This window comes from Epinephelus fuscoguttatus, linkage group LG7 (assembly GCF_011397635.1).
Source record: "Epinephelus fuscoguttatus linkage group LG7, E.fuscoguttatus.final_Chr_v1".
NCBI lineage: Eukaryota > Metazoa > Chordata > Actinopteri > Perciformes > Serranidae > Epinephelus > Epinephelus fuscoguttatus.
In genome coordinates, this window is record NC_064758.1 from 7,915 (window position 1) to 138,226 (window position 130,312).

General features: G+C 41.7%; 1 protein-coding gene across 3 annotated transcripts; it reads left to right on the forward strand.

Moving 5' to 3' along the window:
• The first annotated feature begins 10,455 nt into the window (after positions 1–10,455).
• On the forward strand, positions 10,456–99,252 carry ccdc22 (coiled-coil domain containing 22). Of its 3 annotated transcripts, none has more exons than XM_049581673.1 (16): positions 10,456–11,250; positions 11,537–11,714; positions 54,678–54,810; positions 59,784–59,890; positions 61,306–61,390; positions 65,541–65,710; positions 68,399–68,614; positions 68,755–68,925; positions 70,377–70,496; positions 70,603–70,719; positions 71,260–71,361; positions 71,565–71,672; positions 76,076–76,171; positions 76,727–76,786; positions 76,890–76,964; positions 94,637–99,252. In XM_049581673.1, exons 1-16 carry the CDS (start codon positions 11,201–11,203, stop codon positions 94,748–94,750), a joined length of 1,902 nt encoding a protein of 633 aa, XP_049437630.1. In that variant the 5' UTR covers positions 10,456–11,200; the 3' UTR covers positions 94,751–99,252. The 3 variants fall into 3 exon arrangements, with proteins under 3 accessions (XP_049437630.1, XP_049437631.1, XP_049437632.1); XM_049581674.1 differs by having other exon boundaries at positions 68,758–68,925; XM_049581675.1 differs by having other exon boundaries at positions 61,306–61,366.
• The last annotated feature ends 31,060 nt before the right edge of the window (positions 99,253–130,312 follow it).

A 130,312-nucleotide genomic window follows, 5' to 3' on the forward strand; every position in this document is an offset into this window, starting at 1 on the left:
CCTTGTTTCAATGTAAACACCAAATCTGATCGTCCTCACTGTCAAGGATGACAACTTAGTATCCTTAGACTGTAGCCAACACTGCATCTCACTCCAGAAGGACTGCACTGGTTCACAAAAGAAAAACATATGTTCCAACCATTCAATTTCCTTCTCACAAAATGTACAGTACTTTGCATCAAAATTAAATCTCAATCATAAGAACAGATTGTTATATAAATCTCATTTAAGATTTTGACGTTTACCTCTTTTACCTTAGGAGGAAGTAGACATGAAATATATCTTTTCTTTATTTTCTTAACCTCTTCAACATCAAATTCCTTTAGAAATATTATTCCTTCTTAGAGTGTAAGGAAAACACACCTTTAATAAAAAGGTTGTTAATGATTTTGTTATTACATATATTGTCACAGAGGTCAAGGCCTTTGATGCAAAGCCCAGGAGAGACTTCAGAGTCCAGAATTTCTTCTTTACCTACTGAACTCAGACAGAGTGATATGGCTTTCTCAGATTTCTCATGCTGTATCACATTTCCATTCTCATGGAAATGAGCAACAGCCCAAATCCCTTTGGAACTCCATTCCTCTAAAAACACAGATTTTCTACTGAGCAATATGTATCTGTTGTTCCAAACTGGAGTGTTATATGGTGTGAAATTATGTTTATATATTAACTGCCAGTTGAGAAGGAGCTGTTGATAGAAAGCAGAAAGTTTAACTGGTAGCAACTTTCATTCATAATCAAAATTGTCAGTGTTTGTTTTATCCTTAGAAATCACAATGCCCAGATATTTCTCCTACCTTTTAATCTCTATGTTATATAGCCTAATGGCTGTGAGTGATAGTCACATAACTTTAATATTTCACATTTATCTAAATTCAGTTGCAGGCCTAAGGCTTTTGAGAAATGGTTAACTGACTGTAAAGCTAGGGGAAGTTGATTTTCGTTTTCTAAAAATACAGTTGCCATCAGCCAACTGACTTATTATTATTTACCTCCCATCACATCTAACCCTAAAATATTACTGCTTTCGATAAAAATAGATAACATCTCTGCAACCATTAGAAACAAAAACGGTGAACTACCACATCCTTGATGAATCCCGCTCTTAATCTCAAATCTCAAGTCCTAGATCTATAGAGCTATTTACTCCATTATAAAGCATTCAAATTAAGTCTATAAATCTCTCTACAGATCCAGCGATGCAAAGTTTGAAGTATGAACGTATGTTCAACAGAATCAAATGCCTTATAAACAACAAACAAAAAAAATCTTTCTTGAATCATATGGCTGTAATCAAATAAATCAAATGCAAGTCTAATATTGTTATTGATCTCCCTTCCAAAAAGCTTGATTGTGTCTCAGTAAGTAAGTTTTAAATTTCCTGTTTTGAGCCTGCCAGCAGTAGTGGTTCATCAGTCTTTGACCTGCACCCATAGACATATATACATAGACGCCGCATTGACTGCCGCTGCCTATCAGAGCTGACGTCCTCGCTTCGCCTCCACAGTGCATTCACTTCTATTGAGGAAGGATCTGTATCCACAAGTAAAATAGAATAACTCACTGAATTTTGAACTGATTTTCACGCGGTTTGGTTTGTTACAAACGGCACACATGTAGTTATGATACAGGATGCTTTCGTACATTAAAAATGCGGGATTTCATGCTTTAATACTTTCTGCAGATAGCAACAGCATGTTATTTAGGTCACAACACAGTTCTTTTATTCACCTCTACCCCAGAGTGGGATATATATATACAGTGCCCTCCAAAAGTATTGGAACAGTGAGGCCAATTCCTTTATTTTTGTTGTAGACTGAAAATATTTGGGTTTGACATCAAAAGATGAATATGGGACAAGAGATCAACATTTCAGCTTTTATTTCCAGGTATTTACATCTGGATCGGATACACAACTTAGAAGATAGCACCTTTTGTTTAAACCCACCCATTTTTCATGAGAGCAAAAGTATTGGAACATGTCACTGACAGGTGTGTTTTGTTGCCCAGGTGTCTCCCAATTGCATTGATTATTCAAACAATAAATAGCACTGAATGTCTGAGCTCAGTTTCAGATTGGGTAAGATAGATTTTGCCTGTGCAGACTGCATTTAGAGGTGGAACCAACATGAAAACCAGAGAGCTGTCTATGGGTGAAAAAGAAGCAATTGAGAATCTGAGAGAAGATGGACAATCAATCAGAGCCATTGCACAAACATTGGCCATAGCCAGTACAACCATTTGGAATGTCCTGAAGAAGAAAGAAACCACTGGTGTACTAAGCAACAGACGTCGAACAGGTAGACCAAGGAAAACATCAGCAGTTGATGACAGAAACATTGTGAGAGCTGTAAAGAAAGACAACTGTTAGTGACATCAGCAACAACCTCCAGAGGGCAGGAGTGAAGGTATCACAATCTACTGTTCGCAGAAGACTTCATGAACAAAAGTACAGAGGCTACACCAGAAGATGCAAACCACTCATTAGCAAGAAGAATAGGAAGGCCAGGCTGGAATTTGCCAAAAGGTACAGAGATGAGCCTCAAAAATTCTGGGAAAAAGTTTTATGGAATGATGAGACAAAGATTAACTTTTTCCAAAGTGACGGAAAGGCAAAAGTTTGGAGAAAGAAAGGATCTGCTCATGATCCCAAACATACAAGCTCATCTGTGAAACACGGTGGAGGTAATGTCATGGCTTGGGCTTGCATGGCTTCTTCTGGGACGGGCTCTTTCATCTTCATTGATGATGTAACACATGATGGCAGCAGCAAAATGAACTCAGAAGTCTACAGAAACATTTTGTCTGCTAATTTAAAGAAAGATGCAACCAAACTGATTGGGAGATCCTTCATCATGCAGCAAGATAACGACCCAAAACACACTGCCAAAACAACAAAGGAGTTCATCAGGGGCAAGAAGTGGAAGGTTTTAGACTGGCCAAGTCAGTCTCCAGACTAAAACCCAATAGAGCATGCATTTTACCTGCTGAAGAGGAGACCGAAGGGAGTAACCCCCCAAAACAAACAACACCTGAAAGAGGCTGCGGTGAAAGCCTGGAAAAGCATCACAAAAGAAGAATGCAAAAGTTTGGTGATGTCAATGGGTCACAGGCTTGATGCAGTTATTGAAAGCAAAGGATTTGCAACTAAATATTAAGTCTCATTCACTTTAATCTATTTTAAGTTTATATGTTCCAATACTTTTGCTCACCTAAAAATTTTGTGTTCCATTACAAATAATGCTATCTTCTAAGTTGTGTATCAGATCCAGATGTAAATACCTGGAAATAAAAGCTGAAATGTTGATCTCTTGTCTCATATTCATCTTTTGATGTCAAACCCAAATGTTTTCAGTCTACAACAAAAGTAAACGAATTGGACTCACTGTTCCAATACTTTTGGAGGGCACTGTATATATATATATATATATATATATATATATACACACTGTATGTGTGTGTGTATATATATATATATATATATACATATAAATATATATATATATATACACACATACACAGTATTTATATACTGTATAAACACAATACAAAACAGATATACAGTACAGGCCAAAAGTTTGGACACACCTTCTCATTCAATGCGTTTTCTTTATTTTCATGACTATTTACATTGTAGATTCTCACTGAAGGCATCAAAACTATGAATGAACACATTTGGAGTTATGTACTTAACAAAAAAAGGTGAAATAACTGAAAACATGTTTTATATTCTAGTTTCTTCAAAATAGCCACCCTTTGCTCTGATTACTGCTTTGCACACTCTTGGCATTCTCTCCATGAGCTTCAAGAGGTAGTCACCTGAAATGGTTTCCACTTCACAGGTGTGCCTTATCAGGGTTAATTAGTGGAATTTCTTGCTTTATCAATGGGGTTGGGACCATCAGTTGTGTTGTGCAGAAGGCAGGTTAATACACAGCCGACAGCCCTATTGGACAACTGTTAAAATTCATATTATGGCAAGAACCAATCAGCTAACTAAAGAAAAACGAGTGGCCATCATTACTTTAAGAAATAAAGGTCTGTCAGTCGGGAAAATTGAAAAAACTTTAAATGTGTCCCCAAGTGGAGTCGCAAAAACCATCAAGCGCTACAACGAAACTGGCACACACGAGGACCGACCCAGGAAAGGAAGACCAAGAGTCACCTCTGCTTCTGAGGATAAGTTCATCCGAGTCACCAGCCTCAGAAATCGCAAGTTAACAGCAGCTCAGATCAGAGACCAGATGAATGCCACACAGAGTTCTAGCAGCAGACCCATCTCTAGAACAACTGTTAAGAGGAGACTGCGTGAATCAGGCCTTCATGGTCAAATAGCTGCTAGGAAACCACTGCTAAGGAGAGGCAACAAGCAGAAGAGATTTGTTTGGGCCAAGAAACACAAGGAATGGACATTAGACCAGTGGAAATCTGTGCTTTGGTCTGATGAGTCCAAATTTGAGATCTTTGGTTCCAACCGCCATGTCTTTGTGAGACGCAGAAAAGGTGAACGGATGGATTCCACATGCCTGGTTCCCACTGTGAAGCATGGAGGAGGAGGTGTGATGGTGTGGGGATGTTTTGCTGGTGACACTGTTGGGGATTTATTCAAAATTGAAGGCACACTGAACCAGCATGGCTACCACAGCATCCTGCAGCGACATGCCATCCCATCCGGTTTGTGTTTAGTTGGACGATCATTTATTTTTCAACAGGACAATGACCCCAAACACACCTCCAGGCTGTGTAAGGGCTATTTGACCAAGAAGGAGAATGATGGAGTGCTGCGGCAGATGACCTGGCCTCCACAGTCACCGGACCTGAACCCAATCGAGATGGTTTGGGGTGAGCTGGACCGCAGAGTGAAGGCAAAGGGGCCAACAAGTGCTAAACACCTCTGGGAACTCCTTCAAGACTGTTGGAAAACCATTTCAGGTGACTACCTCTTGAAGCTCATGGAGAGAATGCCAAGAGTGTGCAAAGCAGTAATCAGAGCAAAGGGTGGCTATTTTGAAGAAACTAGAATATAAAACATGTTTTCAGTTATTTCACCTTTTTTTGTTAAGTACATAACTCCACATGTGTTCATTCATAGTTTTGATGCCTTCAGTGAGAATCTACAATGTAAATAGTCATGAAAATAAAGAAAACGCCCTTACACAGCCTGGAGGTGTGTTTGGGGTCATTGTCCTGTTGAAAAATAAATGATCGTCCAACTAAACACAAACCGGATGGGATGGCATGTCGCTGCAGGATGCTGTGGTAGCCATGCTGGTTCAGTGTGCCTTCAATTTTGAATAAATCCCCAACAGTGTCACCAGCAAAACATCCCCACACCATCACACCTCCTCCTCCATGCTTCACAGTGGGAACCAGGCATGTGGAATCCATCCGTTCACCTTTTCTGCGTCTCACAAAGACATGGCGGTTGGAACCAAAGATCTCAAATCTGGACTCATCAGGCCAAAGCACAGATTTCCACTGGTCTAATGTCCATTCCTTGTGTTTCTTGGCCCAAACAAATCTCTTCTGCTTGTTGCCTCTCCTTAGCAGTGGTTTCCTAGCAGCTATTTGACCATGAAGGCCTGATTCACGCAGTCTCCTCTTAACAGTTGTTCTAGAGATGGGTCTGCTGCTAGAACTCTGTGTGGCATTCATCTGGTCTCTGATCTGAGCTGCTGTTAACTTGCGATTTCTGAGGCTGGTGACTCGGATGAACTTATCCTCAGAAGCAGAGGTGACTCTTGGTCTTCCTTTCCTGGGTTGGTCCTCATGTGTGCCAGTTTCGTTGTAGCGCTTGATGGTTTTTGCGACTCCACTTGAGGACACATTTAAAGTTTTTGCAATTTTCCGGACTGACTGACCTTCATTTCTTAAAGTAATGATGGCCACTCGTTTTTCTTTAGTTAGCTGATTGGTTCTTGCCATAATATGAATTTTAACAGTTGTCCAATAGGGCTGTCGGCTGTGTATTAACCTGACTTCTGCACAACACAACTGATGGTCCCAACCCCATTGATAAAGCAAGAAATTCCACTAATTAACCCTGATAAGGCACACCTGTGAAGTGGAAACCATTTCAGGTGACTACCTCTTGAAGCTCATGGAGAGAATGCCAAGAGTGTGCAAAGCAGTAATCAGAGCAAAGGGTGGCTATTTTGAAGAAACTAGAATATAAAACATGTTTTCAGTTATTTCACCTTTTTTGTTAAGTACATAACTCCACATGTGTTCATTCATAGTTTTGATGCCTTCAGTGAGAATCTACAATGTAAATAGTCATGAAAATAAAGAAAACGCATTGAATGAGAAGGTGTGTCCAAACTTTTGGCCTGTACTGTACATATATATATATATACATATAAATATATCCATTGCGGTGAATAAAATAACTGTGTTGTGACCTAAATAACATGCTGTTGCTATCTGCAGAAAGTATTAAAGCATGAAATCCCGCATTTTTAATGTACGAAAGCATCCTGTATCATAACTACATGTGTGCCGTTTGTAACAAACCAAACCGCGTGTAAATCAGTTAAAAATTCAGTGAGTTATTCTATTTTACTTGTGCATACAGATCCTTCCTCAATAGAAGTGAATGCACTGTGGAGGCGAAGCGAGACCCATCCAAGATGGCAGCCGGCGAGGACGCACTCTGGCACTCGATGCGGCGTCTATGGGTCCATCCCAAGTCTCTTAAATCACTGCTAGTGCTACTGCTAGCCGACTTTGCTAGCTGTTTAGCCCCTCCCACCTAGGAAAAAATGTGAGGAGCTAGCGCTAGGAGCGATGAGATAGCATCATTTTTGACTGCTGGAGCTGTGGAGAGTGGTGGGGATGAATTCTGGGACCTGGCAGAGGGTGGTGATGTTAACTGAGAGTAGACAGGGAGATTTTTAACTTCACCTAAAAACATTACAGAGAACACTTCTATGACACATGATATAAATCCCTGTGTATATAATTCCATACCTGCAATATGGCAGCCCGTGGTAGAATGTAAACTCTGCTTTTGCCAACTGCTTGTTTGAGCTCCCTCACAGAACTGACTTGTAGTTTCTGGATCTTGCGTCCTTTGCCCGTCCTTGCCAATTCAAAGCCTACCAAATTTAAACTGACAAGAGGGTAGCTTTGGCAAACAAAGTTATTCAGTTCAGATAAACTCACAGGTTGTCCTAAAAGTGGAAATGCAAACATCAGTGTCATGTTTCTAGTGGCAAAGTCGTACATTCATAGCTGGTACTATATATGCAAGATCTCTCCAAACTGCTCAGATGCCTTGAATGTTTGAGAAGCCTATTTCAAAGAAAATAAGTTTGACAATAAAAAGGATCCAAACTGTCTGTCATATTTTCAGCTATAATCATAAATATAATCATCAACCTAAGCCTGTTCACAGCATATGACTACCATTAACCTAAGAGAATTTGTTTGGAGTAATTCTACAGCTTTAAAATTAAGCTCACCTTACACTCCTAGGTCCTACTCCTAGGTGTGACATGGAAAATTATACTAAAATACAGAGAGAGAGAGCGAGAGTAAAACAGCTCTTCAATATTTTAAAAGCTAATGCTAAATGTCAACAAAGTCAAACATTTTCCTATATAGAGCCACTAAGCAGCCAAAGGGACCACTTTCAGGCTCAGATTAATGTAATAGTCAGAGCAGTTCATTACATGGTTTTCTTTACAAGAAACAGATAAACCTCGCCCAATGTCTTTGTGTCATATTTTAGAGGGATTGAAAGCAAATAACACTCAATTTGTATGCACTTAAATCTCAGACTTACCTAATCCAAGTTTGGAGAGTTCAGCAAGTTCTGAACTGGGGGGTAGAACCTCAATATCTGACCCTGACAGGAGGAAAAGGTTTGTCTGCCAAAAAGGGTTTGCCCTGCGTCCACTAGATCCCCCTGAAATCAGATACACAACTGTGTCAACAGTCAGACCTAGCTAAAACATTTCCACCAGTAACTAACCAGAAGGGGACAGAACACAGAATAATTGCACATTACTTGAGTAACTTTACAGTTGCTCATCCAAAAATTAGTTTGAGTAAAAGCTGGCAACTCTGTTAATGAGAATCACGAGAATTTCGGAGCTATGCCGAGCATCCCCGTAAACATAGTAACTCTATACTACTGCCAGAAGAGTCGCTGATTGAGCTCAATCCAAGGGGAATAGTAACGGGAGAAGGAACGCCACGCATTCACAATAAAAAATGAAACAACATATTTTCAGAAAAGCACCCCAACAACTGCAATAGGGCAAGGATGAAACTAAATGAATTCAGATGAATTTTTCTTAAACGAAAATGAACTAGTCAATTCTGTCTGTTACATACTAACGTTACTTGTCACACATCCATGTGACACATCCCCCCCCCGTGATGTCGTACAGAACAGATCAACATGATAAATTAACAGTAATCCGCATGACACAATGAGAAAGAGAGACAGAGAGAGACGCAGGACAGACGGTAATGACAGTAGCTTACAACACCATGAAAGTAATAATATTAATATTTATTAATATTAATATTAATATTACCAACAAGCTATTAAACATTATTCCACTCACATGACATGCAGGACAAGTAATGATGGGCAAATGTGTTTTTGTGTGTGTGTGTGTGTGCAGTATTATATCAGCACGTGTGGTTCTGGACACGAGCAGCTCCACATTTAACAGCCACACATCAGCAAGAGTCCGCTGAACAACGCAACGGACTGTGAATGAAATAGACTTAATTACAACATGACAGTCTTGCAGGAAATATCATCAACGTTACTCTTTGTAGTCACGTAGGCATGTGAATTACAGCGTTTCATTGCAGAGAATGCATGTAACGGGTACACTTGCGCTGTTTCTCCACCATCTCATTCAAATGAGCCAGATAAAGGGGGCGGGTATTTATACGTCATGGCCTCAAGCTGAAAACGACTTCCTGTTAGGAACCTCTCGACCATCCTAGCTCGTATACTGCTTAAAGCTTGCTGCTAGCTCCTAGCGCTAGCTCCTCGCTGCACAAATAAGAGACTTGGGACGGCCTAGAAGATGGCGGACCTCGAACAACTTCCGGTTCAAGCGAGGAGCTAGCAGTAGCACTGTGGGTGCGTCCCAAGTCTCTTAAATTACTGCTAGTGCTACTGCTAGCTGACTTTGCTAGCTGTTTAGCCCCTCCCACCTAGGAAAAAATGCGAGGAACTAGCGCTAGGAGCGATGAGCGAGCATTGTCGGTTTAAGAGACATGAGACGGCCTTACTCTGAAGCGTCACGTGAAGCGACGTCCATTCCTGATGACAGCGGCACAGCTGGATCTGCTGCATAACGGAGCCAGCGTTTGGCGTACATCCCAAGTCACATTATATTCGCTGATCAAAGCCGTAACCCCCCCGCCCCCTCACCGTCATGACTCTGGTCACACAGTTTTGCATGTGTTACCATTGTTATTGAGTCAATTGTCGAAGTTTGTGGCAATTAAAGAACGGTCTGTAGCCCTGCCACTGTCACTGTGATGAGCATCATTATCATTATTATTATCATCATCATTATTATCACTATTATTAAATCCACTCGCCATCATTCAACAAGTCAGCTGCTGAGTGAGTAAGACATCAGACCTGTCAGTCTACCTCAATCAATTTTATCAATTTTATTTATAAAGCCCAATATCACAAATCACAATTTGCCTCACAGGGCTTTACAGCATACGACATCCCTCTGTCCTTAGGACCCTCACAGCGGATAAGGAAAAACTCCGCAAAAAAAAACCCTTTAACAGGGGAAAAACGGTAGAAACCTCAGGAAGAGCAACTGAGGAGGGATCCCTCTTTCAGGACGGACAGACGTGCAATAGATGTCGTACAAAACAGTTCAGCATAACAAATTAACAGTAATCCGTATGACACAATGAGAGAGAGAGAGAGACAGAGACAGAGAGAGAGACAGTGACAGAGAGAGACGCAGGACAGACGGTAATGACAGTAGCTTACAACAACATTAAAGTAATAATATTAATTAATATTAATAGGCTAATTAATATTACCTACAAGCTATTAAACATTATTCCACTCACATGACATGCAGAACAATTAATGATGGGCAAATGTGTGTGTGTTTGTGTGTGGTGTTATATCAACACGTGTGGTTCTGGACATGAGCAGCTGTACATTTAACAGCCACACATCACCGACAGTCCGCTGAACAACGCAACAGATTGTGAATGAAATAAACTTAATGACAACATGACAGTCTTGCACGAAATATCATTAACGTTACTCTTTGTAGTCACGTAGGCATGTGAATTACAGCGTTTCATAGCAAAGAATGCATGTAACGGGTACACTTGCGCTATTTCTCCGCCATCTCGTTTAAATGAGCCAGATAAAGGGGGCGGGTATTTATACGTCATGGCCTCAAGCTGAAAAAGACTTCCTGTTAGGAACCTCTCAACCATCCTAGCTCGTAGCTGCTTAAAGCTTGCTGCTAGCTCCTCGCTGCACAAATAAGAGACTTGGGACGGCCTAGAAGATGGCGGACCTCGAACGACTTCCGGTTCAAGCGAGGAGCTAGCAGTAGCACTATAAAAATAAGAGACTTGGGACGCACTCTATAAAAATAAGAGACTTGGGACGCACCCCAAGTATATATGTCTATGCCTGAACCCAGCAGCTTTCCGGTCATGGGATAGCCTCTTTCGGAGCATGCTGGGAAGTGTGTTTCTGGATTGCTCGATTCCCATTTGTTCTCGGAGACAGTAAGTCGAGCTGAAACTCCACCTCCCAGAATGCCGCTCCACTATCCCCTTATTACTTCAGTTCGACACTGAACAAGACACTCAGATGCCAGATTTGTTGCGTTTGTAGCACGTCAGGTTCAGTTCGGAAGGAATGCTAAATAATATTTCATTGTATTGACAACTCAACTGTAGCAAGCCGCTTCATATACAGTGGAGAATTACAATGGATTCTATCAGGAGAATGAGGAGTGGCAGCCGTGCTAATTAAACAGTAGCTAGTTCCTAAATTAGCTGGCAGGAGATGGAAGCTAAGTGAGTTCTGTAGCCTCCATTCCTCCGCGGGAAACCCATTCCAATGTTAGCTAACTTAATGTTAATAAATAACCCTGTTAGCATCGGATGATCTGCCGCATCCTTGTCTGTTAGCTGGTATATCTAACGTTACAGAGGAACTTCAGCGATGGAGGAAGTTGACAAAATTTTGATTCACGCCCTCAGACAAGTCGGCACGTAAGTTTCATCAGCGTTTTCTTCATTTTCCTTTTGCAATTGTGTGTAGTGGCAGCTTAACCACGCTGAAATTACATGTTAGCTGACTAATGTTCATTTTGGTGGTTAGCAGCCTGCTGTCACATAGAAAGCATTCAATCATTAGTCAACTAAGCAAAGTCAGCGCATCACATGACCAAACACGTATGTAGGTTATTTGAGGCTAAAGGTTGTGAGCTTGGATTGAGAACAGATTCAACTCGGTATGTCACCAGCAGTACCGTTATGTTGAATGTATGACCCACAGAGACGTGAGCGAGGAGACTGACAGTGTCAGACAGTTCAGCAGTGAGCTCATAGTGGAGGCGGTGGTCAGATGTATCCGGGTGATCGATCCAGGCCTGGGCAGCGCGCTGCCCACCTCCCTGCCTCCAGGCATGTCTGCCCGCTTCAGGGTGGGTATGAGCCTGGCACAGGCCTGCCAGGTAAGACACCTCTTGTAATAAACTTGTTGGTTTATTTTAAAATAAAGAGTGTTCTTGTAGTTTCAGCACGTGGACACTTTATTGACACGATGCTCTCTTAACACCCATGAACTGCCATTCAAACATGCACCTATCAAAAACTGCCATAACTGTCGCAACGCATGTCGTAAAACATAGTCTCTGACATCTCCCCCTTTTAAACAGCATCCATGCTGATGCTTAGAAACATAGATCATTAATTGTAAATAATAACAGCTTCTCATTGTGGTCTACAGTTATTCACCAACCATTGAGTGTCTTATCATCAAATAACTTTGTATAGTATTTCCCTTCAAAACAACCATATATTATTTTGTATTCTTACAAAACTCCTCTTTTTTCCAAAAAAACCCCCCACAAAGTTATTTGTTATTCATTTAACAAACAGATAATATTTAACTTAATTTACTGAACAGTTAAACCTCTTTTGTATATTGTTTGTTTATTTAAACAGCTTGAACATAATATCCTTCACAGATCAAGTCTCTGAACAGGTTTAACAGCTCTACCAGACCTAGTTTCACACAGTCCATCAGGGGTCTCCTTCGGGCCAGGAGAGCTATAGTCTGGGCTTGCCTGAGTATCTGGTGTATTTGTGTTTGTGGCGGTGTTGACAGGGGACCCTACAACAGGCAGTGCTTGGAGATGGTGACGGTTTCGCCTGTACAGGGCTCCTTGCTCTGTCTCGATGAGGTATGATCTCTCAGTTGTGCTCTCACCAGCCACTGCTGTGGGTGTAGACCAAGTCTTTTGATTGTCCAGCCTAGTGAGAACAGGGTCTCCAGGCTGTAGTGGTATGAGCTGTTTCACACCATGTCACTTGTTGTAGTGGTAGGCCTGTTTACTTTTCTCCACAGCATCCTTTGCTCTGATGTGCTGTCAGTTCGGCCATTCTGGTTGGAGGTTTTTAGCCAGGGTAGGTAAAGTCGTCCTGATTTTCCTGCCCATTAACAGTTCAGCCAGACTGACACCAGTGCTGCTGTGTGGTGAGGATCTGTAAATCATAAGGGCCAGTAGAGAATCTTTTTGTCTCAGTATTCTTTTGGCTGTTTGCACTGCACATTCAGCATGTCCATTGCCCTGTGGGTTGTGGGGGCTCCAGGTATCTGGAGTAGTAGTCTGCTATGACAAGAAAGTTCTCTTTGTCATATTCACATAGATCTAAGCCAATTTTCTTCCATGGTCTGTCTGGGAGAGGTGTTGACAGGAGAGGCTCCTTGTTCTGTGTTCTCCTATGCTCCCAACAGTACATGCAGTTCTCCACTTTGTGTGTGATTTGTGAAGTGATGCCAGGCCACCACACTGAAGTGTTTGCTCTCATTCTGCATTTGTTAAGCCCTTGATGACCATCATGTATTCGTTCTAGCATTTCTGACCTCATGGAACCAGGTATCGCTATCCCGCTCCCTCTGAGTACCAATCCATCATGCACAGATAGTTCATTTCAAGTGTTTTCCCCGGAGCGTAGTCAGCCTCCAGGTTGAACCTCATCAGCCGCGTGAGGAGTCTCTGGCAGCGGACTGGTGTGTTAACAAGGTCAAGGGATTTCATTAGTGGAATGAGTGGTTTGTGGTCAGTTATGCAGTCCTTCCAGAAAAATGCGGAATTTTTTTTTTTGTGATTGTTGCGGGCAAAAATCCTTGATTATGCGGCACGTTTTCTTAAAAAATGCGATGGAATATGCGGGATATTTATGTAATTTTATGTGATGAAATTGTGGGAAAAAACACTCAAAAAAATAATTCATTGGATGAACATAATTTCATCATGCCACCTATATTCCATCTAAACAAATCAAGTAATATCAGCCTATCTTGAGTGTGTTACTTGAACACCACTTAGATTTGTCAGTGTAAAGTCATGTAAATACACTGAACAAAAATATAAACGCACCACTTTTGTTTTTGCTCCCATTTTTCATGAGCTGAACATTTTCTATCCACACTAAAGACCATTTCCTCACAAATATTGTTCACAAATCTGTCTAAATCTGTGTTAGTGAGCACTTCTCCTTTGCCGAGATAATCCATCCCACCTCACAGGTGTGGCATATCAAGATGCTGATTAGACAGCATGAATATTGCACAGGTGTGCCTTAGGCTGGCCACAATAAAAGGTCACTCTGAAATGTGCAGTTTTGCTTTATTGGGGGGGGGGGGGGGGTCGTCAGAAAACCAGTCAGTATCTGGTGTGACCACCATTTGCCTCACGCAATGCAACGCATCTCCTTCGCATAGTTGATCAGGTTGTTGATTGCGGCCTGTGGAATGTTGGTCCACTCCTCTTCAATGGCTGCGCGAAGTTGCTGGATATTGGCAGGAACTGGAACATGCTGTCATATACGCCGATCCAGAGCATCCCAAACATGCTCAATGGGTGACATGTCCGGTGAGTATGCTGGCCATGCAAGAACTGGGATGTTTTCAGCTTCCAGGAATTGTGTACAGATCCTTGCAACATGGGGCCGTGCATTATCATGCTGCAACATGAGGTGATGGTCGTGGATGAATGGCACAACAATGGACCTCAGGATCTCGTCACGGTATCTCTGTGCATTCAAAATGCCATCAATAAAATGCACCTGTGTTCGTTGTCCATAACATACGCCTGCGCATACCATAACCCCACCGCCACCATGGGCCACTTGATCCACAGCGTTGACATCAGCAAACCGCCCCCCCACGGCACGCCACATGCTGTCTGCCATCTGCCCTGAACAGTGAAAACTGGGATTCATCCATGAAGAGAACACCTCTCCAACGTGCCAGACGCCATTGAATGTGAGCATTTGCCCACTCAAGTCGGTTACGACAACGAACTGCAGTCAGGTCGAGACCCCGATGAGGACGACGAGCATGCAGATGAGCTTCCCTGAGACGGTTTCTGACAGTTTGTGCAGAAATTCTTTGGTTATGCAAACCGATTGTTGCAGCAGCTGTCCGGGTGGCTGGTCTCAGACGATCTTGGAGGTGAACATGCTGGATGTGGAGGTCCTGGGCTGGTGTGGTTACACGTGGTCTGCAGTTGTGAGGCCGGTTGGATGTACTGCCAAACTGTCTGAAACGCCTTTGGAGATGGCTTATGGTAGAGAAATGAACATTCAATTCACGGGCAACAGCTCTGGTGGACATTCCTGCAATCAGCATGCCAGTTGCACGCTCCCTCAAAACTTGCGACATCTGTGGCATTGTGCGGTGTGATAAAACTGCACATTTCAGAGTGGCCTTTTATTGTGGCCAGCCTAAGGCACACCTGTGCAATATTCATGCTGTCTAATCAGCATCTTGATATGCCACACCTGTGAGGTGGGATGGATTATTGCGGCAAAGGAGAAGTGCTCACTAACACAGATTTAGACAGATTTGTGAACAATATTTGTGAGGAAATGGTCTTTTGTGTATATAGAAAATGTTTTAGATCTTTGAGTTCAGCTCATGAAAAATGAGAGCAAAAACAAAAGTGGTGCGTTTATATTTTTGTTCAGTGTATTTACATTCAATTTATTTGCCTTTTTATTGAATTTAAATGTTTGTAGCTACTTAGTCTAGTCAAATTAATTTATGTTCAGTTGACAATGACCAAATACTTTAGTACAACAACATTCAGTCTTGTTGAATGAACTAGTATAGGTTTTGTCTGTTACACTAATATCAATTTTGTTGAATGAACTAATATAGGTTTTGTCTGTTATACTAATGTCAATCTTGTTGTTTTAATTAATGTTTTTATTATCATAATCATGCTTAATTAAATTGCCAGAGGTCCTATAACATACATAAAAAATGCAAAAACATTTAACATTTTATTCAACATTTGGCTGTAACATAGAACTGCCAACAGCAATGCAGAAAAACATGTTCATAAAACAATGTGGCAGATTACACAAATGTAGACACTGACCTCCAGCAGACCTAAAATTACACCAGATTTTTACCATAATTATCTGTCTTTTTCATGCATCTCCATATGCCAGTGACAGTAAAACTCTTAAATCCTTCTTCCACTCAATGCATCAATTAAATCAATTTTCACCTTTTGTTTGTGTCAAATATTTACCATATCATGCATTTTGGAATGCTGTATTCACTTCGAAGTCCTAGCAGCTTCAAGAAAATGGTGTTTACAGACAGTCTTTAAGGTTTTTAACAATCAGCATTTTTCTCAACCTTTGTAACAAGTGCATGTATAATGTTTTACCAACAAAATAATCGATATACAGAACACAACCTTCGTGCTCCTATTGTTCTCGGGTCAAGGAAGGAAGACGAGGGAAGGACGGAGGGGAAGAAGGAAGGAAGGAAAGGAGGGAGGGTGGGAGAAAGGAAGAGGAAGAAAGGAAGGAAGAAAGGACGGAGAAAAGAAGGAAGGGAGGAAGGAAGGAGGGGGGAAGAGGGATGGAGGGGAAAAAGGAAGGAAGGAAGGAAAGAAAGAAGAGAGGAAGGAGGAAAGAGGGACAGAGGGAAAGAAGGAAGGATGGAGGAAGGAAAGAAAGAGGGACAGATGGAAAGAAGGAATGGAGGCAGGAAAGAAAGGAGGAGGAAGGAAATAAAGGAGGAAAGGAGGAGACAGTCAAAACAGATAGACCCGGGAGGACAACACGAAGGTTAGAACAATCTTTCAGGATTTGTGCATGACTGGTGACATTTCAAGTTTTAAAATTTTAAGTGCAACAACTCAACTTCTTAAACATAAAATTGACATCAAGGTAATAAGCATGTTATCATTGTTTTAAACACTGAAATATTACAGTTGACACGTGCACAGTTTAAAAAAGAAAATGAAACAGTGAACAATAACTGTAAAAGAAATGTCAGAAAATCTTTGTGAATACACATACTGTACTTTAAAGGAGCCCATAACTTCCCATAACCCATAATTCAATTAAACTTCAAGTATTCATTGTATGTTTGTGTGCGAGTATAACAGGTCCACTCAAACAATTTTTGAAAAACAGTATGAATACAACTGTTCCAGCTACAACTGTCGATGTAGTAAAATTAGTGTAGATGTGTGTTCAAAAACAGTTCTCTTCTCCACCCACAAACATAGGAGACTTCAACATATGAGACAACAATCTTGGTCTGAGTCCACTGTGCGTGTGTCCATTTTGAACCTTCAAAACAAAAAACAAAACAAAACAAAACAAAAATCTGCACTGGCAGGGATGTGGACAAATGCCATGCTTATCAGTCTTCTTCAAGCTTATTCACTCCATAAGCTTGTTTTTGAGGAACTGTGCCTTGGATGACAACCTCTGTCCATCCAGGTTTAGAAGTATCTTCTGCAGGACTTCAAAGGTGCATTTGAGCTCTGGTGGGTACCTTAGGTTCAGACAGTAGATCAGTCCAAATAACAGAGCACAAGCAATCGCAGTGTCCCTCAAACCACTGAGGACCTCCACTCTTTAGATCAGCACACCGATGTTCTCTGGGGCATCTCCAGGCTCTGCACCCTCCTTCAGAATGACATACACTCCCGTCACAGTTTGCTCCATGAAAATGTTGGCCTCAGTGTCTGTGTTCTGTGGAGTGAAATATGACATTCGATCAGTCTAGACGAAGTGTGGCAAGAGACAATTTTATGAAGAAATTAAAGTATTTTGTAGGCACTTCAATACACAAACGGCTGCTAGTCTGCTGCTAAAACACACATACATACACACACCTGCTGCAACCGCTGCTACAGTAACCAAAGGTGTTGGTTAGGGTGTTAGCAGACTCATTATGTTACCAAACCACTGACAATATGATCAAAAGGATCATGTTAAAATGTCAACAATATGTTCCTGAATTTCCCCACTGGCGATAAATGAAGGCTTATTTTATCTTAATGCTGTGTTCAGTTCATTTTGTTTGTTATTAGTGTGCATGAATTATTTATGACACCTGCTTGGCTGATTTTGGATTTTGGACTTTTAAAACATAGGCTTAGCAAATACTGTCTCTAGTTTTCAACCTTGCAGAATAACAGATGAAGAAAACCCTTGTACCCTATTAGGGACAAAAGTGTCCTTTACGAGTTTTATTTTCTTGATAACTTTGCAGTGATTATGTTTTTAGCCATGATATTTGGCAAAGGTGAGTATTTTTTGACTTATTTTGGAATTTCAAAGACAAATCCTATATTCCATTTTCCTACACAGTGTAGCAAAAATACTGACACTCTTCCTATTAAGGGACAAAATTGTCCTCTTCAAAAATGCCCTATCATATGTTACATCCACTTTTTTCCCATAAAATATTTTAATCAATAACTACTACTCAATAACTACCAAATATTCAATTAATTTCAGAATTTTAACCCCTTAAATGCCAGGGTCTAAGATGGCATCGTATTTTTTGTACAATTTAAATATTTTCAATATATCCAACGCAAAGTGGATTTTCGGGGGGGGGGGCATCTTAGACACTGCCATTTAAGGGGTTAAAATTCTGAAATTAATTGAATATTTGGTAGTTATGATCAGGACTGACGTTGTTTAAAGAGGCAACAGACAGCATTTTTTCCTAAATATATCATTATGAAAATAATGTGGGTTGCACAGGGTAGTGGCCACGGTAAAATCAGACTATCACCTTTTACATAGGTTACTTAGTGACTTCGCAATCTTTGTAAAAAGCTTCTGCCACCAGGGGCGAAATTTCGTGGAAAACAATCTGCTTTACGGCAGGAAACACGTCATGTATCGGTCAGCCAATCAGGGACTGGAGCTGGTCCTTATCAATCAATCAATCAATTTTATTTATAAAGCCCAATGTCACAAATCACAATTTGCCTCACAGGGCTTTACAGCATACGACATCCCTCTGTTCTTAAGACCCTCACAGCGGATAAGGAAAAACTCCCCCAAAAAAACCCCTTTAACGGGGAAAAAAAGGTAGAAACCTCAGGAAGAGCAATCGAGGAGGGATCCCTCTTCCAGGACGGACAGACGTGCAATAGATGTCGTACAGAACAGATCAGCATAATAAATTAACAGTAATCCATATGACACAATGAGAGAGAGAGAGAGAGAGAGAGAGAGAGAGAGAGAGAGATATGCAGGTAATGACAGTAGCTTACAACAACATTAATGAAAGTAATAATATTATAATATTATAGTTATAGTTCTGGTTACTGCGGTACAATATGTTGAAAGTATGTATTAATACCTGGCAGTATACATGTGTGACAATAATCATATGTGTATAATAACAGAAGAAGTATGACTAATGACTAATGATGGCAGCAGCAGCAGGAGGCATCTGGCGGACCACGGCAGCAGCACAACCACACACGCCACGCTGTCCAGGCACCGCTGTGATATGAGTTAATCTGAGAGACAGTGGAGCACAAAGACTCCGGAGAAGAAGCCGAGTTAGTGACATCCAGAATGGCCGGGTTAGCTAGATGCAGTAATAGGATACGAGAGAGCGAGAGAGAGAGAGAAGGAGAGAAGGGGCCCAGTGTATTATAGAGGGGTCCTCCGGCAGACTAGGCCTAAGTCAGCCTAACTAAGGGCTGGTACAGGACAAGCCTGAGCCAGCCCTAACTATAAGCTTTATCAAAGAGGAAAGTCTTAAGTCTAGTCTTAAATGTGGAGACGGTGTCTGCCTCCCGGACTGTAACAGGAAGATGATTCCACAGGAGAGGAGCCTGATAGCTGAAGGCTCTGGCTCCTGATCTACTTTTGGAGACTTTAGGGACCACGAGTAACCCTGCATTCTCAGAGCGCAGTGTTCTGGTGGGATAATAAGGCACTATGAGCTCTCTAAGATATGACGGAGCTTGACCATTTAGAGCTTTATAAGTTAACAGTAGGATTTTAAATTCAATTCTGGATTTTACAGGGAGCCAGTGCAGAGAAGCTAAAACAGGAGAGATATGATCGCGTTTATTAGTTCCTGTTAGTACACGTGCTGCTGCATTCTGAATTAGCTGGAGAGTTTTTAAGGACTTACTAGAGCTACCTGATAATAGAGAGTTACAGTAATCCAGCCTTGAGGTAACAAAAGCGTGGACCAATTTTTCTGCAAACTTAACTATCTCATGCCCAACTCCTTATGAGGAGTTGGGCATGAGATAGTTGAGTCACAAGCACAATGGCAGACAGACAATGTTTGGAGACAAGTGAAAAACGGCCTAGCAAAAGAAAAGGAGCTCCTCTGTCTGAGGAAGAAAGAAGAGCAAAAAGGAGAGTGATAAAAGAAGAAGAAAAACAAGAGTAAACCTCAGTCAGGCGTTCAAGAGATGGAGGGAGCTCCGTGACCAAAGAGACTTCAAAATCGATGTCCAACTAGCTTTCTTTCTAATGGATCAGTAAGTAACACAGCTAAATGTTAGCTAGACGAGAGAGGACTGTACTGTACTGTACTGGCTGCTAGTTCATTCCTAGCTGGTCAGCATCGCAAATCGCTGCAACCAGGGACCGGGTAGAGAGTGTTGGTCGGCTGGCATCCTTGTTGCCATTCTACGGCAGCCCTCGGACAGTGATATCCCCTTCCTTTCCTTTTGTTCTCTTCTCACGGAGGCAGCTATAGACGGACATGGCCGAGCTAAGTCACGCCGGTCACTGGCCACAAATGTGAGGGCAGCCTTCGCAGCTACTGGGCACCCAGCATCTCCAACTGGGAGAAGTGGAGTAAAATCCTCTCCGCCGCTCCCATTTGTGTGGTGAATGCCTCTCCTCTGTCAATACACTCTGCCAGCAATTTAATAATATTGATGCCAGTTGTAACATTTGAATGTTTTAGTAGTAAGTAGGGGTGTGAATCTTTCACTCACAAAACGATCCGATTCAAATCTCGATTCACAAGCTATGATCCGATTCAGGGACGATTCATAAAAAATAGTTAACGATTTGGTACGATTCGATCCGATTCGGTTCAGTTTGATTCAATACAAATGGACAATTTAACCCCAAGTACTTATTTTTACTCTATGTTACTGAGAAGAAAAAGAAAAAAACACAAATGTAATTTCAAAATAGTATCCTTTTGTTTATTTAGTGTCCAAGAGACAATACACCAGGCCTACTGAACATTCAACATAAATTCAGACAACATAAACTTATCTGAGGTTAGATATCAAAAATAATAGTTGTTATAAAACAAAAAAAGTTGCCTATTAAAGGCAAAAATTCAGTTCAAAATTCAGAATTAGTGCTTCAGTCACTCATGTGAACTTCAGTAACTACAATAGCATAACATATCACTGACAACAAGATACATGGATCCAAAACTTTAGTAAGCAGTTATAGAAAATAGCATGTTACATTCAACATGTCTGTAACTCTGAACCTTAGCTTTTCTTAAAAAAAAAAAAAATCTGAAAAAGCTCTAAACACTAACTAATACTTACTGTCCACCTCATATCGTTTTTCTTAGTCACTCTCCTTTGAGGCAAAAAACATCAGTGCTTGCACTGTAGGGGGGTGGGGTGTTGAATTTATTACTTCTGTTTACATCTCCCAACTCAGAGTTCATTTGTCAAGATTCTTTTTGAGGAAAATCAACTGATCAATATGATCATGTCTGAGAACACTGCGCTGCGCTGAAACAACATCCCCTGCTGTGCTAAAAACGCTTTCTGATGCTACGCTGGTTGCTGGTATACAGAGGTATTTTTTTGCAAGTGATGACAGCAGTGGGAGGTCTGATTGTCCCTTCCACCATTGTAGTGGGTTGTCTTTGAGGGGCAATGGATTACGCTCTCTGTACCTCATTACTTCATCACTGGCCTTCTCTCTTGAAGATCTTGTTTCTGCTTTCACTTCGAAGGTTTCTCCAAACAGTTGGTCCAGCACTGCACTTTTCTTTTTCTTCTTACAGGGAGGCTGGTCATCATCTGAAAATGAAAAGAATACCATAATTACTGGTCTTGTCTGCAATGACCTTAAACGTCTTTTCTTTTGCCTTATTTTATATATGAAGTTAAATCTACTTACACCCTATTCGGCTCAAAAACACACCTTTCTGTGTATCCTGGATCTGGGAACAAACTACGCGGCCCAGATTGCCTTGCCCAGGGTCTGTCAGCGGATCTGTCTGCCTTTCAACTCCCTGAACTGGCTGTCCCTGATTGTCTGCATGTGATGTTTCCTAACAAGTAAAATGTATCATGTTTTTATTAAAACACTTAATTAATTGCCTCCAGCAGTCACAAACTACAAATATTAAAAATGTCAAATGCAGAGTGTAAGAAATGGTAACACTGCACAACAAAAACTAGTTGTTAACTCAATAACAAACTGTTACCTTGTTGTGAATGGCTGCAGCTTCAGCAGAAAGGCTGGTGAAGATCCTCTCTGCTTCATGGTCACTGAGAAAAGGCAATGTCTTGAAGCGTGGGTCAATAGCTGATGCTGTGTAGAGGAGGTCAAGGACATTTGTGTATCGCTTCTCAAAGTCATTATTGAAGGCCCTTTTCATCTCAGTGATGAGAGCTGTATCTTCATCAGTAGCCTCAAAGTGCTTTTGAAGTTTTGCCCTGAGTGGGGCAATCATTGAGATTGTTGGCTGCTCCTCCTCACACATGACAGTGGTCACAACTTTTACTGGTGCCATCAGTTTAACAATGTCTTCAGCATTGCAAATGTCTCTCTCATTAACAGTGTTCACCTCCTCTCCTTTCCTGACCTCCCTGGACATGAGAGTAGCAAACACAACTGGCTGTTGCTCCAAGAACCGCTGCAGCATGTCAAAGGAGCTGTTCCATCTGGTGGAAACATCTTGTATGAGCTTGTGTGCAGGCAAAGACAGTTGTTGTTGTTTCTCACGGAGGATTTCAGCACCTCTAATGTTGCGATGCAAAAACCCAACCACCCTCCTTACTCTTCCTAGCAACTTTGCAGCAGTGTCCACTTGCAAAGCCTTCTTTGATGCTAGATTTAATGTATGCGCAAAGCAGGCAAGGTGAGGCCTCATTTCAGCTTCAAGTCCAGCTACGACCATGTTTCTGGCATTATCAGTTACAAGAGCTGGGTCTTTATCCAAAATGTTCCAGTCAGCACATGCTTCCTTCAGTAATGCACCTATATTTCTTCCTGTGTGGCTGTCATTGAAGACTCTGGTTTGTAAGACATGATTCCTTAATTCCCAGTCTGGAGAAATATGATGTGCCCTAATCGTCACATACGAGTTGGTTGCACATGAAGTCCACGCATCCGTGGTGATTGCTACCCTCTCCGCTTGGGAAAGTTCTTGTTTAACTTCGTTCTTTAACTTGTTATACATTTCCGGCACACACTTCTCGGCGAAATGCTGTCTGGAAGGTATCTTATACCTTGGCTCGATTGTTTTTATCATGTCCCGAAAGCCTCCGCTTTCAACGACACTATACGGCCGTAAGTCTTCTGCAATAAAATGAGCGATAAATGCCGTTATTGCCTTGGACCTTGCCGAGTTATAGCTGAATTGCGGTTGGAAAAACTCTTGTATTTTCTTGTCTTTGTCCTGCCCGCTCTTGTCCATGCTATTCGTGCTAGCTGTGCTAGCCGCGCTAGCATCCTGTTCACTCGAATCAGCCCCGCCATGCCGTCTCACCAGGTGATTACTAAGGTTTGTTGTACTTCCAGTGTATTTGATGGTCGCTCTACAAAGTTTGCAAACGGCCTGGCTTTTGTCTAGCTTTCCATTCTTCTTAAAAAATCCAAATGATTTCCAAACCTTCGATTTTAGGTGAGGAGCGCTGTGTATTTCATCCGCATCGTCTGACATGTTGTTGCCTGCTCTCCACACAGACGCTCTACACAGCTGACGTCACTACTCGTACAGGTAAAAGGTCAACATGGTAATCTCGCGAGAGTTCACACGCCAAACCACTTTGGCCGAGCACAACAATGACAGGTATGGGCCACTGGAAACTCAGGAAACTGATTCGCGGCCGTAAATCCGGACCATCGGACCGTTCGTAGTGCATTTTTACCGATCCAGGGCTCCATCAACCGATGCACTCGGATCTCATACGTCACAGACCGATAACCGATTCAAATCGGTTTATCTTTACACCATTAGTAGTAAGCCATGTTCTAAGCAAGACAGTGTATAGTGAGCCGGTGACAGTTGAAAAATAACTCCGCTGTACGTCGGGGTTCCGTTCCCCTGTCGGGAGTTATTTGTCAACAGTCACGGGCTCACTATACATTATCCCTTACGTGTCTACTATTGTTTGTACTGATACTGCACATATTACTATAATTTACTGCAAGTTGTTTGTACTGGTTCTGTGCATTCTGATATAATTATTTGCATTGCTATTTGTTTTTTCTTCAGATAAATCTGATAATTGTTGCTCAGTCTCTTTACTCATTTATTTAGTAGAGTGTCCACACACCTTCTCATTCTACATATACATAGAGGTATACTGGTGGCTTTACAGCCTATATTTTATTGATTATCTGATCCCACCATCAATTTGGTCGTTGCGACAGTGCGAGCAACACTGCTGACACTAGGTGGCGCCAAGCTAAAAAAACCTGAATCCTATCTGTTGCCTCTTTCAAGATTTATGTTAAAAAAGTGGGAAAAAAATATAAGCATATAATATTTTTAGGGTGTTTTTGAAGAAGACACTTTTGTCCCTTAATAGGAAAAACGTAACTTTTTTTTAATAGGGTACAAGGGTTAACAGATCAAGCATGTAAATATGTGCTTTATCCAGCTGGCCTACAGCTACTTTGTCACACCTAGTGTATGTATATAAGTATGTGTATAAGTTTCTCGTGGTCTTCGTTCAAGTAGATACACAAGGACTTGATGCATGCTCGTCTTGTATGTATTTGGAAAAAATTAAAAAAAATTAAATTTTGACAATATTATGCATTTTAGGCAGCATTTTCAAAAAAATAAAATAAATAAGTGTTGGTAGCGAAATTTTGTCATTTTTGTTTACATACATACATAGAGATTTATGCTCATGCAATTGTCATGACAGGGGCATAAAAATGTTTTTTAAGAATAAGAATCACATTATTGATCCCCAAAGGGAAATTCAATTGTCTGGCAACTCATACACAAACCCATTTTAATACCACCATGGCCACCATGAGATCTCTCAATTTTCTTCCAGCCACCCCACCTTTGCTTCGAAAGATCTCCATCATGTGTGGAGAGCATCGGTCGAGCTCAGCAAAGAACGTAGAAAGCAGAGGTACAGTCGATATGTGCTTGAACTCGTTATTGATCTGAAAAAAACAAAAACACAATGCGCTTGTCACTCAAAAGGAGAGAAACAACAGGTCAACACTATTTGATTTGTCATTATTTTCCTGTACTTGTTTGTGCACACACTCGGGGCATACAAAAAACCTGAGCAAATATAGGACATGCACCTCTTTCTGAGAGAACAGAGCTGGCCATCTGCTTTTGAAGTCTGCAACCAAGGGCTGTCCTTGAAGAACTTCTTGCCTTCTATATGAGAAAGTCTCCATTTTCAGTGTCACTATATGGCCATTGGTTCTCTTCTTAATCTCTGAAAGCAGCGCAATTCTCTCGTCTTCCAGAGTGTCAGTGGTTTCCCCTGGTGGATGCTGCGGACAGTAATTGACTTCTGCTCTTCAGGGCTTTTTCACATTCAAGGCTGCTTTGTCTTGGGCCTTGTTCTTTAGTGAATTTATGGTCACCTCGTTACATCCAAGGCCTATTAGTTTGGTCCTGACGTTGGCCATTTTATACTTAAGGCTAATCTTCCACCCGTAATAGCCATTGAAGGATCCCTGTTCCCTCAGACATGGATGCTTTTTCACAAGGACTTCTGCAACATCATTCAGATCAAGGTCAGTTGGGTACGCTTTGAATTTAATAATTTCTTCTGCTAGTCATTCCAGAATGAGGGATTTCAGTTTTGGTGAGGGGCTCAAATGAGTTCCACTAGCACTGCACTCAGCAGTGAAACTGGCTCTGTGTCATCTGTGTCAACTGAGGGGATTGATAAGGAATCTGTTGGGCCTTGGACTGCTAGAGGTTGAAGTGTCATTTCAGCATCGTTTGGAGTAGATGAGTATACAACCTTTATAGTTGCTTTGTCATTTATTTCAGAGGTCACAGACGGATTTACAAACTCATTTCCAAAATCAGCGTCTTGATACTCAAGCCGAAAATCTTGTAGCAATCCAAAACTTGTCTTTATTGTCTAGCACAATTCCTCTATGGAGTCTGCTATCCCTGCTGGCAGGCATCATCTTCACCAAGGATAACCCTCAGTCTTATGGGCTGGGCCATTGTGTAGATCTAAATAATAAAATAAGAAAACCACAATTAGAAAAAATACAGAGGCCCTCACAATAATTAGACAATTGATTTGTTGATTTGTAACTGACCAAATATTTGAGCCAATAAGCCAATGTGTAAACTAGTTCAAAACACCAGTGCCCATTAAGTTTTTGTGTGGCTGAGGCTCAAAAACATTAAATTTACCTTTAAACTAATTTAAATGATACAAAATGAAAATACAGATAACAAGGTAGTGTACAGGCTTTGATTGTACACACATTGTGCCAAGCAGAGCTGTACTTGATTGACAGAAAAATAAACTGTCCTTAAACAGTTGGTATGGCGAGCAATCTGTTTAAAGAAACTGTGTTTCGCCTCAAATCTCATTGTACATTTATGGACAAGAGGCCCAAAGAGGCAAATCAAAACAGGGTAGTGCTCCAAATAATGATGTTTAGGGAGAAGATGGTTGTTTGGAAAAACCTCTTGGTATCTCTGGCGATGTTCACTGATTTTACACTCAAGATATGCAATTGACTCATCACAGTGTACAGGGACTATGACAAGCTCCACTATGTCCTTGACATCCAAAACAACATGCTATATAGGTTCATCCTCTGGAACAAGTGGACCAATAATCAGAGGCAACAATCTAAGCAGAGACCAATTTTCGTGTGCATTTCCACCAATTTTTTAATTAAGCCATTCACAGTGCCTTTGATACACTTAGGGGCCGACTGGGGCAAAAAAGAGACCCAGGAATTTAGTAACTGACTGGCCCACTCAGGGGCCGGGGCGGCGAGTGATGGCGGCGGATGATGGTGGTGGATGATGGCGGTGGATGATGGTGGCGGATGCTGGTGGTGGAACAAATATGTTCATATATATGTGGGAGACAAAAAAAATATACATGTAAACATTATTGAAGGGATAATGACACATCATTTAACCTGAGGCCTTGATTAGAACAAATATGTAATATTTTTAATGTTAGTTAAAATAGTTAGTCTGCAATACAGGGTACCCGCGGGATCTTAAAAACTTGAAAAAGTCTTAAATTTGATAACTGTAAATTAAGGCCTTGAAAAGGTCTTAAATTTTGTTTACAAGTCTTAAATTTCATTCTCAAAGGTCTTAATTTTTCCCTTTCTTATCTGCATGAGCTCAACAACATAACTGTATACTAAGTAAACTAACAAAAAAAACATCTTGGAATGTTGCGTTGATTTCCGAGTTTTCTAGAATGCAGCATTACGTTGGAGCGTGCACAGTCAGCCGCTGACCCACTGAGGTCGTCGCTCGCGCAGCAGCTTTGGGATGGGCAAGTGCAGATTTAATCCATCGTGGCTAAGTGACTCAAAATATGACTGGATTCAGGCTGTACCAGGGAATGAGTGGGAGGCTCAGTGCAGCCTGTGCCGTAAAAAATTCAAGCTCGGCACAATGGGACATAGGGCCTTGGAGTCGCACATGAAGAGTGCTAAACATTTAGCATGCTCAGCAGCTACACGGAGGCAGGCACCCATATCCCAGTTCTGCGCGGCAAACCCGACACTAACCTCAACAGTCACCTTGGCTGCCAGCAGCACCGAGCCCACACAGCCAGGTAACATACGAGCTCTTTGTGGCTCAACGCCAACGCTTAAGGCAGAGGTGACGTGGACACTAAAGACGATATCGGACCACCCCTCGTATACGTCGAGAAAATGAAAATGAAAATATAAGCGAGCTCTTCAAAGTCATGTTCCCCGACTCAGAGATCGCGGCTACTTTCACATGTGGGAGCAACAAGACCGCCTATATTACTAAGTTTGGTCTGGCCCCTTTCATCACCAAACAACTGACCGAGCAGTTCAATAAGGCGTCTGGATTTGTGGTCATGCTTGACGAAAGTCTAAACAAAAGTACAAAAACTAAACAACTGGACATTCATCTGCGCTACTGGGTTGGTGACCGCGTCCACTCAAGATATTTTGGTTCTGAGTTCATGGGCCATGCTACGGCGGTGGACCTGCTAAAAACATTTCAAAGTCAGTCCATTTGTAATAGTTTTGCACACAGGCGTGCGCACACACACACTGTATTGTTTATTAAAATAAGTGATTGTTATATGTCCCTGTGTTATGCTGTTATTCTTAGTTATTCTGACAGATTTTTTTTGCATTATTTCATAAATGTATGCCAGAATAGGTGCGAGGTTGGTCTTAAATTTCATTGGTTGTGGTCTTAAAAAGGTCTTAAAAAGTCTTAAATTTGAGTGGAAAAATCCTGGGGGGACCCTGCAATAGTCGCTTAATAGTGTGAGACTGGTGAACATGTAAGTCACACTAATAATGATCATAACATAATAAACATTAATCACCTATGGTGCCTACTGAATAACTACAGTATAAGTTTTATAAACTGCAAATAATACACTTTAAGAACAACACATTAATACACATTTCCCCTTCACAGTGCATGTAGACTGTCTCAATTTCTATATTATCCAACAATACCCACACAAAAAGAATAAAACTGACATTCATTTTAATGTTGATGAATTAATGAATTAATATACAGCAGAGCAGCATTTAGCTCACCAGCTTAAGGGAAATACACAAGAGATAATGTTAGATCAGATGTTCGGCTATTTTATTAGTTACTTAGCCATGCTAATGTTGGCTAATGCCACTGAACGCTGTCTGGCTTTAGTAACGTTACACAATAATGATGTTTTGACAGCCAAACTAGCCTACATGCGTTGTGCTAAAAGTTAACAAGCTAGCCATATAATGTTTTCACATTAGCTTACAGCTGCCTCACCTGACTAGCATCCCCCTCCCGGGCACATTGTCCTCCTCCTGCAGAGGGCGACGCGAGAGCTGCAGGTGCTGCTGCGGATGCTGAAGGTCCTGCTTGAGATGCAGCAGCAAAAAATAAATGTGTCAAATTTTGACACTTGGCAGCATCTGCCTGTAGTGCCTGCCTTTTTTGTCTCTCAACTTCTCCGCTCCTCCTTTCCGTTTCTTCTCCATTTTTGCATGTGTGTATGACTGATTGATTGATTGATTGGGACCGAGGCCCTCGACCTTCGGCTGTGATTGGCCAACAGCCCCAGGACTGAGGTGAAAGGGGTGTGACACACTCATGTGGGCCAATGTTGATTAGCCAGACACTAGAGAAACTGTAAAAATTGGTTATCATATTAAAGACCAGCCCAACTGCGCCGAAAGTCTTTTTTTTTTTTTTTCCCCCCCTCCTCAGTCCGGCCATACTGGTAATCCAGGTGGCCAGTCCACCTCTGGATACACTCATTCAACTGACTGATGAACACACCACGTTGGTCCCAAATGACAAGATCTTTCAAAAGTGGATCTAAAACTTTTTCAAACCCAATTCTTTTCTTTTACAAAGAACTGACAAATAAATGGATGAGAGAGCAGAATGAGAGCCAGGAGGTAAATTGTCCAAGACCCAATATACACCACAAAGCTTACGTTTTTTGCGTGAGGTCCCAATAGGATTACAAACCTCAAAATTGTCAATGTAAAGATTTATGGAAATTCTCAATTCAACAGCTAGAAAGCTATTTGTTTTATAATGCTCACCATCTCGAAGAGACCTGTAAACCCGCTGATCACCATGCAAATCATCTCTATTTTCCTGAGCTATGAGTTCTTCAGTCACTCTATCCAGTAATTTATTGTGACTCAGTATTTCCTGCAATGACTGTAATAAAGGGATGTACTGAAATGACCTCCTTTGGTCTACAGATAAAATATATTCAATAGGCTCTACAACCCCAAAATTTTGCTTGAAGTATTGTTTTCTTTTATAAGAAGTGGCAAGAGGACCACACTTCCCCAAAATCTTAGCCACAGGATTAGAAACACATATAGAATTGGCAAGTTCTTCAATAACAGCCTGACCAATATGGAGGTTATGGCTTTTGAAAATTTCTGTAACTGTGCACTTTGTGACAGGTGCCCTAGCTGAACAAAAAATGCAACTCCTCCAATAACACATCTACTCCTTTCGCTGGAATATAAAATATATGTTCCAATAGCACCGTCATCACTTTCTGTCACTGACTCAGTTTCACCCTCACCATATGATACATCAGCAGAACAGCCAGCCCTCACATTATCAGACAGGGTTCCCGCGGATCCTTAAAAAGTCTTAAAAGGCATTGAATTCATTAATCTAAAAATAAGGCCTTAATTGGCATTAAAATGTCTTAAATCAGTCTTTCAAAAGTCTTAAAAATGTTAACACATGGTAACTAGGATTTTATGATTGTAATTAGTCTCAAATCTAAAAATAATAGGTAACATTTATTTTTTTAAATAATTTGCTGAATAGCAGTAACGTCACACAATCACAAGAGCAGAACCAACAAAACAGTGATGTGTTTGCGGCCGTGACTTTCAGAGCAGATGCACGTCAGTCATGTAGCAGTCGGACCACATGGGAAAGTTTAAATTTAATGAAAATTGGCTGTCCAACAAAGATTTTTCTGGATGGCTGAAACCGGTACCAGGCAATTTATACGAGGCACGGTGTATTTTGTGCAAGAAATGTTTCAAAATCGTCATGATGGGAATCCAGGCAGTGGAGTCCCACATGCACAGTGCGAAACACAAAGCCTCAAAATCAAGCTGTCAACAAACGCCAGGTATTTCACGGTTCTGCTCTCGTCTCTACCATGCCTCCACCCCCATCTCCGATATCAACAACCGGGACAGCAGCACCAAATCTCCGGACAATGTTCGGGTGCATGCCTACGCTAAAAGTAGAGGTACTGTGGTGTCTGAACACCGTGACAAAACACCAATCACACTAGGGCTGTCAAAAGCACCATGAAATTGATTTAGAATATTTTCGAATTGATTATTGTTTTCATTTTTTTATTTATTTATTTATTTATCTTTTTTTTTTTTTTTTTACAAAAAAACAAAAAAATAAGATGCTTATTGTTGACGCAATATGAACGTGACACTCTGACACATTCTGACTTCACTGAAGTGGCAGGTATGACCAACTTCTGCCTCGCTATCTGAGCAATGTTTGGATACTTAAGTGCGTGCACCACAGGAGTGGATCCTGGTCGGCTCGTAGTGGTGTCTCATTCTGGTAATGTTTCATCTCTAATTCAAAAAGGGTAGGCAGGGAGGCAGCAGGTGCATCACTCTCCCTGTATGTCTCCCCGAACAGGTCACACATTGCGGACAGAGCAGTGGGTGGTGTTGGCGCAGCGGGCTCCTCCGTCGGTGCCTCTCCCTCCCTCGCTGCGTCCCTCTCTGGCCCGGCTTGTGCGCAAGCCATCTCCGCCCGAATGGGATTCGCCGTGATATACAACATTATTGATAGTATTAATTAATTATACTTATAATAATTAATATAATTATCAAATTTAGGTTTGAACTTATAAAAAATATATATATTCGAATATATTTCAAACTTAGAATTTTTTTTGACAGCCCTAAATCACACAAATCAAATGGTCTTAAATTTCATTTCAAGTGGCATTAAAAAAGTCTTAAAAACTCTTAAATTTAACTTGCCTTAAGCTGTAGGAACCCTGTCAGAGGTATCCGACTCTTGCAATGGGTCCACAAATGTAACTACACTGGCTTTTAGATCTTTCAGTGTGTGTGGATGATGCTTCCTCTTTTTGTGTGTATAAAATGTACTGTAAATATTTGTCTTGAAAGGGCAACCTAAAAACACACAACTAACTGTCACACAAGTCGCATTTAAAAGTTACTGAACTAGAAGTTTTTAGTTTTTAGTCTTTATAGACATGGGTATTGAGTCCACTCCATGTCTTGAATGTGCATGGACAATTTACATATATGCACAGATAATGTTGGCCTAATCCATAATGATGATGTAGTTAGTAATGTTTAAGTAATTTGTACCTACTGCTCTCTCTGGCGACACGATGTTTGCACTGCCATATACGCGTCACTGAAAGAAAAAGAAAAAAACAAAAGCATTAACAAATGATAAAAATACATATACTACATTTCCTCAAATACAAAATCCGCACGGAGGTCCATGAGCCGCGAGTTGATCTGACCGAATCTGACTACAAAACACACTGTAATCTACTATAAATGATGTAACTCTGCTAAAACTACATGACAGAAGCTGTGTCAAGCTACACAGAGCAGATCGAGCCGGGCAAGCACAGTGCATGTGGTCAATTTTAAAAATAAAACACCCTGTGCCTGTCGGTCTCTAAACAGAGCGAGAGGAATAGACACACACAAGCAGGCAGAAAGAGACAGAGAGATGGACATACAATGACATGTAAGGTGCAGTGGAAGAGGAGAGACACTCATGTTTCTTTTTTGTTTGAAATGTCTGTTAGTTATTTCATACTCATTTTTATTTATATTTATTTGTGTTGAATTATCATTTGTTAAAAGCAGAGAAGAAAATAAAACCTGTCTTGCAAATTCATTGCATTTTTAGCATAAAAAATATTTTTGTGGTAGAAATATTGGTACTCGGTATCGGCAAGTATACAAATCAAAATGGTCAGTTTTAAATAATGGTATCGGTGCATCCCTATAAAATAATTAATTCGGGTGGATGGCGAATGGATGATTAATGTTGACATGGGGATTCGAGTGACGCCAGAGCCCTTCCATGCATCTTTAGTGGATACACTCCTGCTGCCATGCTGCATGCCAACTAGATAACCCATAATCAGTATGATAAATATTAACTTACCATGTATTGCTGAGAAGGTGCATACACCTCAGAGCATGGGGACACTGCTTTGTTTTGCGATGTATTTCTGGTAAAAAGAAATTGTTTAAAAAAAAAAAAACTAATACAATGTAATGTAAGTAATATGTCTAATGCATTGAATAGGCTAAGTATTACAATAATTAAAATTACATACATTGAAATGTGAAGACTATTACTTGACCTTAATGTCGACGACCTAGGGCTATGTGATGTGACAATATATATCATATGATGATAGAAAAATGTCTTCCATATTATGCCTTAAGTCACAGTCAATACAATATTTTTCATCATTTGGAATCTCTATCTTTTGCGTAAATAACTTCCTCTTATTGGCTTTTTAGTGACAAAAGCTTTTATTGCACTTAGAAGTAATATAACTTGAATCAATTTTCTCAATTCTCCACCAGTGTCTTGTCTCTCCTCCGCTCTGTGTGTGGAGGCGCTGAGCCCAACCTGCGATGAAACAGAGCGCAGAAGAGAGGAGACAAGAAACTAAAGTGACCATAAATGACAGAAAAATGCAGTAGAGACTATTTCAGCTCAGTGTGTGAGTGCACTTTGCATTTTGCTGTAATTTCTGATCACGCACTCTCCTGTGGCTCGGCTGCTCCTGTGCGCACATGCACGCTGGGAATATACAGACCTATTTACAACTATTTATCCACTGAATTTACAGGAAATGTGCAATATCGTGACATGAATCGTCACTGGATATTAAATTACCTATGTGAGGACAAGAGGTTTTGGTCATATCGCGCAGCAATATTTAATCTAATTAAATAGATTCTAAGTTCAATAATTGTAAAAAGGTGAAATATAATTTCCATGACTGACCAATGAAGACAAAATATCAAGGAAAAGATCCTACTGATGATTTAATATGATATTACTGAGGCAGAAAAAGCACACGCACTTACTTTATACATGAAGATTTTATCTTGCCTCTTGTTACCTTTTCAACTATAAAATACAGTGCATACTAGCTTACAAGTTGGCTTTGTAAGGGCATGTGTCTTCAAGATGAGACATAATGTACCACAGAAAACAGTCCAGCTGTACATTCACTGTTCTGCCAACTTCACAGCTACACTAAAACTTCACGTCTTCACTGCTCTGGTCGCCAGCACTCACACACACGGCACACCCGCTTTCTCCCGTACATACCGTTACGTCACACACATTAACGTTACGCATTTGGATTCAAAACAAAGCGACTAGTTTGCAGATACCCACGCTGTTTAGAGCGAGCCAAAGCATGTGTGCACAAGCTCACACATGCGCTCAAATGCTAACAGGCTAGAAAACTCCAACAGAAAACATGTTGTGGCCACTTTATGCGCACTTTGTCCATTTTTCAACTCTTTTTTTGGCCCAAAAATGACAGGAGGTAAAATACTGTACTGAATGTCAAGAATGTCACTTTTATAGAATTGGCTTCTTTATTTTATAATTTCTGATTAATGTCTACATCAACAAATGTTAACCGTAGAATCGTATCATATCGAATTGTATCGTTCCTACACTGTATCGAATCGTTCTGTATTAAAAATATCGTTTCTGAATTGTATCGTAACCCGTGTATTAGAGCTGCACGGTATGTGCGGTAGACGGTAGAAATGAGATAAATTTGGCCCACGGTAGAGATTTGCGCTCTACCGTCCTATCGTCGATGACGTCATCACACCTGCCTCAGTGTGAAAATGGCTGCGAACACAGAGACAACGGAGCAAGAGGAGCTGGTTCACGGCCGTGATTAGTGTAGCACGTGCAACATGTGTTGCTGGAGAACTTGTGAGTGAGTGAGTTAATGTTTTATGAACAGCCCCGGACTTATCAGACTCTTTTAGCGACTTACCAGTCAGAGGGAACTCATTCAGTGTCTCCTCTGGCAGCAGCACAGCGTCTCTCCCTCTCCTCTCTCGCCGTGCGCACACGGGAGTTGGTTTTCGGCAAGAGAGTTTGTCATAAACCTTTGGTAATGTAAACCTATGTGACGCTAGGGGCTCCACAAAAAACTCCATATGTGAATATGTGATAGTTGTGGTATCATAACAGCCTGTCACAGGTTACAGCGTGATGATTAGAGGAGAAATGGCAGAGCATAAAGGTCCAGGTGGAAAAAACACAACTCAGTCATTTGGGATTTTGCTAAAAGAAGGAAATTACCTTTTGATATAGATCCCAGGGGACATTTTGCACTATAGAGTACTGGGTTTTAATTTTGAGTTTTGAGATCTGCATTCTGCACAATAAATGCTCTAAAAAATACATTATATCTTTGCTTTTGTTGTTGTTGTTGTTGTTTTTTCCATCAATTTAGCTTTGCTAAGGGACTACAAAACCCATTCAGAAACACTTCTATTATAACTTTTACACTTAAATTTATACCGCGATATATACCGTTACCGTGAAGGGATTCGATTTATACTGTGATATGTCATACCGCCCAGCCCTACCGTGTATCCAGATACGTATCGAATCATCTATCGGCATTTTTAAAACTCAGCAGACAAGGGTTAGCTCATTCATAGCTTCCACCGCCATGTAAACAAACTCAATAACAGGTCCGTGAAAAACAATTTTTTCCAGCGGATATCTTAATTACAACATGATTGAGCTAGCAAAGCAGTTTTGTGTTGCTATGTGTGGTATTTATTCAGTTTTGGGAAATCACAATGTCTAGAAAGCATCAGTAACGTTAGTGGCTGCAGCTGACAGTAGCAAAGCTAACATCGGGACGTCATCTGTTAAAAGCCTCCCTTTGTCGGAAACGACATGAAACTACTCCAGTTAGCTCAATCATGTTGTAACTAAGACATCCACTGGAAAAATTATTTTTTTCACGGGCCACTTTGTGAGGTTAGTGAGTTATTACAGGCACCGCCATCGGCTAACAGCTAACAGTGTCCCTACGCCACTATGTCATCCCGGTCAAAATGGTCGCGCTGGTCACGATTACATCACATCCAGAGGCCGCTAACTTTACAGGAACCTTCCTCCTACTTCGCTCTCTCAGTGGAGACACGGCGGTTGTGAGGGCCGAGCGAGAGGACGTTCCTGTAGTAGTTCCCGCCCCCCAAATAGTACCAGGAACTTCTTCAGTGGAAACGGGCCTAATAAGTGATTAACATAGGGGGGATCAAAATAAAATAAATAAATAAAATAAAATAAAAATCAACCAGCCACTCTCCTCCCCTGACAAGTAAAGAACAGTCCCTCCGTAAGTAAAGAACAGTCCCTAAAGTGCGGTGAGGTTTGTGGGCCATTACCTGCCACCTGATCCTATAATTATGGTTATATTCATGTATTTAGAAGTATCTGAAAAATAATAAAATCCCAAATCAGAAACCCTATTTAGTAAATAGTGTCGCAAAATAGCTAATGGTTATTAACTCCACGTGTTTGCTGCTAGCATAATGCTACAAACCTGGACTGGACGTAGATGAACTAGCTGTGCTAGGGCATTCAAACACTGTAGGCTACATCTTTCTGTCTGAATATGATGCACTTTCCAAGGTGCTTTGACAGATTACTAGTGTTGCCGCCCTTACACGCAAAACATTTGTCACCCTTGTGACAACGCGCTGTGTCTGCATCAACTCTTGTAACGTAAAGCCACACTTTTGACTGTTTGGCTCTCTCCGCCATCATTATCTATCTAAAGGTAGGCTACGAGCTTGAGTTAGTGTATGCGCTGTCTTGTGTGTGTGTGTGTGTGTGTGTGTGTGTGTGTGTGTGTGTGTGTGTGTGTATGTGTCACTGGAACAACAGCCCCGCCCCCTGCACTCCACTCACACACAACAGGCAGCCAGGGTGAGCGAGACAGATCTCTCGTCTTCAGGGAGAATAGCGAAAATTATGATACAATAACGGATAATTGACGGAGTTGGTGAGATAAATGTGCAAGATAATGTTTATCTTGTAAAAAGGAAAAAAAAAAACGCGACTGCTCCAGTACCAATAGCAGAACCATTAAGGTCAGAGCTTATCAATACTGCAGTCTTGAAGAATGTAGCCCCGGGGCTCGTTCAATACCGGGGTTCGGTACCCATCCCTACAAATGTCTAATAACTACTATTTATCACTCACACTATTTAAGTAAATAGATTCATGTAGATATATCTGAAGTACTTACCGTTCCTGGCGAGGATGCTGAATGATGGTGAGATTAGGTCAAGCAGGTGCTGTTAACCGATCGTCCTCTCCCGCTTCTCTGCATGCGGAGTGGTGTGGAGCATGCGCAATAGCTATCGTTCTTCTTCTTCTTCTTCATAGGTTTACTGGCAGTTAGCAAGCAACTTTTAGGTGCATTCTGCCACCTTGTGGACGCAATGAGTCATTGACTTGAAGAATCTCATTCTCTTCGGATTGAAATGAATGAATTTAATTCATCTGAATTTTCTTTGATTCATGTACAACAAACAAGAACAAATCATTAAATGAACATAAATATGATTAAATAATTTAATGTGAACATATTTCTAGTTTGCTAATCAAACACATGCCCTTGTTGATTTTTTTGAGTGAAGTGATTCCCCCAACACCCTGTTCTCACTAGGCTACTTCCTTAATGTAAAGAGTCATTTCTAATTACTTCCTATGATAAGCAAGCATACTACATCACAGAAAGTGCAGGGAATATTTAAGTTCTCATCTTGTTTCATTTCAGACCTTAAACACATGGCTCAGACTTACAAAACATTGCTTAGTCAAACAAGTTCTGTAGCTTTACAAAAAGAATATGCTACAACTTCTGTAAAAATGAATAAATAAAATATGAAAAAATAAAATGTGTGCTGGGTGGCACGGTGGTGTGGTGGTTAGCACTCTTGCCTCACAGCAAGAGGGTTGCCGGTTCGATCCCGGGCGTGGGAGCCCTTCTGTGCGGAGTTTGCATGTTCTCCCCGTGTCAGCGTGGGTTCTCTCCGGGCACTCCGGCTTCCTCCCACAGTCCAAAGACATGCAGATTTGGGGACTAGGTTAATTGGAGACTCTAAATTGTCCGTAAGTGTGAATGTGAGCGTGAATGGTTGTTTGTCTCTATGTGTCAGCCCTGCGATAGTCTGGCGACCTGTCCAGGGTGTACCCTGCCTCTCGTCCGATGTAGCTGGGATAGGCTCCAGCCCTTCCGCGACCCTCAAGAGGATGAAGCGGTTAGAAGATGAATGAATGAATGAATGAAAATGTGTGCTTCCTGTTTTACAGAGGTAGCTATACAAAACAGACATCTTCCGTTAAAATAAATGCTTCCAATGCACAAAGTGCAATCTCTTACTGTAACGTAAATTTACATACTACAATATACTTACAACTGTAAGGTTTTTGAGACTAGTATGATTTAATCCACTGGAAACAAAAAAGTGCAATCTTACAATTGTGAAGTTGCATCAACTCCTGAACTACAACAGTCTACTGTGAAAATTGAAAACTATAACTGCGTAGCCTCTAACACTGGCCAGTCATTCGCTATCCTCATCCTCCATCCCCTCTCCCTCAATGTCCATCTCCTCCCCCTCCTCCATCTCCTCCTCCTCCTCCTCCTCCATCTCCTCCTCCTCCATCTCCTCCCCCTCCACCATCTCCCCTCTCTCAGATGCTCCACTGTGGACTCGTTGGTTGTGGTAAAGGAAGACCAAGGCTTTGAGGTATTGGTTGGTAGTTGATCTCCTTCGGTTAGACAACACCAGTTTGTAGATGCTGTTGCTGCGTTCAGCATCAGCTTAGTTTGAGACAGCATCTTTGTACCGTTTGGCCAAGGAACTCAGCACAGGAAGTCTCTCCTGTAGGCCATCCCAAAACACATCCAAATCCACCATGCCAGATGTTGCACCTCTGAGTGCTGCTGGACCAAGAGTCTTGAAGTAAGAGTCAAGTTCATCACTCGGCACTTGAGTGAAACCTGGAATGGCCTTGTAGCTTGCTACGGAGTCATTTAGGAATGCGATGTGGCGAGGGTCAAACACCCTGACCTCCTGGAGAAACTCAATGGCTGGCTGCCCATGTGACATGTACTTGGTGAGCTTTTCTTCAGCGTTTTCTGGGTCTTGAAGCATCTAGTGGAGTCTCTCCACAGACTGGGGAGCACTTCTGCCACACACCTATAAATAAAAAACACAAATAGAAAGAAAGGAATTAGGTCAAACACACAATATTTATGTTATGAGATATCTTCTCTTGCGTGATCCAGCATTGAAGAACATCTGGGAGAAACTGAGCATGAAGCTGTTCAACTGAATGAAAGGTTTGCAGAAGGCATTGCCGATGAGATTCATTATGTGTGCCATGCATGTGATGTGTAATGAGTTGGGGAACAACAACTGCAGAGCTGTTGTGAATGCCTTCTTCATGTAGGCTGCATTATTAGTGTCGAACACAATTACATCCTCGTTGTTAATGCTGTGTTCTTGTAGGCACCTTACAACAGCCACGGATACAGTGGAATGATTGCACCGCTCAAGGAAAACAGTATCTGCAAGGTAGGCCAAGATCCTCCCAGAATGATCCTTCTCAAGTGGTGCAAGGAGGATGTTCAGTACACATCTCCCCTCGACATCTGGAGTCTCATCGAATATCACAGCAAGAGGTTTTCCTGCAAGAAGTGTCCTCAGCTCCTCTTTTTTCCTCTCATATACTGCTCCCAAGTACATCTCTTGAAGCTGGTGAAACCATGGAATGGCGCCGCCATTGATGACTTTCTCATTCAGAAATTTCCTCAGTGCAGGGTGGTCACTCTTAGACAGTGGGATGTTGATGGCCGTGCAGGTGGCAACCCAGGTTTCACAAATCTACAAACAGAAAAACACTTTTGTATCACTGGGCTGTATTATGTATGTACACACACCACACCACACCACACCACACCACACCACACACAAAGTCCAGTGTAACCTACAGCAAACTGCAGTATAAAACTGAATCATTTACAGTAAGCCTTTCACAGAACAGTAGTGTTTCTGCAAATAAAACATTCTTTCATGGCAAAATCAATCATCTTGCATGGGAAATTACACTACTGTTAGGCTATCTAACCCTAACGTTAACTTACATCCACACACGCAACATACTTGGAAATCTCATTCACACTCACACACACCTGTCTGTTTCATTCTGTTTTCAATTTAACTATCAACCTTTTCATAATTTTACAAGCTTTAATCTTGTAGGCTACTGACCTTGGTTCTTTCAGCCCTAGCAACTGTTTTGGAAGTTGACACCTCAGTTTAGGTGAGCTGCTTCTTGGCTGCTTCTGCTGCTGCTTTAACCATCATCGAATGTTTGGCGGTGGCAAAGTGGTTGTCCAGCGTCGACTTCCGCCTGTGGTCCAACACGCAGTTGCATGGAGTGCAAAATAATTTGCCCCCAGTGTCATGTCCAGACATGTTTTTATCATTTGAGAAACATAGCCAAAGTCAGGTCTTTTATCTCAGCCACAGATTTGGAGAAGCTCATCCATGCTTTTGTTTCTTCATGCCTCGACTATTGTAATAGCTTATATACCTGTCTCAGCCAGAAATCACTTCACCATCTACAGTTGGTGCAGAATGCTGCAGCTCGGCTTTTAACTAGGTCTAAAAAATGTGACCACATCACCCCCCTTTTAGCATCCCTGCACTGGCTGCCTGTTTATTTTAAGATCGATTTTTAAAATTATTTTATTTGTTTTTAAGGCCAGACTTGGGCTAGCCCCTGCCTATATTTCAGACCTTTTATCCTCACACAAACCAGCTCGCAGTCTGAGATCTGCTGATAAGGCCCTGCTAGCTGTTCCAAGGTCTAGGCTGAAAACAAAAGGCGACAGGGCCTTTGCAATCAGGGCCCCTAGACTCTGGAATGATTTGCCTGAGGAAATCAGGTTTTCAGAGTCTGTTCCTCATTTTACATCACTTTTCAAGACACACTTTTACAGGAAGGCTTTTATGAAGTAATGTTTAAGTTGATGTAATGTTTAATTTGTATGTATTTTGTGTTGATATTGAGTGTGTGCTAATATTTTATGCTGTAAAGCACTTTATTTATATTTAAAAGTGCTATACAAATAAAGTTATTATTATTATTATTATGTAACACACCGGGAAACTGCTTTGCACGGTCTTTTGCGCTTATTTTTGTTGGCAAATAAGACTGATTTGCGGGCTTCATCATGGCTTCTTTGCGCGGTTCACAGTTTTCCGATGACGTTCACGTCACGTAATTACGTCACTTCATAACGTTCCCAAGGCAACGGGGAAAATGGCTGCTCCTGTGTGAAGTAAATGGAACATTTTTCAACTTTCTGCTAAGATAGATGTGACTTTTTGCAATAAAAATGCGGGGATTATGAATGCAAGCCCCGCATATTTTATGCATTTTGCGCGGAAATCGGCGATTCATGTGGCGAAAGACCCTTCATGATGGAAAAAAGCAAGGACATGTGTACCCAGCCTGGAGGGTTACAGGGGCCCGGTTCTGGAGCCAGGCCTGGGTTTGGGGCCCGTGGGCGAGCCCATGGGGTCCGGGCCCAGCCCGAACCAGCTACATGGGCTCGTCCCCCTGCAGGCCCACCACCCGCAGAGGGATCCAGAAGGGATCGGTGCTATGTGGATTGGGCAGCAGACCAAGGCGGGGGCCTTGGCGGTCTGATCCTCGGCTACAGAAGTTGGCTCTTGGGACATGGAATGTCACCTCTCTGGCGGGGAAGGAGCTGGAGCTTGTGGAAGAGTTTGAGCACTATCGGATAGATATAGTCGGCCTCACCTTGACACATAGTTCCGGCTCTGGAACCCAAGTCCTTGAGAGGGGTTGGACTCTCTCCTTTACCCTCTGCCTCTCCGGGTGAGAGGCAGGGGGCTGGGGTGGGCTTTCTGATAGCCCCCAGACTCTCTGCCTGTACGTTGGGGTTCACCCCGGTGGACGAAAGGGTTGCTTCCCTGTGCCTTCGGGTCGGGGAACGGGTCCTGACTGTTGTCTGCGCTTATGCGCTGAACAACAGTTCAGAGTACCCGCCCTTTCTGGAGTCCCTGGGACGGGTGCTGGACAGTGCCCCGATTGTTCTTCTGGGGGACTTCAACGCTCACGTGGGCAATGACAGCGGGACCTGGAGGGGCGTGATTGGGAGGAACGGCCTGCCCGATCTGAACCCGAGTGGTGTTCAGTTATTGGACTTCTGTGCGGATCGCAGTTTGGCCATAACTAACACCATGTTCAAACATAAGGATGTCCATCGGTGCACGTGGCACCAGGACAGCCTAGGTTGCAGGTCAGTGATTGACTTTGTAGTCGTATCATTTGACCTGCGGCCATATGTTCTCGACACTCGGGTGAAGAGAGGAGCAGAGCAGTCAACTGATCACCACCTGGTGGTGAGTTGGATCAGATGGCAGAGGAGGACGCCATGCAGACCTGGCAGGCCCAAACGAACAGTGAGGGTCTGCTGGGAACGCCTGGTGGAAGAACCTGTCCAGATGATCTTCAACTCCCACCTCTGGGAGAGCTTCGACCGCGTCCCGAGGGCAGAGGGGGACATTGAGTCAGAATGGGCCTTGCTCACACTTGGAACTTGCTCACACTGTTTACAGTGGGGGCGGGGAGCTGCTGATGTCAACTGGGGACATTGTCGGGCGGTGGAAGGAATACTTTGAGGAGCTCCTCAATCCTACCAGTGCGTATTCCAGTGAGGAAACAGAGACGGGGGTCTCAGGGGCGGGTCATCCAATTTCTGGGGCAGAAGTCGCTGAGGTAGTGAAGCAGCTCTGAGGCGGCGGAGCCCCGGGAGTGGATGAGTTTCGACTTGGATATCTCAAGGCTCTGGATGTTGTAGGGCTGTCCTGGCTGACACGCCTCTGCAACATTGCGTGGACATCGGGGGCAGTGCCTCTGGAGTGGCAGACTGGGGTGGTGGTCCCCATTTTCAAGGAAGGGGACCAGAGGGTGTGTTCCAACTACAGGGGGATCACACTCCTCAGCCTACCCGGTAAGGTCTACTCCAGGGTGCTGGAGAAGAGGGTCTGGTCGATAGTTGAACTTCAGGTTGAGGAGAAGAAGTGTGGTTTTCGTCTCAGACACGGAACCGTGGACCAGCTCTTTACCCTCGCCAGGGTGCTGGAGGGGGCATGGGAGTTCACCAAACCAGTCCACATGTGTTTTGTGGATTTTTTTGTGTGGAAGGCTTACGACCGTGTCCCCAGGGACATCCTGTGGGGGGTGCTCCGGGAGTATGAGTTTGGTGGCCCCTTGCTAAGGGCCATCCAGTCCCTGTACCGAAGGAGCATGAGTCTGGTTTGCGTGGCCGGCAGTAAGTCGGACCTGTTCGACTGTTCTGTTCTAGGCGCAGCTGAGTGGTGGAGGGTGTCAGGTTCGGTGACGGGAGGATCTTGTCCCTGCGTTTTGCGGATGAAGTGGTCCTCCTAGCTCCATCGAACAGTGACCTCCAGCTCTTGCTGGGACAGTTCGCAGCCGAGTGTGAAGCGGCTGGGATGAGAATCTGCACCTCCAAGTCTGAGGCCATGGTCCTCAGCTGGAAAAGGGTGGATTGCCCACTCCAGGTTGGGGGGGAGGTCCTTCCTCAGGTGGAGGAGTTTAAGTATCTCGGGATCTTGTTCACGAGTGAGGGTAGGATGGAGCGGGAGATTGACCGGCGGATTGGGGTGGTGTCAGCAGTGATGCAGGCGCTTAACTGGTCCGTTGTGGTGAAAAGGGAGCTTAGCCAAAAAGTGAAGCTCTCGATTTACCGGTTGATCTTCGTTCCAGCCCTCACCTATGCTCACCTAGCTCTGGGTAGTGACCGAAAGAACAAGATTGCGAGTACAAGCGGCCGAAATGAGTTTCCTCTGTAGGGTGGCTGGGCTCAGCCTTAGTGATAGGGGGAGGAGCTCGGACATCCGGGAGGGACTTGGAGTAGAGCCGCTGCTCCTCCACATCGAGAGGAGCCAGTTGAGGTGGTTCAGGCATCTGGTAAGGATGCCTTCTGGACGCCTCCCTTGGGAAGTGTTTTGGGCATGTCCAACAGGGAGGAGACCTCGGGGCTGCCCCAGGACACGCTGGAGGGACTACATCACCCGGCTGGCCTGGGAACGCCTCAGAGTTCCCGCGGGAGAGCTGACGGAAGTGGTGGGGAGAGGACTGTCTGGGCTTCTTTGCTGAGGCTTCTGCCCCCGCGACCCTGACCCGGATAAGCGGAGGACGACGAGTATAATCGTGTTTTTCTGGAGGGACTGTTTATCAGTTTGAATGCAGGCAGGCCATAAAGATATTTCTCAAATCTCTCACATGCCCACACAGATGCCAGGCACTCTCTTTCTGTTTGAGCATACCTTGTCTCGGCATCACTCAGTCGCCTCGAACAGAACGCCACTGGTCTCCAGTCTTCACCATGGAGCTGCAACAGCACGCCCCCATTCCCATAGCTGCTAGCATCAGCTGAGACCACTGTGCTCCTGTTAGCATCATAATACACTAAGGTAGGTGACGTTGTGAGAAGCTCTTTAATTTTATCGAAGGCTGCCTGCTGCATGGGACCCCACATCCAAACTGATTTTCATCTTAGCAGTTCATATAGTGGTTGACCCACTGTGGCGAGGTCAGGAATATATTTCCCAAGGTAGGGCTCTCCTTAGTTCTTGGACATTTTCAGGTGGGGTGAGCTTGTTGATTGCTGACACTTTAACTGGGTCGGGTCGCACGCCATCTTTGTTGATCACCTGACCCAGGAAGTGTAACTCAGTCTTTGTCAGCATGCACTTCTCTGTGTTTAACTTCAGGCCTGCTGACTCTAGACAGTCCATGACTTTCTGCAGCTGCTCATTGTGCTCACTCATGTCCCTCCCGTGGACAATAATGTCATCCATGTAGACTGCAACTCCCTGTAACCCTTCCAGTGTCTCCACCATTTTTCTTTGAAAGATCTCTGGGGCGCTGGTGATCCCAAATGGAAGACGTTTGAAGCAGTACCTTCCATAAGGTGTTATGAAGGTGGTTAGCCTCTGACTATCCTTATCGAGAGGGATTTGCCAGAATCCAGAAGCTGCGCCCTAGGAAGAGAAAACTGTGGAGCCACTCAGCTAAGCTATCATCTCTTCAGATGTCGGCAGAATGAACCTCTCTCTCGACAGCTTTATTCAGTCTCTTTAAGTCAACACATATGCGTGCTTTTCCAGTCTTTTTTTGGGATAGGCACCATCGGCGCACACCACTCAGTTGGTTCTGTTACAGACTCAATGATGTTGTTGGCCTCCATCCTGTCCAGCTCCTCCTTCACTGCCTTTAACAGGGGTATGGGGACTCGGCGTGCCGTGGCCACTGCATAGGGCTGAGCACCTTCTTGTAGTGCAATTTTCACAGGTTGTGTTTTCCGTAGGCCAAACTCCTGTTCGCTGGTACTGATCTCATACACTCGCTTTATTAGACCCATCGCTAAAGATGTTGGACGACTGAGCAGGTTGTTCACACTCTCACCTCGGTCCCCGCTCTGGTGACGCGACGCGGTTTGGGTGTACCGAGGACAGTCCGCCCCGGTCGACAGTCGCGCCGGGAGCAGGGGGCCCCGTCCCTCCCCAGCTGAGGGGGAGAGAAGGCGCAGAGATACTGTGTCCCGCGGCCCCAGGAAGCCAAGATTTATAAAGCCCAATATCACAAATCACAATTTGCCTCACAGGGCTTTACAGCCTACGGCATCCCTCTGTCCTTTAGACCCGAATCTGTTGCCCGGATATTGAGCTGTGTGCTGTTGGACTCAGGCCGTATTATTTGCCCAGGGAGTTTTTACGTGCCATTACTATGACTGTGGGTAACAAAGGACATCAAAGGTATCCTCAACGCAAAGAAGAGGGCCTTCAGAGCTGGTAACAGGGAGGAAGTGAGAACAATACAGGGGGAACTGAAGATGAAGACCAGGGAGGCTAAGGAGAGGTACAGGAGGAAGCTAGAGTAGAAACTCCAGCAGAACAATATGAGAGAGATCTGGAGTGAGGACCATCACTGGCTTCAGGACCAACAACAGCAGAGGAGTTGAAGGCAGCGTGGACAGGGCCAATGAACTGAATCTGTTTTTTAACAGATTTGACACTGTTGGCCCTGTCTATCCCCCCCCCGACTCTTCTGCTGTCTGTCTTAGACAACCATCACCCACTCCGCCCTCCTCCCCCACTCCTCTCTCTCACCCTCCTGATGAGAGTCCACTCAAATAAGGCTGCAGGCCCTGATGGTGTCAGCCCCAGGGTGCTCAAAGCCTGTGCCCCCCAGCTATGTGGAGTACTTCAACATGTCTTCAACATGAGCCTGAGTCTCCAGAGGGTCCCCATGCTGTGGAAGACATCCTGCCTCGTTCCTGTGCCGAAGACGTCGCATCCCAATGGCTCCAAGGACTATAGACCCGTGGCATTGACCTCCCACATCATGAAGACCCTGGAGAGACTTGTTTTGGAGCAGTTCTGGCCCATGGTCAAGCCACTTTTGGATCCCCTCCAGTTCGCCTATCAGCCCCGCCTTGGAGTTGAGGACGCCATGATCTACCTGCTCAACTGCGTCTGTGCCCACCTGGACAAGCCGGCGAGCACTGTGAGGGTCATGTTTTTTGATTTCTGTAGTGCGTTCAACACCATCCATCCAGCTTAACTGGGTGACAAGCTGACAGCAGTGCAATTGGATGCCCCCCTGGTGTCCTGGATTGTAGACTACTTGACTCGCAGACCATAGTATGTGCGCTTGCAACGCTGTGTGTCAGACAGAGTGGTCAGCAATACCGGGGCCCCGCAGGGGACTGTCCTCTCTCCCTTCTTCTTCACCCTCTACACCACGGATTTCAGCTATTGCACTGAGACCTGCCATTTTCAGAAGTTTTCTGATGACTCTGCTATAGTTGGATGCATCACCAAGGGTGATGAGGATGAGTACAGGGCTGTTTTGGATAACTTTGTCACATGGTGTGAGCAGAACCATCTGCAGCTCAGCGTGGCAAAGACAAAGGAACTGGCTGTGGATCTGAGGAGGACCAAGACACCGGTGACCCCTGTTTCCATCCAGGGGGTCAGTGTGGACATTGTGGAGAGCTATAAGTACCTGGGAGTACACATGGACAGTAAATTGGACTGGGCTAAGAACACTGACACTCTCTACAGGACGAGCCAGAGCCGTCTCTATTTTCTGCGGTGACTGAGGTCCTTCAACATCTGCCAGACTATGCTCAGAATTTTTTATGAGTCTGTGGTGGCCAGTGCTATCCTCTAAGCTGTTGTGTGCTGGGGCAGCAGGCCAGCAACCATGATGCTGCCACCACTATACTTGACTGTAGGCAAGGGACAGTTGTCTTTCAGCATGTGTGGCACCTTGGTGAAGAGCACCAAGACAACTGTCCCTTGCCTACAGTCAAGTATAGTGGTGGCAGCATCATGGTTTGGGGCTGCATGAGTGCTGCCGGCTCTGGGGAGCTCGGTTCATTTAGGGAAACATGAATTCCAAGCAGAGCATGATCGCCCCTCTTCGGAAACTGAGCCGCAATACAGTCTTCCAACATGATAATGACCCAAAACACACCTAGTAGATGACAACCGCCTTGCTGAGGAAGCTGAAGGTGAAGGTGATGGACTGGCCAAGTATGTATCCAGCCCTAAACTCACCTGTGCACCTGTGGGCCATCCTCAAGCTGAAGGTGGGGTAGCGCAAGGTGTCTTCACATCCATCTGCTCCATAATGTCATCATGGAGGAGTGGGAGAGGATTCCTGAAGCATCCTGTGAGCTCTGGTGAAGTCCATGCCCAAAAGGGTTAAGGCAGTGCTAGATAATAATGGTTGGCACACAAAATATTGACACTTGAGGCACAATTTGGACATGTTCACTGTGGGGTGTACTCACTTATGTTGCCAGCTGTTTAGATGTTGATGTGTGTTTTGAGTAATTTTCAGAGGAAGGTAAATCTATACTACTATACAAGCTGTACACTGACTACTTTAAGTTATATCAGCGTGTCATTTCTATAGTTTTGTCCCATGAAAAGATATAATGAAATATTTGCAAAAATGGGAGGGGTGTACTCACTTATGTGAGATACTGTATATTTGTAAATAGTCTTGTTAAATTACTTATATTTTCACTTATCTTTCCACTCTTGCAAGGAGCACCTGTAACGCGAATAATTTCCCCTTGGGGATCAATAAAGTATTTCTGATTCTGATTCTGAAAACAAAAAAATGAAAGAAACCATATTGGACAGCCAGAAGCATGCGTGATAACCTGATTTTCTCCGGCATACCCTAACATCCATCTGACAACCCAGAAATGCTGATAAAGGACTTCATGAAAACCCGACTCAAAATCCCCCCAGACACTGTAAATCAGATCACCTTCCACCGCGTTCACCGTCTAGGCTCACATACAGACAAATCTCCTCGACCCATCATCGCCAAACTGGAACGTTACAAACACAAGGAACTGATTAAAAGCAAAGGAAAGGAACTTGGAGGCATGCTTTACGGACTCAACAACCAATTCCCACGCAAAATAAATGATTGACGCAAAGTACTTTATCCCATCCTCAAACAGCACAGACAAAACAATAAACGTGAAAACCTGGTTGTGGATAAACTTTACATTGAAGGACAGCTTTTCCGTGACTCTAAAACCACTCCATGGCTCTTTTAATCTGCCATGACCGGCTGCTCAAATCCAGCCTGACTTTAACATGATACTGTAAACACCCCTTGTGCCTATGTCACATCACCTGCACTGTAAAAAACAACAAAAAAAGCCTGATTGTCTATATGTTTATATGTAAATGTCTTTTGTTATGCATGTTGTAGTTACCTCCCCACCCCCTTTTCAATACATGGTTGACACACACACACACACACACACACACACCCACACACCTACCTGGATCTGCTTTTGCTGCATATTAATCACTATTCTCTACACATGTATCACAGTATCACACTATTACTATCTGTAAAAATGACCTCTTGGAATGTAAGAGGAATCAGTTCCCCTGCCCCTACAAAAATTAAAATCAGATATCTGTTTTCTGCAAGAAACTCACTTCACAGAGGCAGTCTCGGAAACTTACATGGATTAGCCAGTCATACCATTCCACATATAATTCAAAAAAACGTTTAACTTGTTGTATGTGATTTAATGCTGTCATTGAGTTATTGTTGTGATAGTTTGCAGTTAGGTCATTGATTAGTTGGCAAAGCTAAGTGTTTAGTTTGCTAATACTGTTCACAAACAGATTCTTGCACCCAACTAAACAATCTCTGCACTAATCCAGACCGTTTGCAACACATATCACATTCACATAGACTCATTAACAAATAGGCTTTCAACAGAGCTACACCCAAGCAGGCATCTCCCCCTTCTTTTCCTTTGCCTTTGGCCTGACCACACGGTCAGACAAACACCTCCCCCGATCTGAAGCTAGCTTTGATTCGGCCATCTTGTAGCTCTTTGTTGTCAGCCATTTTGTTTTGTAGGCCAAACGGCTCTTTGATCACCACGCCCGCCTTTGTCTTTCTCTTCTTTCTCTCTCTCTCTCTCTCTCTCTCTCTCTCTCTCTCTCTCACACACACACACACACACACACACACACACACACACACACACACACACACACCAAGCTTGTATATAGTTAGTTAGAATTTGTGTGTTTTGTTTTGCTTTGCTAGTTTGTGAATAAATATAATTCTTTGGAATCATACCTGCTGTCTGTTTAATGTTGCACAAGAGTGAATGAATAGTCAACCTCTGCTTCGTCAAGAACTCCAAGATCCTTCAGGTGTTACTGTTAATTTTGGTTGTTGTCATTAATTTAATTATTAATCAAAACTCCAAATTAATAGTTTAGCGTATTTTATGAGACTGATATTTTTAACTGGCTATCAGTTTTCCCTTTACGGGAATGGTGCCCCACGAGGTGATTTAATGTTAATTAAAGGTAGGATCTGGAGGATTTTCAAACAACAAAATATAGACATATACAAATGAAATCCTGCTTAATCATCACTTATGGGCTTCTACTCATGTGTGGCTCCTGCCCTTTAACTGTATTTTGATGTTTTTGTGAGCTTGGACCGCTTCTGGGTGGAGATTTCCCCAGCCAATGAGAAAGCACAGGTCCCGTGCCCGAGCATGTCCAAGCGTGCACCAGCGTGAGCCTTGCCTGAACCTCTTCTGTGAAGCCTTCTTCCGTACCTCCGGGCTCGTACACCCGGGAGAGTTGAGCCTGATAGGAGGGGCCAAATTTGAATGTGTGTTTACAAACAACAACTAAAAAATCCTCCAGACCCTACCTTTAAGTCACATTATTTAACATAATTATTAATAAAAATTATTAATCATTTCTGATAGCCAATTAAATCCCAACATATTTGGTGCCCCTTGGTGAGAACTAATGTGTTGACCCCAACACCTGGCTCCCCGGTGGCGTGGCGGGGCCCCTGGCTGGGGCAGGCGGGCGGTGGGGCTGGCCAGGCCTACTCCTCTCAAACACCACAGAGGTAATCTGCAAAATAAATCTGTCAAGCCATGCCCCTCCATGTTGGGCAGACTCCCTCCCAAGGGGTCTGGGAGTTGCCGAGGACTGAGATGGGACATGGGATTACGGCAAAACTTGCAAAGGGTCAGCGGCCACCTAGCGGTCTGGGTGCGGCCCAAAAGCAGGACTGCCCTAAATAGATAAAAAAAAATATATATAAAACACAAATAAATACTATACTGAAAAGAACAAAAGTAACAATGAAAAGAAAGAGAGGAGTAGACCCCTGTCAGTGTGCCGCGCCTGCCTCTGGCTGGGCCCTCTGGGCGTGCTGCTGGGGGCTGGTGGTGGGGAGCCCTGCCCTCCTGGCCTCCTGTGTCAAGTGTCAAGTTGTGTAACCACCATTTAAGAGGCCGTTTTGTTAATATTGTAAAGAAGGTCATGTGACAGGAAATGGTATTACAGAGAAGGACCCCTGATGATTACAACTGCTGCATGACAAGGTTAGAATCTCTTAAAATTACTAATTGACATTTTTAGGCTTTGGTCAGGTTTGGTAAGTTTACATGTCAAATGGTATGACCCTAGAAAAACATTAATAATTCTTAAAAATCATAAAAATGAATATTTACTTTAAAAATGATGTTTGAAATATTGAGACTAGGGCCATGTAAGTAGAAATTTTACTCAAACAAAGTTTCTGGCTGTAAAATACAATTATTTACATTTCTATTTCATGACAATACATTTATAGAAAAATAAAGTAATCAAACTAAATAAATAAAATCAATTTTTCGCATTAGATGCCACTTTCTAACAAGGAAAAAGTGGCTTGTCATAGAGTGCTAATGCTAATTAATGCTAATGCTGCAGCAAGGGCCAACTACGTCCTTATGAATTGTTGTTGTCAGGTGACTTCCTGTCCCTTTATCAGAATTTAAAATACAAAACCTAAAACACGAGTTGAATTTTAAAATTCAATGATTGTTGTTAGCAAAGAATTTACAATAGAAGAAATTGGTTAATTGTTGTCCGATGTTCCTTTTTCTGAACTTTCTTTCTCATTAAATTTTTATCAACTGTATTCACAATAGTAGTCAAGTCAAGTCAATCAAAATTTATTTATATAGCACATTTAAAAACAACCTCGGTTGACCAAAGTGCTGTACAGTTCATCCAAAGAGTGAGTGAATAGCAAAAACCACAAAAATTATCAATAAGATCAACAATAGGCTTAGACAATAAAACATCAACACTAGAGTACAGGTTAAATACAAATAAAAGCTGTAAAAGACATATCTGTCTCAACTAGAGGTGAAAGCAAGCGAAAAGAGGTAGGTTTTTAAAAGAGATTTAAAGTGTTCCAAAGTTCGGGCTGCCCTTATATGGAATGGTAAAGTATTCCATAAATTTGGCGCCACAACGGAAAAGGCTCTGTCACCCTTGTTTTTAAGTTTAGTTCTGGGACAGGCCAGCAGCAGCTGGTTGCTTGATCTCAGTGCTCTGGCTGTCGTGTGAAGCTGAACAAGCTCAGATAGATAGGATGGAGCTAAGCCATTTAGGCTTTTAAAAACAAATAATAAAATTTTAAATTGAACTCTAAACTGGACAGGGAGCCAGTGCAAGGAGGCCAGTATTGGGGTGATATGATCACGTCTTTTCTTTCCTGTCAGCAGTCTGGCTGCTGCATTCTGGACAGCCTGCAGGCGTTTCAGTGACTGCTGGTCCAATCCAGCATAAAGAGAATTACAATAGTCCAGACGACAGGTAATGAAAGCGTGAACTGCCCTCTCAAAATCAAGTGGGGGGAGGTAGGGCTTTGCCTTACTAAGTAGCCTTAATTGAAAGAAGCTTGATTTGACAGTAGATACGTTCAACCTTATGAGTTGTTGTCAGGTGACTCTCTTCTTATCAGAACTTAAGATACAAAACATGAGTTAAATTTTAAAATGAAACATGATTGTAAAATGTTTTTTCAGCAAAGAATTTACAGTAGAAGAAATTAGCTCACTTTTGTCAGATGTTCTTTTTTCTGAACTGAAATAACATGAAAAAAAGTTCACTTAACCTTGTTGACTGTCATATTTGATTTTCAGTGTCCATTTCTTCAACAAACATGGTGTTTGGCTGTAGAAGGAACATAGTCAGGCAGTGTATCATATTTTTATGAAAAATACCAGTTACACCAGTTGACACAAACCAGTGTCATTTGGTGTAACTGGTATTTTTCATTAAAAAAAAAAATATGATTATATACAGGAAAATACATGTGGATTAAAATGTGGAATAAATGTAATCCACATTTGCAATGCAACACTGTTTTTTTTTTAACAAATTTTACATAATTTGTCAAGCGTTATTTAGAAAAAAAGGGGTGTTTTTAGGAAATGTCCTGCTCAATATTGCCAAAATGCATTAAAATTTAAATATAGAAATACTCCAGAAATACCTTATTTCAAGTAATGCTTTTAAAATAAAGATTTTTTGTAAGTACACTTAAATCTGCTGTAGGTGGATAAAATATTTAATATTTATCATTCTTTCGTGGTTACACAATTTGACATTTTCGGGAGCATTCAGTCTTACTTTTGATAAAAAAAAAAAAATAGTGCAGATGTCTTTTCAAATGACAATAAACCAACAAAAATACATAATGTACATTTTAACAAATCTGATGCATGCTTTTAAAACTATTTTTGAGGATAGTTCTTAACTGCTCATCTTGCCAACCCATATTTGTCACTGACCCATATACATACATATATGTATATGTATATGTATACATGTATATGTATGTATATGTTTATGGGGAAATTTATTTATTGTACTTCTGTCTTATTTCCATGCTGAGGACAACAGAAAAAATGTGGCTCTTCTTACCCCACTCTCCCCTACTCTCAAGCAGCAGCCAATGTGTTGTGTGTTATGTGATATGTTTAACATACAATATGATAACTAGATGGGCAGCACAGTGGCGTGGTGGTTAGCACTGTCTCCTCACAGCAAGAGGGTTCCTGGTTCGATCCCAGGAGGGAGCCTTTCTGTGCGGAGTTTGCATGTTCTCTCCATGTCATTGTGGCTTCCTCCCACAGTCCAAAGACATGCAGGTTGGGCAGAGGTTAATTGGTGACTCTAAATTGTCCGTAGGTGTGAATGTGAGTGTGAATGGTTGTCTGTCTGTGTGTTAGCCCTGCGATAGTCTGGACTACCTAGACCCTCAAGAGGATAAGCAGTTACGAGGATGTATAGATGGATGATAAGATGGAAGAGATGACCAAGGCAGCCCTCTTGTTCTGACATCTGTCCTTTTAATGCATGTACAGGTCCTATTTGTGCGCGTGTGTGTAGTACGGGCCTGTATGTATATGACAACAGAGTGAATTAATTGAATTTCCCTCCAGGGATTAATTAACTTCTTCTAAGTTATGTTTTATAAATTCTAGGCCTTAAAAGTTGTCATTTAGTCTTAAATTTGAATTTCTGAGGTCCTAATTGCTACAAAAGACTGATTCACCCGAAGTGTGTGAAGGAACGCTATCGCAGGTCCTTCCTGCCTGCTGCTGTCAGACATAACTAGCACTGCTCACAATAAACTGCACCATGGACACTTTATGGACACTTATAAACACCATTATAAGCGTTACTGTCCCCCTTGTTGTTTTTTGCACATACAATCTCTTTAATCTACTGCTCATTTTTATTCACTGTTCATTATTATCCACTTCTCATTATTATTATTAGTGTTATTTATTGCCATTTCTTGTATTTTTGTACTTTCTTTTACATGCCTAGTTTTTAAGTTTTAAATTTTTTAATCTGACTCTTTCTCCTTGACTGCTGTAACACTGGAATTTCTCAATTGTGGGATCAATAAAGGTGTATCTTGCCTTAAACATCATATCCTTTTATCTTTAAATTTCTTTTGTCAAAATGAGTCAAGCGCTTCTGTGTGAAGGTTCACATTTCTGATGTTTCAGATTTTTAAACCTACCACTAAACCTCATGCTGTCTTTTGACTTTATACTTAAACTTTTCTGTTAGCAACATGTAGATTTAATACTACTTACCTTTACACTTATGCTTGAATAAGACAAAGATAATTTGTCCAGAAGTCAGTCTTAAATTTGGTTAAAAATGATATTGAAAAGGTTTTAAAAGCCATGAAATTTAAGTGTCTGATATCTGTAGACAACAACTTGTAAATGACTCCTGATAAACATAGTTGACAACTAAGCGAACTTTATCCTCGGGGGAAGACAATGAAGTGTGGTTAAAAGCCCTTGAACAATCTTATAAGTGCACCTTGAACCAGCATTTCTGGTCCATTTTTAGTCAGAGACTAAATATTAACCTTCACCAGGAAGCAGATGTAGGAAATGTGTAACACATGTAATGTATTGAGTGCTTTTACGACACTTAAGGACTCTTAATTGGAAGCACAGATAGTTGTGGGGATAATTCAGATGGGCCCATATGAGTACTAGCTCTATTGAGTCACTGCCTGAAGTTCCCTGGCAGTATTCCTAATATGTCAACCTGTTGGTTTGCAGGACATTGGTTACAAAGGAGAGATAGGCTACCAGACCTTTCTGTACAGCAATGAGCCAGAGATCCGCTCCCTGCTCATGTTCCTGGTGGAGAAGCTGCCCAGAGAGAGTTCAGAGGCCTCAGACCAACCAACAGGTACAGAGAGCACCAGTCTGCATCCACACCACCTCTCCTCAGAGAGAACAGAAAAATATTCCACATATATTGTTACATTGTAACAGGTGCTGTTATATGTGACATATCCAGGGTTTTCCCTAGGGTTTTTCGAGACCAAGGTGGCCTGTGGGGGGGGGGGGGGTGCATCTTGACAGCTGTAGTTTTAGATACAGCCCCCCCCGCCCCCCAATTAAATATGAAAGGAGGCCCCCATATGCTATATTTTTATTTATATATATGTGTGTGTGTGTGTGTGTGTGTGTGTACATACAGTACGGGCCAAAAGTTTGGACACACCTTCTCATTCAATGCGTTTTCTTTATTTTCATGACTATTTACAATGTAGATTCTCACTGAAGGCATCAAAACTATGAATGAACACATGTGGAGTTATGTACTTAACAAAAAAAGGTGAAATAACTGAAAACATGTTTTATATTCTAGTTTCTTCAAAATAGCCACCCTTTGCTCTGATTACTGCTTTGCACACTCTTGGCATTCTCTCCATGAGCTTCAAGAGGTAGTCACCTGAAATGGTTTCCACTTCACAGGTGTGCCTTATCAGGGTTAATTAGTGGAATTTCTTGCTTTATCAATGGGGTTGGGACCATCAGTTGTGTTGTGCAGAAGTCAGGTTAATACACAGCCGACAGCCCTATTGGACAACTGTTAAAATTCATATTATGGCAAGAACCAATCAGCTAACTAAAGAAAAACGAGTGGCCATCATTACTTTAAGAAATGAAGGTCAGTCAGTCCGGAAAATTGCAAAAACTTTAAATGTGTCCCCAAGTGGAGTCGCAAAAACCATCAAGCGCTACAACGATACTGGCACACATGAGGACCGACCCAGGAAAGGAAGACCAAGAGTCACCTCTGCTTCTGAGGATAAGTTCATCCGAGTCACCAGCCTCAGAAATCGCAAGTTAACAGCAGCTCAGATCAGAGACCAGATGAATGCCACACAGAGTTCTAGCAGCAGACCCATCTCTAGAACAACTGTTAAGAGGAGACTGCGTGAATCAGGCCTTCATGGTCAAATAGCTGCTAGGAAACCACTGCTAAGGAGAGGCAACAAGCAGAAGAGATTTGTTTGGGCCAAGAAACACAAGGAATGGACATTAGACCAGTGGAAATCTGTGCTTTGGTCTGATGAGTCCAAATTTGAGATCTTTGGTTCCAACCGCCGTGTCTTTGTGAGACGCAGAAAAGGTGAACGGATGGATTCCACATGCCTGGTTCCCACTGTGAAGCATGGAGGAGGAGGTGTGATGGTGTGGGGGTGTTTTGCTGGTGACACTGTTGGGGATTTATTCAAAATTGAAGGCACACTGAACCAGCATGGCTACCAAAGCATCCTGCAGCGACATGCCATCCCATCCGGTTTGCGTTTTTTCAACAGGACAATGACCCCAAACACACCTCCAGGCTGTGTAAGGGCTATTTGACCAAGAAGGAGAGTGATGGAGTGCTGCGGCAGATGACCTGGCCTCCACAGTCACTGGACCTGAACCCAATCGAGATGGTTTGGGGTGAGCTGGACCGCAGAGTGAAGGCAAAGGGCCAACAAGTGCCAATATACATATATATATATATACATACATATATATATATATATATATATATATATATATATATATATATATATATATATATATTTTTGGCCACCAAAGTGTGGCCAAAACAGGCGGGGGGACAGTCGCCTGGGGTCAATTGAAAGCAGACAAATAATTATGTGAACTGGATTTACAGTTTATATTTGTTAATTTTATACACCACTTACACGGATCACACACTACTGTTGTAAATTAAGTGCGCCGGGGAAAAGGTGTGGCTGATTAAGAAATGTCACACTTTATGCACGGGTTTATTGACATGAGTACTTTACACACAGAGACAATCAGGGGCTTGTTAGAAAGCTCTGAAGCTGTAGTTTAACCAGCAAAAAACAGCAAGTCACTAACTTTAACCACTAACTAGTACTGATGCTGTGAAGACAGGATAATATTTGGGGGCGCACATGCTCAGTGTGCATCAGGGGGATTAATATTAGGACAATTAAAGAAATAAATTATTTACTTACCAAGAAGCCACCCGCTAGTAGTCTGTTCCCAACCATGCTGTTACTTAGAATGTATGAATCGCGTTGAACCAGGCCACCTCGCCACAATGTTGATTAATTGCATTTGCGCATTACATATGATCTGTACATTGACAGAATATATATATATATATATATATATATATATATATATATATATATATATATACATATATATATAAATATATATATATATATATATATATATATATATATATATATATATATATATATATATATATATATATATATATATATATATATATACATATATATATACATATATATATATGTGAGCTGTTGATCCTTTGGCGACACTTAGAGGTGATGCTGGGAAACTGTTCTAATAAAGAACAATGAACAATTAACACTGATAAACAATTAACACACCCACGTGTCTGCAATTAGATGAGTGGATATAAAATCATGCGCAAAGTGGTGCCGAAAATACCGTTAACAACAACGGCTGCTTTAGCAATATTAGAAGATTTGTAAATGGCACAATACGAAGAGAGCATGTGTTCAGAGACAGATGGCACTGGCACATGATGACAACTGGCTCATCAGCTGCTTTAGGTTCCCTAGGGCAATCCTCCTGGAACTGTGCGCAGAGCTGCAGCCAGCAGTGCGACACGGCGAGGAGCCATGTGCTGCCTGTATCCATACAGGTGCTGACCACACTGGGGTTCCTAGCAACAGGGGCATTCCAGAGGGAGCTGGCCGACCGATCGGCACTGCGCCAGTCGACCCTGAGCCGAGCCATGCTAGCTGTGTGGGACGGAATTATCCGCATGTCAGCCAGGTATATCAAATTCCCATACAATGCAGCTGAACAGGCCAACATTAAAGTGCAATTTGCACCGACAGCCGGTTTTCCTAACGTTATCGGAGCTATCGACTGCACACACATGGCTACAGTATAAAAGCACCATCACAGGATGAATTTGTTTATGTCAACAGGAAGCTTTTTCATTCTGTCAATGTACAGATCATATGTAATGCGCAAATGCAATTAATCAACATTGTGGCGAGGTGGCCTGGTTCAACGCACGATTCATACATTCTAAGTAACAGCATGGTTGGGAACAGACTACTAGCTGGCACTGTGCGCAATGGGTGGCTTCTTGGTAAGTAAATAATTTATTTCTTTAATTGTCCTAATATTAATCCCCCTGATGCACACTGAGCATGTGCGCCCCCAAATATTATCCTGTCTTCACAGCATCAGTACTAGTTAGTGGTTAAAGTTAGTGACTTGCTGTTTTTTGCTGGTTAAACTACAGCTTCAGAGCTTTCTAACAAGCCCCTGATTGTCTCTGTGTGTAAAGTACTCATGTCAATAAACCCGTGCATAAAGTGTGACATTTCTTAATCAGCCACACCTTTTCCCCGGCGCACTTAATTTACAACAGTAGTGTGTGATCCGTGTAAGTGGTGTATAAAATTAACAAATATAAACTGTAAATCCAGTTCACATAATTATTTGTCTGCTTTCAATTGACCCCAGGCGACTGTCCCCCCGCCTGTTTTGGCCACACTTTGGTGGTAGGCAGCCCTCCTCTGCTTCACGTCCACCTTAATGTCAGACCACTTCTTTTTTGATTCTGCGTGTGTACGCTTTTCTGTCCCCACAGCATTGATAGCCTCGCACACATTCTCCCACTCATTCCGCTTACGTTTAGTATTGATGCCGGAGGACAGCGTGCCAAAAAGTACATTTTTGTGCACCTCCACTTCAGTGAGTAGCGTCTCCAGTTCGTATTCTGTGAAGTTTTTCTTTTTTCTCGTCTTACTCATTCTTTTGTTGTAGTTTTCTGATTGTGCAGAGAGGGGAATCTCAGGTGCAGGGTTAATTTAAATATGATTTGCTTATTTAAATGGGGGCGTGGACAGGGAGGGGCCGGGTACTCCAACATGTGTGCTCAATTCCACGTTGATTGGGATGTACAAAGGAAATGTGCTTGGATTCATATGTACGCACAGATTCATACATCTGGATATTTTTGTGCGTACAGCGTTTTCTGGATTTAAGCGTATGCCATGTTTCAGTAGGAAATCCACGCAAGTCTTTGTACATGAGGCCCCAGGTCTTTGGCTATAGTGAATGGTTTCTTGGCTTTAGCTATGAGGAAAGACACCGCATAAGAGACCTCCAGGGCTTTGGCTGATGTTGTTGAGGCTTTCCGCATCGTGTCTTGAGATGACCTGAAAGTTTCCTCTTAAAAAAACTCAGGTGGCTTACCAACATGACTTGCATGTTTTGTCTTGAGATGCCGCTGAAGATGTGCTGGCTTCATGCTAGTGTTGGCTAATTTGTCCCCACAGAAATATCACAAAGCCTTGGGTGGGTTGCCACTCGAGGACGTAAATCCCATTTAAACATATTTTTCTGAATACTGACGGAATTTTGCCGGCTCTGGTTTCGCCTTCTTTGGCACTTGTCCCTTCGTGGTTTCAGCAGCATTGCTGCTAAGCTTCCATCACGACTCCATTGTTTGAGTTTTCAAGGCGGCAGTGATTGACAGGTGATGACAGGTGGTATGTGCCAGGTTGGCTCAAACCATCCTGGTATGAGGGAGACTCAGGGTTTTTAGGATAATGAAATGGAACAGCCTACTGAATTTAAAATTCAGTTTATGAACATACACTTATATTTTATTGAATATTTATTGAATAACTATTTTTAAAGGATCTGTGAATGGATGCCAATTTGAAATATATATTTTTTAAAAAATCTCACGTACCCTCTGGAGTACCTTCACGTACCCCCAGGGGTACAGGTACCCCATTTGAGAACCACTGGCTTAGCAGTTAGTTATGATTCATCCAAAGGTGTCATTTCTTCCTGTAGGTAAATCGGTAGTCCTCCAGAGAGCCATCGCTGCTGCAATCAAAGCCCAGCTGGTTGTGCCCTGGCTGCCTCCAAACTGCAGCCTGCCACTGCATGGTGAAACACAAGTAAACTCTTTAAAGCTACATTTTGATGTCTTAAAAAAAAGTTTCAATGCATGTGGATGTGACACTCTAATATGTCTAATGTGTATGAAACTTAACTCATGGTGCAAAATGTCTTTTACCACAACATAAACTGTAACCCATAACAACCATTGTGAAATACTGCATAAGGGTTAACATGAGGGATTTAAAACATATTGAACACAGTTTTCTCCAGCTTATGGCCTTAAACACATTGCCTCAAGGCATGCTGGGAAATTCCACCCATTAGCCCCAACATGCCACAATATGTGAAGTGCACAATGATGGTGTTGTGTATTGGCTTTGAACTAATCAGGCAAGATTGGCCAAATAAGTTTTAGTCAAAATTAATTAAAAAAAAAAAATGTTGACTTAAACTAAAAAATGACATCAAGCTCACAAGCAGTGAGTTTTTATGTCAAATGAATATTAAGTTTTTATATCATTTTGAAAATCCTGGCATTTGTGTAGACTTTACATTAAAATGTTGTGTCATGGATGGATTGAGGCTTACAGTGTCCATCCGTCTGTCCATCTTTGCGTGCCTCTGTCGGTCTCATTCTCATTAACCTGTATCTTAAGAACACCTGAAGGGGATTTCCTCAAATTTGGCACAAACATCCACTTGGACTCAAAGATGGACTGATGAGAATTTACGGATGAAAGGTCACTGTGACCTCACAAAACATGCTTTTGGCCCTAAATTAAGAATTCATACGCTTATTATTACAAAATTTCACACAGATGTCTAATAGGATAAAAGTATAGCATTTTATATCTAAAAGGTCAAAGATCAACTTCGCTGTGACACCATAATTTTTTGCAAAAACACTTTTCTGGCCATTATTCAGTGTCTTATCCCAAAAACAGAAGGGGAGACATTTGGTCAGATACTTAATAGGTGACAGTAATCTTAAAACTGTCTTGGATGAATCTTCTGTGCTGTTGGGTTAAAGATGTGTGTGAAGCACTGACATGTAAGAATTTGTAGCTTCTTTGTAGCAACATCCATATTTGAAGCATCGTCATGGCTACGCATGAGTCTGGACAGACATGGATGTAAATTGTAACTGCAACATGACTGGTTTGCAGAGGCATACAACTGCAAGACAGTAATTCTATTTTTATACTTGAATTGTTTTTTTTCCTTATTTAAATGCAGTAAGACTAGGCTAAATGCAGCTGTTTTCTGTGAGAAAACTCAGATAGAAATGTAGTTCAACTCTATTAGCTGATCATCGGTAGGAAATAAGTTAATTGAGGTCAGGAGATTCGTTGTGATATTTAAATGATTGTGTCTTGATTTGGAGCCTTTGAATGCATGATAAGAACCTGTTTATGGAACCTGCCCAGAGAGAGCCTGTTGCTTTCTGACAGGTCTTTTTTCTCCTATTCAGAGACCAGGAGCACTACACAGCTTCCATGTCCAGCCTCTTCGTTTACCACACTGCACTAAAGGTACAGGAAAGAAGCAGCTGAAAGGTAGACCTCCTACTGCACACAGATACATACTGTATGATTTCAGCTTTCTGTTTGACCATGATCCCTCACAGTACTGTAGTCATTATTGTTTCTTTCCTTTTAAATTGTTGTTCATAATTACCTGTTTATGGAAAAAAAGGCTTAAAGAATTCTTTTAATTATATTGTTGAAATATTAGTTTCAATGGAGAGCTACTCTTCAAGGAGGGTATGTGTGAGCCTGACTGTTTTTGTGGAAATTATGCAAGTAGAGTGCAAACGCTCTGAAAAATAAGGTAGTTGCCTCACAAAAATGGTGTCCAGTTCACCCTCAGGTTTCCACTGAAATTATTGTGTGAAGAAAAGAAGAAAGATATCAATCAATCAATTGATTTTATTTATAAAGCTCAATATCACAAATCACAGTTTGCCTCAGAGGACTTTACAGCATACGACATCCCTCTGTCCTTTGGACCCTCACAGCGGATAAGGAAAAACTCCCCAAAAAACCCCTTTAACGGGGGGAAAAAATGGTAGAAACCTCAAGAAGAGCAACTGAGGAGGGATCTCTCTTCCATGATGAACAGACGTGCAATAGGTGTCGTACAGAACAGATCAACATAATAAATTAACAGTAATCTGTATGACACAATAAGACACAAAGAGAGACAAAGAGCAACAGAGACAGAGAGAGATGCAGTACAGACGGTAATGATAATAGCTTACAACAACATTAATGAAAGTAATAATATTATAATTATGGCTATTGTGGTACGATAAGTTGAAAGTATATATTAATATCTATAGTATGTATGTGACAATAATCATATGTGTATAATAACAGTAGAAGTATGACTAATGATAATAGCAGCAGCAGGAGGCATCTGGGAGGACCACGGTAGCAGCACAACCACACACGTCACACTATCCAGGCACCGCTGCGATATAACTTAACCTGCGAGACTAAGCTTTATCAAAGAGGAAAGTCTTAAGTCCTCCCGGACCGCAACAGAAAGATGATTCCACAGGAGAGGAGCCTGATAGCTGGAGGTTCTGGCTCCTGATCTACTTTTGGTAACTTTAGGGACCATGAGTAACCCTGTATTCTCAGAGCGCAGTGTTCTAGTGGGATAATATGGCACTATGAGCTCTCTAAGATATGATGGAGCCTGACCATTTAGAGCTTCATAAGTTAACAATAGGATTTTAAATTCAATTCTGGATTTTACAGGGAGCCAGTGCAGAGAAGCTAAAACATAAACAAATATCAAACAAATATGATCTTGTTTCTTAGTTCCTGTTAGTACACGTGCCGCTGCATTCTGAATTAGCTGGAGAGTTTTTAAAGACTTGTTAGAGCTACCTGATAATAGGGAGTTACAGTAATCCAGCCTTGAGGTAACAAAAGCGTGGACCAATTTTTCTGCATCTTTTTGGGACAGGATAGGCCTCATTTTCGCAATATTACGCAGATGAAAAAATGCAGTCTGTGAGATTTGTTTTAAATGAGAATTAAAAGACAAATCTTGGTCAGATATTACTCAGAGGTTTCTAACGGCCAGGCTCCACCAGGCACGTCAGTGGCGCGACACGTCTGCAGCGCGAGTCCCGTAGCAACTCACTCCCCTGTTAATCAATTACAGCAGCTCCACCCGCAACGGGAGCGGCGCGACAACCCCTGTCTGTCGCGCGACAACTCTCTATTTTACGCGGCTCTTCTATTTTTGTCGCGCTACGCTCCCCTATGCGAAAAAATAAAAACAAAAACTACATGAAATAATGTGCTAAACGAGCACAATGTGTTTTTAAATGAATAAACCATTATCAGAGGTGATATGTGATTTTTTTTTTTTTCATGCATTTACCCACGTTTATCCGTGATCCTACCGTTTAAACTATGGATTTTAATACAGTTGAAACTGTTTATTGTATATTGTATTGTAAATATATGTAATAACTTAGGTGGAAAATGCTTTAACTTACCCATTTCATGCAGCCTACATGCAGCCTCTTGGCTCAGCAAACGGTAAACAACCCCACTGATGTTACCTAAAGGAAGCATATTTAGAGTGAATAGGATTGGTCCGAGCACAGAACCTTGTGGAACTCCAAAATAAACTTTAATACGTAAGGATGATTCATCGTGAACATAAACAAACTGAAAACGATCAGATATAAGATTTAAACCAGCTTAGTGCAGAACCTTTTAAGCCAATTATATGTTCCAGTCTCTGTAGCAGAATCTGTTGGTCAACTGTGTCCAGAGTTGGGTATAATGCATTACAAAGTAACGCGTTAGAGTACTTTAATTACTTTTTGCAGTAACGAGTAACCTAACGCGTTAGTTTGCTGTTTGAGTAATCAAATACTTAAGTACATTTTCAAACAAGACATCAGTTACTTCCGTTACTTTTAGAACGCTGGTCCTTAAGCTCCGAAAACAGCAACGGCTGTCGTTTGGTTCTAATGACGGAGATAACGTTAAACCTATCAGTCTGAAAGAAGCCACGGAGCTTGTGGCTCACTATGTGGTCGGAGAAATGCTGCCGTTGTCTACGGTGGAGTCTAAATAGAGTAGGACTCGCATTCAGACTCAGGACTTGCATTATGCCTGGTATACGCTACACGCTGGTACTCACCAATTATCCCCGGTCGTCTTTCACGGCTTGTGTGATGTCATAGGGTTATTCTTGTCCTATTTTTATTACTTTCACTATTATTTGAGTCACTGCCAGAATTGTGTCTGTTCATGTGCCATCCGACATGTTGTTGTAGTCACTTAAGAGCGTCAGCAGATGGCAGGAGCTACATTTGAAGTGCCATACGCCATACTGTATCTTCCACAGGAAGTTCTGACAAATGTTTCAGAATAAAAGCCTATTTAGAAAATGGAGGGATTCTCTCAGCCGAGGTTATAAGGGGCTTTTAATTTGAAACAAGTGTTGAGTTTGAAATGACGGTGCAATATGTTAACTTTATAAAGACAACGGAGCGGAAAAAAAGTAAATATATAAACACACAGAGGGATTAATAAATAACGAACCATCTATAATGTAGTTTGTTTCAAATGAAGCTGGGAGCCTCTGCAGTTGTGGTGAGTAAAAGCCCTGCCGCTATTTGTTAATGTTATTACTTTATGTCCGACCGTGAGGATGTACCATTGTTTGCTAGCTTGATGCTAATGGCAGTAACGTTAACGGGTTGACAAAGTGCCTCTGCTGTTTCACACCATCATTTCCCCCTTTTACTCTGTGTGGTAACATCCCTAGAGGAAATATTAAAAATGCTGGGGTGTTGTTGTCATACAGTTGTCTACGGCAGCAGATCGTTCTGTGTTTCTACTGGTCAAAGTGATGGCTATGATGGGAGAATTGGATCTCAGTGAAGGGCAAGTGGTCCATAACTTTAATTTTGGAGACAAAAAAATGTAGGCTTAGTGCCCTGTGGTCCATTGCCCAATAGGAAATGTAGAATACTCAAAAGTACTTTAAAAGTGCTTGAGTTACTTTTCTCAGGGAGTAACGTTGGAAGTACTTTTGAAGTAATTGAGTTGCTTTACTCAGAGAGTAACGCAGTAAAATAACTGGTTACTTTTTTAAAAAAAGTAACGCAGTAACGTACTTTGATTACTTTTAAAGTAACCCTTACCCAACACTGATTGTGTCAAATGCCAGTAAGATCTAATAAAACAAGTACAGAGACGAGTCCTATGTCTGAAGCAATCAGAAGATCATTTGTAATTTAACTAGTGCTGTCTCAGTGCTATGATGCACTCTAAATCCTGACTGAAATTCTTCAAATAAATTATCATGGAGAAAATCACACAGCTGGTCTGTAACTACTTTCTCAAGGATCTTTGAAAGAAAGGGAAGATTAGATATTGGTCTATAGTTGGCTAACACCTCAGGATCCAGGGTGGGCTTTTTTAGAAGAGGTTTAATTACAGCTACATTAAAAGACTGTGGTACATAGCCTGTTAATAAAGATATATTGATCATGTCTAATAAGTGAGTGTCTCAAAATAGGGCTGCCAATAACCAGAGTTTTCTCCTCAGCGGGTGTGTCGCTGAGTGAGGAAAAACGGTTAGAAACATGAATAGGCTGGTGGTGAACCGTGTGTGTGTGTGTGTGTGTGTGTGTGTGTGTGTGTGTGTGTGTGTGTGTGATTTCAGAGGTGAAGGACTACCAGCGAGACATTCTTCCTCCTGTGACCGCTCAGCCTTCCCATCATGCCACTGTGGTGGCATCCATACTGGAGCAGCACACAGCTGAGCTGAGTGCTGCTCAGGTGTGGGACAACGAGTGGAACAGTCAGGGACTTTTGTCTCGCCTAACACCGCAGGCAAGCCATCACACTCACTACAATCACATATACATTGTTGGTGAATTCAGTGTGTTCTGAATTCATCTACTAAATGATTCTATCTATCTATCTATCTATCTAGTATGTATTTATCCATAAATGCCATCAATCTATAATAATGCAGTATGTATATAAAATACGTCCACCAGCAAGGGACATATAGCACTTTTAATTATACAACTCCTACGATACTGCTTATCATTGCTTAATTTTTATGTATGCAAGTACACTTTAAATTAACATTCTGCTACAGCGTTGTTTAGAATTTAATTTAAATTTTCAATTTTCTTTATAAAGCCCCAAATCACAATTAGTCTCAGAGTGCTTTACAGTATACAACATCCCTCTGTCCTTGGTCCCTCACAGCAAATAAAAAAAAATTTGTGTGGTGCGTTTCTCCATCTGTATGTGATGTAGATAGGGCTGGGCGGTATATCAATTTTTTCCAATATATCGATATATTTTCAAGCAAGATATAGATTTAGACAAAACTGTTTATATCGATATAGGGTTAAGTTGTGCCACACAACGCATACCAGTGTGCATCTCTCTTCTCTCACACTCTCCTCACAGCTCTGCCCCACTCACTCACTCACTCACTTATAGCTTCTCCAACACCCAGAGAGACACAGAGCTGCTCCTCTGTTTAATCTGTCCGTTAATTAGTCTACAGTACGACATCCGTCTTTATGTTGCACAGGCTACGCTAAATCAGTGTGTGAGATGAATAAAGTTACCGCAGTAGCACACGTACAATACTGTGGGCCTTTTCCGTGGTAACTTTTAACTGCGTCCTGTCAAGCCATGCTGGGCCAATTTGTGTTTCTGTTATCGGTTTAGAGGCCCAGTGTCTAAGCTGTGCACCTACTCCTTCTCCGGAGTAGGTCCAAAAGCTGAGTTACCCGCTGGGGTTGGACAATAATACGATAATAAGGTATCCTGCGGTATCTAAAAATAGCAGCGGTATCAGTTTCATTACTCATAATTCATAACTCATTATTCATAAAAAAAACTAAAATCTGCCGTGCATATAGGCCTATAGAGGCCTGATATAATATTAAATATAATGTATTTAATGCCTAAATAATGAGTGTTTGTCCAGCACCTATGTAGCCTATGTGTGGTTGAGTTTTCAATTATCAAATACTTTTACAATTTAAAAGTAATAGTAGGCTATAATGTTTCTCTTATAACTGCCCTTAACTGTTGTCGGGAGACATTTGATAAAGTTTTTGGATGTGACGTCGTCGCGTGACAGCTTGGACGTGAGAAAGAGAAGAAAAGATGGCCGCGCATAAAGCGAGTTGGTCCCAAAACTTCTGCAAGCAGCAGCAGCAGGTCCAGTGACCATCAGAGTGGAGGAGGGAGAAGCGCAACCCGAAACACCCAGCATCGCGGTCAGTCCACTATGTGCCCTGCTCCAGCCGGAATGCCATTTCAACTGAAAAGCCTGGATTTTTTTTTTTAAACTGTTTTTCACTAAAGGGAATGTTCACTAAATAATATGTCAATCCCCTCTTAGTTGTAATAAAAATATTATTTTCTAACAAAATGTCAGGTAAAGTGATTCTAGTATGTTTTAGTGGCAGTGTCAAGAGTTTAAAGCATGTTTTGATGATTATGGGGGTAATACACCAGTCAGCCAAAAAAAACATTGGTGGGTGAAGTGAGTAACATTGATCATCTTGTTACAGTGCAATGTTCTGCTGGGAAACCTTGGGTCCTGACATTCATGTGGATGCTACTTGAGGTACTCCACCCACCTGAACATCGTTGCAGACAAAATAAACCCCCTCATGGCGGCGGCACTTATTGATGGCAGTGGCCCCCCAGCAAGACAGTGCACCATGCCACGTCACAAAAACTGCTCAGGCATGCCCGAGGAATGGGACAAAGAGCTCAAGGTGTTGACCTGACTTCCAAATACCCCAGATCTCAGCCTGATCGAACATTTGAGGGACGTGCTGGTACCCCAGAGGTACCCCCGATCCACGGTGGGTGCTCCTTGGACCGCACTTGGCTCTGACTTGTTAAGGCATGGACACAGGACCTCTGGAGGGTGTCCCTTGGTGTCTTGCACCAGGGTGTTAGCTTTAGATCTTTTGAGTCCTGTGGGTTGTGAGGTGGGGTAGCAGCATGTCCCACAGTTGTTTGATCAGACGGGGATCTGAGGAATTTTTAGCAGGTTGATGCCTTGAGCTCTTTGTCACGTTCTTTGGGTCGCTCCTCAGCAGTTTTGTGGTGTGGCATGGCGCATTGTCCTGCTGGGAGGCCACAGCTACTGGGGAGTGCTGTTGCCATAATGGGGGTTGCCTGGTCTGCATTAGTGTTTAAGTGGGTGAAGCATGTCAGGTGGCATCCACACGAATGTCAGAATCCAAGATTGCCCAACAGAACATTGCATTGTAACAAGATGATCAGTGTTGTTCACTTCACCTATCAGTTGTTCTAATGTTTGGCTGATCGGTGTAAAGTGCAATTTATTTGGCCAGGATGATATGAAATTTTCACATCATCCCATGCCTATTACCTTTTCATACATCAAAGATAGTGGTGTTTGCCACATTTTGTTGGCACGCCAGATCCTCTGTACCTTTTCAGGAAAGGCTGTAAGCGTGCTTATTATAAACCATCCCATGATAAGTTTGTTTGTCTGTTTTTGAACAGGAGTATCGCTCCAGGAAACTGACCCGGCTGCGTAAACGTGTCGAGGAGCAGCTGCGTTGTGCTGCACTGCCCTTTCCTGAAAGCGCCTTTGGTGGTCCTCGCGTCACCTCTGACCTGTCTGAGTTACTGCAAGCTTTTAGAGGTTCCGCCCCCTCCGAGCACATCCTGACCAAGGGCACCCACTTCGCCCACACACAGAAGTTCACCTTCACACAGGTGAGGAGCATGCCACGAGCAGAACTCAAAAACACAGCGTGGTTTTAGTGCAGTGTTCTCTAACTAACTGTGTGTCTGTGTGTCTCTGTGTCTGTGTCTGTGTCTGTGTGTGTGTGTCTGTGTGTGCGCACGCGTGCCAGCAGGCAGCAGCAGGAACCAGCCCTGTCCCCTCTGGCCGTCAGTCAGAGAGTGATATCCAGCTCCGTCAGCAGGAGGAGCAGCTTTCTCTCCAGCAGCAGTTCCAGCAGTTGTGCAGTAATGTTGACCAGATAACAGCAGACATGAAGCACATGAGTGTCACTAATGCACAAGTAAGGAGCATACATATACAAAAGTTACTCTCCATGACCTGAGAAATCTAGTCACTGAAGTCTCTAACAGACAAACAGAATGACAGCTGACTCATGAGAACGGTCAAATGAAGGTCATCACTGCCCTGCATTTGTATAAACTACAGGCATTTTTGGACCAAACACTTCCAGGGACTCGAGAGGAACTGACAACTGAATAGCTTCGCTGAGAAATACATACCTTTAAGGTTTTTTTTTTTTCTGTTTGCGTTCTCTCCACCAGTAGGAATGCTGATGTGCTGTAAGAGAATCTTATATTTTCAGGGCTTCATTACAGTATGATATCCAAATGAGTGTGGTAGAATGTGCAACAGAAATGGACAATTGAACTGCGTTTGAATGATTAGCTTGTGTTAGCTTGACCACCAGCTATCGGACACAGAGAGAAAACAGCATGCCGTGTGCATTTTGTGCAACAGGTGGATGCGGTAGTCTACCGGTAGGGTAGAGAGAGAGTTAAGTAGTGTTGAAGTAGAGTAGAGCAGGGCAGAGAGATGGAAGCAAAATATATTAAACCCGGTGTTAATACAGCAGAACTGAAGAGAGGGGTGAAAAATAAATGGAGGTGGGCATGGCTTGAGGAGGAGGGTGCTGAAGGCAAACCATTTAATACATGGTGCAAGAAGCTGAATGAGCCAGGTGCAGCATTTTGCGTCGCTTGTTTGAAGAAGTTGATGTATGGAAGCAGTGGCAAAAAGGTTTTCCGTCATCGCGAAACCGACCCGAATCCTTTGTAAGGTTTCAGGCTCAGGAAAATTTTTCACTTTAAGCCCTGTATTTTGTTTTGACAAGTCAAAATTATGTTTTATTTCCCATCACATATATGCTTAGTAAAGTGTCAGTGTCAGTCCATTTGTGCATCATGTTCATCTGGTCACATCTCTCACCTGTGTCCAGGAACCCTGTCATTCCCTCTTCCTCTTCTTGCCGTTCTTGTACTCATATTACTAAGGTTACATCCAGTAACTAGTGTTTCCTTTCTGTGGCGGCCCGCTCTGTCTATAGTATATACAACGTATATGTGCTGCGAGGGTCATAAGGACAGAGGGATGTCGTATGCTGTAGAGCCCTGTGAGGCAAATTGTGATTTGTGATATTGGGCTTTATAAATAAAATTGAAATTGAAATATGTCACACTGTGCAGCCCTGTACCTGATGACAAAAAGTGTCATCAGGTGCCAACACGTTTCTTGTTTGTTTGGGATTGGTTTTCACATGTGTCTGGATGGCTGCAAAAAGGGAGCACAGTATCAGACCTGCGTGTAGAAACATCCTTTGAAGTTAACACTGATGTATTTGAATTAATATGGATTAGATAAGCTTCTACAGCAGCGGTCACACTGACTAAAATGAGCAAAATGAACACATATAAATGATAGTTGTTTGACATGTGTGATGTGTTTTTGGTGCAGGTGCTGGATGAGCTGAAGCAGAGAGAGCTGGGGAACTCTGAAAAAGAGGAGAAGATGCAAGTGAAGAAGAAAACAATTGACCTGTTGCCAGATGCAGACGACAACCTGCTGAAGCTTCAGGTAGGAGGGCTGAGTGAGATCTCTGCTAACAGCTGGCCTGAGATCTGTCATCAAACCCAGCAGAGCACTTGGCTTTAGTGGAAACCCGCTGTTTTTCTTCCTCTAGGCTCTGGTGGAGGCCAGTGCCAAGCGGGTGGTGAACCTGGCCTCTCAGTGGGAGAAACACCGTGCTCCACTCATCAATGAGCACCGCAGACTCAAAGAGATCTGCAGCAACCAGGATGTAAGTGGCACTTTACAACAGGCTTGTCACTTCATTTGCATCACCCAGGTCTGGATGAACCCATCATAATTCCACACTAAGGGAAGAAAAACATTCTGGGTTGTTTGTATTTCCTCAAACCAATCACTGTGGTCTTGGTTGGTGCTAAGCCCAGGATGCAATTATGATGCCCTTACAAAATAGAGTCAGGAGAGAGTTTGTTTTCATGGTGAGGCGAGCCTTGGCTTCAAAATGACTAAATTCCTGCAAAAGACAATGTCATCCAAAACATTAAAATACATTTTAGTATATCAGTTGTTGCTCTGAAGTTGTTGTTATTGTTTCATACACAGCAGCAGAACAAAGTGGGGAGGTAGGTCTGGCTCTGCAAGGATTTTAAAAACGATAACACGCAGATATCGGAAGGGGAGGAGAATTCCATCTAAAATAGGTGGCCAGAGGAGGCTCATAACCACAGTTGACATCCAGTGAGTCAGACTTCTTCATTTGTTACAGTAAAACCACATTTTGATTCTGTTCACTTGTCTCCATTTTCCACAGCTGGAGTCATCCAGAAAGCTTTCTGAAATTAAGTCCCTGCATGACAAAATCCGTGTGTCTACAGAGGAGGCCAAGAAGAAGGAAGAAATCTACAAACAACTGGTACTGGACTGATTTTACATTACTTCTGAAAACTAGCAGAGAACTTATAGCTGATCTTTACAAGTTTTTCTGTTGGAAGTATCATGTTGACACATTTGTTTGAAACTTTATTTCTGTGTACAGCAGGTTGTCTTTTGGCTCTTGCTGAATTCACTACATACGTGTTTGATTGTTTGTATTGCAACTGTTCTCTTCCAACGTAGGTGACAGAGTTAGAAAGTCTTCCTCAGGATGTGTCTCGGTCAGCATACACTCAGAGGATTCTAGAAATCGTCAGCAACATCAAGAAACAGAAGGAGGAAATTACAAAGGTACATTAAAAGCACATTACAAGATAGCACTGGAAGTAACTAATACACAAAGCAAGCAACTACATGGCTCGATTTAATATTTTCCAACCTAGACCCCATTTTCCCATGTTTTTGTGTTGAAGTGACGGATGGGAACAACAGCTTTTGAATTTGGTCCAGTATTAAGCGAGATCACTGCAGCCAGCAGTGGAAGTTCTCTAACAACATTATGGAAAGGATTCTAGAGGGGTCAGCCTTTTTGGTATAGCGTAAGGCGTAAGAAGCTGGTTCATTTCATTTTACAAAAACCATGAGCACCAGAGAAGACGATTATTCATTCAGATTTACCTGCATGACATGGTGACTCTCTACCTCCAAAGATGTCATTAAGTCCACTGTGTTCATTCCTTGATTATCCTTCAAGTTATTCATATTTCTTTAGTCCATAAGGGTCCACTGATCAAAAGAATCATCAATCAATCATTCAAATGAACAATTTGATTGTATTTCCCATCTTTGCTGTGAAACAGTTTTGTGTAAAAGGAATTAAAGGCCTGTCCCATATAGATGCCTGTCCCAAATACAGACCTGTTGAGTTCAGTGATGTAGGCAAATAATAGCCCAGGCTACTAATTGAAGATTTACGGTACCTGATAAAAAATAATTCAAGTCCTTTTAAGGTAGGTAACATTTTGAGCACATTTCAACAATACCGCGATAATAATGATAACCGTGATAATTTTGGTCACAATAACCGTGATATGAAATTTTCATACTGCTACATCTCTACTTCCTTGTGAGAAATTTGTCTTGAATAAAGGGAAAATTGGAAAACCAGACATTACAATACAAAAACATTAAAGCCACAGTGTGTAGGAATTTCTCCTGTCTAACATTGAAATCATATATTGCATTCAAACGGATAGCGCACTCTAGCGCCTCACTGTTTCAAACGCGTATTGCAACAACGGTAGTCGCTGTTTACCAAAAAGCTATGATAACGTTGATGAAACCATGTCATCCGATATTTCATGGAGTATTCACTCAGGCTCCTACACAGACACACGGGACGCAAGTTGACAAACCCCCTCCTCACCATGCTGGCTGTGTTTACAACGTAGGACTGTTGGGGCGGGTGTAAATTGAAACAAACCAAACACGTCTTGTCCTTTGACAACTGACAAGTGGCTCAGCCTCACACACCTCATCCCTCTCCTCGCAACACTGCGCCGCTAACAACTGTTAGCCACTGTTAGCGGCCAGCGCCGCTACTACCCCGGCACTACTGCAGCATAACAAAGGGAGCGTGCTGTGACATTACAATGGATTGGCATTCATGACTATACACACGTGTTTATGATCAAATCTGAGTTTCCCGCGGCATTCCTGAATCTGGAGTAGGTTTTTAGTAGAGTAGGTTAGGAGTAGATTTGATCGTAAACACGTGTGTATGGTCATGAATGCCAATCCATCGTAAAGTGACAGCGCACTCCCGGTAATCAGCAATTAGCATAAATCCCTGCCCATGAATAGCCAATGACCACCATATAAGGAGGTGTAGGTTCATCCTGTCGACCTGTCAGTCATGGTGTAAAGAAAGAAAGAGAGTGAAAGAAAAAAGAATTTTTCCGAAGCGGAGATCGAAATAATTTTGGGTGAAGTGGACTTAAGAAAAAACATTTTATTTTCTTCAGTTAGTAGTGGTGTGAGAGGCAAAGCGAAGGCCTGGAGGGAGGTAACAGATGCTGTTGATGTTGTCTCTTTAGTACAGAGAACCATGTCAGAGGTAAAGTGCAAATGGTTTGATATGAATCTGGAAGCAAAGAAACGCATAAGCACACACACAAAAAAATACAGCAGCCACAGGAGGAGGAGGCTCACAGTCACAACTATCTGCTGCAGACGAGCGCATCACTGGCATAATTGGGGAGACCTCTTTGTCAGTAGTTATTCCTGACGAAGCCAGCGACATGCCTCCACTGGAGTCAACATCAGACCCAGACTGTAATGTGCTACAGCCTAATACATTCTGAAAATCATCATTGATAGCGTAGTGGTCACCAAACAAACAGAAGATTCATTTGTGAGGTTTTGAATGAAGTGGGAACGGGAAACCAGAGATGTTTTGTGCGTAATGGATAAACTCTAAATCAGTGATGGCTGTCGTAATGTAGAGCTGTTTAACATTTATTTTAACAAATGATACGGATAACATATAGCCTACAGCAGTTTTGTATGCATCGTCTTCAAATTATTTGAATCTTAATAGCTTTAAGCTCTGTTTTATACAACGTAAATTAAACATTTTCAAATCAGATTTATTCATTCAAAGATCAAAAAGCCAAAAACCCCCCCCCCCCCCCCCCCAAAAAAAAAACACGTGTTGTCTCAAATAATTCTTTGAGCTGCTCCTGCTGAACCCAGGCACCGAGACCAAAGAGGCTGTGATCCGGCTGTCCTTACGGATATTTTTATTATCATCATTCAACATGTAGAAAGAACGTGTAATCTATTGAGTCGATTTACATAGATAATTCACAATCATGAATCTAATCTGGATCTTAAACCTGCTAATTGCCAACTAATTTAACTAAATGTGTTATATTTTTAATATTTTGTCATGTTTAGATTACGTGTTTCAAAGGCATCTGTGTATTGTGTACATAACGGAGCGCAATATGAGTTAAAATTGTAATTTCCAATAGTGACAATCAATATTTATGTGCTTTACTAAATTTACACAAGCACTATGAGTGGTCAGGAGCAGGAGTAGATTTTGTTAGTAGCTACGAAAAGATCGGAGCTACTAAAATATTGATGAATGCGGACATGCACGTAAATTTCTGTCTGCAAACAGTTTACACACAAATTCCTTCTGCTCACGTTTCATGAATGAGACCCAATGGGCCTCATTCACAAACAGTGCGTACGCACAAATCTGTGCTTAAACTGTGCATATGATCGTTTGACGCACAAATCCGGGATTCATAAATATTTTTTTAACCAGAATTTGTTCTTACTCTGCGAACAAATTTCGAACTGCCTCAGACTATGCGTACGCACAAATGAGGAAGGCCGAACTGACTTAGAAAATGCAAACATACCTTTTAAGTACATGCAGAGTCTATAAAACCACATTCATGAAAAAGAGATTTAATTAACATTTTTTAAAATAATTAATTTACTAATATATTGGCCAAATGGATTAAATTACCATGAAATTGACACACGTTCTCAATCATCCTGGCATGCTGTGTCCTCCACAATCTTAAAATGACCCATGGCATTCCTGTAAGACCCGGCGCCATCGCTTCTAACAAACTGTGAAATTTACTACTTCTCTCCTCGCGTGACCGCTTCCTTCATTCATGAATCAACTCTAGGCAAGCGGTTTCCTTATATGGAGAAATGGGGGCGTGGTAGTATGCTGATTGCAGATCGCGGACACGCGCCTGTCAATTTAGAATGGTTCTGATTTACTAACATACGCACGGTGGTGAGAACAAAATTGGCTGGTACGCACGTGTCATGAATCTGACGGTGATTTTGCGCTAGTACTTATTTTTTGTGGAGAGTAAGAACATTTCTGCGCAGATATTAGTGAATGAGGCCCATTGTGTTTACACAGAGGGGTCCTTTACCTCCTCCCAAAGTTCATTAGTACATACTCAGAATCCAAAACTGTTGGATAAATCATATTGGCCTGCCTAATGGTGGACTGCTCAGAAAGACCCTGGGAGAAAGGATCTGAGATTTAGATTGAACTGTTAGGTTACCAAACCAGCTGGTGATGCAGTGTAAAATCGACTCCATTGTCGCTCTGTAAAAAAATCAATGTAATATTCTTACAGATGGTCAAAGGTCAAGGTCAGTGTGACCTCACAAAACTCAAGAATTTATTTGTTAATTATAACAAAACTTCACACAAATGTCTAATATGATAAAATGATGAAGTGATGACATTTTATATCATAAGGTCATAGGTCATCTTTAATGTGACATAACACTGCTATAACATTTTTCTGGCCATTATTCAACGTCACATCTCAGGAACAGAAGGGGAGACAATCAGATACTTAATTGGTGTCACTAATCTTGGGTGTCCACCTTAAAACTATGCTGACTGTGTAGCTCTCCTATGCTGTTGGAATGACAATGTTTGTAAAGCATCCTTCTCTTCACAGACATCGATGTAAACTAAAAGAGAAACTTGACCGGTGCATGGAGGCATACAACTGCAGGATGATAATTCTAGTCTCTGGTCATGTAGCACCAATTTCAAATGTGTTTGCATCTTTTTACTGCATACACAGCCCAGTTTAATGAAAACACCATCTTTCCAGCAGTGAAATACTGGTTGTAAGTATGTGCTGTCTATTAACTGTAACATTCCCTCAGCAATACCATGTTTCCTTTTCTTGTAGATTTTGTCAGACACTAAGGAGCTCCAGAAAGAGATCAACAATCTGACGGGAAAACTGGACCGGACCTTTGCTGTGACTGATGAACTGGTCTTCAAGGTAGCAGAGTTTTTTGTCCTTTTTTTGTTTTTAATCAATTTTCTTGTTACATTTACTTTTAACTGTTTGGCTGTGAAGGAACTTAATTACGCAACTATAGCACTGAAACAACAGCTAGGTAAAGAACTCTGCTGCCTCACGTTTTTAGAAACATAATACTGATGCAAGTGTTCTCAGGATACTAGGTTGCTGTTTGTTCCATCATGTTTGCATAGCCACTGCAAATCCAAAGCAAATGAATTCACATGATTATTTCTTCAGCTGTTAAAATACCCATACATCATGTTAACTGCACGCAGAACATGAAAATCAGAGTGATACTGACTGAACTTAATGACAAACCCATGCTTAATACTTCCAAAGTATCAGAATATTTTGCTTCATCTTCACATGGTTAATTTAAGTTTACTTCATTGGAAAATATCAAAAATGTTTTTTTTCAAACCAGTATGTGCTCTTTAATCCGGAGGTTTCTTGAAATTGTTGTTTTCAGTGTGTAAGTGTGTTTTTCGACAAACCACTTTTTCATGTAATAATGATTTTTGTCATTTGAAGGATGCCAAAAAAGATGAATCCGTCCGCAAATCCTACAAGTACCTGGCTGCCCTGCATGAAGTATGTCAACATGTTTGTCTGACTTTGTTATATTTCATCACATCTGTTGCTGTTATCAGAGAACATGCTACATGTCATCTCTCCATCTTGGATTCTCTTATAGAACTGTAATCAGTTGATCCAAACCATCGAGGACACCGGTACAATCTTGAGAGAGATTCGAGATCTAGAGGAGCAGGTAGGATTTACAGTTTGACTGATTCAAATATGGCTGTTGAATCATCACATCATGCACTCTAATACTTGTTTCCTGTGTTACACGGGGTCAGATAAGAAGATCAATATCAACTTGATTGTGTTTGTGTCCAGTACAGACAGAGCTGTAGCTTGTGGGTAGCCTAGCCTAGCATGAAGACTGGGACAGGCTCGAACCTTTTTACTTTCTGTTGAAAGCCATCTTGTTTTCATGTATCATGTGTATTTGACAAATACAGAAGCATAAGACAAGACATTGAGGCCCCATTTATACGACAACAATTTCAACTGAAAACGGTAAACTTTAGTTGCGTTTTGGTCGATCGTTTACACGACAGCGGCGTTTTGGGTGCCTGAAAACGCAGCGATTCGAAAACAGCTTCCAAAGTGCAACTTTTTGGAAACGGCAGCGTCTCCGTTGTCATGTAAACTTGCAATATGCAGTTCCTCTGAAAACGGAGACTTTTCGTACATGCGCAGTACGGTTCCAGTCACTAGGCAAGCCGACTGTCAAGGCCACTGTGACCTTGAATCTGTCTCATTCTTGTGAATGCGATATCTCAAGAATGGCTTGAGGGAATTTTTCTCAAATTTGGCACAAACGTCCACTTAGACTCACCGATGAACTGAGTAGAACTTTGTGGTTGAAGGTCAAAGGTCAAGGTCAGTGTGACCTCACAAAACGTTTTAACACAAAAAATTTTAATTATGACACGTCACACAAATGTCTAATAAGATAAAATGATGAAGTGATGACATTTTACATCCAAAAGGTCAAAGGTCAGCTTTACTATAACATGATAATGACCTGCAATAACACTTTTCTGGCCATTACTTAATGTCATAAGTCAGGATCAGAAGGGGAAATATTTTGTCAGATACTGAAATTGGTGACACTAATCTCGGTTGCCCACCTCACTTGTGCTGATTGTATAGATCTTCTGTGCTGCTGAGGTTAAGATGTGTGTGAAGCATCTATGTTTTCACAGACATGGATGTAAACTGCAAGAGAAACTTGACTGGTGGGTAGTGGTATAAAATTGTGAGGTGGTAATCCTAGTTTTTATTTAAATTTATTGCTTTTCATTTTGTTGTTACAGTAGAAACACCAAGAAAAAGTACCAGCAAAGATGTACTACTCAAAGTATAACTCAGTCTTAATACAAATGTTTTAGTTTGTCTTTGTGATGGGTTTTATAAAAAGTTAATTTTTAAAAAAGTTTTTATTTAACCCCAAATATGTGTGAGTCTTTCCATATCACATATCCCTTCAACAATGTCCAGCCAGTGGGTGTTTCTCAAAGTCAAGGATCCTTCCTTGGGAGAACGGGTCCTCTCAAGGAAGGATCCTGCAGAGGCAAGGCAAGAGTCCTCCATAGAATTCAGTGACCACACATTGGAACAGGCTAACAAGTGTGAGGGTTCAGTTACTGTGATAATTTTGACACTCTCTGATGTTGTACAGTTTTAAACAAATATATCAGTATTGTCAGAATCACGTGACTTTTAGGGAGAATATATTTCTGGATCATATTTAAGAGTAAGTGGAGTAATGAAGTAAAGACAACAGCTGAAAATGTTCTAAATTATCATTAACAGTATGAACACAGACTCACACTGTGTCACACTGTGTCATTTCAAAGTGATCCATATTTTATGTGTGTGTGACCACACACTCTGCTACAATAATCTGAACCACAGATCTCATCTGATGAGCCACACTGCTCTGAAATGGCTGACTGCACCGATTATACAGCGGGTAAAATAAATATTGAACACGTCACCATTTTTCTCAGTAACTATATTTCTAAAGGTGCTATTGTCATGAAATTTTCCCCAGATGTCGGTAACAACCCATGCAATCCACACATGCAAAGAAATCAAACCATAGATGTCCATAAATTAAGTTATGTGTAATAATGTGAAATGACACAGGGAAAAAGTATTGAACACATGACGAAAGGGAGGTGCAAAAAGGCATGGAAAGCCAAGACACCAGCTGAAATCTATCAGTAATTAGAAAGCAATCCTGCCACTTGTCAGTGCAAATTAATATCAGCTGGTTCAGTCCCAAATGATGGCCTATAAAAAGGTGTCTCATTACCAAGGTGTCACACAAAAAGCATCTCATGATGGGTAAAACCAAAGAGCTGTCTCAAGACCTTCACAACCTTATTGTTGCAAAGCATACTGATGGTATTGGTTACAGAAGGATTTCTAAACTTCTGAATGTTCCAGTGAGCACTGTTGGGGCCATAATCCGGAAGTGGAAAGAACATCATTTCACCATAAACCGGCCACGACCAGGTGCTCCTCAAGATTTCTGACAGAGGAATGAAAAGAATTATCAGAAGAGTTGTCCAAGAGCCAAGGACCACTTGTGGAGAGCTTCAGAAAGACCTAGAATTAGCAGGTACAATTGTTTCAAAGAAAACAATAAGTAATGCACTCAACTGCCATGGCCTGTATGCACGCTCACCACGCAAGACTCCATTGCTGAAGAAAAAGCATGTTGAAGCACGTTTAAAGTTTGCTGCACAACATTTAGACAAGCCTGTGAAATACTGGGAGAATATAGTCTGGTCAGATGAGACCAAAATTGAACTCTTTGGATGCCATAATACACACCATGTTTGGAGGTCAAATGGCACTGCACATCACCCCAAAAACACCATACCAACAGTGAAGTTTGGAGGTGGGAACATCATGGTGTGGGGCTGTTTTTCAGCATACGGCACTGGCAAACTTCATATGATTGAAGGAAGGATGAATGGAAAAATGTACCGAGACATTCTTGATAAAAATCTGCTGCCATCTACCAGGAAGATGAAGATGAAACGAGGGTGGACATTTCAGCAAGACAATGATCCCAAACACACAACCAAGGAAACACTCAATTGGTTTCGGAGAAAGAAAATAAAGCTGCTAGAATGGCCCAGCCAATCACCTGACTTGAATCCAATAGAAAATCTGTTGAAAGAACTAAAGATCAGAGTTCACAGAAGAGGCCCATGGAAACTTCAAGATTTGAAGACTGTTTGTGCGGAAGAATGGGCCAAAATCACACCTGAGCAATGTATGCGACTAGTTTCTCCATACAGGAGGCGTCTTGAAGCTGTCATTACCAACAAAGTATTAAATAAATTTCAGTAAGCGTGTTCAATACTTTTTCCCTGTGTCATTCCATTTCATTACACATAACTTTAATTTCTGAAATTATTTATTTTGGTTTCTTTGCATGCGTGGATTGCATGGGTTGTTACCGACATCTGGTGAAAATTTCATGACAATAGCACCTTTAGAAATATATTTACTGAGAAAAATGGTGACGTGTTCAATATTTATTTTACCCGCTGTAGATTATACCATCGGGTTATCCTCTGAAATATGTTCACCTCAGAACAAATGAGTGATGTTTTGACCTGCAGGATATGTCTTTATTGTGGCAGTTCTCACATGACCCCCCCTCCAAAAAAAACACCAATTAAAACTGACAGAATGAAAACACTTATCATGTCGTTATCATGTGAATATTTGAAGGAGGAGGGGAGGGGGACACTTAGCGCTCCATCTCTGCTGTAAATGATTCATTTAAAAACTTGAATGTTTCATCTAAATCACGTTATTTCAAAAAAATCTCATTATTTTGCAGTGGATACATTGGTAAGTGTAAATTATGAGGTTTCTGTCAATATTTGTTCACACTTGTATGATAAAAACTCATGGAGACATTAATCCAAATAAATGACATATTAATCTAAATCCTGCCAAGCTCTGCTGGCGCAGGTTTCATTGAAGAGGCTCCACCTTCACTTCCAGCAAATCTTGTACTGTGCAAAGCATTGTGGGGATTTTATACATCTATGACGTAGCGTCCTTCAAATTTGGCCGTTTGAGGATCCTTCCTTGACTTTGAGAAACACCTAGTGTCTCAGGTTAGGGAGGGTCACATATTTTTTGTGATTCATAACATCAACTCTACCCATTCATATCATCCCAATACTTTTCCATTTTTGACACTTCCAGAATACATGAGTGTAGTTTGCATCCTTCTCTGCAGCACAGCTGTTCAGATGAAAATCAGTATTCTTCCCACACCCTGGAGCTGGTGGTTGTATGTTGTAATTTAAATTGTGCCAGATCTCTTTAGATAAATCAATCTTGAGTTCTGTTTCCTCTTTACCTCTAACTAGTGCAGAACCCATTAAAAACGAGCCTGTTAGGAATGGACTGATCGCTTGGCCTGTGATGTTGCTGCTTGTAGTTTTCTCAAGATCTGCTCTTCCAAACAACTTGACACTTGACACTTGAGGCTGCACTTCCCTGGGTCCTGAGCAATATACCTACCATGACACAGAGGCTGTAAAGCCATGTTTGGCATGATGATGCTCTGTAGACTTATTTTGCCACTTGTCAGCTACCCTCTTTTTTTTAGGACACATAAAAGCAAAATAAATACTCCCATTTACATTGTCATGTACAATTGGCAACATACTCTTATCCAATCATGCTAAGGTTAGGCTCAACCTGGCCCCCATTGACAGAACAAAGAAAGCCCCAAGGTGGAGCTTAAACTCTTAAGAATAAGAATAACTTTATTCATCCCCAAGGGGAAATTCAATTATCTGTCAGCTCATCTATTATATGTCAAATTATAAAGCCTGATGGCTGTTGGTATATAGGATCTTCTGTATCTCTCTGTCCTGCATCGAAGAGAGAGGAGCCGTCCACCACAGTTTTTTTGGTCCATCAAGGTGTTGTGGAGTGGATGATCTGGGTTGTTCATGATGGCCTCAGACATCTTCAGTGTGCATCTCTCCAGCACCTCCTCCAGTGTGTCCAACCTGACTCCAATCACAGAGCCAGCTCTTTTGACTAATTTGTCCAGCCGCCTTGCATCTTTGTGTCTGATGCTTCCTCCGCAGCAGACTGCAGCATAAAACAACACACTTGCCACCACAGACTGATAAAACATCTGCAGCATCTTACTACAGATGTCGAGAGATTTGAGCTTCCTCAAGAAATAGAGGCGGCTCTGCCCCTTTTTTTAGAGAGCGTCTGTGTTTAGGGACCAGTCCAACTTATTATCCAGGTGTACACCTAGATACTTATAGCTTGGCACCACCTCGATGTCCACCCCACAGGTATTCACTGGCTGAAGAGGGAGCTTGGACCTGCGGAAATCTGTGATTATTTCCTTGGTCTTTGAGGTGTTCAGGGGGAGACCATTCATGTGACTCCAGTCACTGAAGGCTTTTATCAGGTCCCTATATTCACACTCCTGCCCATTCCTGATTCACACCACAATAGCAGTGTCGTCCTAGTATTTCTGGATGTGGCAGGACTCAGAGTTGTAGTTGAAGTCCGCGGTGTACAGTGTGAACAGGAGTGGGGCCAGGACAGTCCCTTGTGTAGCCCCCGTGCTGCTCATTAATGTCCCAGAAACACAGTTCCCCAACCTGACATACTGTGGCCTTCCTGTCAGGTAGTCTGTGATCCAGGAGATAAAGGAAGGATCCACTACTATCTCTGTGAGCTTGTCTTTGAGTATGTTGGGTTGGATGGTGTTGAATGCGCTTGAAAAATCAAAGAACATGATTCTCATATAAGTGCCAGGTTCCTCCAGATGAGCTAGGGCACGGTGAAGCATGTGGAGGACAGCATCGTTCACTCCAATGTGTTGTTTGTATGCAGACTGCAGGGGGTTGAGTTTGTCTTTGACCTCAAGTCTCAGTAGGCATAGAATCAGCTGCTCCAAGGTCTTCATGATGTGTGACGTGAGTCCAACTGGTCTGAAGTCATTAAGTTCAGCTGGACATTTAATTTTTGGTACCGGCACAACACAGGAAGTCTTCCACAGTGCTGGCACCCGCCCCAACTGTAGACTGAGGTTGAAGATCTTGTGGAGAGGTTGACACAGTTGGGCAGCACAGTCTTTAAGGAGCCTTGGACATACCATCTGGGCCAGCAGCCTTCCCAGAGCAAAGTCTTCCCAGCTGCAACCTCACCCCATCTCTGTGACAGACAAGGGTGGAGGCACAGGTGTAAGAGGGGGTGGCTGCCACATTGGAGTTGTACACAAGTTGTGGAGGTGATGGAGGAGGAGGAGGAGGAGGAGGAGGAGGAGGAGAAGCAGCATTGGAAGTGGGAGTGGCTGCCGTATTGAATCTATTGAAGAACAGATTGAGTTCATCAGCTCTTTCTGCATCACCCACCACTGGCTGTCTTTTCTTGTTGTTGTAACCAGAGATGGTGTTGACTCCTCTCCACATTTCACTGATGTTGCTGTGTTGTAGATTCCTCTCCAGTTTCTTTTTGTATTCCACCTTTGCCATCTTAAGTCCCTTCTTCAACTCATGTTGTACTTGTTTAAGCCGTGCTTTGTCACCATCTCTAAAAGCTGCCTTTTTCTCATTGAGGGTTGCCTTTATGTTGCTGGTAATCCAAGGTTTGTTATTGTGGAAGCTGCGTACAGTCTTGGTAGGTATGACTGTGTCTCTACAGAAGTTGATGTAATCAGTAAAACAGTCAACCTGTCTATCAATGTCCATGAACTTCTCCTCTGTTTCCAGCAGCACACCTCAGTCTGTACATTCAAAGCAGTCTCTTAGAGCCTCAGTAGCCTCTGGTGTCCATTTCCTGACTGTGAGTTTAGTTGCAGGCTGCCTCCACACACGGTGTATGTAACATGTCTGCAGAAGAACCAAGTTGTGATCTGACCTGCCAAGTGGTGGTAAGGCAGTGGCTCTGTAAGCTTCTTTGACATTGGCATACAACAAATGAAGGGTTTTATTTTCTCTGGTTGGACCGTTAACAAGCTGTGTAAATCCAGTCAGGTGAGAGGAGAGGGAAACGTAGTTGAAGTCTCCTGATATTATCAATAGTGCCTCAGGATGTTTAGTCTGTATCTTAGCAACACGCTCATGGAGAACTTCACATGGAACTTAAGCAGTTGCCTTGGGTGGGTTGTACACAAGTATCGTTATGATATGACTGAATTCTCTTGGTACATAATATGGCCTCATGCCAAAAGTTCAATATCTGGACAACACATCTTCTCCTTGACAGTAATATGTGCAGGACTGTACCATGTCTGGTTCACAAATAAAGTTTTGAAGTTGCCTGAGGAAGACCATTTGGGTCGAAACGTTGCATTTTAGTCAATAAAGTAAACTGGGAGCTCCAATTCAGTGTGTGGATTTTCTTCTTCTTTCTGCATGGACCCTATTATCCAGTACCTGACCAAAAACAGGATTGGATGTGCGCACAACTACTCTGTCTTCTGGTTCACAAATAAAGCCAGGCCCCCACCTTTTTTCTTTCCATTAGCTTTAGAGTCTCTGTCCGATCGTATGAGAGTGAAGCCAGGTAGATCCATGTTGGAGTCTGAGATGTTTTGATTCAACCATGTTTCTGTAAAACACATGAGACTGCACTCACAGTATACTTTCTGAGTCTTCACCAATATCTCCAGTTCATCACTCTTGTTGGGCATAGAGCTGACTTTTCCCATGATGACTGATGGCAGAAAGGGCTTATATCTCCATTTCCAAGCCTTCATCTTTGCACCAGCACGGCAACCACGAAAACACTTCTTCATCTCGGCTGAAATAGGACGGTGTCCTCGAGACTTGCTCCGTTTCAACGAAAAAGCTTGTCTCTTGAATAAACTCTTCTCTTCACAGAAGTATCCATTAGTAGCTGAGAAAAATATAATAACAATTCAGTAAAACTAAGTAAAATTGCAGAGCTACCAGACTTTGCTGCCGCTAGTTGAAGCGCATATTCTAGAATCAGAGTCAATTTCTATGTTGAAAACTCAGATTAATCTTTTCATTGAAACAAATGTTGTTTGTGCAGGCACAACTTGGGAAGCATTTGAAGCTTTCATTAGGGGACGTGCTATTCAGTTTTCATCCTGTAAGAAAAAAACATAACCTGAGAAAACAGATTTAGAGAAAAAGGTGGAACAGACTGAAGGAAGGCTAATACTAAATTTCTCCCCACAAAATTTGAAACTAGTCACACAGCTAAAATATGAGTACAATCAGATACTTTCACCAACGGTTGAATTTGAACTGTTTAGAGTTAGGCAAAAGTATTTTGAATCTGGGGACAAGAGCGGGAAACTTTTGGCTCATTAAAGTTGTCCATGGCCACAATAACTGCCGCCCAGCCTCAGGGAGGGGCTCTCAAGACAGAGTCAAATTTTATATGAAGCTCTATACTTCATCTTTGTCTTACACAAAGGATGAAATTCTCTAATTTCTGGGAGGGTTAAACCTCCGTACTTTGGAGACAGACAGTTGTTTGAACTTTGTAGTCTGGTAAAGCACTGGGGTCTGACGGACGTACAGCTGAATTTTTCCAAGTATTTTTCCAACGAGCTCACTCCTCTTCTGTTACAAATGTATAATGACGCATTTGGGAGAGGAGAGTTGCCACCCACTTTATCTCAGGAACTAATATCTTTGATCTTGATGAAAGGCAAAGATCCTACTAACTGCAGAAATTGTCGTCCAATCTCTCTGATATCACTGGACACAAAAATACTGTCTAAAATCTTTGCAAATCGCCTCAGTAGAGTTATAGCCTGACCAAGTCAGGTTCCTTTGTAACAGATTTGCCTCTAATAATATTGATGGCTGATTCATGTAATGTGGGCAGTCAGGAAATGCTTTCAGGAATGCTGAAAAAGCATTTGATTATGTAGAATGGAATCATGTTTTTCCAAATGCTAGAGATCTTTGGTTTTGAGCAGAAGTTCATAAAATGAGTGAAATTATTCTACACTTCACCTCAAGCAGCTGTTCAAATCAATGGAATAATTTCCTCGAATTTTAAACTTGGTCACAGGACCCAGCAGTGCTTACGGCAGTCTACTTAACTATTTTGTTTAGCAATAGAGCCTCTTGCTGTAGCAATTAGAAAAGACCCAAATTTTCTTGGGGTCAGGATCAAGGGTTACAAACATAATCTTGTGCTTTACAGCGACAATATTTTGCTTTCCAAATTGATCTTCAGTCTTTCTCCTGGTATATGGGACATCCCCAAACTCCTTGGTGGCAAATCCCCAGATATACAGTATGGAGGGATCGGGTGAATAAAGTGGGCTTGGGTGACCTTTATAAAGAAGGCGTTCTTAAGTCATTTGACAGTCTTTTTGAACAGTTCAATTTAGCCGGTAACCAGCTGAGAATTGAATTGAATTGAATTCTTGTCAGTACTTTTGGCTCAACACATAGTCATCCTTTAGGCTTGGACCTCATTATTGCACATTGCAGAAACAGGACATGGGGCTTCTTACTACTACTCTATGCTTATAAACAAGTCTGGTTATAAATTCACCTCAGCTCTGAAAATACAGTGGGAAAGGGACTTGGGCACCATCTTTAAAGAAGATGAGTGGGATAAAATCATGGGGGTTACCAAGGAGGTTTCCAGTGATATCAGAATAAGGTTAATACAGTTCAGACTTTTTCATTGATTCTACTGGTACCCTTGCAGGTTATTCAGACTTTAAGTTTAAAAGAAACACCGGACTGTTGGAGGTGTAGTGGGGAGGTAGGTGACTTGGTCTATGCACTGTGGTCATGCTCAAAAGCACAGGCCTTTCAGATCAGAGTCCATGAGTATATCAAAGAGGTCGCAGAGGTAGATTATGAGTTTTGTCCTGGTGTATACTAGGGATGTAGTGGGGGTGCCATGTATGTATAATTTGTTGTTTTCATTTCACATTGATGCGAAAGTTTCGTTTTCACTTCTAATTTGACAGCAAGGGTCTATAAAACAATTTTGGTTCGAGTGTCAAGCAGTCAGATTAAAAATTGGCCTCTAGGGGGTGTTGGCGGTTCCCAACCCCCCACCAGCCTTAGCAAAATATGGTAACTGTTATAACTTTTGTTTGGATTATCCAATCTGGACATATGAGATATGTATGGATGCGGGATCAGGAGTAGCAACTGATATATGAACCATATTGTCCATAAAAGGTTTTTTTTTCTGGTATTGGCACATATCCACAAAAATAGACAGAGAATCATAGGCCTGATGAGCTTTTATTGAAATATTTTTTACCTGCCTTCAGAACCAGTGACATTTTTCTTTATCTTTTACTTTTCACAATTGCACTTGCACAGATGTGTGCACTTCAACTTTGCCCTCGTGCACTTGCACCGAGAGCAGGTAGGCCTACTTGTACAAGTACTTGTACAAGTGCACTTTACATCCAAGTGGAATGCATCCTTGGCAAGGGGCAGCATGATCCAAATGGGAAGTAGTTTGCCGTCCTCTTCCTTCCACCCATGATCAGTGGGGTTGTTGACAGGCATCATGGACCTGAATGAATGAATCAATGTATTATTGAATTATTTGACATAATAATACAATACACAATGCATACAGATGCATACCTTTGGGCTGTCGTCCAGATGCTTGCTTGGGAGACACTCCTTTTGAGGTGTTGATCCAAAGCATCACTTGTTGGGGGAATTTTCTCCACATCCCTAGTCTTCTGTGAGAATAGCCTCATTCGGACAAGATCAACATCATTGTCCTCATTTGACTTATTGGAGTATGTTTGTTGGATGAAGTTTGTTGCCACTTCTTTCAGCCTTGGCGATTTTTGGAATGTCGACGATGGTTGCAAATTCCTCCATGAGGGATGGCACTTTGTGCATCAACTTGCAGCAGGATTGCTTATACTTGCATTTGTTTCGCCACCACAGAAGAGACATAGATTACGATTAACAGCTGTACCAGTCCGGCAGGATCTTCTTGTTGCAGGAGGCAATCCCTTAGAATAACGTTTTTTTGCACTGTCAAGTGCTGATGCCCTGTAAAGCTGACGACAGTGGAGCAAGATTTTTTTTCTTATTACAAGCAAAAAAAACTTGGTCCCCTGACAGATTTTTCTACTTATTTCAAGTGAAAATTTACTTGAAACAAGTGAAAATTGCCTAAAAACAAGTAACTTTTTAGGTGATGAGTCTTATTTTAAGTGTAATGAGATTTTTTTGACTAGAAATGAGACAAATATTCTTGGTAAGATTTTGAGTTTTTGCAGTGTATTGCCAAGTATTGCCAAACCATACTGGTTTTGCGAGAGGACATCTCTCCAGTTTCCCACTGTGCTGTTTTAAAACTCCAGTCTACTCGAATATTACCACTGGGAGGGAGACTGCTGTCTGACGACTCTGTAGCACCCACTAGTAGTGGGTGGCTGCATGACCGTTAAGTGGCCTTGTACATGAATAAAACACTAATAGGTTTAACAGACTAATATTTCTGGTGCCGACTAGCGAGGTGGCAGATGTTTAATCATTAAGGTGTCTAATCGTGCGCATCCCTAGCGTATACATACTTGGACATCCTCAACCCACTGACCACATTGTAAATCCTCCAGCAAATTAGATTGACACAAGTATTGTGATTGATAAACAGATGATAATGAAAACATGGAAAGCTGTAGAAGGCCCTCCACAGGGGGGCCAGTGAACACACTTGTCTGAGCATAGGGGGAGTGATTTTGATGTTGCAAAGTACCAGGCTCATGACATACATGGTCTGCGTATATTGATGTGTTTGTTACAAAATGTTATGTGTAGTTGTAAACATACAGTCACATGTTGTCAGTAGTGCGTACAGCTCTTGTTGGGGCATTAAAGTAACCACCATCCCCATTCCTGCCGCCCATTCATTTAAACACATCTCCTTCAAACTCTCTGGTCCTACTCCTTCAGTAACAACTATTATCTGCATAATGCATCACCTCTCCAGCCTCAACCTCCATATCTCTGACCACTTGGCAGTCACCTTGGACATTGACATCTCTATCCCTACCCCAAAAGAAAAACATAAAATATCTTTGAGAAATCTGAAATCCATCTCCCCTTCAGCCTTCTCAGCTTCTCTTGCCCGTGTAATGTCTGCCCTCACCCACTGTCTGATAATCCCTCCGACCTTGTCAACTACTATAACGACACGCTCTCCTCCTGTCTCAACCAACTAGCTCTTCTCAAAACTAAAACGGTCTCATTCACACACTCAGCCCCCTGGTATACTCCTGAACTCCACCAAATGAAATCCCGTAAGCCACAGTCCGGTCCACCTACTACTCGCAGCTCATAAACTCTGGCTCCACCAATACCAAGGCTCTCTTCTCCACCTTACACAGTTCATTTACTTACTGTCCAGTTGAGTGAATGCTGACATGAATCACTGCCACTGCTCTCCAGCTTTTTAATTAACTTTTAACTGCAGTCTCTACTTCTGTAACAGTCGTTCCACCCCCGACCTATGCTGCTCCTTGTATTTCACATTCTGGCATCATATCACGTCGGATTATCCCACATTCGGGAGGCTTTACTAGCCTAACTTCAACATTACCTGTGACGCGCTGGCTGCTCCTGCTTTGTGGATCCGACTGCTGAGCCAGGATGTGGATCAGCAGGTTGGCTGTGTGGTCTATATTCTTCTGGACTGCGCTGGTCTTTCAGATTAACTCCTCAACATCCCTGCTCCAGCAATACTCGGCTGCTGAGCTTCTGAGGCTTCGCCTCCACTCGGCTGTCCCATCACTGGTGTTGCAGCTTTTCCCTGATGTCACTCGTCTTCCTCGCCGGAAATACATCCACTGTGCGTCTCAACGGAGCTTTGATGACTCCTCTTCCATGAAGTCCATCTGGTCTGCATCTCGCTGCCAACCGAGAAACTCCACTAGGAGAGTAGACCACGGTGTACTAGCCAACCTAGCCAGGTCGGCTTACACTCCATACACGAGCGACTACAGTGATCTCTGCTTCGGTGTATTCAACATCCGCTCACTTACGGGCAAAGGACAACTTCTCCAGGACCTCATCATTGACCGCAAGTATGACTTCTTATGTCTGACTGATACTTGGCAACAACTTAATGACTTTTCCCAGCTGAACGAAGCAACTCCCCACGGGGGGGAAGACCCAGGGAAACTCCACTCCAGGTCTCGCGAGAGATCATTGCGAGACCTGGAAAGTCTCGCCGGTCTGTGTGCCAGCATACCAGTCATTTGAGTCTCTTGCCATAAAACGGAATGGTCCATCTCTAACCATAGTTGCCACTGTTTACCGTCCACCCAAGCCTAACTCTTCATCAGTGAATTCTCTGCTTTTCTCACTAAAATTTCCTCCCTCTCCCCCAGTTTAATTCTGCTTGGTGATTTTAACATACATATAGACAATACTCATAACCACCTCACCAAAGACTTCATTTCTTGCTTGGACAGCTTTGGGTTGCAGCAGTTTATTGATTTTCCCACCCACTCAAAGGGTCATATTTTGGACCTCATCTGCTGCTCTGGTGTTACTCCCTCCAAGTATTCTGCAGCTGATCTCCCCATCTCTGACCACATGCTTATTTCATTCACTGTTAATGTCAGATTATCCGAAACCAAACTATCTCGCACCATCTCATTCCGTAACATTGACAATATTAACTTAACTGCACTGGTCACTGGTATTGCTAATCTTTCTAGCATCAACCCCACATCCACTCCTGATGAACTGCTGTCCCACTACAATAGTGGTCTCCACAACCTCCTCGACACTCTGGCTCCAGTAAAACACAGACTGTCTCCTTCACCCAATCTGCACCCGGTTTACACCCGAACTCCGCCAGCTCAAAGCAAAAAGTCGTCAACTGGAATGCCTCTACAGAAAAACTGGTCTCACTGTTAACAAGGACATGTTCATGAATCACATTCTCTTCTATAAGGACTCTCTCTCTATTACAAAATCCACCTACTATGCAGATTTAATCAGACTGGCCCATGGAAACACACAAGCATTATTCACCTTAGTTAACAAAACACCACGCTCACCAGACTGTCTCCCTCCCCACTTCTACTCAACTGACTTCTGCAATTCCATTGTGGCATTACACAGTGACAATTTTCAACACTAAGATTGACAATATTCATCAGCAATTAGCCCCTCACATCTCAGCCACCTCACCCATCCCAGCTTTCCAAATCCCTTTATCCCACCCCCTCTCCAGCTTCAAACTTCCCTCTGCTGCTGACATCTGATCTCATCCACAAATCCAAGCCATCTTCCTGTCAGCTTGATCCTCTCCCTACCTCTCTGGTCAGAGTCTCTGTCCATTCTCTGACCCCTCTAATAACTGCTATTGTCCACTCTCCTCTCACTTCTGGCATTGTTACCTAGACCCTCAAATCTTCGTCCCATCTCTAATCTCCATTTCCTCTCCAAAATTCTGGAAAAATTTGTTGCATCAATAACCTCTATGGACAGTTCCAATCTAGCTTTCGCCCATTCCACAGCACTGAAACAGCTCTTGTCAAAATCGCCAATGACCTCCTCATGGCTGCTGACACTGGACTCCTCACCATCCTCACCCTTCTCGATCTGAGTGCGGCCTTTGAAACAATCTCCCACACCATCCTCATTGACAGATTAGCCACCACTGGATTATCCGACACACCCCTGGACTGGTTTAAATCATATCTCTCTGGCCGCACTCAGTGGGTTCAACTGAAAACATTTACATCCCAACCAGTCCCCCTCTCTTCTGGTGTACCCCAAGGCTCTGTGCTTGGACCTCTCCTGTTTATCATCTACCTCCTCCCTCTTGGCAGTATTTTCCGCAAATATAACATTCAATTTCATTGGTACGCGGATCACACCGAGCTCTACCTGTCCACCAAACCCACCTCCTCCCTCCCACCCACCCACCTCCCTCTCCGATTGCCTACCGGAAGTCAGATCCTGGTTCTCCAACAATTTTCTCAAACTTAACAGTGACAAAACTGAGCTCCTTCTCATTGGCACCAAATCCACCCTTTCAAAGATAAACAGTTTCTCCATCTCCTTTGACAACTCCTCTGTTTCCCCTTCCCCCCAGGTTAAGTGTCTGGGTGTCATCCTTGACAGCACCCTATCATTCCAGTCCCACATCAGTAATGTCACTCACTCAGCTTACTTCCATCTGCGTAACATCTCACGCCTGCGCCTTTCCCTTACACCCAACAGTACTGCTATCCTGATCCACACCCTGGTTGCATCCCGTCTTGACTACTGTAATTCCCTTCTTTTTGGTTTAAAATCCTACTTTTCACCTTCAAAGCCATCAACAACCTTGCCCCTCAGTATCTTGCTGAGCTCCTTCACATTAACATACCCAGCCGCACTCTCAGGTCCTCCTCCTCCATTCAACTCACCCTGCCACCTGCTTGCTTATCCACCATGGGGTCAAGAGCCCAGCTGCTCGGCCCCCTGCCTCTGGAACTCTCTACCGCAGGACATAAAACACTCGGACTCTGTCACCTCCTTCAGATCCTGCCTCAAAACTCACCTTTTCAGACAGGCATACTCCCTTTAATCTGGACTGGAATTACCTCACTGTTGCACTTTACTGCTGTTTTATGTATTCCTTTATGTATTGCATTTTTTGATTGTCATGTTTTATTGATTGTTTTATTATTATTGTCTTTTGTACGGTGATCTTGAGTGTCCTGAAAGGCGCGTATAAATAAAATGTATTATTATTTATTATTATTATTATTATCATTATTATTATTATTATTATTATTATTATTATTATTAAAAACAAACTTCTCAAACCCTGCGAGAACACCTCCACATCCTTCACAGTTGACAAGTGTAACTCCTTCCTTTAATTTTTTTCAGACAAAAATTGACTCCATCTACAACAACCTCTCTTCTACACCCGACCCCACTCTTCACCCCTCCACCTGTCTCTCCCCCTTTTACCACTCAGCCTTTCACTCAGTTCTCTCCCATCTCCCCAATGGAGCTGCCCAAGTCTATGGCTGGAATGAAATACTCCACCTGCGCTCTCAACCCCATCCCATCTAAACTTGTTAAGGACTGCCCCTCCTGCCATCTTCTCAATAATCACAGAAATCATCAACTCATCCTCCATTTCTGGTTCAGGCCCTCAAACACTCAAACTGGCTGCTGTCACCCCCGTCCTCAAAAAATCTGGACTCGATCCTGGCGACATGAGCAACTTTAGACCCAGCACAGAAACCACCCTCCTCCAAGTCACCAGTAGGATTCATTGACTTATCATTGATCAGATGAACAGTTGTCAAGAAAGCGACAGACAAATAGTCTCCTTCCATTTTAGATATACATAGTAGAAATTCCTCTACTCATCACTGAACTGTGGTAAAGTTTTGAAATCACTCTACCTGAAGAAAAATCTTGGTTCTCCAAAATATATTCTTTAAAAAAAAAAAAGTTTATTTTCACCCTTCTCAATTAGTGCTTATTGGCGTAATGCCCCATGTGCCCATTGTTTAAACCTGGAATAGAGAGTCCCTGGTTTGAAATCAGAATCATAAATCACACAGCTGAGAACTTAACAACCCTCTCTAGGTTATATTTCTTAATCATTGTATATCAGAATTAAATTAGTGATCTCATTATCCTTGAACATATCCCTATTTGCCATCAAACTTTGGATACCTCATCCCTCCATCCTCAAAATATGATAAAAACATGATTTGTTCTAACAAAAAGGTCTCCTCAACACAAATAATCCAGATTAAATCAAAGATGGTGCACGTCTTTTTTTTGCTAAACACTGCTGTGTTTTGTAGCATTGATGTAATATACATTCTGTTCACCAGTGTCACCAGTAAGTGCATGACTGCTCAGCAGCAGTTGAGTCATTAAGCAAAAAATAAATCCTGCTCCATTTTTATTATTATATTATGTTTTTGAGTTGTCTGTCCACCTGTCCGTCCCATCCTTGTCACCACGATATCTTAAGAACGCCTCAAGGTAATTTCTTAAGATTTGGCACAAATGTCCACTTGGACTCAACAACGAATTTATTTAGTGGTCAAAGGTCAAGGTCACTGGGACTGCACAAAATGTGTTTTGGGCCATAAATCAAGAATTCATATGCTAATTATGAACAAACTTCACACAGATGTCTAATAGGATAAAATTATGAAGTGATGACCTTTTATATCCAAAAGGTCAAAGGTCAGTTTCACTGTGACATCATAATTTTCTGCATAAAACACTTTTTTTGGCCATTATTCAATGTTATATCTCAACAACAGAAGGGGAAATATTTTGTCAGATACTGAATTGGTGACTAATCTTGGGCATCCACCGTTAAACTGTGCTGATTGTATAGATCTTCTGTGCTGCTGGGAGGCAGATGTGTGTGAAGCATCCATGTTTTCAAAGACATGAATGTAAACTCTAAGAGACTTGACTAGTGCACAGAGGCATACAATGTGGGGCGGTAATTCTTGTTTCTACATAGTTTGAATGGACCCTTCCAGGGTGGAGTGAATCATGTTTTTGGGTCAGAGACATTTGTTGACATATAGTAGTTAGACTTTATGCAGGGTGTGTTCTGTTTTGACAGAGGTTAGTATTTTCCATCTGCCCGCAGTCTTTGTGCAAAGACATTTAATGCATTTAATGGAGCTGTAGTGTCTCTGTACTGGACACACAAAAATGGGATTGTTATGGCTATTTTTACATCTTTACTTGTGACAGCTGACATGTTTTCTTTCCCATAATTTTTTTTTTTTTTTTTTTTTAAATGCAGCACGTTCAGAGATTTATTATACATTTTTGTACTTTTGTCAATGTCATCTGAAATTGTCCACAGATCGAGACAGAGAACAGTAGCAAAACTGTGGCTAACCTGGAGAGGATTCTGGATGACTACAAAGCTATTCGACAGGAGAACACTGCACTTGCTGCCAAAGTCAGAGAGGGCTGAAGGAAGCTCAGCTCTACCTGGTGAGGTGGAAATTGTGATTTAAAAACAAGGAGCCATGTGGACCTGAACGGGACTGAAACAGCGCTCCAGTTTTCACACTGAAGAACTGAATGAACTGCTGTTCATTAACTCAACCCTCTGTGGCCATTGGAGACCTGCTTTTCTTTGGAAAGTCACATTAAAGTCACATTATATTGATGTATGAACAGTTTTCATAAGATATATTGATGAAAAACAAATCTTTGACTAGGAATTTTTAATATGGGAAATGATTCCACCATTTTCAGACATTAGTTGTTTTCATGGTTATATTTGAACCGAATATGTTGAGTGAATGGCATTTGAATGTAGTCCACTACATACTGTAGTCCAGTAAACAATGTTGTCCAGCTCCATCAGCAAGGTATTGTTGTATATGTTGTACCAGCTTATATAAAAATGCCTTACAAACTTGAACAACTTGTCTTGTAATCCTTGAGAAGATGCTGGTCATAAGGAGTGGACCTACTGTGATCAACATCATATACATTCTACTGCTCCGAGCTAGTCACCAGTGTCTTCTGACATTGATATTTGATTTGATTTATGTTGTAACGTCAAGTGACCAGAATTTAATGTTAGGGCCACTAAAGCCAATGTCAGTCAATGCAGAATACTGACAACGGATGATGTTGCTTTTTTGTTGGTTCTAAGTTGTGATGTTAGGTAAAGAAGAATCAAAGTCTTCTGATTAAGCATCTCATGCCAACATTATTGTGTCATAGAATAACGATATTTAGTCTAAAAGAATGGAAAACAAAACCCAACTAGTCCATACCCATTGGTAGCTTTGTCGCCTTCTACCTATGCCAATCCTCAATGCCTATGTGCAGTTTCACTTAGATTGACCAAGTCAGTGAGGAGAAAACGTGGAACAGACACACCCACAGACAGTTTTCATCATTATATAGTAAGATGACTGCAAAATGTCATAATGTAAAGGGATAGTGCACCCAAAAATGAAAATTCAGCCATTATCTACTAGGGCTGTACCCAAATATGCGGATATTCGAATATTCGTTTCTATGGGTAGATATTCGTTATGAAAATTTGGTATTCGATATTCATTTTTCTATTTTTTTTTTTTTTTTAAGTGCTAAATGCAGTCTTTTTGTTGTTGGTAAATGTAGGTTATCAATAAAAATCAAAACTTTTAAATTGCATTGTTAAAAATGTGAAAATATAGTATAGCCTACTGAGCTTGTGTGCACAGCATGCTTGAGTGCATCCGTCTGAGCCTGTGGATCAATGCCAAGTTTTACCACTTTATCACTATTCCCTCTAACTTGTAGCTGTTTTTTCGTTACCTTTCGAATTTAATATGAATTATGGAACCATTTTTGTCAACATTTGTTTCCCCCATTTTGTACAATAAAATATTGTTTAAAGTTTCAACAAGTTTCTTTGGGAGCGCGTGACACAAATGTGTTTTGAAAACGACTGCGGACGACCTGCTCAACGCATCAGTACCTTCGGATACCATGACAGTAAGCCAATAATGTCAAAATATCATTAACAGACCGATTTAACAAACGATCACTGCTGCCCGACCCGCAGGTCCATTTGCGGGTCCCGCGGGTTTCTCACTGCTCAGCTCAGTCTATAAGGCTGTACACAACAGTAAGGCTATAGACATTATATTCTATTCAGGCCGGCAGAACCAGCAGCGCATCGGCTCTACAGTGCACAACACTGCTGATTAACCATTTTATTGCAGCACAGAGTGTCTGCCAGCAACCAATTACTTGCAGAGGCTTCCTACAACTTGTTTCAACGGTTCCGACAAATTAAACAGCCAATGTGAAAATCAAAAGAAAGCATAGAATAATGTACTGAAGGAGACTGTTGTGCCATCACATTTTTTTTGTGGTTTGAGAGCAAAGATCCGCTGTGCAAAACTGCACAATACAATTAGGCCCGAAAAAAACACGGAGTCCCCCCCCCGCCGTGAACGAATATTCAAATATTTGTTATAAAGTCTTCCGAGGGTCCGAATGTTAAAAAATGGTATTTGGGACAGCCCTGACGTCAAAACCTGGAAGTTTAGCATTGCGCTGGTTCCCAGAAGAGAAAGTGAATGTGATTTTTGCATTACGTTTTGGATTATGTCAGAAAATAAGCTCTGTGGCTAACACAAGTTTATGATACTTTTAGGTTTTGTTCAGCGAGATAATTTTCACATATGAACACCTTTCATACCGCATTTGAAGTTTAAATGCGATCGCCAGAAGTAAAAAGCTAACGTTAGGCTTTAACGGACTACTCCACAGTCGCATGACTCTTGACGTCACCGCCACTAAGCTTTCAACTGATTTCGGCCGCTTTATTTTAAAAACATTGTATAATGGGGAAATCGGACTGTTTAAGTTAAATAAGAAGCTGTAATGGCGGACTGCCAGCACTCTCGCCTGTTCAGGGGTGATGACGTTTACTGTCCCCGACAAGGTTTGTAGTCGTATTGAGCAACTTGTTAGCAACCGCCTTTTTAACGACACGTAAAAAATTCAAAATTCACAAGTAGGGTATTTACTGACGTGTTTTATGTCGTAGAACAAAACCTGAAACTCGCTTAAGCTTTTGTTAACCACAGACCTTATTTGAGGCATTTTACCAAAATCCCATTCAAAAAACGTATTGACTTTTAGACGAGAGAACTGGAAGTGGTAAAAGCGCTAACGGAGTTCCGGGTTACTGGCACACTCTATGCCGAGGGAGGCTCTGGTGAAGTTTTAGAGTCCTCACAACACTTAGGGAGATCTGAGGGAGAAGTGGGTAGCAGCACAACTGCACACCTAATAGCTGACGGGGACCCAGATTAAAACGTCCAAGAGCACAAAATTGAAACCATAAAATATCTCCATACTGCTCGTCCGTAGTGATCCAAGTGTCCTGAAGCCCCGACATAAAAAGTTGTTTGGAAAAACGTCATTTGAACTCTGTTTTTAGCCTCATTGTAGCCTGTAGCTCTAACTGCCTCTGTGTACACTGTGCTGACATGTGTGTGATTAATTAATTATAAAAAGAAGTTTTGTCTTTTTTTTTTCTTGGGTACTTGAGGAGACCAAACACCACATGTTCTCATAATAATGTAAATTCTTTAGAGATGTGGTCCATGATAAATCTGCAAAAGTCCTTCCAGAATTTCTTGGTGTGAGAACAATGCCAGAAAAGGTGTAAAACAGTTTAAGAATGTTCATCACATAAAGTGTTTGTCTTTTTTATATTTCTGCATGTAGTGATTGGCAGGGTAATATTTATAAATAATTTTGAAGGATACCTCTTTAACCTTGTTAACTCAGGGAGAGCCTTGACTCTGAGACTGCTCTTTGCTTGTCTTTCTGCTGAGAGTAACCTGTCTAACAGCACCAAACACCTCTGCCATATCATTTCTCCTGTTTAACAGGTTAGTTTGGTGTATAAGCACAATGAATTTAATCATTATGAATCCTTGTGATCTTAAGTAAATGTTTTGACAGTATAAATTAACTTTTATGTGCTTCTAAAAGGCTGTATATTAGTAAAGTCAGTAGTCAAGCCCACAGTATTTTTGGCTGTTAGTATGTAGCCTAAATAAATAGTATGCATTGTTATGCAAAAGAACTCCCACTGTCACTTTAGACACCTGTAGATGGAACTGGATGAAGCTCCCATTAAATATGTTACATGTATTTCATTATACTGTTTTTTATACTGTGGTTAGACATGGTTAGTATTTCACCTCTCAAGGTATTATCTAGTATACCTTCAAAGTAAAACTCTCAGTTTAAATTTGGTAAGAAGTGGATTATATATGTGTTTACATACACTTAAAGGGTCATTGCTAATAAATTGCAGTCTTATGAAGGTTAATATTCGTGATGAAATTATGACTAAACTGATGAAAGTTGGATACTGTATGTTTTAGTTGGTAAATGTACAGTAAATTTACAGTTTTCTTTTGCCAGTTTAAAACAGACACTGATGTTAAATTGAGTTTACTATGTGAATAAATTCTGCAGAGAGTGACCAATCTAACAACAACATCCTCCTCTGCCATATCATTTTGCCTGTTTAACAGGATGTTAATGTCTGGCTGATCATCCTGCCATCCAGGACCTGGAGCATCTCCTCCACCTCCTTGAATATGTGTGTGAAAATCATGTGTTTTTTATTTTTTATTTATGATTAAAATCAAAGTTAGTGGTGTAGTGAGAGGAAATGTCAAAAATAAAATTTACTATTGATAGATTGGCAAATTAATGTTTGTTCTCTCTGCTCCATATTGAACTCTCCATTTTAATGGTCATTTGTCCCACATTCTGTTGATTGACTTTCTACTAAAATCTACAAAGTAGTTCTTTAAGCCTGCTTTAGGTCATTTTAGGTTTTAATGTACTGTTTGAGATTATTTTGTTCAAAAACAATTATCATAAATGAATATTGTGGATTTCGGATCACAGCTGAAAACAATAAACAAAAGATTTCATTTGGGCCTTGTGTGATTTGTCTTGGAGAAGAGTCTGCTGCCCATTATGAAAATTCATGCAGTGGGAAAAGTCAATGGCCATTATTTGTCAGTCTAACCTACAAACTGTCTCAGGTCCAGGTGCAAAAATCAACTAACAATAAGGTTCCTGTGTGATTCATTAAAACATTCATATCTGGTCAGTTGCAGTATTGGAATGATTGGGGGCTGATAAATGTGGAAGCTGAAAACAATTGTCATTTACATATCCTGCCATTATAAATTCTTAATATAGAGGCCTGGCCCCCTAATCACACTTATCAGGTTTGCTTCTATTTCAGGCATAACAGGTGGTGGAGGAGACTAAGACACGCCTATGTCCAAGGAGGACAATGATTAAAATTTATTCACCTAGGCTACAATTCACCAGCCTAACCACGGGAAGTCTTCTTCGGCTGTGTGAAAGTGATGGAAAAGGGACTAATTAATTAAGACAGGGTACAGTTGGACATAAGTTTTGTTAAAGGGGCAAAAAGCGAAATCATTTCACCGCTAGGTTTGCTGTTGTGCACTGCCTGTAGACCAAAACAAAGTGTGGCTGTGTTCGGAACCGCATACTTACCTACTACTCATACTAACTCTTTGAGTATGCAGTGTGTTTACACTGCGCAGCATGCGATTTTGAGTATGCGAGAAGTTCCCGGATGCATACTAGATTCGCCAGAAATGTTGAGTATACATCATGACAATACTACTCACACTCAAATTACCCAAGATGCAACGTAACGTGACATCATCGATCGTCACTTCCTTGCCGCGAACAGGACAAACAAGAAGTTGGTTGGAAAATGGACACGCCACAGCCACAACCATACAAATGTGAGTAAATTGTGAATTATTTTAGCAACGTGACGGCTTGTATGTGGTTGAGTAATATTTGGACATATCAGATGAAGACGTATAACTTGTCCATCAGCTGCAGTAGAAACTGCGTTATCAGCGTTATCAGCTAATATAATAGGCTACAGTTTGCTAGGAATGAGGACTTGTGATTGATCAAATAAAATACCTATTAACTGCAGTGTTTCCGCTACATTCATGCCGCCGCTGCTGCTCCTACAAAACTTTATATTCGGCCGAATATTGCAAAAAACCACACATTCGGTATTCGGTGGAATAAGTCAAAAGCAAGGCCGAAAAATAGCGGCGTGGTTTGATAAGACAATCACACAGCGTGCGGTGACGGAGTAAAATGTCGGCAGTGTGGCCATATTTTACCCCGTCACCGCACTCGCATTTGCAACTAAAAATAGTTGTGTGCGGGCAAAATAAATCATTCAGCACGCTGTGTGAGAGTACAGATTTCAACCAGCAGCAGAAACGAAACGGCGGTCACAGACACGGACAGGAATATGTATTCTTGTCAAATACGGCGGCGCATGATAACAGCTTACCGGAGAAGTCCAGCTCCAGGTGAAAAAAATCCTAGAGGAAACACTGAACTGGTTAACATTGAAGCTAAATCTGAAGTTAGGTCACATATCTCAACGTTATTGGTGTGTTTGTTTTTTCAAGGGACCAATGAAGACACTGAGCGCCTCATCAGGTGGAGGGGGGAGAACGAGGCCCTCTTCACCGGGAGGCGCAATGCTGCCGTGAAAGGTTTTGAGTAAGATATTTATTTCCTTAGAATGAGCATAATATATCTTAAAATAGCCCGTCCTGGGTGAGGGATTCTTCCCCATTAAAAGAGTTTTATGGGGAGTTTTTCCTCAGTGGATACGATGGTCTAAGGGCAGAGGATGTTGTTATGATGCTGTGTAAAACCAACAAATGTGTATCCTCAATATTATGCCTGTGCAGAACTTTCATCAAGGACCAGACACTGGAGGGAAAGGTGGAGGCTGCCTTCGTTAAAAAGAAGTGGGAGAACCTGAAGCAGAAATACAAAGTGAGTTGAATAATAAAAGCACTACAGTGTCAATGTAAACAACTTAGACAAACACGATGGTGATGAGTATTTGACTAGTGCTGAAAAGTTAAGCTTTTGAATGATTATCAGAACTATGAGCATGTGTGTGTTGTGCATGTTGTATGTGTTTTGTAGGAACTGAAGGCTCCCCGCACGGGCGTGAGCATGGAGGGGGGAGAGGCCACTGCCGCCAATTGGAAGTGATTTGGTGTCATGGATGAGGTGTTGGGGAACAGGCCGTCAATAACCCCCCCTGTCCTCATCACCTCATCTATGGCACCGCCTGCAGCAGTGGCCTATCCTCCATCCCCTCCCTCCCAAGTGTCAGCATCAGGTGTCTCCCGGGGGAAACGTGACGTTTGGGTCACTTTCCTCCGGGAGCTTGATGAAAGGGAGGAACGTGCGGAGGAGAGGGCTGAAAGGAGAGAGGGAGAGGTGCAGGAGAGAGAAGAGAGAGTTGAGAGGGAAAGAAGAGAGGAGGACAGACGGAGCATGGAGAGGAGAGAAAGGGAGTGGAGAGAATGGATGGATGCAAGGATGAGGGAGGAGCGTCGAGAGAGAGAGGAGCGAGAGAGAGAGAGTCGGATGAGGGAGGAAAAGCTGATGGCATTGCTGGAGAAGTTCATGGAGAAGAAATGAGTTCTTTATTTTTTTTTTCAATGTAATTAAACGTTTAGGGAGAGAAAGTTTCAAGTGTCAGTGTGTGTCTGTTGTTATTTCATACACTAATGTGTACAAGATATGAGTGACAGTGAAAAGAAAATGACTAGTGCAGACAGAAATAGTAGGGTGATCACCCCACAAACCAAACTTAGCTTTACATAATTGTTTCTCTGATTCCCTTGAATGAAATAGCAGCAGAAAAGATGAGATTTGATCATAGCACAGGAAGCACATTCTTTCTTCTGGCACTTCTTACAGTGCCAGTATTACATTCACATCTTCCAGAAAATTAGAAACAGTATGGGGATGTGGAAGTTGGAGCAGAGCAAGCAGTGACAGCTTTGGATAGCCATGACCTGGATGAATAAGAACCTTCACAGACAGATTAATGGCGAAACATGAGGTATGTGCTCAGGTGTCTATGGTATTAAATAGCAATTAAAGCTGCAAGCAGCGTTGGGAGGGACCTCGGCCCCCCGCCGTCGTCCCCCAGCTCAAGTTGCAGACCTAAGCCATGTGACCTAATGAAACTTTGACATGTGCGATGATCAAACAACACACACACACAAACACACACAGGCCTGTGTCTGTCAGAGTGAAGCCATTGTTATGCTAATTAATGACCACGTACTTAGGTGACAGCACAGGCACTTCAAGTTCAGTTTGACTAATGACTAATGATAACAGAATCAGCATGACGCATTTGACACCACAGCAGCAACACAACCACACACACCACACTATCCAGGCACCGCTGTGATAGAAGTTAACCTGCAAGACAGTGGAACACAAAGGCTCTGGAGAAGAGGCCGAGTTACTGACATGAAGTACGGCAGTTAGTGACAAGCAGAGAGGGAGAGAAGGGAGAGAGAGGAGAGAGGGGGGAGAAAGAGAGACAGAGAGAGAGAGAGAGGGGGGACAGGGAGTGGAGTGTGTGTGTGTCTGTGTGTGTGTGAGTGTAATTGTGTCGCTAAAATTAGCAAATTATGAACTGCAGGTTGCTTTAAGGTTACATTATTTTTTTTCTCCATGTCTCTCTCTCTCTCTCTCTCTCTCTACATATATATATATATATATATATATATATATATATATAATATAATATATCTCCCTGTCTTTCTCTCTCATACATACACCCACAATGAATATTTGGTATGTATACTCTGACTAGGAGTTAAAAATCAAAAAAAAAAAAATTAATATTTTTATGGTTGTTTTTCAACAAAGACAAAAGTCCTGAAGGGAACAGTGTCTATTTTTATTGAAAATAGAAACTGCCCCAAAATGATAATGCATCAAAATTGGTGTTGTTATTTATCATTCACATATCACAGACTGTGATAAATAAAATAAAAAATCCATCCAACATTTATTATATAGTTAATCTTAATTCATGTTTTTTTCATTAAAGTAACAGTGACTTCATGTAAATAAAATGGCAAATATATTGTGAAAATCCTCAAAAGGAATGAATATTAGATATGCATAATCTGAGAACAAGTTGCTTAAAAGATTTAAGCAAAAAAAATGAAGAGAAATATGTTAATATTTAATATTTTTCTGTTGTTCACACGTTCGAAGGACAGGTGTGATTTTTATAAGGGGGCCGCAGGGTTAAAAATGCAAGGTTCTTATGAAGGTGGTGTGAGCTTATAATTTGAAACTTGTAGACACAAGCCATGTGACCTAATGAAACTTTGACATGTGTGATGCTCAAACTACACATCCATATTCATTTGAAATCATGTGACCTAGTGAAAGCTTGAGTGATATGTACCGGCTGCTTTGAGGATCTAAGTGCAGCAAACAGACACAAATATATACTAAGACCTACAAATGTTGAATTAAAATCTGATTGTATACATATGTGACACTAATCATATGTGTATAATAACACTAGAAGTATGACACACACAGACAGACAGACATAGACGGCCGAGTTCTCAACATGCAGATAGGAGAGAGAGAAAGAGAAAGAGGACAGAGGAGAGAGAGAGAGAGAGAGAGAGAGAGAGAGAGAGAGAGAGAGAGCAGCTTAGCAGCAGCAACATATGTCAGGTTATGCCACAGCCTGAGGGACAACCATCACAACACCCGACACACCTGTCTATATTTACAGTCCTTGTAACTCACAATCTACATTTTTCTTTATTCATTTTTTTTATATATTCTATATTGGTGTATTGTATTGTAGATTGGTGTATTTTGTATTATATATCATATGTTTAATCTTTTTTTTTTATAGTTTTCTGACTTACTTTTATTATTGTACTTTATTTGTAAATTTTAATGTCTTTGGCAATATTGTTAATCTACAGTCATGCCAATAAAGCTTACTGAATTGAGAATTGAGAATTGAGAGAGAGAGAGAGAGGGGGGGGGGGGATAGGGAGTGGAGTGTGTGTGTGTGTGTGTGTGTGTGTGTCTCTGTGTGTGTCCGTGTCTGTCTGTGTGTGCCATACTTCTCCTGTTATTACACACATATGATTATTGTCACATATGTATACTATCAGATATTAATATATACTTCCCACATGTTGTACCACAATAGCCAGGATCATAAGTCAAACTCAATTTTAAAAACTGTAAAGGGTTCTTATGAAGGTGGTGTGAGCGTATATTTTGAAAGTTATAGACATAAGCCATGTGACCTAATGAAACTTTGACATGTGTGATGATCAAATCAAACCTCTGTCGTTTTTATATTTATTTGTTTTAATAACACTGTGCACAAGGACCAGACTGTCAGTCTGTCAGATCAGCTCTGAAATGTTTAATGCTCATAATATGTAGGTCTTATTGTTTACATTTTAAAAATCTTTATGACGCTTCAAAGACGTACTATCAATGACTAATAATCTCTATCAATGATGTTATTAGTCACACTGATGGAACATAATTCCTATAGCCTAATATTGCAAATTATTTGTTAATATTTCTGAGTGAGCAATGGTGCAACATTGCAGAGTCTTTAAATTTACTACATCTGTAACTGAAATACTGTCACTGAATGCTGTTGAGTCAAGAAACAAATATCGATCAATCAATCAATCAATATCACAAATCACAATTTGCCTCACAGGGCTTTACAGCATACAACATCCCTCTATCCTCAGGACCCCATGAGACAGAAGGGAGACAGAGAGATGCAGGAGAGATGATCATGACAGTAACATAACATTAATGAAAGCAATAATATTAAAATTATAATTCTAGCAATTGTGGTACAATATGTTGAATTAATATCTAATAGTATACATATGTGACAATAATCATATGTGTATAATAACAGTAGAAGTATAACACACACAGACATAGACGACCGAGTTAGACATGCAGAAAGGGAGAAAAGGGAGAAAGAGGACAGGGGGGGGAGAGAGAGAGAGACAGAGAAAGAGGGGTGGGGGGGTGGGGTGGGGGGGGGAGAGTGGAGTGTGTGTACAATATGTTGAATTAATATCTGATTGTATACATATGTGACACTAATCATATGTGTATAATAAAAGGGAGTGGAGTGTGTGTGTGGGTGTCTGTCTGTCTGTCTGTGTGTCTCTGTGTGTCCGTGTCTGTCTGTGTGTGCCATAATTCTACTGTTATTATACACATATGATTATTGTCACATATGTATGACAAAGTTTTAGGAATGAGTTTGGTAAATGTTATATTGTCATGTCTGTGTGACCACACACACTTCACTCTGACAGTGTGTCAGAGTGAAGCCTTTGTTATGCTAATTGATGAGAGCTGCATCTCACACACAGAGCAGAATGGCTTGAAACTTTCTCAAACAAATCATTCCAGATTCCAAACTGTGGGTCCCATCTTCAATCTGAAAGCATCACCAGATAGATAAATTTGTTCTGAACGCAAACATATAAAGCTTGTATGTCTATGGACTGAAAAATGTCACCTTAATCACAAGTTTACAATGTGTTGGCCCTCATCTTTTCTTCGGAGATCATCATGAGAGTTGTGTCCTGCACCTTCTAACGCTTTAAATCCAAACTGTTCAAGTTATGACAAAGTCCTTCACAAGTAATGTTCAGCAGGGGTAGAGCTGTAATTTGTGCAAGTTTGAAGCAGTTATGATAAACAATGTAGGAGCAAATAATTTTTGTTCGACAGAATTTGTGAAAAACGTCACCTTACATTCAAATAACATCACACACACAAACACACACACAGGCTTGTGTCTGTCAGAGTGAAGCCATTGTTATGCTAATTAATGACCATGTCATTAGGTGACTTCAAGCTCAGTTTGACTAATAAGTAATGATAACAAAATCAGCATGAGGCATTTCACACTACAGCAGCAACACAACCTCACATGTCACCAGCCAGGCACCGCTGTGATAGAAGTTAACCTGCTGCACATTTCTTTGTTACTCAGGACTGTCTTAAGTTACTGAATTTTTGCAGATCAGTCATTTCTTTGAGCATCACTTTTTGTCTTAACGTTCAAATATTACACTGCACAAATTCATCCTCAGCTCAAATCAAACCTCTGTCGTTTTATATTTATTTGATTTAATAACACTGTGCACAAGGATCAGACTGGCAATCTGTCATAGCAGCTCCCAAATGTTTATTGCACATAATGTAGCTTACAACAACATTAATAAAAGTAATAATATTATAATTATAATTCTGGCAACTATAGTACAATATGTTGAATTAATATCTGATTGTATACATATGTGACACTAATCATATGTGTATAATAACAGTAGAAGTATGAGAAACACAGACAGACAGACATAGACGGCCGAGTTCTCAACATGCAGAGAGGGAGAGAAGGGAGAAAGAGGACAGAGGGGGGAGAGAGAGAGAGAGAGAGAGAGAGAGAGAGAGAGAGAGAGAGAGAGAGAGAAATGCAATGCCAAGAGGAGAACATGGAGAAGAGCCCCCTCAGCCAGCTAGTCCTGAGGCTCAGCTCCTCTAACAACACAAGACCTCAGCACAGCCCTCACACAATCTGGACCCACCAAATTATAGAGAAACAAAAAGAACATTACGTTAACTATTGGACATCGACCACAAAAACGCAAAGCAAACTTCAGTGTTATTTGGCTCTGAACAGACAGTACACGGTGGCAGAATATCTGAGCACCGTGACTGATGAAACTGAGGAAGACTTTGACCATGTACAGACTCAGTGACCACAGCTTGGCCATAGAGACGGGCAGACACAGGCAGACCTGGCTGCCCAGAGAGGACAGGTTGTGTGAGCTCTGTCCACACAGACAAGTGGAGACAGAGACACACTTCCTGTTGTACTGCAGCAAGTATGAACACATCAGAGCCGACTTCCTCTCAAAAATAAAACATAAAGTCACTGACTTTGATTCTCTGCCTGATCAAACTAAAATGCAACACATCCTTGGAGAGAACAGAGTCAGCAGCTTAGCAACAGCAACATATGTCAGGTTATGCCACAGCCTGAGGGACAACCATCACAACACCTGACACACCTGTCTATATTTACAGTCCTTGTAACTCACAATCTACATTTTTCTTTATTCATTTTTTTTTCTATATTATATATTGGTGTATTGTATTGTAGATTGGTGTATTTTGTATTATATATCATATATTTAATCTTTTTTTTATAGTTTTCTGACTTACTTTTATTATTGTACTTTATTTGTAAATTTTAATGTCTTTGGCAATATTGTTAATCTACAGTCATGCCAATAAAGCTTACTGAATTGAGAATTGAGAGAGAGAGAGAGAGAGAGAGAGAGAGAGAGAGAGAGAGAGAGAGAGGGAGGGGGGATAGGGACTGGTGTGTGTGTGTGTGTGTGTGTGTCCGTTTCTGTCTGTGTGTGCCATACTTCTCCTGTTATTACACACATATGATTATTGTCACATATGTATACTATCAGATATTAATATATACTTCCCACATGTTGTACCACAATAGCCAGAATCATAAGTCAAACTCAATTTTAAAAACTGTAAAGGGTTCTTATGAAGGTGGTGTGAGCGTATATTTTGCAATTTGTAGACATAAGCCATGTGACCTAATGAAACTTTGACAGTTTGTGATAGAAGTTAACCTGCAAGACAGTGGAGCACAAAGGCTCTGAAGAAGAGGCCGAGTTACTGACATGCAGTAACAGGACACGAGAGAGAGAGAGAGAGAGAGAGAGAGAGAGAGAGAGAGATGGGGAACAGGGAGGGAGAGAGAGAGAGTTTGCTGACATATTGACATATCTCACATGTTCACATACTTCCTGTTTGTGGCAGACAAAGTTACAGATTGCACGACCGAGTATACATAATGTTGTATGCATCAAAAACACAGCATTTAATTTTTCTGTCAATTACATCAAAAGAAAGGTGTTTGATGAGACTACTGTGTTGTTGAATGTAACATTTCCTCAAAGATGTATATTCTTTCCTGATGTTTGTAACACTGTTACTGACTTGTACTTGAAATGAGGTGATTTACTGCAACCCTCCAGGTCAGTCTCTTGGGTTCAGAGACATAAAATTGATAAAATACATGGAAATACTTTTAAGGTCATTTTTAAAGTAATTTAAAACCTCATGTGTGTGTGACCACACACATACACACTTCACTCTGACACACAGACTGTCAGAGTGAAGCCTTTGTATGCTAATTAAGGACTACATGCAGCTCAGACACAGAGCAGAATGGCTTGAAACTTTCTCAAACAAATGCTTCCAGATGCCAAACCGTGGGTCCCATCTTCAATCTGAAAACATCACCAGATAGATAAATTTGTTCTGAACGCAAACACATAAAGCTTGTATGTCTATGGCCTGAAAAATGTCACCTTAATCACAAGTTTACAGTGTGTTGGCCCTCATCTTTTCTTCCAGAGATCATCATGAGGAGTTGTGTCCTGCACCTTCTAACGCTTCTAAAATCCAAACCGTTCAAGTTATGACAAAGTCCTTCACAAGTAATGTTCAGCAGGGTAGAGCTGTAATTTGTGAAAGTTTGAAGCAGTTATGATAAACGGTGTAGGAGCAAATAATTTTTGATCGACAGAATTTGTGAAAAACGCCATCTTACATTCAAAGACCGACAGCTCACTTCCTGTTGGAGTTAGGTCAGGGGTTGCAGCGCGACATTTGTAGGTCTTTATGAGACGAACGAGACAGTTTTGGTTTGGTCTTTCTAAGTGGTTCCTACCCGTCGCACCGGGCATTTTAGTGTGTCTAGGTGGCACAACAAATCCTCAGGAGGTTTTGGCGCACATCACCTGAAACGCGTCATAACATCCAAACCAGTCGAGGATTGAAAAAGTTACGCACAATAATTGATAAGGACACGTTGAAGAATAATGTGTGCGAGTTTGAAGCCGATACGATAAACGGTGTCGGACTAGTTGATTTTTAAAGGATTTTTTTTTTTTTTTGAGGAAAACTCTTATTTTGATACTGGCTGCAGCGGCCATTTTTGTGTTTCTAGGTGGCGCTAGAGAGCCCATTTTGGCACTTTTCAGATTAATTTCGTCAGTTTATAAAATTTTTCGCCAGTCCTGACAGGCATGCCAATTTTGGTGAGTTTTCGAGCATGTTTAGGGGGTCAAATTCCAGTTGAAAGTCGCGTACGCTGAAAGAAAGAAACAATAATAATAATAATAATAATAATAATAATAATAATAAACACTACAAGAACAAGAGGGTCCTCGCCCTTTCAGGCCGAGGTCCCTAATTAGATCTAAGAAGATCCAAGGGGATGATATTAAAAAGGAACACCAAAAAGATGAAGCGACAGTTAAATATAGATAGAAAAGTATTTTAATTCTATGACTGTGGTATTAAACAGTTGCTACCGTGTCCCCCCTGATGTTAATAATAATAATAAGAGTACTTTATCCCACACTGGGGAAATTGCAATTATAGCAGCATTTACAATGCTGAGAGAGACTAAGGAAATTAATGATAATAAAAACACAATATTTATGGAATAAGAAAAGCACAAACCCAAATATTCACATTTATATAGATGTAGAAGATTTGACAGATAGAAATACAGTAGTTGTGTTATTTACAGTATATTCACCAAAAGGAAAAAATGTTTTATTGCACATTTACCAGAGCCCCGTTAGCCAGCGTGTTTCCAGGTAGATCCAGACAGGCCTTCTTGGTTACTGTATCGGCCAGGGTGAGTGAACCACCCACCATACTTGCCCTGCCTAGCAATCCTGTACTTTACCTGTTTCCACCTCTTACGACTTGGACGTGGGGTTGGATTTCTAAGAGGCACGAACTACTTACAACAGGGTTGAATGAAACAATAACATGAACTTCTTTAAACATTTTATAGAAACAGAACTCCCTGTGTATAATACAATTTAAGAATAGTCATGTTCTTGCAGAACTGGGACCCGGTCTCTCGGCGCAGACACTGCAGCTGCAAGCCTGTTCCTGAGAGTGTCCCCAGACCGCTGAACAGGCTCGTCATCACCATCACCACCATCTTCCTCTTCCTCTTCCACAGGCTCAGGCTCCAAAATGTCCCCATTGCTGATGCAGAGGTTGTGGAGGAAAAGGCAGGCAGTGATGACCTCTGGCACAAGCTCCACCTTCACCTCCAGTGCCTTGAGGAATATGGAGCGCCACCTGGTCTTGAGGACTCCAAATGCCCTCTCCACCACACACCGTGCCCTGGGCAGCCTGGCGTTGTACCTGCCCTCCACCGCATTGAGGACAGGCTCCCTGAAGGGTGTCAACAGGTGAATCGGCTCAGCCAAGCATGGGTATCCGCCATCCCCGATCAGATACCATCCAGGAGGTGGGTACAGCTGGTGCACGTAGAAGGGGCTGCTCCTCAGGACCCTGGCATTATGCACACAGCCAGGGAAGCCCACCACCACATCCAGGAAACGACCCTTGTGGTCGCAGATTGCCTGGAACTGGATGGAGTGGAACAGCTTCCTGTTCCCCTGCAAACTGCCCGGGTGGGACAATGCGGACATGGCACCCATCAATGCTTCCTGCCACTCTGCAGAAAGCCGGACAACCAGACAGCTGCTGGGATCCTGCACCAATCTCCTCCAGCTCCTCCATGTCAGGGAAGTGGATGAGCCTCCTGAATACCCCCCGGATGACCTTGCTGACCCGGTGAATCATGTCATGGCATGTGGTGCGGGGGATGTCAAATGCCTCTGAAACAACCCGGTAGGACGTTCCACAGGCCAACCAGGAAAAAAACCAGGACCTCAAAGGACTTTTCCCAGCCATGGTCCTTGTCTGCCACAAGCTGGATGAGGCTCTCTAGGGACTCTCGGGACACACGGAAATCCTTCCTGGTGTCACCACCATTAAAATAGAGGCGCAACAGAGGAACATTGGGATTCACCCTGCAGTATGGCCCTCTTGACGCCACCTGTAATAGATTATAATATGAATGAACAATATGATTTTTAAGGAAAATTACTTAATTATATATGATATAAGCATGGCTGACGTGCTGATGTATTGCGGTAAGCGAGTTGTGTCATTTCCGGTGTTTCTGTGACAGCGTCTCTGTACTGCTCTGGTGGATTCTACTAGCCTGCTTTCTCACTTCAGTTGCTTTAACGTTGCTTTAACATCTACTTCAAGTCTTAACCCATACTGGTTCTGTTTAAGCACTTATAGCTCTCCTCCTTTCTACGACTTTCTCGCTAATCTCTTAGCTGTTGTTTGCACGTTACCAGCCTTGGTAGCTACATTAGCTTTACAGTTCTTCTCCTCGCTCTACAGGGCTTCTCCCTCTGCTCTCTGTTGCTCGGTGTGCCAAATGTTCAGTTATGCCTCTGCCTCCTTTAGCGACAGTGGTAATTGTAATAAGTGTAGCTTATTTGCTGCGTTGGAGGCGAGGCTTAGTGAATTAGAAGCGCGGCTCCGCACCATGGAAAACCATTCAGTAGCTGCGGTAGTTAGCCAGCCCCCTGTAGCCGGTGCGGAGCCACATAGCATAGCCTTAGCCTCTGCTAACTGTCCTCCGGTAACTCCCGTTCAGCCGGGAGGTTGGGTTACGGTTCGCCAGAAGCACAGCTCCAAGCCGAAGCCCACGGCTCACCACCAGCCTGTTCACGTTTCCAACCGCTTTTCCCCACTCAGCGACACACCCGCTGAGGATAAAACTCTGGTTATTGGCAGCTCTATTTTGAGAAACGTGAAGTTAGCAACACCAGCGACCATAGTCAAATGTATCCCTGGGGCCAGAGCGGGCGACATAGAATCAAATTTAAAACTGCTGGCTGAAGCTAAACGTAGATTCAGTAAGATTGTTATTCACGTCGGCGTCAATGACACCCGGTTACGCCAGTCGGAGGTCACTAAAATTAATATTGCCTCGGTGTGTGAATATGCAAAAACGATGTCGGACTCCGTAGTTTTCTCTGGACCCCTCCCAAATCTGACCAGTGATGACATGTTTAGCCGCATGTCATCATTTAATCGCTGGCTGTCCAGGTGGTGTCCAACAAACGATGTGGGTTTCATTAATAATTGGCAAACTTTCTGGGGAAAACCTGGTCTTATGAGGAGAGACGGCATTCATCCCACTTTGGATGGAGCTGCTCTCATTTCTAGAAACTTGGCAAACTTTATTAGTAATTTAAATCCCTGACAACCCAGAGTTGAGACCAGGACTCAGAGTCGCAGTCCTATACGCCTCTCTGAGCTTCTAGTTCAGTTACCCAGCCATAGTTTTCATAGTTTTATACAAACGGTGTCTGTCCCCCAACCACCTAAATTATTTAAATCTAAAATTAAACAAAGAGGAGTTGTGCATAACAACCTCATAAAAATTAAAACCTCTTCTGTGACAGAAAGACAAAACAGGAGAATTAAATGCAGACTGTTAAATATCAGGTCTCTATCGTCTAAAGCAGTGTTAGTAAACGAATTAATATCAGATAATCATATTGATTTACTCAGTCTCACTGAAACCTGGCTGTGTCCAGATGAATATGTCAGTCTAAATGAGTCCACTCCTCCCAGTCATAATAATACCCACATTCCTCGAGGCAGTGGCCGAGGAGGGGGAGTTGCAGCCATTTTTAACTCTAGTCTGTTAATCAGCCCTAAACCTAAACTAGATTATAATTCATTTGAAAGCCTCGATCTTAGTCTTTTACATCCGACCTGGAAAACCTCGTCACTTTTATTTGTTATAGTGTACCGTGCTCCTGGCCCGTATTCTGAATTTTTATCTGAATTCTCAGAGTTTTTATCCAGTTTAGTTCTTAAATCAGATAAAGTTATTATTGTAGGCGATTTTAACATTCATGTCGACGTTGATAATGACTCCCTGGCTACCGTGTTTATCTCATTATTAGACTCCATTGGCTTCAGTCAGGGTGTACATGAACCCACTCACTGTTTTAACCATACCCTCGATCTAGTTCTGACGTATGGAATTGAAATTGATAACCTAAAAGTCTTTCCACAGAATCCCTCGCTATCGGATCATTATCTGATTACTTTTGATTTCTTTTTACTCAATCACACGCCACTCAGCAACAGTTACTATACTAGATGTTTATCAGATAGTGCTGTCGCAAAATTTAAGGAAAAGATTACTCTGTCATTAAATTCAATACCAAGTCCCTCAGTAACAGAGGTTTCCCGTACCGACTTTGATCATTTTGTCGATAGCGCGAGGCTCGCTCGAACAACACTTGACTCTGTAGCTCCTCTTAAAAGAAGTTAAAAAAGCAAAGAAAATTCGCTCCTTGGTATAACTCTCAAACCCGTAAGTTAAAACAAATATCGCAAAGGTTTGAAAGGAATTGGCGATTAACCAAACTGGAAGAATCTCGTTTAATCTGGACAGACAGTCTCAAAACTTATAAGAGGGGCCTCCGCAATGCCAGAGCAAACTATTACTCTTCTATTAATAGAAGACAATAAGAACAACCCCAGGTTTCTTTTCAGCACTGTAGCCAGGCTGACTGAAAGTCAAAGCTCTATTGAGCCTTGTATTCCTTTAGCCCTTAGCAGTAATGATTTTATGAGCTTTTTTAATGACAAAATTCTAACTATTAGAGGCAAAATTCATGACCTCCTGTCCTCAGATAGTACCTATCTAACCTCAAACACAGCTGTAAAACCTAAGATATATTTAGATTGCTTCTCCCCAATTTCTCTTCAAGAATTGACTGTAGTGATTTCTTCATCCAAATCATCAACGTGTCTCTTAGACCCCATCCCAACTAGGCTACTTAAGGAGGTCTTTCCTTTAGTTAACACTCATATATTAGATATGATCAATATATCCTTATTAACAGGCTATGTACCACAGTCTTTTAAGGTAGCTGTAATTAAACCTCTACTAAAAAAGCCCACCCTGGATCCAGAGGTGTTAGCCAACTATAGACCAATATCTAATCTTCCCTTTATGTCAAAGATCCTTGAGAAAGTAGTCGCAGACCAGCTGTGTGATTTTCTCCATGATAATAATTTATTTGAGGAATTTCAGTCAGGATTTAGAGTGTATCATAGCACTGAGACAGCACTAGTTAAAATTACAAATGACCTTCTGATTGCTTCGGACAAAGGACTTGTCTCTGTACTTGTTTTATTAGATCTTAGTGTGGCGTTTGACACAATTGACCATCAAATTCTACTGCAGAGACTGGATCACTTAATCGGCCTAAAAGGTTCTGCACTAAGCTGGTTTAAATCTTATTTATCTGATCGTTTTCAGTTTGTTCACGTTCATAATGAATCGTCATTACGTACCAAAGTTTGTTTTGGAATCCTATTTACTCTATATATGCTTCCTTTAGGTAACATCATTAGAAATCACTCTATAAATTTCCATTGTTATGCGGATGATACTCAGTTGTATTTATCGATGAAGCCAGAAGAATGTAATCAATTAACTAAACTCCATAATTGCCTTAAGGACATAAAAACTTGGATGAGCACCAATTTCCTGATGTTAAATTCAGACAAAACTGAAGTTATTGTTCTTGGCCCCAAACAACTCAGAGACTCTTTATCTGATGACATAGTTTCTCTTGATGGCATTGCTCTGGCCTCTAGCACTACCGTAAGAAACCTCGGAGTAATATTGGATCAAGATTTGTCTTTTAATTCTCATTTAAAACAAACCTCACGGACTGCATTTTTTCATCTGCGTAATATTGCGAAAATTAGGCCTATCCTGACCCGAAAAGATGCAGAAAAATTGGTCCATGCTTTTGTTACCTCAAGGCTGGATTACTGTAACTCTCTGTTATCAGGTAGTTCTAGTAAGTCCTTAAAAACTCTCCAGCTAATTCAGAATGCAGCAGCACGTGTACTAACAGAAACTAAGAAATGAGATCATATTTCTCCTGTTTTAGCTTCTCTGCACTGGCTCCCTGTAAAATCCAGAATTGAATTTAAAATCCTACTGTTAACTTATAAAGCTCTAAATGGTCAAGCTCTGTCATATCTTAGAGAGCTCATAGTGCCTTATTATCCCACCAGGACACTGCGCTCTGAGAACGCAGGGTTACTCGTGGTCCCTAAAGTCTCCAAAAGTAGATCAGGAGCCAGAGCCTTTAGCTATCAGGCTCCTCTCCTGTGGAATCATCTTCCTGTTACGGTCCGGGAGGCAGACACCGTCTTCACATTTAAGACTAGACTTAAGACTTTCCTCTTTGATAAAGCTTATAGTTAGGGCTGGCTCAGGCTTGCCCTGTACCAGCCCCTAGTTAGGCTGACTTAGGCCTAGTCTGCCGGAGGACCCCCCTATAATACACCGGGCACCTTCTCTTCTTCTTCTTCTTCTCTCTCTCTCTCTCTCTCTCTCTCTCTCTCTCTCTCTCAAGTTCAAGTTCAAGTTCAAGCTGCTTTATTGGCATGACTGCATTCAAAACAATGTTGCCAAAGCATATTAACACAAATATAACGAGCATAAGCAATAACAATACATTTGTAATAATTGCAATTAAAAAACAAACAAACAAACATGGAGAGCATGGGTGGCTATGGCAGGGTAAAAGTCATAAAGAAATGAATTTATACAACAGATTAATTATCAGTATATAAACAATTATCAATCATCATGTGTGATGTGAAGTTGATGGCAGGCTGTTACATATTTTGCCGCCAGTACACAACAGTCCTCCCTCTCTCCCAGTAGGACCGGAAGTTTCTCTAAGTTATTCAAGTGCAAGAACTCTGGGAATATCTTTATTATTTTTGCAAAATACTCTTCTCTAATGCATTGATATTTGTCACATTGAGTTAAGAAGTGCAGCTCAGTCTCTACTGTTCCCTGGTCACAGTAAGAACACAACCTCTCCTCTCTGGGCAGCCAGCTCTGTTTGCGTCGGCCGACTTCTACTGCCAGGTTGTGCTCACTCAGTCTGTACTTAGTCATCGTTTTCCTCATATTCTTATCAGGCACTGTGCTCAGGTAGGTTGCCACAGAGTACTGTCTGTTGAGGGCTTTATACGTTTCCATTTTGCTCTGGGATTTTATTAGTTCTGTCCAATATTCTCTGTATTTTTCTTTTCTTTTGTCATAATTTGGTTGGGTCTAATTTTCGGGGGACATGAGTCGTGATGCTGAGGTGGTTGTGATGTAGTGACCTGAGAGGTTGAAGGTTCGGTCAGACTCTGGACAAGCAGGCAGAGGGGACTCCTTGTGGGTTCAGCTCCTGGCAGCATAAGGCTTTATAGGAAAGTGAGAGTGGGTCACTTGTTTTAATGTGGTTCCAGAAATTTAGGGCTCGTTTTTTAATATTTAACAGTAGAGGATATTGGCCTACTTCAGCTCTGCATGCAGAGTTTGGAGTTCTTCTCTGCACCTGGAGGAGACTTCTGCAGAACTCTGCATGCAGGATTTCAGTTGGATGTTTGTCCCATTTTGTCCAGTCTTGCTGTGTTTGTGTACCCCACACCTCGCTGCCATACAATGCAATGGGTTCGATGATTGATTTGAATATTTTGAGCCATGTTTTTATTGGTAGTTCAGTGTTTATTGATCTCTTGATGGCATAGTAAGCCCTTTTTGCTTTGTCTTTTAGATCATTCACAGCCATGTTAAAATTCCCTGTGTTTGAAATGTTTAGTCCTAAATATGTATAATGGTTTGTTTGTTCAATGAAGTTTTTTCCAATTTTGAAACAGTTATTGTTTCTCTGTAATCTGCATCTTTTTTGAAAAATAAGCACTTTGGTTTTGGGTTGGTTAACTGTCAAGGCCCAGGTTTGGCAGTATTTTTCCAGTTCTGATAAGTGTAGCTGTAGCCCCTCTTTTGTTGGAGACAACAGGACCAGGTCATCAGCATAGAGGAGACACTTTATTACAGTCTCTTGTAATTTCAGTCCAGGTCCAGGAGACTTTTCTATTTGTTTTGCCAATTCATTGATATATATGTTAAATAGGGTGGGGCTGAGGTTACAGCCCTGCCTTACTCACGTCTCTGGAAGAAAGATTCTGTTTTCTTGGTTCCAATCTTAATTGAGCATTTTCCATTAGTATACATTGATTTTATCAGGTCATATACTTTTCCTCCAATACCACTTTCAATTAATTTAAAGAAAAGGCCTTTGTGCCAGAGTGAGTCAAAGGCTTTTGAAAATCCACAAAACAAGCATAAATTTTCTCATTATTTTTGTGCACATAACTATCAATTAAAGTGTGCAGTGTGAAAATATGGTCTGTGGTTCTGAATTTAGGGAGGAATCCAATTTGGCTTTTACTTAATGGCTGATGTTCTGTAATGAAGTCTATGATTCGTGAATTTAGTATACTACATAAAACCTTTCCCAGGCATGAATTTATGCAGATCCCACGGTAATTCTGAGGGTCTGTCTTGTCTCCACTTTTAAATATGGGGGTTATCAGTCCTTCACTCCACGACTCAGGAAAATAGCCAACTCTGAGTACTAAATTGAAGAGTTTCAAAATGGCTGATCTGAATTTGGAGTCTGTGTGTTGAAGCATCTCATTTAGAATGCCATCAGGTCCACAGGCTTTTTTACACTTTAGGGTTTTCAGTTTATGGTCTAATTCTTTTTCAGTAATTTCATAGTCTAATGGGTTTTGGTAGTCTTTGATTATTGTTTCTAATTGGCTTAATTTTTCTTCTATTTGGTCTTGTTCAGGTGTGTTACTTGTTTGTTGGTATAATTCTTTGATATTTTCAATTTTCTTTGATATCTGGATAAAGTGCTTTATCCAGATATCTCCATCTTGAATGGCTAGATTATTATTATTTTTATTATAGTTTAAGGTCCTCCAGTGGTCCCAGAAACTGTTTGAGTTTATTGATTCTTCAATTAAGTTCACCTGGTTTTCAAGGTGGTGTTTTCTTTTAGTTCTCAATGTTTGTTTATATTGTTTGAGCAGGTCACTATAGTGTATACGTAGCTCCTGATTTTCTGGAGCCCTGTGCTTTTGGTTAGATAGTTGTCTTAGTTTGTTCCTCATATTTTTGCATTCTGAGTCAAACCATTTTTCTTGTTGTCCCCTTTTTTGTTTTGGTTTTAGGAAGGGTAAGTTAGATTGTTGTGCCACATGATAAAATATATTGTTGATGTGGTTTGTGGCTATATTTACTCCTTCTTTACTGCATGGATATGTATGGGCCAGGACAGAGTTTAAATACTCTTGAGTTTCATGGCTACTCATTGCTTCCTGGTATTCAGTGAGTCTGTTTTGCTCCCATCTGTAGTGAGTTGTTATATTGTATAATTTACTGGGATTTGGGCATGGTTGGTTAGAGTGTGTTCTTTTTAGATATAGTCTGATCTGGTTATGGTCTAAAAAGGGGGTTTGTTGACTAACTGTGAATGCTCTAAAAGAGAAAGGGTCCAAATCTGTTAGTGCATAATCTACTGTGCTACTGCCAAGAGAAGAACTGTAGGTGTAACGGCCAAAGGAGTCCCCTCTTACCCGACCATTGACTATGTACAGACTGAGGGCCCGGCAGAGCTGCAGTAGTTCTTTCCCATTTTTGTTTGTCATTTTGTCATAATTATTCCTCGGGGGAAGAGTTAGACAGGTGTTAGTTTTGTTATTCATGTATCTGTCTCCCTTTGTACTTATACTATCTGTTTCTTCTGCTGTGTGCATTCATATCACCTATAATTAGGACATTTCCTTGAGTTTGGAAATGACTGATGTCACCTTCTAGATCAGTAAAGGTTTGATCATTAAAGTAGGGAGATTCAGCTGGAGGATCTAGATTGCACATAGATAGATGTTTTGGGTGTTGGAGGTCAGGTCTTTCTTTAACTTAAGCCATATATAATTTTCACCTTCTTTAACAAGTTCAATAGAATTTGTATATTCAGCTTTGAACCAGATAAGTATTCCCCCTGAGCTCCTTCCTTGTGTTACTCCAGGAAGCTTTCTTAAATTGACTGTCAACTCCCCATAGCCTGGAGGACAACCAGTGGGTAAGACTCCTCTGTCCCACGTCTACATTAAAATGATAATGTCTGAGTGTTTGAGCTCATCAGTAAACTTAGAGTTATTACTTTTAAGTCCAAAAGCTGATGATCTCAACCCTTGGATGTTCCATTGGCTGATGACAAAGGATTCATATCGTGTCATTCTACAGTGTTAATTAATGAATTAGTTGTTGTTTTTATACAAAGTGAAAATGCTTTCTTTTCTTTCTCTCTTTTTTTTTTTTTGACTATGGATTAATAAATTATTTTATGTATAGAATTGGTTTACATAAACAGTATTAATAACATATAGTTGCATTGATATTAGTGAATATTGATCGGTTAATAGAATTCGTAAACAGAGAAATAAAAATAAAGAAATAAAAAATAAAATTTAACAGTAGCTTATAACAATAACAATAACATATAGTAATAGTAATATATTTTGGGTGTGGGTGTGGGTGTATGGGTTCACCACGGTCCCTGGTCTGCAAGGCGAGTGCAGATGAGTGTAAGCATTTGTCTGATGTCCATCATGTCATGGGAGCTTGGAGGACCAGTGAGGGCTTCAGCATACCTTCTCCTGTGAGTCTGTGATGGTGCTGGTGGGTGGAGGTCTTGCTGCCATGTTTGTGGAGGTCGTGCAGTGACATTGGTGTTACTCCTGGGAGGGGGTGAGGGGCCAAGGTGAGGTGGGCATGAACGTGGGATTAGAAGTGGGGTGGGTATGGCAGTGGTCATGGTGGTGGTACTTGGGGTTGAGTAGGGGTGGGGTCTGGGGTGAGTTCCTTGGTGGTGCTCTGGGGGCTCTCCAGTTGTTCCATGTCCTGGGTGGTGTGAAGGGCGGTGTTGTGGGTTCTGGTGTGGTGGTCTTGGTGGACCTCTCCTTTCTTGTCTCCGGTGTGCTGGTTCTTGTGTCCTGGTCGGTGTCATCTGTATTCTGTTCTCTCTGTTGTTTTGGTGGCCTGATGTGGGGATGCGACCCAGCGCAGCATCTTTCAGTGTTTTGGCAAAGACAGAAATGTTTTCCTTTTTGAGGTGTACTTGGTCATAGAGGCTGTCCACACTGATGTTTGGGTGATGTGCCAGATATACATTAGGTTTGAGAGCACAGTCTCTTGATATACTGGCGTTAATTCCTAAAATTGTTTTAGGATGGAAGTCTTTTCGTGGGAGCAGAGTGGACATGACAATCTTTGTGTTTGGAAAAGTGTTGCTGGCCTTATTAATCACTGCTCTTAGTGATGTTGCAACCCGTTCCTGCTGGGCTCTCAAATCATTGGTTCCTGTATGGATTATGATGTGGCTCGGGCTGCCAAGATGTTGTTCGGATAGCAGGTCAATGGCTTTGTTAGTGGTGGGACACCTGAGTTTGGTCACGCTGTGATTTGGGAACAGCCTTTTTTCATCCAAGAATTTCCCATTAGAGTCTATAAGAAGAACATTGTCCGATTTTTGCTGATCAAGGGGAGGTGACGATTGCTCTGATGGGTGTTGCTGCTCGCTGGGTGAACTGAGGTTTGTCTGTGTTTCTGGTGGTTGCTTCAGGTCAGGAGAGGCAGCCGGTGGATTGGTGAGAGTTTGTGGTTCATCGGGGTGTGGGTTTGGGCTAGTAGGATGTTGTAGCTGCTCGTTGAGACTGTTAATTGTCGCCTCTTTCTCTCTTAGCTTCTCAGCCAGTAAAAATATCTCTTTCTTGTTGTTAGTGTTCTCTTGCTGTATTTCTCTCAGCAGTTTGTTTAGTATGGCCAACTCTTTCCTGCATGTGTCTCTGTCATCTTGCAGTTCTTTTAGCTGGGTCTGGGTCTGTTCATATTGTGACTTCATTGTTGACAGTTGCAGGTGGATGGCTTTGTTCAATTCTCTAAGAGAGTTTGTCTGGAGGGAAATATCCAGAAGTTGCACAAGTTCACTTTCCATATGTGCAAGAGTATCTCTCATTTCAATCATGGTGGTATGTATGAGAGCGGGGTCCTGCAGGTCAGGTCCTCTGCTAGGCTGCTGTGTGTTGGTGAGGGAGGTGATGACACTGTCTGTGGGAGATCTAGAGGAAGAATGACAGCAGGGCCAGGTTTTTCTTTCTGTGCTCCTGCTAATGTTTTCAAGGTTTGAAATTCATACTGGAAGTTCTTTAAGTTGCCTTGTACCATAATCTTCCCAGTTTTGTAGATGTTGATAGTTGTCATCACTGTATCTGGGTCCTCACTCTCTTTAATCTGCAGCTTCCATCCATTACAGATGCCTTTTCTTTCTGCAGAGGGGTGATGTAGAATGATGGCACTGTGCCATGCACTGGGGTGTCCAGAATAAAATATTAGGTTGCTGACCTCTCCATTTTTATAAAGATCAGCAAACAGAGTCTCAGGTTTTTCTTCCATCAGCTTCTGTTTAAACTCCTTTCTCTGAGATTCATTTTTTATCTCAGGAGGGTAGTGGATTGGGTGGTAGTTACTTACAGTTGAGCAGTGGGGGAGTGTCTCTGATTGGCTCATGCTAGTGGGGCTGTTTGTATACAGCACTCTGATTGGTCAGATTACTTCTAGCTTCTTGATTGGTTCTCACTGAGCCTTGTTTGAATGAAGTAACTGATAATGCTTGTCCCAACTGTTAATGGAATCCTTACTGTTAACTGCCAATGCTAATGTTAGCTCAACTTAGCTAACTGATTAGACTGATCAGAAATGTGTGGCAAAAAATGAATTTTCAGGATTTTCCAGTTCCTCTTAACGTTTTTGTTACAGATACATTGTCTCCATTTAAAAGTGGATGGGTGCTCTTCAGTACCTTGGATGTAGATCACTGCCTAGCAGGGCTAGCATCCTCCTCCTCCTGCCCTTGTATCTGCTCTTGTGGTAACTGTTGTCCACTGTAATCCTTGTTTGTCTTTGTTTTTGATGGATTTTCTGGTGAACTGTTGTTCTTCTGAAGCTGTATTTGTCTTCTCCTTTCTTCTTACAGCAAGTAAGTTTAAAAAATAGGCATTTCACTTTGTTTTAAACAACAAACAGATCAAATAATCAAGGAGCTCTTGTAAAACATGACTCTCTTCTTGGTTGCCAAGCAACTTCTCTCTCTCTCTCTCTCTCTCTCTCTCTCTCTCTCTCTCTCTCTCTCTCTCTCTCTCTCTCTCTCTCTCTCGTATTCTATTACTGCATCTTGCTAACTCGGTCATTCTGGATGTCACTATCTCGGCTTCTTCTCCGGAGCCTTTGTGCTCCACTGTCTCTCAGATTAACTCATATCGCAGCGGTGCCTGGACAGCGTGACATGTGTGGTTGTGCTGCTGCCGTGGTCCTGCCAGATGCCTCCTGCTGCTGCTGCTGCCATCATTAGTCATTAGTCATACTTCTACTGTTATTATACACGACTATTGTCACACATGTATACTGCCAGATATTAATACATACTTTCAACATATTGTACCACAGTAGCCAGAACTATAACTATAATATTATTACTTTCAATAATGTTGTTGTAAGCTACTGTCATTACCTGCATCTCTCTCTCTCTCTCTCTCTCTCTGTCTCATTGTGTCATGTGGATTACTGTTAATTTGTTATGCTGATCTGTTCTGTACGACATCTATTGCACGTCTGTCCGTCCTGGAAGAGGGATCCCTCCTCAGTTGCTCTTCCTGAGGTTTCTACCGTTTTTTTTTCCCCGTTAAAGGGTTTTTTTTGGGGAGTTTTTCCTTATCTGCTGCGAGGGTCATAAGGACAGAGGGATGTCGTATGCTGTAAAGCCCTGTGAGGCAAATTGTGATTTGTGATATTGGGCTGTATAAATAAAATTGAAATTGAAATTGAAATTGAAATAAGTATTTTTGAACATTGAACATTGAACTTTGAACATTTTTGAATGAGATTATTTATTTATTTATTCATATGTATTACTACTGTATATTATAACTTATTAAACTTAATGAAATCATTCAATTCACAATGACTTTGTTGTTCACTGATGTACATTTTTCCCTCCAATTTTCAGGCTGTGAGGTATGTTATATTGCGTTGTATATTATGATTAGATTTATAGTTGATTAAAAAAGAAACTTACATCTGCGAACAATCCCAGGTCGATTGCGAGCATCATTCTGTACCGAAGACGGCAGGCCGATCTTCATCTCAGAGCTGAGAGGACTCTCCGGTGAGGCATTTTGTACGGTCAAATTCCGTTAACGGGACGAGATTGGTCAAAACGGCGGTTTCAAGCTAGCTACATCAAGGGTAGGTTCACCTCCCGTTTTCAAAGTAAAAGCACAAATTTTATCGTTATGGTTTTTTGTATAAGAAAGGGCAACGGGTGTTTTATTTTGTGAAAATAAACGGAAGTGCATTGCTCACTGCGGCTAGCTTGAGTAGTGCCGAAATCTCCGAAATCGTCCGAACAGAATTGTAATTAGCTGTTATTTGGTCATGTTTTCAACACTTTGTGGATCTAAATGGCTACTTTCTCGCCTAAAAATGTTTCAAATGTTGCTAAAGTTATATATTTACAGAGTTTAGAGCTTAAGTGAAATCAGCTGAAGGCCGGCTGATTTCAGTCCGGGCAGGAGCGGAATGCATTGTGGGTTATCATGTAATATGCTACAGTGTAAACGGTCTGCATACTGTCTGTTGATTGAGTATGTAGTATGTAGTATGGCAGTATGTAGTATGTAGTATGCGGTTCCGAACACAGCCTGTGTCATGAGCCACACCTCCCTCTACCTCTGCTCTCCCAAATTGTAGCCCCCTTTAGCTCTCGCAGTGCTCTCCATCTTGGAAATGCAAGGCCAATGTTAATCTGGGTTCTGTCCCTTTCTTTATCTGACAAGTTCTTCACCATCCTGGTCGTCTTAAGGTGAACTTTTTGTTCCGCTCTCTGCCATTTCGCTTTGAAAATACACGCTGCCATTGCTCATTGGCTGTAACCTTTTATGGGGAGGAAGGGCCAAGGGCTCCAAGAGGAGGGAGGAGACGGTGATTCACATGAATGTACATTAACGCGTAGCCGGACTGGCTTGTAAACAAGGGGCCGGAGATCAACACAGAGAGAGGGTGTGTGACGTCATGCTATACTCATACTATACTATAGATGAAATTATACCTGTACTTCTTCACATAGCGATTTTTTAATTCCTTCAATCTAGAAATGATGAATTTGCGATTATTGCCCCTTTAAAGGGGGCCTCAGTAACTGGAGGAAAGCCACAGAAAAATTCAACCACCACAAGAAGTCTAAGCTTCACAGTGAAGCCATTCAAAAAATCACTGCTCTCAAAAACATGCCAATTAATGCCCTTTTCTCTGCTGCTGCTGCTTGCCAAGTTCAGAATACAACAAGGCATGTTTTGGAATTGATGTACAGGTCAGTGCTCTTCTCTGGCAGGAAGGTCAGAAAACAGCATCATGTCACTTTGAGCGTTTTCAGGCCCCGAAAAGAATGTTGAGAGCATGTTGTAGGCTGTTGCTTTTGACCAGAAGCACACAGAAACAAGTTTCCAAGCCAGAAACGTGTGGTTTGGTGAATTCTATAGCAGCAATGCAGTTTCCTCTGGTTTCCCTCACTAGTTGGTCAGAAAACAGCATCATGTCACTTTTAGCGTTTTCAGGCCCCGAAAAGCATTTTGAGAGCATGTTGTAACTTAGGCTGTTACTTTTGACCAGAAGCACTCAGAAACAAGTTTCCAAGCCAGAAACATGTGGTTTGGTGAATTCTGCAGTAGCAAGGCAGTTTTCTCTGGTTTCCATCAGTAGTTGGTCAGAAAACAGCAGGATGTCACTTTTAGTGTTTTCAGGGCCCGAAAAGCATTTTGAGAGCATGTTGTCACTTAGGCTGTTACTTTTGACCAGAAGCACACAGAATCAAGTTTGCAAGCCAGAAACATGTAGTTTGTCGAAGTGTATAGTAGCAAGGCAGTTTTCTCTGGTCTCCATCAGTAGTTGGTCAGAAAACAGCATCATGTCAGTTATACTGTTTTCAGGGCCCGAAAAGCATTTTGAGAGCATGTTGTCACTTAGGCTGTTACTTTTGACCAGAAGCACACAGAAACAAGTTTCCAAGCCAGAAACATGTGGTTTGGGGAATTCTGCAGTAGCAAGGCAGTTTTCTCTGGTTTCCATCAGTAGTTGGTCAGAAAACAGCAGGATGTCAGTTTTAGTGTTTTCAGGGCCCGAAAAGCATTTTGAGAGCATGTTGTCACTTAGGCTGTTACTTTTGACCAGAAGCACACAGAAACAAGTTTCCAAGCCAGAAACATGTGGTTTGGTGAATTCTCTTGTAGCATGGCAGTTTTCTTTGGTTTCCATCACTAGTTGGCCAGAAAACAGCATCATGTCACTTTTAGTGTTTTCAGGGCCCGAAAAGCATTTTGAGAGCATGTTGTCACTTAGGCTGTTACTTTTGACCAGAAGCACACAGAAACAAGTTTCCAAGCCAGAAACATGTGGTTTGGTGAATTCTGCAGTAGCAAGGCAGTTTTCTCTGGTTTCCATCAGTAGTTGGTCAGAAAACAGCAGGATGTCACTTTTAGTGTTTTCAGGGCCCGAAAGCATTTTGAGAGCATGTTGTCACTTAGGCTGTTACTTTTGACCAGAAGCACACAGAAACAAGTTTCCAAGCCAGAAACATGTGGTTTGGTGAATTCTGCAGTAGCAAGGCAGTTTTCTCTGGTTTCCATCACTAGTTGGTCAGAAAACAGCAGGATGTCACTTTTAGTGTTTTCAGGGCCCGAAAAGCATTTTGAGAGCATGTTGTCACTTAGGCTGTTACTTTTGACCAGAAGCACACAGAAACAAGTTTCCAAGCCAGAAACATGTGGTTTGGTGAATTCTGCAGTAGCAAGGCAGTTTTCTGGTTTCCATTAGTAGTTGGTCAGAAAACAGCAGGATGTCACTTTTAGTGTTTTCAGGGCCCGAAAAGCATTTTGAGAGCATGTTGTCACTTAGGCTGTTACTTTTGACCAGAAGCACACAGAAACAAGTTTCCAAGCCAGAAACATGTGGTTTGGGTGAATTCTGCAGTAGCATGGCAGTTTTCTTTGGTTTCCATCACTAGTTGGTCAGAAAACAGCATCATGTCACTTTTAGTGTTTTCAGGGCCCGAAAAGCATTTTGAGAGCATGTTGTCACTTAGGCTGTTACTTTTGACCAGAAGCACACAGAAACAAGTTTCCAAGCCAGAAACATGAGGTTTGGTGAATTCTGCAGTAGCAAGGCAGTTTTCTCTGGTTTCCATTAGTAGTTGGTCAGAAAACAGCAGGATGTCACTTTTAGTGTTTTCAGGGCCCGAAAAGCATTTTGAGAGCATGTTGTCACTTAGGCTGTTACTTTTGACCAGAAGCACACAGAAACAAGTTTCCAAGCCAGAAACATGTGGTTTGGTGAATTCTGTTGTAGCAAGGCAGTTTTCTCTGGTTTCCATCAGTAGTTGGTCAGAAAACAGCAGGATGTCACTTTTAGTGTTTTCAGGGCCCGAAAAGCATTTTGAGAGCATGTTGTCACTTAGGCTGTTACTTTTGACCAGAAGCACACAGAAACAAGTTTCCAAGCCAGAAACATGTGGTTTGGGGAATTCTGCAGTAGCAAGGCAGTGTTCTCTGGTTTCCATCAGTAGTTGGTCAGAAAACAGCAGGATGTCACTTTTAGTGTTTTCAGGGCCCGAAAAGCATTTTGAGAGCATGTTGTCACTTAGGCTGTTACTTTTGACCAGAAGCACACAGAAACAAGTTTCAAATCCAGAAACATGTGGTTTGGTGAATTCTGCAGTAGCAAGGCAGTTTTCTCTGGTTTCCATCAGTAGTTGGTCAGAAAACAGCAGGATGTCACTTTTAGTGTTTTCAGGGCCCGAAAAGCATTTTGAGAGCATGTTGTCACTTAGGCTGTTACTTTTGACCAGAAGCACACAGAAACAAGTTTCCAAGCCAGAAACATGTGGTTTGGTGAATTCTGCAGTAGCAAGGCAGTTTTCTCTGGTTTCCATCAGTAGTTGGTCAGAAAACAGCAGGATGTCACTTTTAGTGTTTTCAGGGCCCGAAAAGCATTTTGAGAGCATGTTGTCACTTAGGCTGTTACTTTTGACCAGAAGCACACAGAAACAAGTTTCCAAGCCAGAAACATGTGGTTTGGTGAATTCTGCAGTAGCAAGGCAGTTTTCTCTGGTTTCCATCACTAGTTGGTCAGAAAACAGCAGGATGTCACTTTTAGTGTTTTCAGGGCCCGAAAAGCATTTTGAGAGCATGTTGTCACTTAGGCTGTTACTTTTGACCAGAAGCACACAGAAACAAGTTTCCAAGCCAGAAACATGTGGTTTGGTGAATTCTCTTGTAGCAAGGCAGTTTTCTTTGGTTTCCATCACTAGTTGGTCAGAAAACAGCAGGATGTCACTTTTAGTGTTTTCAGGGCCCGAAAAGCATTTTGAGAGCATGTTGTCACTTAGGCTGTTACTTTTGACCAGAAGCACACAGAAACAAGTTTCCAAGCCAGAAACATGTGGTTTGGTGAATTCTGCAGTAGCAAGGCAGTTTTCTCTGGTTTCCATTAGTAGTTGGTCAGAAAACAGCAGGATGTCACTTTTAGTGTTTTCAGGGCCCGAAAAGCATTTTGAGAGCATGTTGTCACTTAGGCTGTTACTTTTGACCAGAAGCACACAGAAACAAGTTTCCAAGCCAGAAACATGTGGTTTGGTGAATTCTGAAGTAGCAAGGCAGTTTTCTCTGGTTTCCATCAGTAGTTGGTCAGAAAACAGCAGGATGTCACTTTTAGTGTTTTCAGGGCCCGAAAAGCATTTTGAGAGCATGTTGTCACTTAGGCTGTTACTTTTGACCAGAAGCACACAGAAACAAGTTTCCAAGCCAGAAACATGTGGTTTGGTGAATTCTGCAGTAGCAAGGCAGTTTTCTCTGGTTTCCATCAGTAGTTGGTCAGAAAACAGCAGGATGTCACTTTTAGTGTTTTCAGGGCCCGAAAAGCATTTTGAGAGCATGTTGTCACTTAGGCTGTTACTTTTGACCAGAAGCACACAGAAACAAGTTTCCAAGCCAGCAATGCAGTTTTCTCTGGTTTCCATCAGTAGTTGGTCAGAAAACAGCAGGATGTCACTTTTAGTGTTTTCAGGGCCCGAAAAGCATTTTGAGAGCATGTTGTCACTTAGGCTGTTACTTTTGACCAGAAGCACACAGAAACAAGTTTCCAAGCCAGAAACATGTGGTTTGGTGAATTCTGCAGTAGCAAGGCAGTTTTCTCTGGTTTCCATCAGTAGTTGGTCAGAAAACAGCAGGATGTCACTTTTAGTGTTTTCAGGGCCAAAAAGCATTTTGAGAGTATGTTGTCACTTAGGCTGTTACTTTTGACCAGAAGCACACAGAAACAAGTTTCCAAGCCAGAAACATGTGGTTTGGTGAATTCTGTTGTAGCAAGGCAGTTTTCTCTGGTTTCCATCAGTAGTTGGTCAGAAAACAGCATGATGCCACTTTTAGTGTTTTCAGGGCCCGAAAAGCATTTTGAGAGCATGTTGTCACTTAGGCTGTTACTTTTGACCAGAAGCACACAGAAACAAGTTTCCAAGCCAGAAACATGTGGTTTGGTGAATTCTGCAGTAGCAAGGCAGTTTTCTCTGGTTTCCATCAGTAGTTGGTCAGAAAACAGCAGGATGTCACTTTTAGTGTTTTCAGGGCCCGAAAAGCATTTTGAGAGCATGTTGTCACTTAGGCTGTTACTTTTGACCAGAAGCACACAGAAACAAGTTTCCAAGCCAGAAACATGTGGTTTGGTGAATTCTGCAGTAGCAAGGCAGTTTTCTTTGGTTTCCATCACTAGTTGGCCAGAAAACAACATAATGTCACTTTTAGTGTTTTCAGGGCCCGAAAAGCATTTTGAGAGCATGTTGTCACTTAGGCTGTTACTTTTGACCAGAAGCACACAGAAACAAGTTTCCAAGCCAGAAACATGTGGTTTGGTGAATTCTGCAGTAGCAAGGCAGTTTTCTCTGGTTTCCATCAGTAGTTGGTCAGAAAACAGCAGGATGTCACTTTTAGTGTTTTCAGGGCCCGTTGTCACTTAGGCTGTTACTTTTGACCAGAAGCACACAGAAACAAGTTTCCAAGCCAGAAACATGTGGTTTGGTGAATTCTGCAGTAGCAAGGCAGTTTTCTCTGGTTTCCATTACTAGTTGGTCAGAAAACAGCATGATGTCACTTTTAGTGTTTTCAGGGCCCGAAAAGCATTTTGAGAGCATGTTGTCACTTAGGCTGTTACTTTTGACCAGAAGCACACAGAAACAAGTTTCCAAGCCAGAAACATGTGTTTTGGCGAATTCTGCAGTAGCAAGGCAGTTTTCTCTGGTTTCCATCAGTAGTTGGTCAGAAAACAGCAGGATGTCACTTTTAGTGTTTTCAGGGCCCGAAAAGCATTTTGAGAGCATGTTGTCACTTAGGCTGTTACTTTTGACCAGAAGCACACAGAAACAAGTTTCCAAGCCAGAAACATGTGGTTTGGTGAATTCTCTTGTAGCAAGGCAGTTTTCTTTGGTTTCCATCACTAGTTGGCCAGAAAACAACATAATGTCACTTTTAGTGTTTTCAGGGCCCGAAAAGCATTTTGAGAGCATGTTGTCACTTAGGCTGTTACTTTTGACCAGAAGCACACAGAAACAAGTTTCCAAGCCAGAAACATGTGGTTTGGTGAATTCTGCAGTAGCAAGGCAGTTTTCTCTGGTTTCCATCAGTAGTTGGTCAGAAAACAGCATGATGCCACTTTTAGTGTTTTCAGGGCCCGAAAAGCATTTTGAGAGCATGTTGTCACTTAGGCTGTTACTTTTGACCAGAAGCACACAGAAACAAGTTTCCAAGCCAGAAACATGTGATTTGGTGAATTCTGCAGTAGCAAGGCAGATTTCTCTGGTTTCCATTAGTAGTTGGTCAGAAAACAGCAGGATGTCACTTTTAGTGTTTTCAGGGCCCGAAAAGCATTTTGAGAGCATGTTGTCACTTAGGCTGTTACTTTTGACCAGAAGCACACAGAAACAAGTTTCCAAGCCAGAAACATGTGGTTTGGTGAATTCTCTTGTAGCATGGCAGTTTTCTTTGGTTTCCATCA

What these genes read in the sequence shown, in the direction of transcription:
- ccdc22 (XM_049581673.1), top strand. Translation starts at nt 11,201, where the DNA reads ATGGAGGAAGTTGACAAAATTTTGATTCACGCCCTCAGACAAGTCGGC. An exon ending in TGTCTCGCCTAACACCGCAG is followed by an intron (nt 65,711 to 68,398) that starts GCAAGCCATCAC and finishes GTTTTTGAACAG; the next exon opens with GAGTATCGCTCCAGGAAACT. An exon ending in AAGAAATCTACAAACAACTG is followed by an intron (nt 71,362 to 71,564) that starts GTACTGGACTGA and finishes CTTCCAACGTAG; the next exon opens with GTGACAGAGTTAGAAAGTCT.